The sequence below is a fragment of the Limanda limanda genome, chromosome 9, assembly GCF_963576545.1.
Source record: "Limanda limanda chromosome 9, fLimLim1.1, whole genome shotgun sequence".
In the NCBI taxonomy this organism is placed as follows: domain Eukaryota; kingdom Metazoa; phylum Chordata; class Actinopteri; order Pleuronectiformes; family Pleuronectidae; genus Limanda; species Limanda limanda.
The window spans coordinates 19,287,954-19,418,738 of NC_083644.1; the positions used below are offsets into that span (position 1 = coordinate 19,287,954).

At 41.1% G+C, this 130,785-nt stretch overlaps 9 protein-coding genes across 11 annotated transcripts in view; 4 read left to right on the plus strand and 5 right to left on the minus strand.

The window, feature by feature from the left end:
- The window catches only part of LOC133010156 (uncharacterized), an 11,921-nt gene extending 312 nt beyond the window's left edge, over positions 1 to 11,609 (minus strand). The window contains exons 1-5 of the mRNA XM_061077616.1: positions 11,375 to 11,609; positions 7,243 to 7,473; positions 4,514 to 5,080; positions 3,277 to 3,434; positions 1 to 2,315 (exon numbers count right to left, since the gene is read on the minus strand). The exon at positions 1 to 2,315 is cut by the window's left edge and continues 312 nt beyond it. Coding sequence (XP_060933599.1) covers positions 2,271 to 2,315; positions 3,277 to 3,434; positions 4,514 to 5,080; positions 7,243 to 7,473; positions 11,375 to 11,468 — 1,095 coding nt within the window. The 5' untranslated portion in view covers positions 11,469 to 11,609 and the 3' untranslated portion in view covers positions 1 to 2,270. The remainder of the gene's footprint in view (positions 2,316 to 3,276; positions 3,435 to 4,513; positions 5,081 to 7,242; positions 7,474 to 11,374) is intronic.
- Positions 11,610 to 13,817: 2,208 nt separating this feature from the next.
- ipo13b (importin 13b) lies at positions 13,818 to 39,354 on the plus strand. The gene is made up of 23 exons (XM_061078509.1): positions 13,818 to 13,931; positions 14,287 to 14,373; positions 20,906 to 21,031; positions 21,341 to 21,697; positions 22,096 to 22,349; positions 25,373 to 25,513; positions 25,959 to 26,100; positions 26,984 to 27,150; positions 27,829 to 27,949; positions 28,174 to 28,321; positions 29,157 to 29,338; positions 29,990 to 30,016; positions 30,198 to 30,332; positions 31,833 to 31,985; positions 32,287 to 32,367; positions 32,476 to 32,613; positions 32,745 to 32,841; positions 34,674 to 34,726; positions 36,181 to 36,247; positions 36,410 to 36,468; positions 36,622 to 36,711; positions 36,872 to 37,053; positions 37,493 to 39,354. The coding sequence occupies exons 1-23, from the start codon at positions 13,911 to 13,913 to the stop codon at positions 37,587 to 37,589; spliced, it is 2,925 nt and encodes a 974-aa protein (XP_060934492.1). The 5' UTR covers positions 13,818 to 13,910; the 3' UTR covers positions 37,590 to 39,354.
- Positions 39,355 to 40,827: 1,473 nt separating this feature from the next.
- pfas (phosphoribosylformylglycinamidine synthase) lies at positions 40,828 to 56,154 on the plus strand. The gene is made up of 28 exons (XM_061078737.1): positions 40,828 to 40,965; positions 42,592 to 42,714; positions 42,877 to 43,012; positions 43,964 to 44,069; positions 44,170 to 44,368; positions 45,790 to 45,895; positions 46,012 to 46,152; positions 46,253 to 46,377; positions 47,088 to 47,216; positions 48,678 to 48,815; positions 49,076 to 49,204; positions 49,305 to 49,378; positions 49,470 to 49,626; positions 49,699 to 49,760; positions 50,940 to 51,101; positions 51,257 to 51,493; positions 51,592 to 51,822; positions 51,932 to 52,112; positions 52,219 to 52,302; positions 52,960 to 53,115; positions 53,417 to 53,536; positions 53,613 to 53,758; positions 53,847 to 54,051; positions 54,282 to 54,373; positions 54,452 to 54,566; positions 54,656 to 54,805; positions 54,962 to 55,102; positions 55,677 to 56,154. Exons 2-28 carry the CDS (start codon positions 42,594 to 42,596, stop codon positions 55,985 to 55,987), a joined length of 3,954 nt encoding a protein of 1,317 aa, XP_060934720.1. The 5' UTR covers positions 40,828 to 40,965; positions 42,592 to 42,593; the 3' UTR covers positions 55,988 to 56,154.
- A 146-nt stretch (positions 56,155 to 56,300) lies between these two features.
- Positions 56,301 to 60,391, minus strand: si:dkey-183n20.15 (RING-HC_RNF170 domain-containing protein). The gene is made up of 6 exons (XM_061078736.1): positions 60,281 to 60,391; positions 59,590 to 59,701; positions 59,155 to 59,263; positions 58,238 to 58,311; positions 58,039 to 58,149; positions 56,301 to 57,129 (listed from the first exon to the last, which is right to left on the minus strand). The coding sequence occupies exons 1-6, from the start codon at positions 60,307 to 60,309 to the stop codon at positions 56,782 to 56,784; spliced, it is 783 nt and encodes a 260-aa protein (XP_060934719.1). The 5' UTR covers positions 60,310 to 60,391; the 3' UTR covers positions 56,301 to 56,781.
- A 2,420-nt stretch (positions 60,392 to 62,811) lies between these two features.
- On the plus strand, positions 62,812 to 74,130 carry hook1 (hook microtubule-tethering protein 1). 2 transcript variants are annotated; one of them, XM_061077627.1, is made up of 22 exons: positions 62,812 to 62,981; positions 63,159 to 64,389; positions 64,854 to 64,926; positions 66,200 to 66,250; positions 66,689 to 66,821; positions 67,039 to 67,106; positions 67,328 to 67,390; positions 67,997 to 68,080; positions 69,419 to 69,582; positions 69,661 to 69,801; positions 70,226 to 70,427; positions 70,558 to 70,668; positions 70,802 to 70,895; positions 70,985 to 71,051; positions 71,135 to 71,275; positions 71,400 to 71,487; positions 71,688 to 71,719; positions 71,818 to 71,900; positions 71,991 to 72,091; positions 72,193 to 72,294; positions 72,408 to 72,476; positions 72,599 to 74,130. In XM_061077627.1, the coding sequence occupies exons 2-22, from the start codon at positions 64,259 to 64,261 to the stop codon at positions 72,755 to 72,757; spliced, it is 2,157 nt and encodes a 718-aa protein (XP_060933610.1). In that variant the 5' UTR covers positions 62,812 to 62,981; positions 63,159 to 64,258; the 3' UTR covers positions 72,758 to 74,130. The 2 variants fall into 2 exon arrangements, with proteins under 2 accessions (XP_060933610.1, XP_060933609.1); XM_061077626.1 differs by having other exon boundaries at positions 64,304 to 64,389.
- Positions 74,131 to 74,916: 786 nt separating this feature from the next.
- Positions 74,917 to 89,699, minus strand: LOC133011194 (uncharacterized). Its single transcript, XM_061078897.1, has 21 exons — positions 89,434 to 89,699; positions 88,846 to 89,005; positions 88,591 to 88,743; positions 88,354 to 88,514; positions 88,042 to 88,218; positions 87,811 to 87,949; positions 85,480 to 85,667; positions 85,222 to 85,363; positions 84,908 to 85,080; positions 83,626 to 83,764; positions 81,319 to 81,506; positions 81,061 to 81,202; positions 78,459 to 78,706; positions 77,970 to 78,135; positions 77,665 to 77,817; positions 77,079 to 77,239; positions 76,771 to 76,944; positions 76,518 to 76,659; positions 76,252 to 76,439; positions 75,377 to 75,518; positions 74,917 to 75,107 (listed from the first exon to the last, which is right to left on the minus strand). Exons 1-21 carry the CDS (start codon positions 89,623 to 89,625, stop codon positions 74,932 to 74,934), a joined length of 3,504 nt encoding a protein of 1,167 aa, XP_060934880.1. The 5' UTR covers positions 89,626 to 89,699; the 3' UTR covers positions 74,917 to 74,931.
- A 7,879-nt stretch (positions 89,700 to 97,578) lies between these two features.
- Positions 97,579 to 102,040, minus strand: LOC133010322 (cytochrome P450 2J4-like). The gene is made up of 9 exons (XM_061077860.1): positions 101,775 to 102,040; positions 101,189 to 101,354; positions 100,940 to 101,092; positions 100,703 to 100,863; positions 100,359 to 100,535; positions 100,131 to 100,269; positions 98,447 to 98,634; positions 98,189 to 98,330; positions 97,579 to 98,051 (listed from the first exon to the last, which is right to left on the minus strand). The coding sequence occupies exons 1-9, from the start codon at positions 101,964 to 101,966 to the stop codon at positions 97,876 to 97,878; spliced, it is 1,494 nt and encodes a 497-aa protein (XP_060933843.1). The 5' UTR covers positions 101,967 to 102,040; the 3' UTR covers positions 97,579 to 97,875.
- Positions 102,041 to 108,093: 6,053 nt separating this feature from the next.
- LOC133010323 (cytochrome P450 2J2-like) lies at positions 108,094 to 113,479 on the minus strand. Of its 2 annotated transcripts, XM_061077861.1 has the most exons (9): positions 113,221 to 113,479; positions 111,871 to 112,033; positions 111,333 to 111,482; positions 111,095 to 111,255; positions 110,232 to 110,408; positions 109,542 to 109,683; positions 109,259 to 109,446; positions 108,638 to 108,779; positions 108,094 to 108,520 (listed from the first exon to the last, which is right to left on the minus strand). In XM_061077861.1, exons 1-9 carry the CDS (start codon positions 113,401 to 113,403, stop codon positions 108,345 to 108,347), a joined length of 1,482 nt encoding a protein of 493 aa, XP_060933844.1. In that variant the 5' UTR covers positions 113,404 to 113,479; the 3' UTR covers positions 108,094 to 108,344. The 2 variants fall into 2 exon arrangements, with proteins under 2 accessions (XP_060933844.1, XP_060933845.1); XM_061077862.1 differs by lacking the exon at positions 113,221 to 113,479 and having other exon boundaries at positions 111,333 to 111,489; positions 111,871 to 111,964.
- A 4,625-nt stretch (positions 113,480 to 118,104) lies between these two features.
- Positions 118,105 to 128,950, plus strand: il23r (interleukin 23 receptor). The gene is made up of 17 exons (XM_061078674.1): positions 118,105 to 118,165; positions 119,133 to 119,197; positions 119,255 to 119,316; positions 119,442 to 119,617; positions 120,173 to 120,296; positions 120,389 to 120,555; positions 120,837 to 120,973; positions 121,058 to 121,238; positions 121,346 to 121,413; positions 121,838 to 122,033; positions 122,119 to 122,322; positions 122,789 to 122,887; positions 123,041 to 123,196; positions 125,270 to 125,410; positions 125,602 to 125,689; positions 127,006 to 127,096; positions 128,119 to 128,950. The coding sequence occupies exons 1-17, from the start codon at positions 118,105 to 118,107 to the stop codon at positions 128,752 to 128,754; spliced, it is 2,652 nt and encodes an 883-aa protein (XP_060934657.1). The 3' UTR covers positions 128,755 to 128,950.
- Positions 128,951 to 130,785: the final 1,835 nt, after the last annotated feature.

The following is a 130,785-nucleotide window of genomic DNA, read 5'->3' on the forward strand; positions in this document are numbered from 1 at the left end:
CTATTGTCTCTCAGGCAGGTCGGTTAGTGACAGACAGGTAAGCCAGCCAATCACTTCGTTGGGTCCGTATGAAAAGATTTGTTATGTTTATTACAGTCCTGCAAGGGCCACAGAAACCATTTTATTCTTCATACAACTTCATTTGTCAGTGGTGAAAAGGATTTCCACAAATAAGCTTAAAAATGTGCTTGAGAAACCAACTACCAACCCTAACTTTAATACTTGAAGTATACGATTGACATGGATTCACTGGATATTTTGACAAGTATGAAGATGATTCACTTCCACCAGATCTCAACTCATCTAAACACCATAGGAGAATTTGGACAAGCATGTTAGTTGACAGCCCCAGTGAGTGAACTGGTGACTAGAATCTGTGCCAAATAGCATTGAAGCTGTTGTGTGGGCTCAACCTTTGATTAAGGCACTGTTACATTGAGTTTCTCTGTTAATTTTCAGTTTTTCATTGCACAAAATGTTATGCCAAACAAGTTATCTCCAGCTAAGTAAATAGGAGCTGTGTATGTTTTGTATTGATGGGGTTCTTCTGTCTTCCTGTGTGTGTCTAACTTCCACTCATCTTTTCCTGCACATTTACGAATGTGAAAACACAGCGAAGCTTAAAACACGGAAAAATCAATGGTATAGTTCACAGCTCGCCTACTGGGAACAAGGTGCTGTCCCATCAGTCCTTGCAACATTTCTATCTCTGCCAAGGAGGTTATGTTTTCACCCCTGTTCCCTTTGTTTCTAAGCAAGATTACTCAAAAACCTCTGGACAAACATCCACAAAACTTGGTGGAATGATGCAGCATTTGTCAGGGAATAACCTATTAAATTCTATAGTGAATCCAGATCAGAGGGTGGATCCAAGTATTTTGTGAGGCGGGGTGTTTTTCAACGTTTTCACCATTTCCTCAAGGAAAAATTCATGGATACTGATGAAAGAAGTCAGGCACATTGAGACAACTGATCTCTACGAGGGTGAGAAATTTGGTGCCGCTTGATTGAATTTATGGGGTCTGTTGGGCCTTGGCACAGGTACACGCTCTACGGAGTGCCATTGCAGTCAATGTGTTTCTGTCTGGTGAAGAGTAAAGGAGTGATTAAAAGTGAAGAGTTTCACAAAGTTGTCTTTCCATGAAACAGTCATCAGTAGTATTTACACTGCACAGGACAATGCTAACATTCTGCGAAAAGGCCACTGGCCAATTTCAGTCTGCAAACTGTCATTGTATGAGTGAGTGCTTCATGTCGAACACGCTCAAGGCTAGTCTTTCAAACACAGGCAAGTCGGCGCAGCAACCGGGCGCTCATTGTGTATTAAGATGGGAATCACACGGAAATACTGGAGAAGACTGGTAAATCTGGAAGTTAGTTGGTTGCAGTATAAATAGTGTTTACAACGAAAGCTGATCCTGTGTTGGGTAAGGCACTCTCTCCTGAGCTGAAGACTCCAGGAAAGAAACAAAAGAACAGTAACACATCCATCTCAACTCAAGTTTAAATATATTCTGCCATGCCTCCAAAAAACATCATACATTCACCCTTAGGACACTCACACATATGCACACAGACCTAAAAACACACAGCCATCCTCTTATTCTATGCTGACACACAAAACATATCTTTCTCTCATACATAAAAATATTTGTCGACTTATTTCCACTCCAGAAAGTAAAGTGCAACCTCATTAACTCTAGTCAGGCCATTTGGTCTTTTCTTGTTCATTTTTCTTCTCTGGCCTCTCTGTCAGGATGCTATTGACCTTCAGTTTAACCAGACTTTACAACATAAACTGAATGGAGGAGATTATATCTGCTTCCCTTGGTAAAGAGTCTGGCTGAATCTGTGTCCAGCTGTATACCACCACACTGATGGATACAACTGAAAATGTGGCTTTGTGCTTCACACAGACATTTTTCATGTCTGTGGAAATTTTAAATATATTATACAACCCCAAATCATGAGCTGGAAAATATGAACCAAACGGTACTGAGAAGATGCATTTGCCGAATTTGTAATTAAAGGCATTGAAATGAACGTTCTCGAGGGTCATCATCATAGGCGATGTCTTCATTGTCCATTGCAGCTTCAATCGTGTCCTTTCCTATATGTCAATGATCTGGATAAATGAAAGCAAGCCAGGAGTTTGCTCACACCTACCCAGAATTCTCTCTGTTTGGCGCAGATTAAGGCAAAACACTTTAGCATGAGCCTGCATTAAAGGAGGGTTTTTATAGGTGCCATAAATTTCCATCCTGCCTCCATTAGTAGCTGTACATGGACAAGGGTGTGTCCTCCATCATGTCATCCTGCACAGAAAGAATGAAATAACATAACAAGCCATTACATTGTGTGTTTACACAGTCCACATGGTCAAAAGTGCTTATATATTAAACAATAGATTTTGAGGTGCCCCTTTGTAAAAGGTTTATAAGTTGCAATGGTTATATTTATCAGGGATCAATAATTCATGTACAAATGTTTTATTAATCTGTTAGAATCCATTAATAATATATTAGAAAAAGCTCCATGACAAGCAAGTTACTAATTGTAAAGTTATTAAAGTCGTTTACTTTTCCTTGCTGAGAGTTTAACATTACGATGGATATGCGGTGAATATGAAGTTACAACCAGTTAGCTTGCTAGATGTCCAGGACCGCAAAGCAAGATAGATGACATGACAGCTCCCCAAAGGGAAGCCAAAGCATCTTATTCGCCACCCTGGTGGCTGGCTGCAGTATAGGTCATAAACCCTGCCTTCTCCATGTTCACGGATGGGTCAGGGTCAAACTAAAATGGCAAATTGCATGGCAAATATTCTTTTCTCAAAGGGGGCTCCTGTCATTTTAGGTAGTTTTTATCATCATATTGCCTCATATTCCATTGTACTCATATTCCTGGTAAGTTTGGTTTTAATAACTAATGTGATGTTAAAAAATTGGGGTAAATTGTTACTGGCAGCTGAGACTGCCTCACAATTGGTCGAAACAGCATTTGTATCTGGGATATTTTGGCCTCATTTCTGGTGGTGGGGAAGGATAAACACCAACTTGTCAACCGAAAAGCTGTTTTTATTGATGGTTTGTACATATTATCTGGTATAATAGACATAACAGATTGATAGAGCATTAGTTTTTGATCAACAATCCTTTAAGCCATTAGTTACCTTTTAAAAAGTGGTAGAGATTTGGTTTGTAGCAGTAAATGTTCAGTTATTCCAAATAAATACTTTTAAGTAAATGTTGTCTCTGAGACAGGACAGTAGCTCACCATAGGTAAATCCTGCAGCCTGCGGAACTCTGGTCGGTTGTCTCTTCGGCGCAGTTTGAGGAAGAGGAGCAAAGTGATGACGACAGCAGTGATGATGAAGGCTGTCACCAGGCCGGCTAGGAGAGGGTCTAATGTGGGCGATTCGTGGACCATCATTGCTGGGAAGGAAACAGAGAACATCGCTGAGGGCCCATTCCTCTATTAACTCAGAGTAGCTCAAGTAAACAAGCTGAAATGGCTTTAACTTCGCTGTTGAAAAAGAATTACAGGTCCTTACATGACTGTTTGACGCTGTGACTGGATCTAAATATAGACGCTACAGCAACAAGTTGAGCTCGGGTGTCCTTCATGTAGCTCAGGACAGAAATGTCAAACACTGGATGGTGATGTTAACCTTGCCTGTAAAGTACTTGATCTCATTGTTGAACAAGGAAATTTATATCTAGGGCATCATTTTTGGATTTGGAATCAAATGCATAGAATAGAGTGCTGCATAATCTGTGAAAACATCATCACTCTTTGACCTTCAACTCCTTGTACGTATCTCTATGCAGGAGGTTTTGCAAAGGAATTCTGTCTTGTAAACTCAGCTTTTTTTTATATCATCTGGTCAAAAGTAACAACAACCACAGAGCAGCGAAATACTTCCCCGTTCCTCTGGCTAATGGAAAGAGGCAGGATGCCAAGAGTGGCCTTATAAAACCATACTGAGTGAGAGGAGCAGAGAGATTTTATATTTTAGCTGTAAGCAGGCTTGTCAATGGAGAGAAGTTTTTCCTCCCTTTTTTCCATCCACAGCTTAAGCCTGGAAACAGATATCTCATGGTGAAAATATAATAATTATACGCCGGACATGCAGAAACACAGAAAGTGGATGAATAAATCGTGTAGTAGGCAGACAAAGGGTGTGAGAGACAGACAGAAAAAGAAAACAGAGCATTCTCAAGGCCCAAGTCCCATGACTGCTTCAGTGCTGTTCCTAAACAGAGCTATAATTGTGGAGTGCCTGGTGGTGACAGTGCTTGTGGAAGATATAGATGGGCATGCGTGGCGTGTGTGTGTCTGTGTGTGTCTGTGTGCGTGCGTGTGTAGAAGGGGGGACTGGTTTGTGCTGGAAAACTAAACACAGTGTCGCCTCTGTTGTAAAAACCAACGCACTTCTGCCTCTGTCAATATCCAGCCAGTGAAGAGTCCAGAAAAAATGTAAACACCAACACAGAAGATGTTTTGCACTTACTGTCACCCCCAACGTTCAGCTGGGAGGGCGTGTCAGCGTGGGCTTTGGCCTGGGGGGTGGAGCTGCTCGGTGGGACGGTGGTGGACTTCGCTTGGCCTCGGGTTGTGTGGGACTGTGATGTGTGTTGAGATTTGGGGGTCTGCGACTTAGCATTGGGGGACTCTTGAGAGGAGGAGGTGCTGGATGTTGACTTGGACTGGGTGCTGGTAGCCATAGTTGTGGTGGTGGTGGTGGTGATGGTAGTTTTAGGTTTTGTTGGCTCAGGTGTTGGGGCAGTTGTGGGTGGTTGTGTTGTGGGTTCGACCGGCTGCTCTGAGGTTGGGATGGAGTCAGGAAGTAGCTTTGCGGGGTTGTTTGATGAGTTGGTGGTCGTTGTGTCTACAGGCGCATCATGAGTCGTGTGAGGGGGGCTTGTGGTGGTGGTGTGAGAGGTGGAGGTGGTGGTGGTTTGAGAGGTGGTGGTCTGGCTCACAAGAGGAGGAGTTTGAGGCTGCAATGACAAATTGTCAGCTTGGTTTGAACTGTTTTCAGGAACAGCTGACACCGTGGGAGATGCGATGTTTGTATCTACAGAAAGAAAAAGACAACGTTCTCGTCAAAATACAGCAACAATTCTATCAGGCTGATATTTCTTCATTAGTATGATGGCAGTAGCCTAGTTAATTTATGAAATGTGATGTCATATCTGACAGAAGAATAGGAGGAATTAAAGGGCCAGTTTACCCAAATCACTACTAGAAATCAAGGTTTTAAAAAATACATCTCTAGTTTTCTGCCTTTACAATAGAGCTAAATGAAGTTTCATTGATGGCAACACTTTGAATAATTGGGAGTACGTTAGTAGTTCCTAGATGGATAGTAACAACATTCATGGTTCTCTGAAGATGTATTCTCATGTTTGTGAATGTCAGACTTTCTGCTGCCTCCATTATGAATTAAACATTTATGAAATGTCGCAATAATGATTAGATGGATTACCATTAAATGTGGTATTGGTCTCCTCTTCAATATGAATTGTAATTCTCTGATCTTTTAACTTTAATCAACACCAACATTTTAATGTACAAATACCTGCAAAACCATAGAGTGTATACAAACTACAAATACGCTCGACCAATCGATACTTGGTCTCTGCTGTCAATTGTGAGGTTTCAACCTGTTTTTATTGCATCAAGAAGTGAAATGTGAACCTGGACTTAAGAATAAAATGAAATGACAGAAACCGTCTTGGAGAAAATGTGATTTAACATGTATCTCCACTTTTTAGTTTGGTCCACATCCCATCCACTTACATGGAGGAGGCGTGGTTACTGGAGCCAGCCACCTGGTGGCGATCATGATGATTTGGCTTCACATTTTGGGAGAAGTCATATCAACCATCTTAAATAGAGTCCATGTGGAAAACGAATGACATTTTATCCGCTGCACTTCATCTTTAGTGCTAATGCTAATATGCTAAACTAACTAACTATAATGGACAGGATCCCTGCTTGATATGAGCGTGGTAGCACTGTCATTGAGAGCTTGTTAGCAGGCTGGTGTTAGCATTAAGCTCAAAGCAACACTGTGCCTTAAGCCTGAGACTGGCTGTAAACTCTTGAAGTGTAAATGTCCAATGCTATTAGCATCACAAATAAAAATCCATTCAGCTCTATTGTGCTGAGATGAAAGCAGAAGTTTTGAATATCAAAACCCCAGATATCTGAGTGGTATGATGCCACGGCTACAACAGCTTATTAAATGCTATATATTATAATTATAATAATATATAAATAGTCTGAAAGTGTGCATTAGCCTGAAGATATGTTTATGAATCTAATGTGTGAACCAGCACAGTGTGTGGGTATGTATGTGTGAAGAGAGAGGATAAAAAAGGGTGTGCGTGTGTGTGTGAGTGTGTGTGTGTGTGTGTGTGTGTGTGTGTGTGTGTGTGTGTGTGTGTGTGTGTGTGTGTGTGTGTGTGTGTGTGTGGTAGGGGGAAGTATTTCACTTCTCCCCTTCTCACCACCTTGTGAAAAGTCGCACAGCATTTAATCACTTCTCTCCTCAACACCATCGCTTCAGTGTAAACTCCTCTACAAGTACATTTTACCATTGCTCTCCGAACCAAATTGTTCCCTTTTGAACTAGAATGTCACACTCACAAATATAAGTACCACAAATATGCCCTATTTTTCACCTACAACCTTGCATTATTCCCATGAAAATATGTGAAAATGTTAAGTTATTACTGGAACTGAAATAACTGGATCGGCCCAGATCTGTCCTAAATTTGAATGGGATCTGTGATCTGTGATCACCCTCATCTTTTTTCATTCTCTGTGCTAGTTTTTTTATTTGAGTCTGAAGTCTTGGTCTCTGTGCTTGTGTTGCATTTGTGCCATGATTGTCAACACTTTATAACCCTGTTACTATGTGGCCTTGTCTTCTTGACATGGAAAGAAGAGATAAGGACTCTGTTAAATATAGCTCCTAAAACTCTGAGCCCCCTCCAGCTGGACATCTGGCTAAATTCTTCTGAAGTGTGACAAATCTTCCACACTCTCAAACCTTAAACACACACAATTAATAGGAGTATAATCAGAGTAGTTTTTCATGTGTTTATATTTTCCAACATCACATCACGTGCAAAGACCAGATATGTGACTGAGTCCACCATCTGTCTACCGTCATATTTCCTTATTTAATATATCTTATTTTCGTTCTATAAATAAGAGGTCAATAGTTACCGTTTTTTTCCTCCGGTTGAGGAGCCGGAAAGGGGATTTCCTCCTCTTTAGTCGTGGTACTGGTCAAACTGCCGGTGCCACTGGAGCTGGTGTTTGTGTCAGAGCTGTTAAGTGCCTGAGCAGGATGACTGGTGGGTTCCGGGCCCAGAGCAGGCGTAGAGGCTGCAGCTGGGGCCTCAGTGAAGACCTCAGCCCCCGGAGCACTTTGTGAGACAGCAGCATGTGGTTTACCTAATGAGGAGAAGACAGTGCCAGAGTTAGTTGATGGCCAATTCCTAGTGATTTTCAGTCATTAACAACTTATTAGCTTATCATTACAGCCAAACATGGAGCAACAGACCATAGATTGTCTGTGCAGCAGACAGACTGTGGATCTATGATATAACTCAATAGTTTCTGTCTGTCTCTCTGTCTTTCGATTTTCTAATTTGACCAGTGTGATGGGGAGTACATTGTTGACTGTGAAGTAATTTCTTTGAATTAACAAAGAGAATATTATTTAGTGTTTATCTATATAGTAATAATTCAAACCAAAAATGTACATGCATATATAAGTGAGATGCTTCACTTGTATCAACGATTGTTCCTATAGTTTTATCAGAATGCTAAGTAGCCATTAGGAAACGGGATGGTCCCCCCTACCTTGTGCTCTAGTGTTATGCATAACTTGCATCTAAATATAAACAAATGATATATATAGATATATAATAAGAGGATACCGGACCATGTGTGTCTGCCCCATCCTGAAGGAGTGACGAGCTGCCACTGCAAAATGAAGTGGAAACCCTGCCCACCTAAACTGGACACAGGTCTCTCTTAGAAGACATTTTAATGACAATTAGAAATGAGAAATCATTTTTAGAAGATTTAGACCCCCCAGAATTAAGCTGTTAAGGCTTTCAGGGGGTCCCTCATATTTCACACCCATAGTATAATTATTTTATTATTGTATTGTTATAACACTATTATTTATCACTTCTGGATACCGATCCACATCTGGCAAAGGGACTTGTCTACCTCATTCTGACTATCTGCTGATTTAACAAAACAATTTCCTTGGCATGGGTTCAGCAAGGTTTTATCTTATCTTATCTTGTCTCATCTTCCGAACCTCTTTTGACTTGAAGCAAAGTGAAGCTATGACCCACTGACTTGTGAGCAGTTTGACTTAAGTCATGTATCCTCATCCCGCCAAACAGCAAGAGTTTAGGTGTTTCCTCATTTTGGAAAATTGAAAAAAAAAGATTTGTGTTGCAAGAGTATTCTGCTTTGTTCATCTTGTTAACTGTACATTTGACCACTCGCATTTATCTTACGTCCTTTGTGTGGTTTTGATCTCCAGATTTGGAACTACTGAACTAAATAAATACTGAAATTTCCAATAAATCACAGCACACCCACATTAATGTAAAACATAATTTCAGACTATAACATAAAATGGATAAGGACCAATTTTGACTTTTACTTTTCATGGCATCAGCTACAAACCACATGAGACGAAAGTAATTTTTGGTTTTTGAAGTAATATGGTTTTAACGAGGACCTTCCATCTCTCTCTCTCTCTCACTCTTTCCCTCTCTTTTGAATTTTCTCCTTGATGTATTTAGCACCACTGCACCAGACTTCATCTGGGTTCCGGCCGGCTTCCTTTTGATGAAGACCAGAGAACTCAAGTACTGTAATGTCATTACCGCTCAGTTACTGCCGTGATACCTCTCATTACCTGTATAATCACTCACACAGCTCATCAGCAGAGTATGAGCGAGAGAGAGAGAGAGAGAGAGAGAGAGAGAGAGAGAGCAAATGATACAAAGTAGACATATAAATAGACAGAGGTGCTTGGCTGTATAATACTGGCCTTGTTCTCTCACTTTAGCTCCATTAGAGCAGCTTAGGTCAAATGCTGAGGTCTGTTTTGTGAACATATAACTCTCTGTGTGTTTGTGTGTGTGTGTTTAGAGTAGAGTTGAGTAGATAGGTAAAGAGAACCACTGTTTCCACTGTTGCTCACTCCTCTGTGTAGATATTACAGGCTCTTACAGCCTCTCAGACCATTGCAGTGTGTATGGGAAACAGCTCTTTCTCACTTCTTGACCCTGCCGGGGAGGAGAACCGAGCAGCCAACCATTTCTCTGCGAGCAGATGTCTGCAACTTCAGCACCAGCCTATCATAGCAGTCCCTTCTCTGTGAGACCTATATGCAGTCGCTTATATAAAAACACATAAAGCTGCTATCACAGCATGTGATTGTGAGTTTTGGAGTCGATAGCACAGATCGTTTTGACCCGATTTTTCCTTTAAGTGGAACTGAAAACAGTGGAGGACTGAAGCAGCTCTGTGCTGGGCCTTGTCAGCACTTATTTTAACTGTTTATTGGCAGTGTGTGTGTGACCTCTCATGATGCATGTCATGCTCCTGGCCTCTCATCTTCTTTTCCACTCCTGCTAGGCCTTATTATACCACATGAGAATTTCAATAGCTTTAATGTGAATCAAATTCTGCTTCACGTGAGGTTCTACCAAATAATTAGTTTCCATGAGACTGTAAAACATTAAATTAGATTTAGCTCATATAATCATTCTTTATGTAGTACTGTTTGAGTTAAAGTTTATAGAAGAGTAGTTAGGTTATTGATTATTCAAAAATGGCAACAGCTGTGGCTGAGGGGTAGAGTGGTCGTCCTCAAACCAGAAGTTTGGTGGTTCAATCCCCATCTGCATGCTGAAGTGTCCTTTGGCAAGATACTGAACCCCAGATTTCAGCAGTGTGTGACAGATAAAGCGTAGCATATAATAGCGCTGTTTGAATGATTGCATGAAAGGCTAAATGTTGCTTGTACGATGAAGAGCTTTGATTGCTCTATAAGACTGTAAAAGCTCCATATTAATACAGTCCATTGAACATTTGTAAATAAAATTTTTACTAATGATTTTAAACCTCATTATCTGGACAGAAATTGAGAATGTTAATAAAGTTAATATAACTAAATATGATATAACTTCCTTAGTTCCTCAAAGTCATGAGACGTTGACCATAGAAACAAGATAATTATGGGGTTGTCTTTAAATTCTTGTCTTTAAATCCTGCTTAAGATATGTTTATGCACATAAAGACAAATACAGACAACATGCCATTTAAATAAGTCACTGTACTGAACCTGATACAGTAGCCACACTGTATTTAAATGTGTTCATTAAGTCTACATAAGGCACTGTGCAGAGGAAAACCAACTAGAATGAAGCCAGTGAGATGACAGTGTTCCAGTGGATCTCTGCTGTTTTCTGTTGTTATGAATTCATCTTGAATTCAGTTTAGCTTGAAGGGCTGATAGGACAGTTGTACCCAATGAAATCTCATCTACTGTCAATCCTCTCGTTTTACTCTGACATGAGAGGGGCTGACGGGGTCAGAGAGAGAAGAGAGGTAGGAGGGGACAAAGGAGGAAAGGTACAGCATGTGGAGTGGAGAAAGTAGAAGGTGGGGGCAGTGACATCCAGGTTTGTGAGGTGTGTAAATGTTGTACAAGCAGAGAGAGGAAGTAGGGGGGTGATGTGAAAGATAAACTGAGGCTGTTGAAACAAAAATCAGAGTTTGAATAAAATCAACCGAGAATGAACTGTTTCAGTTTCAGTTTTGCTGAAGGTGGCAGAGAGTCAAGAGAGTCAATCTGATGTCAGGGTTCGACCGACAAGAGGAACTCAGATGATGGTGAAAAAAAGCTTGAGCTCTGTCCAATTAAATATCTAATTATCAAACACAACCAACATAGGTGCTACAGAGGCAGGCAATGTTGATGGTGTGTATTAATACACATGTTGTATTGTTCTAAATCAGACTTTGTTGAACAACAGTGGAAACACAGAGCTTCCTCTATGATCCACAGCTGCTCAATGATCAGAAGATTGTCCCAAATACCTATGAATAACTACATTTATGTTTTAAGGTTGGACAAGTGTTTAGCAAGTAGTATAGGTTAAAGTCAGAGTAAGTCTATACAGGACAAAGATGAAAGCCAATGTAATGACTGTGAGTGTGTTGTGAGGAGCAAAACGTTCCAATTCCGGCCACATATTGAGGATTTAATGCTCAAAAAGCAAAAGCTGCAATAAAGACAGAATCAACCATGACGTACCATCTTCAGTGGATCCCAAGTTAACAGTCAGCAGCAGCAGCAGGGCACAGAGGACAGTCCAGAGTTTGTTCTCCATCATCTCACTCCTCCTCATGTCAACAGTAAATGTCGTTTCCTCTCGTCTTGTTGTCACAGGACAGTTGAATAGGTCGCTCGAAATTCCAGTCAGATGCAGGCCACGCAGTTACAGTAACACTGTCCTACTGCGCACTGCAGCTCTGTGTGTGTGCGTGGCTGCAGGGACTGAAGGAGGAGTGGGAGGAGGAGGAGGAGGGTGTACATGACTGACTCTCTCTCTCTCTCTCTCTCTCTCTCTCTCTCTCTCTCTCTCTCTCTCTCTCTCTCTCTCTCTCTCTCGCTCTCTCTCTCTCTCTCCAGTGCCACGTGTTCCCTGTTGGCTCTGACTATGCCATGGCGCTGGTTTAGTGCGCAGACTGACACCTATCCGCCAAACAGCACAATGTACGACTGTGAAACAACGCAAACATATTTCGAAGCGATGAGACTCACACAATCATTTGACATTTCATTTATATCTGTACAAAAGAAAAATATAAAAATAGATACTTTACCCTGATATTAATTTACGGAACACAAATGTTTGTTTGTGTACTGTATATGTATTCACTGATTTAAACATACAATCATAAAACATACAATCATAATAAAGTAAAGTTATGTAAAACAACTTTTTACAGTTTACAAGTGATCTTTCATAGATTTATGTATTGAGTGTATTCAGTCATATTCTGTAATATGAGAGTTTTTATTTGTTGTCATGAATTATATATATCATAAAGTCCTTGTGTAATTTCTCAAAAGGGACTTCTGGAATTAAAGATGACATTCTTTTTTCACTATTTATCATGTTGTTTATTATCACAAAAGACTATATGAAGACAATTTAAAAAAATGTGCATTGCCTGTTTGGGGTATTTTTAATAGGGTGACAGTGTATTTAACTTTAGTGTGATGTCTTCTTTGCCCCACATGGAGGCGCTGTTGCTCTAAACAATGTCTTATTTTCTTAAGGCTTGAACTGGCACATACACAGACGAAACTAAATAAATAAAGTAATTAAAAGTATATGTCTTTTTTTCCCTCTGTTGCGTTTTGTCATCATTTTCCTTATCACTGCAAGATGCAACATCTGGCGAAAGGATTCTTGTACATCGTCCCCTCTCAAATAAAGAATAAACAAATAAATTAAAGCTGCACTGCCAATGTATGAACCCAGTAAATACATAGTGAGCTAATTAAACGTTTTTTGACTGAAAATCTTTAAATTACAATTATTGTAAAATACTTTCCAAATACAACCTCTTCAGTTTTGAAGATCGTTAAAGGTTCAATGTGTGGGATTTAGTGACATCTAGTGAAGTAGTATGTTGCAGCTGAATACCCCTCCCCTAACCCTCCCTTTCCAAACATGAAGGAAACCTAATGGTTGCCTTCAGCTGTCATAACAATTCAAAAGGTGTTTAGTTTGTCCAGTTTTGGCTACTGTAAAAAACATGTCAGCTTCCAATGTAAATATAATTATTTAAATGTAAAGGGCCAATACTAGGGTTAATAAATCAATAATTTGTACCATGTAGATGATAATAATCCTGGTGAAAATACCACTAGGATTATTTTATATTCAATTGCTGTCAATAGAGGCCTTTCATTTCTTTCTTGAGTCTTACACACTGAACCTTTGAGGTCATCGACCATGCTGCTCTGCCACATCTGAAGAGCTTCTTTTTCCTTCACGCTCAGAGCAAATGAGCAGAATATCTCGATCTGCTCTATTCAGACACAAACATCCCATCGGTCTGCTTTCTCATCGAACATTGGAATATGCTTCCAGCTGAGCTTGAAACGTGCACAGAGTCTCCATCTTTCTCCTGTGGTGCAAAAAAAGGAAAGATTTAGAGCAACCAGTCATGTCAACATTAATCTAAACCTGATTCAGATTTTTCATTGTGTTGAATTGCAATTTTCCCCGACATATTGAATGAATGTGCTGGTATATGTTGATGTGTACTCGTGGATCTGTCAGTATAACTGCATGATATAGACTTTGGTAGTGTTGTATGTAAATTATTTGTTTTTATGTAATTGGTTTGTTTTAGATTGTGTACCTGCCCAGGGACTGCAGATGGAAAGGAGCTGATAAATCTGGCATAGATCATCGCTTCTCATTTTGAGATAAATGTTATTGTGCAATTGTCCTTGTTTAATAAAGAGAAGAAGAAAAATATACACAACAGGAGCGCGGTCAGTTTATATGTGTGTTTTTTCTGCTTTGGAATATCCTCTGCCTGTGAATGGAACTTCCGAAATAGCTGTTTCACGCCCCGTGTTATTGGGTGGTCCCTGACAGTCCTGTTTTTTCCCACGGTGCCTGAATGTAGCAGAGCTCATAGTGACGGAGCAGCGGCAGAGCGGATCTGCCCGCATCGCCTCGCACCGTGTCGGGACAGAAAGGTGTGGAACTCTCGGTCACTTAGGCAGCCCACAGAACACCCGCGGAGCCGGCATTGTGTTCGTAATGCTGTCACACCTCGAACATGTCAGTATACCCGCCTCGCTCGGTGCCGCTCAGCACCAGGGGAGCGTTCAGTTGCATGAATTGCCTCGTTAGCTAGAATGGCGTTAGCATAGCTTCGCTCCAGTGTTTATCTATTGTGGTGGTTAGCATCGGCTAGCCTAGCTCTCAAGTTAAATGAGCTAATGTTAGCTTGCCGGCTAGCTTCTAGTGGGATTTTTTAAAACGTAGAAGCCCGAGCTCGCCCTGCTGATGAGTGGATGTGAGCTGCGGGTGTGTGGATATGTTGTGTGTGTGTGGGGGGCGCTGGGTCAAATAGTGAAGTTTAACATTGGCCGCTCGCTCCTGAATGTGTTGCTCCTCTTCTGTCGCCTGACAGCTGCGGGTCAGCGGGGAGATGGAGACGCCGGGGAGGGTCGCAGCCACGCCGGACGCCCTGGACATCACGGTGGAAAACGTAGAGAAGGTGAGTGTCGCGCTCCTCGTCAGCAGCAAACAATGGAGCATCATGTTCGAAATATGACGCATGAAAAAGCAGCCACATTTACAGTATTTACTGTTTTAATTTGGAGAGATGAAGTGTCTGTCATTGCACAGAGGCGTTCAGCTCATCTGTCCTTGTTACAGTCATTCTCTCATCTTTAATTCTTTACTAGTGTTCAGAATGATCGAGCAGATTGGAGCAAAAATATTCCGCCAATGATTTGCCATGTCTGTCAATGTGAGATGTTTGTCTGGGTCTTGTTTTTCTGTGTTGAATCGTGTTTGTTTGTGTGTGTGTGTGTGTGTGAGCGTGTGTGTGAGCGTGTGCTTGTGGCTGTCAGGTTGCTGCTGGGCGGCCACTGACTCGGACGAGAGCATATGGGTGTGGGGAGACAATGGGGAGGATGCAAGGAGGGAGAGAGAGAGGGAGAGGGAGAAAGGTGCTCCTGTGGAGGAGCAGAGTTGATGTGATGGGATAGATTGGGTGGGGGATGGGGTGAGGGCAGGCATGGGTGGGACAGGGTCGATGTCTGTCACAGAGCCAGTAAAGAAAGAGGAGGAGGAGGAGGTGAGGGAGGAGGAAGGTGATGCGACAGATATGATTCGAGGCAGGTTTTGAGGGAGAGCGGCACATTCCTGCAGGGGAAACGTCTTGGCTTGATTACCTGGTTTCTGGTTTAATAATAAAAGGGCAGGAATGACAAACAGCGAGTGAGGTCCTGTCATGTTCATTTTTACAGATGGAAGGAATGACTTCTAAAATAATGTTGTGTGCCTCAAGGTAAAACAAGTAACATTTCCCTCAAAATGTGATCACATTAAAGTTGGAGAAAACACGTAGTGTCTGTATTGTGTGCTAGTTTAAATTAATAGAAATGACAGTTTCATAAATCATTTGTTATGATGTATTAAGGTATTTCTCCGTGAAATCCAACCTCATGAGTCAAATTTTTTGTAATGCGTCTCAGCTACAATGGAAGTGAAACATGGATTTCCAGAATACCCTAAGGGAACAAAAACAGAGCCTGATATTCATCAAAAAAATGACCTGAGCCACATGTCAAATATGCATTCAGTAATTTATTTAATAATATGAAACAGTGTTGTGGTTAAATGGTCGTGTAGTGGCTAGTGGGATTGTGTTTTCAGAAAATTATATATATATTTTTTTAATTTAACATTATCTATGATGTCATTGTAGCCTACTTTAAGACACTGAACTTTTGACTTTAAAACTGATCCACCCTTTGTCTTTCATGAATACAGGAAAACAGTACGCCACTAGGTCATGTACTAGCAGGGATTTATTAAATCTAAGGTGCATTTTCCAATCAGCATTCATGCTACAGCACTCTCAGTAATCTCATTAACTGCTAGAAAACGACAAAGAGCATCTGAAGTATCACTTCCCACAAAGGCTGTGAGCACTTTTGTAATTGCACCACACTTGCATTTAAAAACTGATGAGATATTGTTCTTCTAAGACTCTGCTATATTTAGAAAGCATATTCAGGCTGTTTGGGTGAGATAAATCTGCTTCTAGATAATTTGGCTGCGATGACATATGTGTATTTGGTTGTGGAAACAGCAGGATGCTGTTCATCCAGTGGAACAAGAGGGAGAAAACAGGTTTCTGCAGAATCAGTGTGTGCATCATCACAGTAGTTTAAGCATCAGATCATCAGCTCGATGCCGTTTTAGAAGAATCTGTGATGTGGTTTACTCCTTTGCCAAACAGTCACAGCAGCAACAGACATGTCATTTTTGAGGACGTCAATAGAATGAGGAATTGTGCTTCTTATAAAATGATGAGAGCAACTGCTTTTGCTGAAAGTCCAGTGGTGCAAAATTGTCACTTTTTCTGTGCAGTGGGCTGTAGTGGAGATGATGGTTCCAGGAACAGTATTTGTATGTGTCCAATAGAAAGACCTTTGTTCAGTCGTGGGTCTGTGGAACAAAGATCCACATTGTCAATAACTTGATGTTTATGATGAATGGGTTTGTATACTGCCTTCAATTTCCGCTTGACTGTAATTAACGTCAGAATAGCTTTTCAGCTTGCAAGTGGCTTTTGGAGTAATTTCAGAGCTCTGCAATGTGCTTGTGAAGAGTGTGCCAGTCTGGCTTTTGTCATTTAGCATTTTGTCCTCCAAGAGAAACAGCGGCTATACCACCGGAAAGAAGCACAGCACGGGCACTGTACTGGGTCAGCATCTTGCTTAAGGGCACTTGGTCAGGGATGGAACTCTGTTACCATAATTATCTGTAATCATCTGGTCAGTACATTACTCCCACAGGATCCTGTCCTTAGGAGGCCGAGCTTGTGATGCAAACTGTCTTCAAGTGAAGTTAGGATCAGATGTATGCGACATACAAGTGCAGTGTTCTTGTGACGTGGTTTTGTGCAGATGATTCAGGCTGCCAGCAAAACATATTGCAGAACATAGCAGGGCAGAGAAATCTGACACCGAGAGATACTGCATGGTTTATTGTTTAGATTTGCGAGGCTACTTCAGAAGGAAAAGAGGGATCATTATGAGCATTACATCCATTTCTGTATTGACAGTAATACATGCAGGATCAAGGGGGACCACATGTTTTCTAGGTTACATGATGTATACATGCCTCTATCTTTATCCTTTTATTTATTTTAGCAGGCTTGGAGATGGTATGTTATAACCACTGATTCAGCAGCTGTGCGTGATGGGTTTTCTGAATTATATGACGGAAAGAAAGAAGTTCAATGCTCATGGGTTTGCATGTTGCTTTGTGGGTGAATTTGCTTTTCATGTGCTGAGATTTTATCACTGTTGACAACATGGTATTCTTAATTTCTGTCTTGGCCGTCTGCTGTCAACAACCTCCCACGCACACCCTGACATAAACTATTCTTCTTTGTTTCCTCATTAATCATCATTCCTGCCTTTGATTCTCACAGTTATAACACAGTGTCCTGATTGGTCAGTGGTGTGATACTGCCTTCTGCAGCACAGCGCCCGCACTGCCCTTCCGTCACCGCGATGACTTTGAGCCTGACACTGTTATAGACAGATGGCTCGAAAATGCAGTCAACCTATGGCACTTAGGGGTAATTGCCTCCTGAGTTCGATAAGTGTGCAAAGACATGGCCAAAGTGTGTGTGTTTGATGATGTGGGATGATGTGATACAAATTCGGGGAAATAGATTTCTGTGATGTTTACTAAAACCATATAAAGACTGCCCCTTTGTCAAATCTGTCTGCCTCTCATCATCAAGATCTCTACCCTGTGCACAACAAAATATTATTCAAGGACAATGATTGTAATGCATTGGTCTGATTCATATTTGTCCTACATAGTAAAGGTGTTGTGGTGTTGGACTCACACTATAGTTTTCTTCACGAGCACACAAGCATATAGCAGCTAAAGTGAATCTGTTGTTACATATGAGAGCAGATGGTGAATGTGTCTCACTGAGCCAGGCTTTTATACTCGCATCCGTCTTCCCTTCCTCCCTCTGTTGCAAAAAGGATGGTAGAGGAGGCTAATGACCTCTGACAGTGTCTGCCAGGAGCACGCCATCCTCAGGTGAAGCCAGGTGGTACAGGCTGGTTGCCACCATCTGGAGATACAGTTAGCTGCCTGAGCTGAAAACAAACACTGCTGTTTCTAGAGGTGTGCGCGTATTTTGCTTGTTTTAAAAGCCAATTAATTACGCACAATTACAGATAGTGGAGATAACTACGGCATTTCTGCCTTGATTTCTAGGAGAGAGGCGGCGGTTCTTTGTGAGAGGATTAAAGCAGTGAATTGAGGAGACTGTTTTGTGTCTTGTGCTTTGATAATAAACCAGGGAAGGACAGACGCACTCAGACACGGTGCTGTTTGGGATTGGATAAGGAGGGGTCTGCGATCACACAGAGGACTGCGGTAATGAGCCGCTGCTGCTTGGAACCCTGATATCACAGCCTCGTTTACAGAAAGGGCAGAGTGGAGCTGACTACCAAAAATCCCCCTCATGTTAATGCTTTTTGATTGAAGGTGCGATAACGAGTCCTGAAAAGACCTGAAATCACAACAGATTAACCCATTGAATATTTCAACTGTTTCATCATGCAGCCTTGCCCTGTTCAGTTTGAAATACAAAACCTAAACATGATAGAGGTTGATATTAGAGGAGCAAAGACCTACAGAGCTAGGATGTTGAAGCAGCATGTATACAGTATATACATCACCTGATGCACTGTACCTACACCTATAGCTCACTTTCACACGTGTACGTACAAATGCCAGCCAGCTCTCTGCTCATTAACACCCAGTCAGCCATGTTCAGAGCTGTGCAGTATCATGATTATAGATAATTATAACACCGTTATAGTGGGTTCGGCTGTCTGCTGGGCTCATCATCTCATTGTTGATCCCAGCTTCATTGCTCATAATATTGATTGGTTTAATGCACAATGTATTATGTAAATGAGAATATAACAGTGTTAAACTGCATCATCCAGAGCAACACAAAACAAGAGATATAATGGTCAAGTATTTTGTGTTGATTGACACTGGAAAACATTTTCATCCATCTTTTTCCCATTGTCTATATTACTTATCATTTAAAGCTATGGTCGGTAGTCTAGTAAAGCTAGCAAGAGCTGGCTATACTATACATCCCACCTCCTCCCATAGGCCGTCTCGTCAAAGCTCCCAAACACACGACTGTAGGCTGCCTGACAACTGCTACAATCTGAATTCTATGTGACTAGCTAGCTAAATTCCGGCTATCGTCTCTACTTTAACGATGTATGTCTCTCCGGCTGGAGTCTGTGGTCTGTGCAGAGCAAGCATGTGCAGGGTGCACACAGGCAGGTTGGTGGTTTTATGACAGACAGGTACTCCAGCAAATCACTTCAATCGGTTGTGTCTATTACAGTCCTGCGAGGGCACCAGCTTTTTTCTTATTTTTTTCATACAACTTTATTGATGCCATGATGATGGCTTTATTGATGCAATGATGCATTCATTCAGTATAAGATAACAGAAGAGACAGAATTTCCATCACACCGGCTCCTTCTGTCAGTCTGGGTTCAAACCCAGAACAACAAGAATCAAGAAAAGTACGATTTCTACAAAAATAAAGCAAAACTACAAAGTTCTATAAGCATGTGCCATTAAAGTGCTACAAAATTGTTAGTTAAAAAAAAAAAAATTAATTTCAAATTTTTTTTTTTTTTTTTGTATTATCTGGACAAGTTCGGCGGACCGGATTAAAAAGCCCAGCGGGCCGTATACGGCCCGCGGGCCGTACTTTGCCCATGTCTGAGCTAGTGCCAATCCCAGCTGACATTGGGCGAGAGTCAGGGTACACCCTGGACATGTCACAAGCGTGTCACAGGGCCAACATGCAGAGTTAAGGAAGCGTTCACATATACCACCAATTTAGAGTCATAGTATTGAATATTACTAAAAATCCAAGAACAGGGTTGTGGCTAGCTCTTTATTTTGGATCATTTGCTTTGTATTTCTGTACATTACTTTGGGCACACCACTTTAATTTATAATCTATACCCGACAATCACATCTGTATTGACATCCTTATAGGCCAATTCGGTATACATCGACCAACCCTATTTTGTTTCAGGATGGCAAACAGGGAGAGACTCTGGTTCCAGCTGTTATTGACACTTTTGATTTCCTTCTCTATAGCTGCAGTTGCAGCATCGTACCCTGTGACCCTTTCTTCACAGTATTATTCATCCTCCCCTATAACACAGCGGATACATCTGTTATGAGTAAATGGGGAGAAATGTAGCTTTTTTGTAGAAGACTGATGTCAAGACAGAGAGCTGATGGATGGAATGAAAGCTGATGTATCATAGGCTGGTAGGAGTCGGATAGATGGAGAGATGGGTTGGTGGTGGAGGTTTGATGTGAGCAGGCTTCAGGGGTTAAAAACGAGAATCAGCATCTCACCAAATGTGCCCAGTGTTGCTTGTCAGACATGTACTGTTGTTCAGTCCAGAGTTCAGGGAGCATCTGTATTAGCTGCGTTTGTGTGAGACAGAGTTTTTGCAGAGCAGCGTCTAAACTCTAGCACTGCCGGGATTAGAGTTGTCTGTTTAATTAATGCGCCTGTTTTCCCTTCTTTTATTTTCATTGCTTTCCCTTTTTTTACCTCATCCGTTATCTCCTTTCTCTTGGCGTTACCTTGCACTCAAGTACTCAAATTACCCACAGCTCTACTTCAGAGAGTGCTGTTTTCAGTTCACTGCTTTCTCTATTGTCCAGGTTTTCGAGGTAAACTATCAACTATGTGTCTGTGAGCTCTCCTGTTTGAGAGCATGAAAATGATTTGGTTTTCTCAAGGTACCCACTTTATTCCATCAAACAAGAGCTCAAAGGACTGTTGTGAATGCGTGGAGTGTGATCGCAAACATCTCTCCAATGGCACGTTATAAAGTACAAAGTTGTTCAACCATCCACAGATTGTATGGATTCTCCCCGTGCTCAGTTTTCTTCTTTTCCTTCTCCTTTCCTTTTAGGCTCTCCATCAGTTGTACTATGATCCCAATATAGAGAACAAGAATCTGGCCCAGAAATGGCTAATGCAGGCTCAGGTCTCGCCTCAGGCCTGGCAGTTTTGCTGGGCCCTGCTGAGCCCAGACAAGGTAGAGTGAACTCACACACACAGGCTTGACGCTTACTTTTACTACTTACTTTTAATAGGTACTGACAGCGGTGTGCAGGGATGCAACATTCGACAGCAGCTAAGTTTAATTAGTGACAGCTGACATGACAAACAGCCGACGAGGTTTCTTAATTTAACTGATGACAGCAGCTTTTGTAAGCAGGTCTTCTCACTCACTCTGTGCTCAGCCAGCAGTCATCAACAGTCAAGTCCTGACACATGAACACATGAACCCACTGAGAAAAAAAGCATTTTGCATCATTTGTATCTATCTTATCATCTATCACAGGTGCCAGAGATCCAGTATTTCGGTGCCAGTGCACTCCATACCAAGATTTCCCGCTATTGGTCAGACATACCCACAGATCAGTACGAGTCTCTGAAGACCCAGCTGTTCTCCCAGATTGCCTGCTTCTCCTCTGGCTCCAAGATGGTACTCACCCGCCTGTGTGTGGCCCTGGCCTCTCTGGCACTCAACACAATGCCCGAGGCGTGGCCAGGCGCAGTTTCAGAGATGGTGCGGGTGTTTCAGGAAGAGGGGGGAGGGGTGGATGGCCGGGCACGCTGCCTGGCATTGCTGGAGCTGCTCACTGTCCTGCCTGAAGAGTTCCAGACCAGCCGCCTGCCACAGTACCGAAAGGGACAGGTATGTCTGCAGGCACCACCATCTCCCAGCTCTGCAGGTGGCAAGCACCACCTGTGCAGTATTTTCATGTTTTCATATCATATTAATTATTGACTGAATTGTGTCTTGAGTACCAAGTATTGAGAATGTTGTGGAACTCCCAGAAACTGGGAGAAAATACTTAAACGTGTTTACTTGTCTACATAGTCTTGACTTATGTCCTGGTATAGGAACAAACACATTTGTGAATGTATCTAAAGGATTTGTAGATGAGAACAACCTGAATATCCAAAAAAGCAAATTAGTACATCTTAATGGCACCAGCATAAAATACTTGATACCCGGGTCTATAAAACATAGGATAATAACATGTGAGCATAACACCATGAGTCTAAGCCCTGCTATCCTCCATCCCATAGGTTCGGGGTGCCCTGGGCCGCGAGTGGGGGTCAGTGTGTCCCTTACTGCAGCAACTGCTGCGGCAAACAGACAGTCCTGGGGCGGTGAAAGCTCGCGTGCTGCGCTGCCTGTCATCCTGGGTGCTGCTGGATGTGCCCCTCAGCGAGAGCGAAGACCTGGTGCACGACTGCTTCAGTGCCCTGCCTGACCCAGAGCTCTTCGACACAGCAGTAGAGGCAATAGTCAATGCCATCTCACAGCCGGACTCGCAAAGGTGTGTACTGATGTGGAAATTGCATGAATATCATCTATATTAAAAGCGCAAAATATCGTAGTACTTCCACAGTACAAATGTGTGCCAGTGTGTACTCCAATTTCAACCCAATGAAAAGGCAGAGGAAAGAAGGAACAACATTATGAAAAGCTTGTCATGGGAATGACTGAAGAAAGGACATCAGAGGAGAGTAAAAAAAGAATGTATTAGCTGACAGCGGGAAACAGAGGGCGGGCACTGGAAGGCCGTCAGGGAGGGATGGAGGGAAGGAAGGAGGGATTGATACAGGGCAAGTTGACAGCCAGGGGGAGGAGAGAGGCATTTCTCGGTTGGCTGGTGTTGCCATGGTTACAGAGCTTGGGAGAGATGTCATCATGCCCTGGCTGATTCAGACGTGGCAGGCACCCATTACCCCCTCCCCTAGAGAGAGGGAGAGATAGAGGGCGGGGGTGACGGGAAGAGACAACAGCTAAAACTGGAAGAAGGGTAGGGGAAGGTGTGAAAGTGTACAGGAATATAAGACTCCTTCCTCCACACCTCTGCACTGCTTCATAGATGGGGGGAGGGTCAGTATTTGTAAAGTTGGTGCTGACAAGTGAATTTAAAGACACTGACATGTCGAGCAAGCAGACAGTAGGAAGACGGTTAATGGTGAGAAGAGTTCCAAGGAGAACAGCCTAAGCAAGTGTTGCCGCGCTCATTTAATCGACTCGATTTCAGAGCTGGTTTGTACAACTGTATACTTATTTCCAATATCAATTTATTTCCTCCTGTCTCTTATTGTGTGGCACTTGATCACAGTCCTCTGTTGTGTACTTGTTTGTCAGATCCTCCCAAAAGTCTTGACTGTCTCATTAGTGGCGTCTCTTGAGACACATGTGGCGTCTGTTTTTGTCAGAGCATTGTGTGATTTGTAGGGTTACATTTTAGGAGATAAATTGTCTTGTGTTTATGAATATGTTAGAAGTATGGGGGTTGTTTATGAAGGGTTTCTCCTTCCTCTCTCTCTGAGTCATAGCCCACCTCTTTTCATTCTGTAGATTTTGCTTTGTTTGTTTTATGTTTTATCTATCTGCCACTGTTTCTTTGGGTTCTTCCTTTTCCCCCTTTCTCTCCTCTAACAATCAGAACTAAAGCCCCCTCCCTGGTTCTTGTTCTCTCCCTCTGTTTGAACACATTACAGTCAACTCATTTGGGGGGATGCTATTGGTCCAGCTGCATCCTGTTGCCAGGCAACCCATTTCCCCTGTCTCGAAGTGTTGCAGTAATTGCAGAGGGGAACAGGGGTGGGGGAGGAGGGATGGAGGGAATAAAGCAGGAGTCAGGATTGAGGGAGAATGTGTATAACAGCAGAACGGGGGAGCAGAAGAGGAGAGGAAGGACAACAGTGAGCTAGAGAAGAGGAGACTGCAGCAGACCGTCTCAGAGGAACCGCCACGTCGTCTCTAATGACAGAAACGGAAGAATGCATACGATTCCATTCGGCTTTTAATCGCACATCATACACAACAAGTCCTGTTTTCGAGCTAAGAGTGCATGACCTGCATCTGCAGAGCGCCTTGTTAAATATGAATGATCTTCTGAGTGCATTCACACTCTGCCATTCACACACACACACAGTTACAGTAAGTGCAGTCTGTCCCTGCACTGCTCTCGCAGCGTCACTCGCACAGCCAAATACAGAAGATGTAGGCCAGTAGACACATACACATACAGCTACAGGCTTATTAGATGGAGGCCAGAACAACATGCATATCACAGCAGGGTGGAGGTTTTCTCCAGAAAAGGCTGAATCAGTATTGGCAGCTGAGCATGGGACTCGACATCATAATGCAGGACCATATATTCAGCTCCTCACCTCATAAAATGGCCTGAGGGAAATTGGAATAATAAATGTTTCCAGGACTGTGGTTAGAGATGCGTTTGACCCACAGAGCAGAGGAGGCATATTAGCGCCATTGTTTCTATTCAATCATCTTGTTTGGCTACTGTTGTTTTAAAAATAGATTACATTTAACAATTAAATGAGTTATCAATGGGCAGAAAGGGAATCAATAGCAAAATGGCAAACCTCTGAATCCAGCTTGTAGATTGCCTAATTTTTGGGCTCAGTCTTTTTAGTTCAGATGAATTTTTTTTCAAATTGTTTCAACATTTAAATGATGATGAAAAAGTGTCAAGAAAAAAACACCATCAGATTAAATTCTACATTTTTCTGATTGATTTCTGTTTTTTTTCCTCCCTGAATTTCAGTACTTACTTCCATCACCTTGTTGTGTCATTGATGAATATTCATCCGCCTGGACCCATGTCCTTATTGATGTCCTCATGAAAGATGGAGCACAAGCTGCATACCACAAACCCCCTGGGACTGACACACACACATAATATGGTTTACATTCACAGCATTCACACATACACATAATCTCCTCAGTGACATTCATGCGCACACACACACACGCACAACCTTCATCTCCAAATGTCACCCCTTCACTAGACTGTCATTAAGGATGACAGGAGGATGTTATCCAATGTTGTCATTAATTTCATATGACCAGATCTGAGCTTGCGTTAAAGGCTGCGTACTCATGCTATTGTGAGTTTGTGTGTGTGTTAGTTATTATCCGGCTGAGACAGCAGGAAGAAGACAGAACATAAACTGACAGTGGTGCAGCTCTGAGCTGGGGCTCTAAATACATTTTCTGGTTCCCCTGTAGATGTGTGGGTTTTTTAGGGGTGGGTGTGCTGGATCAGAGGTTGGACTGACGTGGACTGAGATTTGATTTGAAATAAATATATAAATACACTTGAGTACTAGCAATAAATACATCAACCTAGCTGTAAGCGGTGTGAGTCAGTTGTTTATATCCATCTGGCGAGTCTCACTGGCTGTGCATGTGATGCTCTTTTCATTTGTATAGCATTGTGTCTGATTTCACACCAGTTCTTTAAATGAAGTAGAGTCTAACCTGTCACTTCTGCTGTTTTTGTTTTGTTTGTATTTTTGTGTCCTCGGGCTATAGATATGTGAACACTTTGCTGAAACTGGTTCCTCGAGTGCTTGCCCTTCAAGAGCAGCTCAGAGAGGCTGTTCAGAATGGAGACATGGAGACGTGCCACGGAATCTGCCGGATCGTTGTCACACTGGGAGAGAACCACTCCAGGTGCGTGTGTGTGCTCGCTCGCTCGCTCGTTGACAGCATGTTTCCCTCAAGGTTAACATCCAATCTCACCATGTTAAATAAAGTGACAAAATAATTCCAGGAGCTGCCTGTCTATGTGGATCCGCTCCAAAAATTCAATGGCCTCAAAATCCCTCCACAAAATCTTATGGAAATTGGTTCAGTAGTTTTTGAGTAATGCTACTGAGAAACAGACAAACAGCAAGTCTCACAGACAGGTAGTTAGTAGATATTGGGAGGAGATCAGATTCTCTAATTCAATTTTATTAAAATCACTACACTACACCGCACTACAACACTCGCTGTCCAGTGTCTTGAGTGTGTCATCTCTACATCCACCATGTCTCCTTTTCATGAGTCGTTACTTCACCAGTGTACAACCTGTACTGTGCAGCTGTTTGACTTTCACCTTCCTCTCTCTCTCCAGGACTCTGTTGGAGCAGGTGGATCACTGGCAGAGCTTCCTGGCTTTAGTCAACATGATCATGTTTTGTACAGGCATCCCCGGCCACTACCCGGTCAATGAGACTACCAGCTCCCTCACACTCACCTTCTGGTACACGCTACAAGTAAGACATGTTCAAATCCAATATTATGATGTGCTCTATCTTAATATTAAAGCAATGTAATGATCATTTGATAAATAAGAGTCACTGCACTTTTTCTAATTTGCATTTTTTACACACTTCTCAGAACATAAACACAAAATGATCCTTGTTTAATGTTTTTGAATTTGAGAAATGAAGTCACACACACCCACACATATTGATATATATATATACATAGACATGTATATTTGTATTGCAAAAATAAAACATTAACATTAGTAAATAAGCTACACGCTGCTGCTGAGACCAAAATTGTTTTACCTTTCTAACATAGCACAGCTAAGTAGTGTTCATTCTCTTTTTAATTGCTGTCCTTGAACTACTGTAAAACCTTCTCATTCTCATTATAAAAATTCTTAGTGCTGTAACACAAATTAACCTTGATTCACATCACTAGCTATGCTGTATTGGATCCTTGAATTTATGGGAACTGGCCCTGGAAAGTCCTTGAAATGTGGCGTATGAGAACATGCTGGAGCTATGGACTGTATAAAATCATGATGTACAAATGTGCTACTTACTGGGGTCTGCCTTTGTCTGCAATTTTTCAAATAATAAAATCTGACAGCATGTCTTAGTACATTTGCTGTTATCTTCTGTGTTATACAACATAATTAAATTCTTGGTTTATGCAAACTGGTAATGTGAAGTTAGTGATATTAAGTGATCAGGTTGATGTTTTCTAATAAATAGTGACATTTACTCAAGTGTCTGGTAAATAGCCTTTAACACTGTGAAAGCCGCAACAGATGCTTTTGGTTGGTTAAGTGCAAAAATTATTTTATTTTCCAGACCCAAGAGTAGTTTTTCTTGTCCTTATTATTCCTTATTCCTCCTTCCACAGGATGAAATCATGTCGTTTGAGCCAGAAAAGCAGGCAGTGTATCTTCAGGTCTACAGGCCGGTGTATTTCCAGTTGGTGGATGTTCTGCTGCACAAAGCCCAGTTCCCGTCTGACCAGGAGTACGAATCTTGGTCCTTAGATGAGAAAGAGCAGTTCAGGATCTACAGGTGTGTGTGTGTTTTTGTGTGTCTACACTGTTGTGTGCCGGTGTGTCAGTGACGGCCTGATTGTTTCAGAAATTACTTGTTGACAGGATGATTGGTCACCAGATGAGTGTGTTCCTGGCCTGGCAGCTGAGAGGGCAGAACCTGAATTACAAATAGATGAACAGATATTGTTTTAAAGGGGACATAGTATGCCCATTTCACCACAGTTGATATGGTTCCTTGGGGTCTTAATGAAATGTCTGTAACATTTTTTGGTCAAAATACCACAAGGATCATTTAAAACAGCACCCTTTTTACCCTGTCTAAAACAGCCCTCCTCAGATTGTCCTGTTTTGAGTGCCCCCCCCCCCCCCCCTCTGCCCCGCCCCCCCTGTCACAGCCCTGCCCCCCCTGTCACACCATACACACTCCACCAGATCTCCGCCTCCGGGGGGGGGGGAACACCAGATTGTGACCTCACAGTCTGGTGTTTTCCCATTCGACTCACTCTAGCTTATAGTTTCTGACATAGAGGAACCACAACAAATCGCAAAGTTTTTTTTTTCAAGAGTTTTTGGGACTGTAGACACGCCAGATACCCAAATTAACGTGTAGAAGCACTGCAAAAGTGGAATTTTCATAATATGTCCCCTTTAAGATTATGACCCCCTAAAATGTCTGTGTATGTCTTTCTTTTAGGGTGGATATCTCTGACACACTCATGTATGTGTATGAGATGCTCGGAGCAGAGCTGCTGAGTAACCTGTATGATAAACTAGGGAGACTGTTGACTAATGCAGAGCAGCCCACATCGTGGCAGGTGGGTGAGACACACACACACACACACTATTATACTATTATACTTACCGTATATAACCATGAATCAAGTCCACACACACAAACCAAAATATACCTCAAGAAAGTTAAAATATATATTTACAGTACTTAAACAATTTATATAAATAAGAATTTCCCATGTTTTTTGTTTTTTTTGCAAGTGCTTTTTTGAGTCATAACTTCCCTAACTGTGTTCTCTTCCTACAGCACACAGAAGCTTTGCTGTACGGCTTCCAGTCCATAGCAGAGACGATAGACGTGAACTACTCCGACGTTATCCCAGGCCTAATAGGACTCATCCCCAGAATCAATATCAACAACGTCCAGTTAGCAGACACAGTGATGTTCACAATAGGTAAGACAAGTACTGGTTGTATCATACCAGCCTACATAAATTATTATTGCATTTTAAATGTGTCCCACAGTCCAAAACCATGCAGCTTAGACTAACTGTTGGTGTGAGTGTGAATGGTTGTTTGTGTCTATAGCTGTTTTCAGATTCGAACTTCGGAAAATGTCCGAAAAATTGGGTTCAGACATTTTCTGGAGTTTGCCTTCCACATATGAAGAATGCAGCAGGAGATTAAGTCGGACACAACAACAGGAGAAAGTCTGGATCATTCAGGCGAGGGGTGGCTTCTGGGTAGAGCATGCAGGAGGCAGGACTTGACATATAAATGTTACTATGGAAAACAGTGTTTTTGTTGACAGCACGTCGAAGATGGTGGAAGAAGAAGCTACTAACTCAGCTGTAATGTTTAGTTTTGCATCGACAACAATTCTATGAGCATCATCCTGAGATATTTATATTCTTCCCATTTTGTCATCACCTCATCACCCACTCACCCACTTCATCACCCACTCATTTGCTGTGAGTTTTTCTGACATTTTCCTGCTGTATTCTGCTGGCAGGAATATTTTAGGAAAATGTCCAAAGGTAATGTCTGAAAACAGCTCTTATAAGCCCTGTTACAGACTGCCTTCCTGCCCAGGGTGTACACTGCCCCTTGCCAAATGTCATCTGGGATTGGCTTCCTGCAACCCCCAAGCATAAAGAAAAAAAGAAGAAAATGACAATTATTATTCCAGTAACACACACACACACACACACACACACACACACATACACGCACACACGCACACACGCGCACACGGTTTCTCACTGCGTATCTGATCTGTTCTCTCACTAGGTGCTCTGGCTGAATGGTTGGCTGACCACCCGGTGATGCTCAGCAGTGTTTTGCCCTTGGTGCTACAGGCTTTAGGAAACCCTGACCTCTCAGTTTCCTCTGTGTCTACACTCAAGAAGATTTGTAGGGAATGCAAATATGACCTGCCCCCCTACGCAACCAACATAGTCGCCGTATCTCAGGTACTTTTTTAATATGCTCTTTTTTCTACCTATTTGATCAGGTATAAAATCGGATAACATGTTGGTCTAAAGAGCAAATTTAGAAAACCTCTTCCTGACAGTACATGATGCAATTACGGATGACAATGGACATGTTTCCGCAGGGTATGAAAAAGTGATGAATCAGGATGTGCTTGCTCAATGCTTTTTCACTGCCTTTTAATATAAATCTGTGAAAAACAGATTTTCCAACACCACTGACAAGCAGCTGACTGCAATAACTTCAAAAGTAACAAAGCATTGTATCACAATTTGGTCCGAGCGAGTCATCACTGGAAACACTTCTGTTGTCGTCTGTGCTACTTGCACGACTAGTATTTACAGCCCATGTGTTGTTAAATGGATGTTTCTTAATTTTCTTGTGGTTTATCTAAGTTCCAATTGGTTGACCCTCCTCACCACCGTACAGTAATAATACATTTTAACATTTTTAAAACTTTTAATGGCTCTGGTGTTGCAATCTTATGTAATCTGCCTGTTCTCCAGAAATAGCCATTACCCTTTGAAATCCCCTGAGCGAAGTATTTTTGGAGTTACGTTTCTTGGATAATTTGTGATGTCGTACTCTCAGAATAAAAGAACCATCACTCTGACTTTTTTTTTTCTCTAAAGGAGGTGCTTATAAAGCAGATCCACAAGGTCAGTGTTTCTCAAATTCACTCTCACTCAGTCCAAAAGTGACATTTACATAAGGAATGCTGTGAAAGAATGCCATTACCCATAAGTCCAAGTTTTTACGTTGTATGATAAATCCGGTTCAGTTTGAAACTTTGACTTGTGGCTGAACTGATGATAACCCTGCTATCGTCTCCTCCTGCAGACGAGTCAGTGCATGTGGCTGATGCAGGCTCTGGGCTTCCTGCTCTCCGCTCTCCCTGTGGAAGACATCCTCAGAAACCTTCACTCTCTCATCACCCCATACATTCAACAACTGGAGAAGCTAGCGGATGAGACGGTGCGTACACACAGCCATGTGTAACAGTGAAACGCACACACTCATACAAAAACAGAGCAAGCACAGATGGACTCTGGCCAATTGGAACACGCTTTGAGTCTGTGTGGTGTCACCGCAGTGGAACATTTCTCTGTGGGACCAGATTGGATTTGACCCTACACCATGGGCTAGTGACTCACATGGGAGAAGCAAAGACACAATTTCACTCCTTCATGGAAAAACACAGACAAACTCAAAGTTTAAAAAAAAAATGGGAAAAGTGCCTATGCACACATAGTTACAGTAGGTTGCCGTTTTAATTGCGCATGCGCACAATCATGCAAAGGAGAATTGTTCACCCTGTTTAAATGTCAGGTCTAATGGAACCTAGATGTTGTTTTTATCATGTTGGATAGTACAAATATGGAGCTGAGGTTATCTAAAAATACACCGTTTAATATCTACTGGATGTGGAAGGAAGTAGAGTTTCTCCTGATCCCTTGTTCTTCACTCAGTAAAGACCTCGGGTGGGGTGAATACAGATGTCAGCTTAGATGAAGCTTTTCATTTCTCTATGCGTCTGTCTGTCTCTGTCCCTGTCTCACCCCTCACTCTCCACACACACACAAACACAGTCACACATTATCTAATATACCCTTCCTGACTTCCTCCTTCTCTTATTATTTCTGTCTCTAATTTTGATGTATTGGCATTACATCAGACTAAGAAATGAGGAGCTGTGTCTGAAACCGGAAAAATAGTGGCACCTAGTGGGGGAGACCCTTAAGGTTACATTACATCAGGGGTGAATGACCATAATGTGGGCAGGGCTGATGGAAAATTCTGGTGGAGCAGCTCTGACGGGGATGTCGAACACAATATGCTGTGGAGTAAAAGCATCAATGTTTTGAGGAGGTAGATTTTAGACCAGAGAGGAGAGATGTGGCTGTGAAAGGGTGTGGCAGTCTCATCTTTGTCCTCTGTCTAGTCCTTTGGCTCCGTTACATCACCATGGAGACAGAGCAATGATTAAGTATTGCTAGCGAAATCCTAATTAATGATTTTACCTGGGTGAGATGTGCGTGTGTGTGTGTGTGTGAACTTGCATCTGTGTCGATGACAGCGAGAAAACGTGTAAGAAAATGATGCAATATTGCTGTCCAGCTACTAAAATACTTAGAGGCTAAGGTTTATATTATTTAACTAGGACTGACATGAATTATTATTTACCAGCCAATTATTTTGTTCACTAAATACCACTTTATTTGTTTTTGTGAATAATGATGACAAAAAAAGTATTTATTACCAAAACTGTGATCATTTTCAAAAGTCTTATACTGTCCAGGAGGAAATGTTTGGTAGCATGTTTAGCATGTAAGGTTGGTTGGTCCTCTTGAATATAATAGCAGGGGCTTCTTAAAGCAGACACCAATGGACTCACTGAGCCAGTTGTACAGTGGGGTTAGGTTGTGTGCTCACCAGTTGTAATATTTTATTTATCACTTTTCTTTTTTCTTTTAGCCTAATCCCTCCAATAAGTTGGCAATCATTCACATACTGGGGCTGCTCTCCAACTTGTTCACTACGCTCGACATCAGCAAGCAGGATGACGAATCAGCGGACGGCTCAGCGCCACCAGTCAAAGCAGCCCCACCCCCACCTGGACCGAACCCGGTCAGTCACCACACATCACTGTCACTGGGTTGGGTGATTTAGGAAATAGACTGACTGTAAGCAATGGGCTTAATCTATGAATGAGAGATAATGACCAATATTATTCTCAATACATCGGATGCTGCTTGTTTGTAGTGGTGAGGGTGGCCAACAGGAAAATTGTGTCCTGTCACTCAACCGTATTCATTAGAAATTCTGCTTATAGAAATATATGCCTATATAGCATTTTGTAGGATCTCATGTGTAAAATGCCAATACCTAATACTATTCCTTTTATTTAAATTTTGATTTTGTTTGTCAGGTGGTGGTGGTTTTGCAGCAAGTCTTTGCTCTCATACAGACGGTCCTCAGCAAGTGGCTCAATGACTCGCAGGTGGTAGAGGTAAGTCGTCAACATTGTAAAATTTCTGCTTTTGAAGAACTTCCTGAATGATGCAGAGATGTAATGATACGATCACTCCAGTGAAGCTGATCTCATGTTGCTCCTCAGGCGGTGTGTGCCATCTTTGAGAAGTCGGTGAAGACGCTGCTCCACGACTTTGCTCCCATGGTGTCTCAGCTAAGTGAGATGCTTGGGCAGATGTACAGTACAATTCCCCAAGCCCCCGCCCTCGATCTCACACGACAGGTGCGTCTGAATATTAACCAGCTGTAGTTAAACACAGTTGTAACCACAGCTGACGTTCTCTGTCTCCTGCTGCTGCCTGTTGTAACCTGGGTAACACGGTGAGTGACTGATTCGATGTCCTGCTGTTTCAGATGGTTCATATCTTTGCCAGCGAGACAGACCACTTCCCACCCATCAAGGCTCTGTTTGAGCTGGTTACCTCGGTAACGCTCTCCATCTTCCAGCAAGGTAGGGGGTCCAGCAGGGGGTGGGTGTGTGAACACTGTGAACTGTTTCTGATCAAACCACTGCTAGAACTTTGTTTCTGATTTGATTTCGTGAGCTGCAGAATAACATCGTTGGTGTAGAAGGGAGAGAGAGACACTAACCGAATTTCTAAAAATAAAAGAAAACCAATTTGTTTCATATTCTGTGTATGTTTTGGTTACATTAACTCCCATTTACAGTTGCAATTGCTTATGTGCTGTAGACAATAAAAATAGCTCGGCCTGGAGGTAAATAACAAGGGCAGAGGTCACCGGACTCCGTCACATTTTACCTTTTAAACGTTTGCTCTCATGACACATAGAGGTCTGTCTCAGATGATTCTTTTGTCAATGCAGACTGATTATAGACGATAATTTAAATCACTTAAGTACTTTATGTTTTGTTTTTAACTTGTAAAAGTTGCAATGTTTTCTGTATTGATAAGCCTTTGCTTATTCCATTTTTTTTATTCATTTGTTACATTTATATAGTTGTGGGTGAATTTACTGTTGAGTGTTTGGGCTGCATGGAAGTAACTTTTATCCTCATGTGCGTGACCCTGTAGCCAGATGAATGTTCTGATTTTCTCAACATATTACAGACATCATCAAGGAGATGATATAATTCAATTCACTACTCTCTGCTTGTAGCACTTGTGTCAGGACTGTCTGCTGCTTCCCCTCCCGTTGTGTTGTCCCATTTTCCCTCTCTTCCTTTCCTGCTTTGAGTGATTCAGTGATGGCTGCTTCTCGTCCTGCCTCTAAACACTTTTTTTTCTGAGCAGGTGCCCTTCAGTAGACAGTATCAGTGCAGGATACAGTCACAGCACAGAGACCTCTTGCTTATTCAGTTGGCTGACGACTAACATAGCAGGGTGTGCCAGCTCAATACAGCTGCAGTCCCTGCTGTGCTAGGATTAGAGTCGGGCTCCTCATTTCGGCCCTCTGAATAAGCCCTATATTCTCTCGAGGAGTTGTGTGTGGTTGAGGTCTGGTGGGGGTATTGAGCAGGAAACCTGTTTGGAGTCTGGGAACAGCTAAAGCTGGGCGCTCACTACAGACGTTTGAGTAACTCCAACACCAACTAAAGATATCGGAATAAACCCTGTTTGAAAGTCAGGAATCTCAACTCTGACTCAGAAATGTGTTTTTAATTGTGCCTCATTTGTAATCTGTCGCATTTTTAAGTCTTGTAGTCTGTGTCCAGCATAAGGGAGGTAGTTATATCAGAACTTACCCTGATCTTTGAGCGTGATTCATGCCCATGGCTACAGGCTCATCTTTGAAGGGGATGTTATTGACCAGTTCTGAATGAACCCTTGCTGATCACCTCTCCCCCCGAAGCACTTCAACCTGCGAGGAAACGTGTTGGTTGTCTGATCACAGTAATGCCAGCAGTGTCTCATGAGGGGGAGAGGTGAGGGGGGGTTCATTCAGGTTTGGTGCCTCCTTTCCTCCAAACTGTAACAGTAACAGAGGTGCCTCCTGGGTTCCCACTCCAAACCCACTTTTCTTTCTTTAGGTTTGTTCTTTTTCTCTCGTTACTTCTTTGTTTTTAGTTTTTATCTCCAGACAGACCCATGTCTTTGTCTTCTGCCTGTTTTTGGTTTTTGGTTGGTCTGTTCTTCAAAGACTCTGCCAAAGCTTCATATGCCCTCCCCCCACCACCCCTTTGTTCCTTATTCACCTGTGAATTTTTTCAATGAAATATTTTTGAGTTATCTTTTGTTTCTACATGACTGTTGAATCTATTCAGTTGCTGTTTGTATATTATTCTCTTATGATTTCTTAAGTTTCATCTTTATTATATTTTAGGACCCAGGGATCATCCTGATATTGTTGATTCATTTATGCAACTCCAAGCTCAGGTGTGTTTTTGGTTTCTTATTTCATTCACTTTGGGTTTCTCTCCCTCTTTCTCTCCTTTTCTAGTTTCTCCCTTTTTCTGTCCTCTCCTCCTTCTCTATATCTCTTTCTGATGCTGGGCCCTAAGGAGTCCCATCACATAGGCCAGGCAGTGGAATGAAACGTCAGGGGCATGTTTGAAAAAGAGACGTCAGTCTCTTCTCAAACGCTTTTGATTCTAACAGTCACCTCGCCACGTTGAAATACATACTATTCTGTAGATAATTGATAATTGTAAATCCTGATACATCCATTACATATTGATATTTAAAGCTGTGTAGATTTATTCATAGGTAAGATAATCTTTTCTCTTTGTAGCTAAGACAGACAAAGATATTTTTTGTGAGCTGGCGGTGCTTTTTTACAGCCTCTAGGTTTTTAGAAAGGTTTAATAATCTTAAAATGGCATTATAATTCTCATATCTCACACAGGACTGTGTAATCCTTCAGTTAATTAAGATATGGGTGTATAACACTGCTCTACTACATGCTGCTTCAAAATGAAGAAGGGAGACATTTGTGCACATTAATGTTCTGCCTGGAAATTCACAATTTTAAGCTCTTAATTTTGACTTAATCTTTTTTCCATCAACACTCTCAGATGAAATATTTTAGTTGACGCAGTGCTCTTGGGAAGCTGTTGTAATTACGTCTGTTTGAGTGTTGTGGTCCCAGGTGACTGGTTAGTCTCTGAACCCGCTCGTCCTCTGAAGTCATTCCAGCCCAGAGCCAATCAAAGCCCAAATGAATTAATATTCAACTAATATTAATCAGTTCAGACAAATTGGCTGATGGCTCTTCTGTTTTATATTTTTGTCTTCATTCTTCTTCCTTTGTTTTCTATCTTTGGATAGAGCTGACCTTCATCTCTCTCCCTTTCCCTCTCTCCCTCTCTCCTCTCCTCCATCCTGAATGAGTTCATTATTATGAGATGAGTTGTATTTCTATTTATATGCACATGTTAATTACTTACACACTTCTGTTGCATATTCAATCCAGTCAGCCAAAAAAATACAGTCAGCCCAAAAAAAAAGAAAAAAAAAGTAATGTTTCAATTAAGATTGATTTCTAGAAACAAAGCCAGAACCATCATTGCCTTTAGTTTGACTTAAGTTTCTAATGATTTCAAAGTTTGATTTTTTGCAATTTGTTTGTTATACCTGCTGAGTTCTGCATTGGAGGATCTCTGTATCAGTTTGGATATAGTTTTTTCTAAACAGACGGAGAGAGTACAATAGCCTGGTAGGCAGATCTGGTCCCAGTCCTGTGTTGCTGTCAGATCCGGCTACCAGGCTGAGTGGGTATTGTTGATAGCAGTATTTTGAGGAGCTTATGCAGTGAATTGTGGTGAAGCAGTGCCGATAGGGTTGGATCAGACACAAACATACTCTGTTTAATGCCTTTATCTGCCTTCTAGGCCCTCAAACGGAAGCCCGATTTGTTCTTGTCTGAGAGTCTTGACGTGAAAGCAGTGTTCCACTGTGGTAAGTTTGCACTTAGCTTCACACAAACACACACAGCTTTCTGTGTGTTTTGCTACAGTTGCTGTGAAATATCTGCCTGTCAGTACAAAGTACAAACTGTAAATGTTTGACATCAATCTTCAGTAGTTTATTTATGCCTCTATCTCTCTCTCCCACTTCTAGGAGTACTGTCACTCAAATTTCCTGAAGCTCCGACAGTGAAGTCAACGTGCTTGTTCTTTGTGAGCGTGCGAGCACACACACACCCACACACACCCACACACACCCACACACACCCACACACACACACACAAAACAACTGAATCCCTTGCAAACATGTTAATCAAGCCATCACTGTAGATGTAAATAGTCTTTACTTTGTGTCTCTGCATTAGACTGAACTGTTACCTCGCTGCTCAGATGTGCCTCCATTGGCCAGGTTGGTGCAGGAGGACGGCAAGCTGTTGGTGCAGGCCCTGTTGGAGGTGAGGAGCACCACATTACACACGGACACATCACACCATAGAAGTGTTTCCTCATTCTGCCACCACTGCAGTTTGCTGTGGTATCAACCTCCAAACTTTTCTCCCTCTCTCTTTGTAATTAAGTCCCTAATGTAAAAAGCCTCCTCTGCTCTCTCTCCAGGGCATCGGGGGCGGGGCGTCTCGGAGCCTCATGGACCAGTTTGCAGAAGTGCTTTTCTCCCTGAACAAGCACTGCTTCTCTCTGCTCGCTGTGTGGTTGAAGGAGGCACTGCAGCCGCCAGGGTTCCCGTCGTCACGGATCACAGTGGACCAGAAAAACCACTTCTCACAGCAGATACTCAGGTGAGATACCGGACATTTGATGCAGCAGCTTTTATGGTGAATGGCCCCTTTCCGACCTGGTACTATCATCCGTTCTGAGGGATCCAGTCACAAGTAGTCAGCTCTAAATGAATGTGTGAACGTACCCAAATGTGTCCTCAACGTGTCATGAGATCTTATCACTTGAAGTTGGTCATGGGACACATGTGGCGACATACTTTTGTGTATGTATACTTTTGCTCTTACTGTGTGAGAGCGGGAAGTGAGATCCAATCACAAGTGGTCAGAGGAGAAACATTCATATGCATTTTAATGCCAAACGAATCTCTCAGGATGAGTGGTAATACCAGGTCTGAACAGGGCCAATGAGTCTGTCCAGTCGACTAAACTAAGTTATTATTTCACATAATCTATATAACTGTTTGTAATTTTTTTTCCTTTGCCATCCTCAATCATGCAGAGAACGAGTGAACAAGAGGCGGATAAAGGAAATGGTGAAAGAGTTCACACTACTGTGCAGAGGGCTCCATGGTACAGAGTACGTCGCTGAATACTGAAACTCTACCCTTGGACTCTCACCTAACCGTGACCTCTGCCCTCAGTGCAAACCAGCTGGATGCCACAACAACACAGTTCACACCAAACCCTGTCAGTGAAGATACCATGAAGTGATTGTAAAGATTACCCTAACCCCCGCCGCAGGACAAGACACAAAACCTTCCCTGCACACACCTGCCGTCGGATTAATGGACAAAACATGAAATCCCCGGTGGCTTTAGGGAGGCTGTCCTCTCTGCTCTGGTTTTCTGTTTCTCTTCTCAGATTGATCTCTTCCCCTCTCTCCTCATTTAAAGGCCTTTTCTTTGGCAGAGCTTCGAGCAGCACACCCAGCATGCTGCCTCACGCCTCCTCCTCTCTCTGTCTTGTTCTGCCCCTATAGATCTTCCTGTGGTTCCTAGGTTGTTTCCTGGTGATTAGCATCCATATGAAATGGTAGTGGTATCGTACGTAGCTACTTGACATTATTTTTCAAAGTAAATCAAATTAAGTATATAAATGTATATGTACACAAATAGAAAGATGGCGGTCGTCGGTCCTGCTGCTGCTGCTGCTAAAGAGAGGCGAGAAGAATCAATGTCAGGAGTGGATTCTGCAGGAAAAACCACATGAATACAGAAATATTTACTCCCACTCATGCCCCCAGGAGAATTTATTGCCAAATTATCATAAAATGTTTTATGAATTTGTCCTTTTTTTGGTTATATATTGCTTTTAGGGGTGGCTGAGTGGAGACAGAAAGCTGAAGAACATAAAACTTGGGCTAAAAACAGTCTGCTCTTTCTTGCCCAGCCCTCTGTGTGTAGGGCTGTACCTCATGCAGTCCTGCTCAGTCATACTGCAGTCTCCTCGGATTGTAAAGAGTGATATTTATGCAGTGGTTCCTTTAGGGAAAGCAGGACGGTGAAGGCTGGAGGCAAGAAGGCATGATAGTAGCTGGCAGCTAGAAAGAGGAACAGGATGGAAACTGGGAGGAGATATTTGGAGGGATTATTAATCCTGACCTTGGACAGCTTAGTCACTGTAATCGTGCAAAAATATTAATCAAGTTGTGAATATTAACAGTAATTGCTGAACACTTCTTTGTATTTGAGTGTATGCGTGTGTTCATACCTGTATGAGAGGCTGTGTGTGCACAGATGTAAACTTTTTTCCACTTGTTCAGTGCACTTATATTGGACCTACAGTACACATCCATGACTTCCTCCTATCTTTTAAACAAAGACTCCATTCATTTTCTCATTTCTTCACTTCTTCACACCAAACTCATTCAGACTCCTCTTAAAGGCTGACCAGAAACGTCCAATATTTCACCTCGTCGGCAAATCACACCCATCCATTAAAGCTCCTTATCATGTGGATACTCAGTGACCAGACTCAACCATCTATTTGTTATTGACACCAACTCTCAACAAAACGCTCGTGAACAAGATACCCAAAAATCCTTTCATTCATTCACCTGGCTCACTGCCTTGGAGAGGACCAAGAAGGATTAGAGTTCCGTAACAAGATCTCTGAGAAAGTAATTCAGCGTTTCCGACAAGATTTAGTACGGAGCGTGTGCTCAGCCAATTTGCTAGAGTCATTATTGATGAGGTGATGTGACTGCTGTAAAAAAAAAACAGAGCCTAGTGAATCAGCAGGATCAGTCGACATCTAAAAACACACAGCATCAAAATGTACTTAGTGGTCTCTGATAAAACTTTATCTCAGTCTAATCCTTCTGTCTTATCCGAGGTGCCTGCAGACATGTAGCATGTATGTGTTTTGTGGGGCGGGGGGGAATTCGGGGTTCAGGGGACAAACGTGCTCAGCGTGTGATACGCTGCACAATGATGTGACGTAAACTGAGACTGGAGGCAAGAGTCAGCTCTGGAGAGTGAGCTGGTCTGCCTCCGAGTCTGATCTGAACTGTGAGGGGCGACGTTCAGCTCTGATCCTCTGTCTGTATCGTGAGAAATATGAACAAATGTTTGTCACGGTTTAAAGGAAGAGTGGTACGTGATAGAGGGAAGGGTGGTATGACATGTACATTGTTTTTTTTTGTACCTTGGCTTTAATTTATTAAATATATCTAAGACTGCACATCCTGACTCTTCTCTGTGTGTGTGAGTGGTTCCAATTTGTTGTAATTTGAGTATTTCAATACTCAAACTGTCACGGTTAAATGGTAAATGGTCTGTATTTATATAACACTTTTCTCGTCTGGATGACGGCGCAAAGCATTTACAGTTTAGCCATCCACATGCACATTCATAGCACTTTCTCACACAGCTGTCCAGGGGCAATGTGGGGTTCGGTGTCTTGCCTATGGACACTTCAGCACGCAGAAGTCGGAGATCAAACAACGTACCCTCTCATTTACTGGACAACCCACTCCACCACCTAAGCCACAGCTGCCTACAGCACGACAGTCAACATAATAACCAGTGTCGATGAAACACAATTTCACAAAACCAACCAACAACAGAGCAATACCTAACATAATCAACTAGTACACATCATTAAACAATAGCAATAACAAACAAGGACATCTCAAACATAATTTACATTGACGGACCGCAAACTGCTAGATTATTATGGGATGTCATATTAGGTGGCAGTAGGCAGTAGTATTTTGCCGAAGTGGGCCCTGTTGCACCTTATTGACCTGAACATGAGTCCTGGTGGCTTTACGGTAAAGTGCAGTTCAGAGAGTGAGTGATGTCACGTTCTACTGATAGGGTAAATAACACAACAATTCCTACAAATTAGATGGAACAGACTAGTGAAATCATTAGTAGGATTATTTTATATTCAATTTCTACCAATATATTCCTTTCACCTAAATCGTACACAGTGGACCTTTAAAGGAGACTTTGAGATGAGACAGTGTGGTCTCGTCTCTCAGGTCTTCGAACCCAGCCTCCAGAGGACACAGCCCATGAACTGAGGCACAGTTGGAGGCTGCACTGATTGGCAAAGGAAAACAACCAAATATTGGTTTTAGTTGATCATACTTGGCTGATTTAAATGGAGCCACACTCCAATAACTCTGAAAAAAGGCTTGGTTATATACATGTTTGAGGTCTTTACTAAGGAATGTGCATTAGAAATTGTATCAATGACAAACTTTCTCAGTGTGTGATGAGGACTGTGACAACCCCCCCACAACAACATATTGTTAAAGTCATGAGATTTTTGCTCAGTGAGCAGCAGACTGTCGCGCATGCGCAGAGTTTTGAACGCACACGCGGGTGCAGAGGTGCTCATCCTCTTCTGTGTAGTCCTGAGCCACAGACCTGCAGCGACCACCACTTCTTCCTCCTCCTCCTCCTCTTCCTCTGGTTCATTCATTCACTGAAGAGCAGCAGACCTTTCTCCAGGACTCCGGAGGTGAGACACACACTCTCCTTCACTGTCGCAGAGGCTGACGCTAAAGCTAACTTAGCTAACTTTACTCACTAGCTCTCGGCTAACTCCAGAGCTAACTTGCCATGTTTTAACTTCCACCCACAAGTCGAGTCAGCGGAGCAGCACTGTGTTAACATCCTGTCAAAGTCAGAGGGACTAGTTTTCTCAAGTTGTTACAGAGGACCCGTCTACTAAATATGAACCTGGAAGACGTGTCCCCTGGTTCATATTTAGAAGACAGGTCCTCTGTATCATACACATTGTTACTGTAGACAAGCTGTTTGATTATCGCTGTGTGTGCGTGTTCGTGTGCGTGTGTGCATGTGGTTAAGAACTAACAGAAAGCTCCTGACCGTGCAGTGTGTGACCTCCAGCATGCACACAATCAGTGAGCCAATTATCAGGAGCCTGACTTTTTGTGTGTGTGAGAGAGAGTTGGGATAGACACATTTTTTTGTTATTATGCTGATTTAAACATCACATGGTCGCAGTAAAAATATGAATGTGATGTTACTCTGGTTGTTAGTTGCCAAGGCCTGAATGAAAACACAAATGTAAACTACAGTGATCGCTCAGACTAAAGACGATGTACTTAGTTCAGTCAGTGAGGATATTTGAATTCTTCTGAGGCAAAAGACACATTGAGGGAGTTTGTATTCAGCAGTTGTACATGGCATTCAAGAGGCTTCTTCATTTCAGAACTGATACACCCTCTTGTATTTCTTCAAGAAACACAAAGCAAGTCCAGTTGCCTTTGAACATGTGCAACTTTTCAAGATGCAATGAGAACCTTCACAGATATGGGATTATGTAGGTTTTCCACCAATGTAAAGGAAAACAAATTATGTTTGCAGATTAATTGTGTACAACTGGACAATAAAACAATATCAATAAGTATCGCATTATAATTTTAATCAACAGCAATATAACAAACGTCCCATCTATCAATATATTGCTTTAATATTGTGTGAGCACAGTAAGGAGGTATTACACAGGTGAACATTTTATCTTGACATAACTTTTGGTCCAGTGATAGTTCAAATATAGGTTAACTAGGTTAAATGTAAACTGGGGTGATCTGATCAAAAATATTGCGTTTGCTTTGATTAAATATGATGTAACATGATTCAAAGATTGCTGAACTCTTGGTTGTTTTTTCCCAAACCATGTAGACCCTTTATTTTGAAAAGTAAATCCTGTCTGCAGATGTATTGCGAGTAATCAATTGTCTATCACGTAGTTGTTTGACGTGACCTTCATGGTTTGACCACACGGAGACCTCATGGAGACTCTTCTGTGTGTATGTTTGTGGTGATACTCCAGGTTTTACTACCATTCCATTAGGGACCTGCTATCATGATTATTGATTTGTTTCAACCAATCGGATCTGGAGACAAAGTCAGAAAATACAAGAGTCCTTATTCACCATTGATCACCACTATTGACCCCTGACCTGTGTGATGCCTTGCTTTAGTTTAGAATATGCACTCAGTGAGACAGAGTGAATCAATATCATCAACACAGGATGCTGACAATATTTTTTTTCTGTGATGTTGGTGATCGATTTAATTAACGGAGGTTAATACATTTTTTCCCTCGCTCTATCAGTCATGGCTGTGGTGCAGTTCTACAGTAACGAGGCTGTAAAGGGGCGGGCCTTACAGCAGGCGGCCAAGCTCTACCCGCAGCTGTCAATCTCCACCGAGCTGTGCTACAACGTGGAGCTGACAGGTGAGTGTGTAGCAGCTCATGGTTTAAGGCCGTGGACAGAAAAGCAGTTGATCAAATGCTGGACATATACTTTAATGTTGGCCTTTGAGCTTTTTCTCTTTCCATTTACCCTTTGCTTTGTTTTCCACCTCTGCCCCTCTGTCTCCTTGCTTCCTGCTGCAGGCTGCGAGAGTCTAAGCACAGAGCAGAAGGAGGTTCTCCTCTGGTTGTTTCGTCCTCCCCTGAAGTCAGAGCCTTTGTCAGAGAAGCCAAACCTCACAGAGGGCAGCTGCGAGAAACTGGTGGAGATTGGACCCAGGTACTGCTGGGATCAATAAATGACCTGTGCTGCAATCTGTGGCTCTGCTTTTGTCCTGCACACATTTTAAAACATATGAGCTGAGACGTACATGAAAATACTCTCACATACTGATGTCAGGTTTCTATAGGTTGACCGCAAAGTCAACATTGCATCAAGTTTGAAGCCTCACTAGTGACCCCTAGAGGCTACAATGTCCATTACATCAAATAAAACAAGCTCCTATCCCTGCAGAGAATTTTCTGATCCTAAGGTCGTATTATTAGAGTGACTAACAATGTTCCACGTGAGATTGGTAATAAAGGAAAAGCTCAATGTGTCCAAAACCTTGAAGGTCTATCTTCTGAGGATCATACATGTGCTCTATAAATACCATAACAATATGGACATTACTATAGTTCATATTTTTAGTAATGGTCAATATAGCTGTGGTCATAAAGCATTAATATTAATACTGACCTACTTGTGAATATTTCTACTAATTGTCATGATGTGAAGCCCCCGGAGACCCTAAAAAGAAGAAGATAAGAAAATTTACGGATATAACAATCTGATCTGCAAAATGGTTAAACGTCCATGTATCGCTAGACAACTGTAGTCCACATTCCAGCAGCACCAACTGTCAGTCTTTGCATGTCTGTGCATGCTGGCCAACCAATGTACGATTATCTACGGTGGCTTATAGCATCTGCTACCATGATACAAAAGGAAGTAAGGGAATGCTTGCATTGTCAACTGGAAGATTATGTAGAAATCTGATCAGCTTAATCTGTCAGATACCCATTATATTTATTCTGAGGAATTCCATTAAGAGAAATAACTTGGAGAACCATTTACTTTTGAACCCATGGCATTTGAAGAACAGAGCACCAGAGCAGAAGGAAGATATCAAAGCCAAAGAAAGTGTTTTTAATCAGATTTCATTGCTACCGTTGCTGTTTTGATCTTCAGGTTGAACTTCTCCACCGCCTGGTCCACTAACGCTGTGTCCATCTGCCAGAGCGCCGGCCTGACTAATGTCACACGAGTCGAGCTGTCGCGCAGGTTTCTAATCAAGGTTTGAACACACGCACACTCACACTCACAGTAAACTGATTTTGTAGCATTGATTCAGGGTTGTTTTGTATCTTCATGTTTTCATGTCTCTCTTCCTTCAGCCCAGAAAGGAGGAGAGTGTGACCGATATCAATGAGGATCTGAAGAAGCTGATTGAGTGTCTGTATGACGGTATGACAGAGTGTATCTACCAACATCCCATCACCTCCTTCACCGTGAACACCAAACCACAGCCCGTGTTTGAGGTGGACATCCTGGGGAAGGGTCGTGCAGCTTTAGAGACGGCAAACGATGATCTGGGTGAGTCTTCACAGTTTCTCTTTGCAGATATTTCAGACTCAGGCTTTTTCCATCTCTGCTCTAACTGTTGTCACACAAATGAGTACTGAGTGCACACTTACCTCTCTCTTTTTGTTTATACCTCTTTTCAGTCTTGCAGCTATCTTTGAGTACACTTTGTGTGTGCTGGTGGAGGTAATAATGTCCCATGATGCATGACAATATTACTTAGCTCGTTAAAGTCACAGGACAGTGATGCTGCTGCTCATTATCTTACACGTGCACGTGTGTTGGGTGTGTGTGTTAAGTGAAAGCAAATGAAACCTATAAAGAGACTATAATGGTTCTCAGTAGAGTACATACCTCCACCAAGGCCCAAAAGTAAACCACGGCCTCTCAGGACAGATTACTTTGTATAAAAATGTTGAAACCATAGACTGTTTATAAAGATGGATGAGAAGTTTCTACTTCCTCCCACTATCCAGAAATGAACCAAAACCATACAGTGCTTCTGACGCCATTTGAAGCCAAAGTCTTTGCAGTAGCGATCGGAACGGAGGCGTGGTAGCAAGGTATCGCCTATACACAGTCAGCTGTCAATCAAGATGTTTCAATCTGCTTTTTTAGCATCAAACAAACTATTTCAAACCAACTTAACAGGAAAGTGGACACTCGAGTCAGTCGGATACGAACTACCTAAAATACCAGAAACCATCTTTGAGAAAAATGTATTTGACTTGTACTTTGAATTTCCATTCTATCTACCATCTATTAACCTGAAAGAGGCAAGATTTTTTGACCTGTACTGCACCACTAGGTGGCGATCAAGATGCTTCCCTATATACAGTCTATGGTTCAGACTGACGCTGCCCATGGCGACAGAATGCGACGTGCACGCTTATTTTAATGCACTGTTAATTCACCTAAACCAAGCCTCATTAATATTCACAAGCCGCTCAAATGGATGAGAATAATCTCCCTTCATAGTTAATGGGTTCACTCAGGCTCAACTGGTGAATAGAGGACATAATTAAAAATGGCCTGTGTGAGACTTTTCTGTAGCATCCTAATTATCTGAAAGGATACATTTAGCTCTCCCTGTTTTGCTTCCCCCTCCATGTTAAACATGGTGTCTTTATTTTAGAAAGGACCTAAACTGTTATGATCATTTTAAAGCAGCTCATACTTTAAGTAATAATTCCTCAGTGATGCCAGTGTCTGTAAAAGTTCAGTATTGTTTATTTATTGTGTTTCTTTGCCCTAGAAGTAGTTTGTAGAGGATATAAATAACTGTGTGTGATTGTGTTTGTGTTGACTGATTCCTTTTGCATCATGTGTGCTGACCTCTGTGTGGGTTGTTGTCTCCATTGCTGTCATAAGAAAACATTCGACATGTTTTTGTTTTTCTTTAAAATGTCATGTGTATGTTGTGCTTAATGCAGGTCTGGCCTTTGACTCCTGGGATCTGGACTTCTACACATCCATGTTCCAGAGGATTCAAAGGAACCCAACCAGCGTGGAGTGTTTCGACATGGCCCAGTCCAACAGGTGGGGTTTGTTGTCTGCAGATTGGCAGGATAGCTTTGTGATGTTGCTCGGCTCTGTAGTTTTCATTCTGTGGTGTTCTTGTTCAATTATGATTTCTTTGCCCCGCGGTGTCCCAGTGAACACAGTCGTCACTGGTTTTTCCGGGGACGGATGGTGATTGATGGGCAGGAGCAGAAGGAGACTCTTTTCAGTCTCATAATGGACACCCAGCAGCACAGCAATCAGAACAACGTCATCAAGTTCTGCGACAACAGCAGGTAGCAGTGGAGGCTGCACAGCAACCACAGATGGCGTGTGTGTGTGTGCATTCACACTGTCTAAATGTGTATTTGTGTGTGTGTGTCTGTGTATCTCCAGTGGTATCAAAGGCATGGAACTGGAGTGCGTTTACCCAAAAGACCCATCCCAGGCCAGCTCGTATGAGACTCGGTCCTCACTACGGCATGTCATCTTCACCGCAGAGACACACAACTTTCCAACAGGTCTGGACAAAAACATTATTCTTACCTGCTATATAAGGGCACTTTCACACATCCCTTGTTTGTTCCAGACTTTTGGACTTTTCAGTTCGGTCAGAACCAAATTACCAGGTTTGAAAGGTGCAGCAGACCACCGTTCTAAGCAATGGACCAGAAGTTAGACCGACCAAAAGAGGTGGTTTTAGGCCAGATCAAACAGAAACTTGGTTTGGTTGTACTGTGGAAAGAGTTATTTTAATAGTTTAGACTGTCTGGCCAATTGCAGTAAGTTGAGACAACATTAAAAAATAGAATAAAAATTAAAATAAGTGGAAGAGGCTTGCAGGATTGCTTGTAGTCATTTTGCTGGTAGTAATACCATAATAATATTAGAGTGGTAATGAAACTAATGACGTGAACCAGTTATTTCATTGTCTCTATTCAAACAGAATGACTACTTTTTTTTAAGGCAGTTTATTCAAAAAATATCACTGAATAGACAACACAGCCACCTCCAAACCAATCAATGTCAAGTACAGGGAGACAGCGGATGTCAAACTAAACTCTTAAGTCTGCTCCCCAAATTACAATGTCAAACCAAACCAGATTCAATTTTTGCAATGTTATATGGACATGACTTGAACCATGGTCTAGACTTTCATGTGTGAAAATACCCTTAAGTGTCTTTTTTGTTGTACTCCCTATAATAATGTTCCACTTCGTCTGACACATAGGTGTAGCACCGTTCAGTGGCGCCACCACAGGGACGGGAGGTCGTATCAGAGACGTGCAGGCTGCTGGACGAGGAGGGCACGTCATCGCGGGCACTGCAGGATACTGCTTCGGCAATCTGCACATTCCAGGTAAGACTAGGAGTTGCTTTCTTTCAAGAGTAATATTAACTCGAAATGTTCTCAGACGGATGCTACACCCGCACTGCATGCAGTCTACAGTATATGCAGTGCTACATTAATATATATGAGGAATGATGGCCTCTAAAATAATAAAACAGTTTTAATGCTACTGTAAAATTACATAGTAGGAGCTGATGAGCATAAAGTATCTATTTTGTTTGCATATGTGAGGTGTAGCTGTTCATGTCAAACCTGGAGAGCAACATGTGTAATTATAAGCAGGTTCTAACTTTCTCTAAATCCCCGAATAGAGGGAAACAGCTCAGCAAATAGAAATGAAATCCACCAGCAGCAAAGAGAAATCCCAACAAAGTCAGATCAGCTGCTCGAATGCTGTAAAGACCAAACACAAACATGTACTTCATCACGACAGTGTTTCATTTATCGTTCAGTCTAAGTTCCATCATCTGTCTCTTCTTCATCAGATGTGAAAGAAACTCAGTGTGTATCTTCAGGAGACAGAACAAGATGTCATCCATGGGTTTAATAAGTGTCACTCAAAGTATAAAAGTGAAGATGTGTGCGGCCACGCCCACTTGCTCCAATCACTTGACAGTCGAGGTTCCAGTAAATACTTACCTACAGCATGCACCACAATTTTTATTTTTTATCTTTAAAGTGCTTGCAGAATGCAGAAAAATGTAGCCAGCAAATTATGAGACCAGACAGAAACACGGTACAGTGCATACCTCCACCAAGGCCGACCAATCCTACACATGATTGTCTATTTGTTATTCTAGAAGTATAAATGAAATAAAAGACGTCTCATAAAACATAGTTAACGAAAGTTTAAAAAATATATATATCCTGTATTCGCAACTGAATCTGCCTTCATTCCAAAACTAATGGGTCCTATCTATCCACCAAATTTGGTGGATATCGGTTCAGTAGTCTCTGTGTTATCCTGCTTGTCCAATAATTGAAAGGTCCGTTGTTCAATTCCCAGCTCGTCCAGTCTGAATGTTGAAGTGTCCTTGGGCAGGACACTGACATTGCATCACAAAGTCATCAATCTAGGTAATTTGTTATTTTTTTGATAGAGAGACGGGACATATTATATGTCAGTCGTCTTTTATCATCCTGATGGCCATTGTGCCTGACTGTAAGGTACATCTGTGTGTCATCAGCAGAACGATGAAGAGACGTCATGTCTACTAATGATGTGACCCAGGGGACCTATGAATATAAAAAATATCCCTGAGCCTCACTTAAACTAATGAATGGATACAACGGAGACACACAAAACCTTGGAAAGTCCTTTCATTCATAATCTATGCTGCTTATCCTTTGAGGATCGCAGGGGATGGGGGGACCGAAGCCAATCCCAGAGGTGGGGTACACCATGGATAGGTCTCCAGAGCATGATCAGTGTTTTATCAAAAATAATTCTCTGACTGTCGTCCTCCTCAGGTTACGTTCTCCCCTGGGAGTCTGAAGGAGAGAGCTGGGATTATCCCTCAAGCTTCGCCTCTCCGCTGCAGGTGGCCATCGAGGCCAGTGATGGAGCGTCAGACTACGGCAACAAGTTTGGAGAACCTGTCCTGTCAGGTAAGAAACCTGCTCGACATATACTAAAGAATTAAGTTACAGTTCCTTCTTTACTGGAATCAAAAAATGTTACAGAACTGCTCGACACATGCTACAAAACAGCAAAGCAACCATAATATGTTCACTATTGTAAAATTAGTTTTCAGAACCACAAGCAATGTGTGTTACTCTATAGTTAAACAATCAGCTATGAATATTGAATAACTTTTTCTTCAGTCCACTGTTTTATTGTACTCTCTTTATTATGATTCCCTTTCTAGGTTTTGCTCGCTCCTTTGGGATGCGGCTGGCTAACGGCGAGCGGCGAGAGTGGGTTAAGCCAATCATGTTCAGTGGTGGTCTCGGTTCTATCGAAGATTCAGATATAAAGAAAGAAGGGGCAGAGACTGGTAAGATTTTAACAGAGTGTGGAAACATTTGTTGAATTAATGCAGTGTCTGTATTTACATCAATAACCTAGACCTTCCTTCTGCTGCTCGGATCCAACAGGGATGGAAGTGGTGAAGATCGGGGGACCGGTGTACAGGATAGGAGTGGGTGGAGGAGCAGCCTCCTCTGTAGAAGTATGGGCACCATATTAAATCACACCCAGACCGTCAGTGAACCCATCTGGTGTGGAGAGCTCAGTGTATTTATTCATATTTTGGTTTGTAGGTGCAGGGGGACAACTCCAGCGACAGGGATCTGGGTGCAGTGCAGAGAGGAGACGCAGAGATGGAGCAGAAGATGAATCGAGCTCTCAGAGCTTGTCTGGAAAGAAGCAGTGGGAATCCAATCTGCAGTATACATGATCAGGGGGCAGGAGGAAATGGTACGAAACATGAAGCTGTTATTTCAGCATTAATACAAAAGATGAGGTATTGAGACATGTTCTCATCTTCAGGTAACGTACTGAAGGAGCTCAGTGAGCCAGCCGGAGCTGTGATCTACTGCAGCAGATTCAAGGTAATCAGAACATCAACACATCTACAAACGTGTAAATTGGGTCGGGAAATGTTCATGAGTTGCTGAGTCAGATGTATTCACAATACCAGGAAGATTTCTTAGAACATTCAGGTGAGGGGTGGCGCCTGGGTAGAGCCTGCAGGAGGCAGGACATGATTTTTCTTATAGCACATCGACATTGGGGTCAGCCCTTATTACTAAAAGCATTCAAATCTCGTTGTCTTCTACAAGACAGGTTGACATCTTTGTCAGCATCTTTTATGTGTATGTCGAGATATTTATATTCTCTTTGTTTAAGTTTTTTTCAGTTTTGTGTCCATTGCATGTTAGAAACGTTATTGACAAGTAGGGCTGCAACTAACGACTATTCTGATAGTCGATTAGTCACCGATTATTGAAACGATTAATCGACTAATCGGATTATGAATGACACAAATTCTCAATTGCTATTATTTAGCAAGCAGCTTTTTAATTTAGCTTGAGGTTGTTCAAGGCATGTGATGACTGAAAATAAAGACAATTAAGATTGATACTTCATTAACAAAAATGTCTTTTAATAAACTTTGCTGCATATAAGGGTACTGTTGACACAAAAGCAAAGAAAAAGAGAATTTTTTGTCCATTTAAAACCAAGGACAGGCAAAGTGCTAATAAAAAATATTAATTTAAATTTAAGTTTCCCTTTTTACTGTGAACCAAGAACAGGCTGGTACTAAAAATAAATTAAAATTCAAGTATCCATTTTTCGTGTTAACAAAAAAGGACAGGGTAAATAACATTAATAAAAACATCAACAAATTAAACTACAGTCTTCTTCAGACTAAATCATTTTGATTAAAACAAGACGTTTGTCAGGCAATAGGATAATATTTCGCTTTTAAACTCGTTAAAAAAAAGTTTAAACCATATTTTTGTAATGGATGCTAGAATCCTGCGCTCAGGTATATACGTTTAAATATAACGTCTGACAGAGGCGAGTCCGCATCGTCTCCGTTGCGGACGTGCCTCCTCCTCAAATGCACGTGTCCTGCTGCCCAAGTCCACTAAAGCTGGGAATATCCTGCTGTATTCTCACAGACATTTTCAGAACTACAGCCTAAGATCCGCAAGTACACATTCTGCTGTTTCTCAGTTAATTTCACTCTCTTCTTTTTGTCGTTTTTCCTTGCTGCTGTGTAGAAAGGTGACCCCACACTGAGTGTGTTGGAGCTGTGGGGAGCAGAGTATCAGGAGAGCAATGCTCTGCTGCTCCGCCCTACAGACAAGTCTTATGTTGAGAGGGTGTGTCGGAGGGAGAAGTGTCCCATTGACTTTGTTGGAAACATCACAGGAGATGGCAAGGCATGTTTCAGTTAGATCAATTCCAATTAAAAAACATCGTCTCCCAATATATCAGCTTAAATGATAAGTGGTTACTTGGCTGTAAAACCCTATGATTTATATTTAGTGAGTTTCCAGATCAGCACAATTTATTTCTGGCTTGATCTCCCCGACAGATAGTCCTGGTGGATGATGAGAGAGGTAATAGTGATCAGGCAGACAGAGGGCGCTGTCCTGTCGACCTGCAGCTGGAGTGGGTTCTGGGAAAAATGCCCCAGAAGGATTTTAAGATGGAGCGTCTGACCCCAACCCACAAGCCACTGGCTCTACCTGCTGGGCTGACGGTCAGGGATGCTCTGGACAGAGTTCTGCGTTTGCCTGCTGTGGCGTCCAAGCGCTACCTGACCAACAAGGTGTGTGTCACGTCCCTATATCACTCTCTGTCTCTTCAGAAGGAAATTCGTGCAGACAACATGTGGCTTTTCTCATTTTCACTCTGTCCCTCTCTCAGGTGGACCGGTCTGTGACTGGGTTGGTTGCTCAGCAACAGTGTGTCGGGCCTCTTCACACGCCACTGGCTGACGTGGCTGTTGTTGCTCTCTCAGCGTTCAGCACAGAGGGAGCGGCGACAGCCATCGGGGAGCAGCCAATTAAAGGGCTGGTGTGTCCTGCAGCAGGGGCTCGTATGGCTGTGGGAGAAGCTCTGACCAATCTGGTGTTTGCTAGAGTCACAGCGCTGAAGGTGAGCAGATAATGGAGAGCATGAGAAAAGTCAAGGAATCTGTTTCTGTCAAGACCTCCAATGACTTCAAAATTGTTACCAAATAAATGTCCTGGACTTGTGTCTCCAGGATGTGAAGTGTAGTGGTAACTGGATGTGGGCTGCCAAGCTGCCCGGGGAAGGAGCTTGTTTGTGGGAGGCCTGCAAAGCCATGTGTGAGGTCATGGGTCAGCTGGGAGTGGCCATCGATGGCGGCAAAGACTCTCTGAGTATGGCGGCTAGAGTTTGGAAGGAGACAGTCAAAGCTCCAGGTACTCTCACTGTGTGTGTGTGTGTTTGTGTATATAGAAGTGTGTCTGTATTTGTGTGTTTGTTGGGGTAGAAGTGTGTTTTCACTTAAACTTGGTTTTGTTTCAGGTGCTCTGGTTATCTCGGCATATGCGGTTTGTCCTGACATCACGGCCACTGTGACGCCCGATCTGGAGGATCCAGATGGCAAAGGCAAGACACAACCACATACAAAATATGTGCATGAACGATTAGAACAAAATGAAAATTCAAAAGTCTTGTTGCCAGAGTTTTAGTTTAAACAGAAGGCAGAACATGGAACACAGAATACACAATTTGAAATGATCTGATAATCCATTGCTTTCTCTCTCTAAAGCATAATTATGTAGTTTATATACCTAAAACAGTTTGTCTTCTTTGCCTTTTTCTGGGGCTATTGTATTTTTTCTCTGCAGCTGTTAAGAAGACTGTATCTAGTTGCTGCACCACAAGCACAAGTATAAAAGGAAAAGCGTCCTGCTGCATAACTGCAGCTTTACACAATGATTCACATCCTGGGGGTGGCTGGATGATTGCTGGAGATTACCAGATGATTTATGGGAAAAGGTTATATAATATGTTTGAATTTAATTATAGCTTATAACAACTTTTAAATGAATGTAACAGTAACATCATGTGCTTTAAATGGATTTTACCAAGTGTGACAGAGTCAGATTTAGTGCTTGGACAAAACAAAAGTAATGAACAACAAAATTGCACCAGCCTGATCACACTGTTGGTTGACTTGAAGAGGTCAAGAACCACTGCTCTAACACACACCTGACTAACTGACTAACAGACGTCCTCTGACCCTTCGACCTCTGTCTGCAGGCGTGTTGTTGTGGGTTCCTCTCAGTCCAGGCCATCATCGTCTGGGAGGCTCTGCCCTGGCTCAGTGCTACAGCCAGCTGGGAGATTGCTCCCCTGACCTGGACCATCCAGCACTGTTCACTTCCTGCTTCAGCACCACTCAGACTCTCATACACGGTCAGTCTGCAGTCAGCAAAGTACAATCCACCATTGAAGAAGAATTTGTTTTGCCTTGTGCATTATTACTATTAATTCCCTTCTGTGAGAGCTCTTTGCTTTATTTTCATACGCTAGTCAATAAGCCGTTTAGTGCTGTATGAGCACTGCCACCTAGTGGGTTTACTGTGTATATTTTTTATTTTTCAGAAGGTAAGTTCATCAGATGTTCAATCTTAAATGAATTTGAAGTAAGTTGTTATGAAGTGTGGAAGTAAAAAATTGCAGAGAAAACAGTCATGAAGATAATTTTTGCTTTCAGATCGTCTGCTGAGTGCGGGACATGACATCAGTGACGGAGGCCTCATCTCCTGTTTGCTAGAGATGGCATTTGCTGGAAACCGTGGAATTGATGTTGAGCTGTCGTCTGGAGGAACTGGAGGTACGTGAGTTTGTTTATCCCTGTAAACTACAAATAATAAATAGTAAACAAAATGTATGCATCTTTGTCGTCACAGTCATGGAGCTGCTGTTCAGCGAGGAGTTGGGTTTGGTTCTCGAGGTGTCACAGACAAATGTAGAAACAGTGAGTCAGAGATTCAGTGATGCAGGCGTGCAGTGCCTCCGCATTGGCAGAACCTGTGGCTTTGGACCGGAGGCTGTGGTGAGACATCATCCTCAATATGTTACTGAAACCATTTCACTTCATGTGCGATGAGAGACATCTCCTGTTTCTCTCACTGCATCTCCAGGTCAGTGTTCGTGTGGACGGACAGGAGCTGCTGAGAGAGCCGCTCCCCAGCCTCAGAGCGTTGTGGGAGGATACAAGTTTCCAGCTCGAGCGACTGCAGTCCAATGAGCTCTGTGTTGAACAGGAAGAGTCGGGGCTGGCCACCAGGACGCAGCCCTACTTTAAACTCTCCTTCAACCCCTCGGAAACGCCTCAGCTCAGTGAGAGTAAACATAACTGATAATATCCTCTGTTATTTAGTGTATCCAAGGCTCCAAAAGAATAACTATCTTCATGATCAGTCGATGGATTAGTTATTTTTTGTATCAATTTATCATTTAGTGTCTTAAAGTCTAAATAAAGACTAAAAGTAGCTGTATACAGGAATTTGTTGTGATTAGCAGGTTGACACATTTTTCATTGATCATAAATCTGTCTTTGTTTTGTTGTGGTTCAGCTGCAGCATTGCCTCGTGTAGCAGTGATCAGAGAAGAAGGCAGTAACGGAGACAGAGAGATGTCTGTCTCTCTGTACATGGCCGGCTTTGAGGTAGGTGTAAGACACAATCTCCTTCATTAACCAGCTGCACTGTATGTTTACCGGAGCGATGTCTATATTTGTGTGTAGGTGTGGGACGTCACAATGCAGGACCTGTGCTCCGGCTCCATGACCCTGGAGCGTTTCAAAGCTGTTGTGTTTGTTGGTGGATTCAGTTACGGAGACGTCCTGGGATCTGCTAAAGGTAAAGAACCACACACAGACACACACATCTCCAGAGTACTGTGAGACACCGATTTCATCCTGTGTAACAACATTCTCCTTTCATGAAAGGTTGGGCTGCCACAGTTGCATATAACCCCAAAGCCAAGGCTGAGTTTGATCGCTTCAGGCAGCGCGACGACACACTGAGTCTGGGTGTGTGTAACGGCTGCCAGCTGCTGGCCCTGCTGGGCTGGGTGGGAGAAGGCAAAGATGGAGCAGGTATGAGAAAAATGAAGTAAAAGCAATGATAATATACTACTGCAGTAGGACATTGTATCAGTCAGTGAAGAAATTAATGTTGTTATTACTGAGGAGCATTTTTACAGCAGTTACCCGGCCTAACACAATTGTTATTGTTTTACATTTTTACCCTAGAGTCTGAGGTGGCGTTGACCCATAATAAGTCTGGCAGGTTTGAGTCGCGCTTCGTCAGCGTTGGGATCCAGGCGTCCCCGTCCGTATGGCTCAGAGGCATGGAGGGCTCCGCTCTAGGAGTCTGGGTTGCACATGGAGAAGGTACAGTCAGGAATCATAATCATCATCATAATGTGGTGCTCAATGTTGATATTGTGGAAATCATTTAAAACAAATCAATGTTTAGAGTGTAGCAGGTCAGAGGTGTCAGCTGAGTCTGTGCTAGTGGGTGTGTCAGCTCATTTCAGAGAGACAGAAGAGAATGAGCAAGAATTTAATGAATGAATGGATTAGACAATTTAATATAAAATGTAATAAGTGCTGAATCATGGGTTCACTGAGAGGTTGACAGTCTTAGGCACCTCTGGCCCATGGTAAAGCAAACTGGTTCTTAAAAGGGTGGCAGCTCTGAACCAGCTCTGAACTCATGAACTGATAACTCCACCTGGCTTGTACGCAGTAAAGTCTCTGCCTGTAGTTTGTTTGCAAATGTAACCTGCCGAAAGCTGGAGAAAGCCTGCTAGATCATAAGTGAGCACAAAAAAGCTAATCACTGTGAAAGTTGACCTTATGCAACGGCTCGATCTGCTGACTCACATGTCACAGGGTCAGTGTGTTCTGTAATCCACAGCTGTGTTTCATATTGATTTTCCCCAAACTGCTTTCCTCTCCACAGGTCTGATGCAATTCCGGAGCTCCCAGGCTCGAGACCAAATTATTTCTGGAGGCTACGCCCCCTTGCGTTACCTTGACGATGTGGGTTGTCCCACTGAAGAGTACCCTCTGAACCCTAACGGCTCCCCGCAGGGTATCGCGGGACTCTGTTCCAGGGACGGCAGACACCTGGCCATGATGCCCCACCCGGAGCGCTGCACCCTGGGCTGGCAGTGGCCCTGGGCCCCGAGGGACTTCAGAGCTTCTCTCACACCTTCACCGTGGCTGCGCATGTTCAAGAACGCAGCCGCCTGGTGCAGCAACACACAGTGATGATCGCTCTCTGTCCAAATCACTGTTGCTGTCTAGATAGTACTGTCTCTGTTGAGTGTGTGTGGACTGAACCTTTGTTCACTTAGTCAATATGGTTCTTCACTTTTTTACTTACTCTGGTACTTTGACTGTTTACATTATTACCAATACATGCTGTAATACTTTAACTCTGAGACTTCTGTGGATTCTGTTTTCATTGCACAGGAACTCTATATATCTCACTAATGTGCCAGTGGAGCCTGCTGACATAATCAGTGTTGCTTTGCTGAAACCCAAGAAACTGAACCTGCAAATAAACACATAAAACATGACATAAAACAATAAATATTCTTTATTTTACACTTAAAAACAAACAATATATAGAATTTTCGTATATGTCATTATTCCAGTATTGACATTAACGATTTGTCTTCAGCTTGCTGAAAAAAGATGAGGGGATACTTGCTGCCCAGTTAGAGGAGTATAACAACACTTATGTCAGGTTATTTTTATGTTAAAATGCTAAAAACGAATGTTTGAAAAATATAAATTCATCATTAATGTACATGAAGATTTGTTTTAAGCAAAGCTGAATCACCACACTGCAAATCATTATATTTGAGCTATCTGTCACCTATGCGAAGGCTCTGTAAACAGTTGACAGACAGGCCTGGAGACTGAGACACATTTTGAAACCTTGACTTTTACAGTCAGTGCTGATGTCAATATCCCTGCATCCACTAAACAACCATCCACAGCCAGAAGGATGAAATCCAACACAAGTTCATGTCAAACAGCTCGACAGCCGCATCTGTCTACAGCGAATTGCCCATGACTCCTCGAGATGTGGTAGTGTTCGCTGAGAGTCCTCCTCTCTCTGACACCATTTGCTGGTTGATGTTGATAATGCAGATGAGGAGCAGGATGACCACCACCAGGTCATCCAGCACCCCCAGCAGTCCACAGAGGGAGGGGTCTGACTCCAGGGGACTCGCTGATGAAGGGGAGACTGGGTCCAGAGGAGGGGAGGAGATGGACATCACGGTCCCCACGCAGCACAGGGCCACCCTGAAGAAAAACAGCCACACAAGACTTCCCATGGTGACGAGACTCCGAGCGAGTAGCTGCAGGAGGAGGGGCGCGTCACACAGGTAGTCTGTTACCTGTCAGTGGCCAGAAGAAGAGAGAAAATCATGCGAAATTAATTTACAGATCATTCAAATGTCACGTATGCCTTTACTCTATAGTATTAAAAGATGAAGCTATATCAATTGTATCTGACAAGTTGAAAGGCCCAATGTCTGCAGTGAAGGTAAATGGTCTGTACTTACATAGAGCTTTTCTAGTCTTGGTGACCACTCAAAGTCTTTTACATTACAATTTATTGCCATTCACACATGCATTCATACAGTACATCTATGGGCAGCACTTTTTCTATGAGGGGTAATTCGTGGTTCAGTATCTTGCCCTGAGGCACTTTGGGGAATGCAATTGGGAAAGACTGGGATCGAACGGCCGACCTTCTCTACTCCGAAAGTAATAACCGAAAGTAAATTGTGATGCTAAAAAATGAGAATAATAGGTCTCAATTCAAATTAATTAATTTGGGTTTTTAAAGAGTTATTCCAATCCTGTGTCATCTCAAAATTCAGCTGCTGTATTTTACAGTGCACTTTAACATCACCTTCTAGTCAAGAGCGCCACCATATGTATAAATGTGAAGTAGATGTATGTGGTAAATAAGTACCGTTAATATTTCAAAGAAAGAAAATCCACAGTTGGGTAACAAGGTGTGTCAGTACTATGTGTGTTCACCAGACACTATTGTCTGGAGGTGGTGGTTGTCTATGACAGTGAATGGTTGTGGTTGTTAAGGTGGTACTCCAGTTACCAAACCTGTTATAACAGGACAATAAAGCAGGAGTTCATCCTTCCTATGATCTAGTCTGATGTAACCTTGACTTTTACACAACCAGACAGGTGGAGGATTGTTTCCTTCCAGTAAAACAGAGCTGTTAGCGGGATGTGTGTGCTGTGTGATGTCACGTCTGAGGGTTGGATGGAGAACTGACCCGTCGTGGAGCTCCAGAATAACGTCTGTTGTAATCTGTGATTTCCCCAAGCACTTCCTTTGACAGTCGGTCTGATCGACTCTCGTTAAATAGATGGCACAGCGCGCTGACCTGTAAAAGGCACATTTTAACTCCATGTTCACACTCATTCTGAACTGACTGTTCAGACTGTGTTTACATTTGAACATGTATTCTGTACCTTCTGTCTGCAGAGAGGGCAGCTGATAGCGTCCAACCATGAGCCGTGTCTCCAGTAGGCGATGAGACAGGGAGCTGGAGAATCAAACACAAATCAGAACCTTTTAATCCACATTTCACTATTTACACTATATGATACCTAATATCTAATGCTTCTTTTACATATTAACACCATAGATAAATTCCAATAAAATCCACTCGTAGGATTGTAAGAGTGCAGAGAAGATTCTGTGTTTGATCACTGTTCCAGGTCGAGGTGTTTGGGTGGAACACAGGTGAGTGGGTCAGGTGCAGTGGTAACTGTTTACAGTAAAGGTGATGATTAGTGTGACCTATGATAAAACTTTGATTATCATCATAACCCAGTGTCAATCATTGAAGCAACAACACAAACAAATACTCAAGACAATTTTGGAAATCTTTCATGTTATGTTTGCAAACCTGCAACAAAATTAGAAACAGCCGTTGCAGTGGTTCTGAAGGATTCTGATATGCCTTACACAGATTCAATCAGCTAGGAGACTTGACGCTTTCAAAGTATTTTGTCAAGGTTGCATGAATAGTTCAGTACAGACCAATCCAGCCTGAAGTAGCACAACTTTCTTGGTGTATAAATATACGTGAAAATCAAATTGAGAGGCAAAGTTGGGATACATAAGTAGACTAACAGATGGGATTCATATCAATGTTTTAGACACAGCAAGATGATGCTACCTCAGCCAATGAAGCAGACATAAACAAGGGAGGCAACCGGACAGCAAGGTCATTGAAAATTAAGATCAATAAAAAATAAATAAATACTTTTCATAAAGTAGATGATGGAGTGAGCAGGTGCATGAAAGAAAGAACAAACCGTGCGTGTGCGTGTGCGTGTGCGTGTGCGTGTGTGTGTGTGTGTGTGTGTGTTTCATCTCGTACCACAGAACAAATGGCCACAATTGGTCTGCACGGGGAAGCTGGCTGTCTGCAGGCACACAGGGCAGTGCCTGTCTTGATGACCTGTGGATGAGCAGAACTCTGCAGATTCCTGTAAAGGTTAAAGGAAAGAAAGAATAAAATAAGGGGATAAGTCCGGGGAGCAGGAAATTGAAAAAATGAAAAACGCATAAATAATTTTGACGATTGTGAGCTCTACAAATCTCTGAAAAGCTTTGATGATCCTGAACAATTTCCAGTGTAGTACAGTAGATACACAATACGTGTGCAGTGACTTTATGCTAGGTCTATGTAAACAGCAAGACCTTTATCATTATTATCATTAAGATGTCACTGCCTATGTATTTGTCTTTTTTCTCCAGTCCCTTCAAAATAAGATAACATTTGGTACTGTATGTAAGTTAGTGAAGCTTTCACCTTGTGGCAGCTCACACACGGAGATGCCGTCTTCTCCGCTGGGCAGGCCAAAGTCCGAGATGACCCGGGAAGACCCTGACCCGCTCGACCCTCTGAGAGGAGACAGTTCGATCTGCAAACGTGACATCACAAGATGACAATGATAATACACACCTTAGATCCTGGCTATCAGCTAATAAGGAGATACAGACACAAAACTATTGATTGGTGAGATAAGTTTGATTGTGCTCAGCGTTTTTTTTCTGTGTGTGGTTTACAGATGCAGATGCTTTGTCTACAGCACTTTCGCCGATATGCTGCTTTGAGCTGATGGACGTGTTGCACCCACCAGGGCTTATAATTTCCAAATGGAAAGAGAATTAATGCAAGAAATAATACAAGTACGTTAAATAGTTTGAGCTGGAATACATTTTCATGTGGCATCTTAAACAACAGTTATTGAAACCCATAATCAGGTGAAGAATACTCGTATTTGTTCTGGTATAAAAATGTGTTAAACTTCACATTTTATAGGAATCTTAGTCATTAAAAACACTTTGAACATCTTATGTTACACTTTATCATTTACTGGATCACTTCAGGCCATTGAGCAACGATTTGGGTTTTCAAGCTACAGTATTTAAAACACCTAAGGTGAGGCAACTCTGTTTCTCATGAAATCAAAACACAAACTCATGAAAGTGAGACTCACCTTGATTGAGATTTGTTGTACGGCTGCATAGCTGAACTACAGAAGCAGCAACTGACAGAGAGTCACTGTCTCCTGGAAGGAAGTGAAGTGCAGCCTGCCTGCATCACTGAACAAAATAAACTGTCTGCCTGTTAATGATCAACTGCCCCTTCCAATATCAGCTCTTCCTGCTTAAAGGGACCAGTGGTGCAATGAGATCGGTGAGGCAGCGCTTTGTGCACCAGGGAACACACATACACACTTTTCATCAGACTGTGATGAATTTTTTTGAGTGTAAGTATTTTAGATCTAAAAAACAATGTATTTCTCACATCGGTGTGGTCAGAGGAAAACTATCTGGGTCATATGACTCATCACCAGATCAAAGCTGGAAAAGATCTGCCCACTCCGTGTTGAAGTAGGTTACATCTGACTGTGTTGATCATTTACTGAAAGTTTACTCTGCCAACAACACGACTTCACATAATTCCTCCCTCACGATAAACTATTGGTGGTGACATGAAGCTGTCACTGACATTTACACTGTGCTGCACCCAGGGCTTTTCAGCTGTAGATAATAACCCCAGCAACAGAAAAGGAGGCTTGTCAGAGATCCAGGCAGATGTCTCTAAGCAACAGCTTCTTAAATATTCTCACACTGTGCCACTCACACTTGTTTTCTTTCTAAATGGAGTGTTGGGTAAAATTAAATACTCAAAACTCTGTCGTATTTGCATTATTGTATCAAATGCAAATGTCAGATAAAACTCTCTTGTGATATTTGACAGCAAGTGAGGATGTCACTTCACAAAGTTCATCATGACAGCAGAATTGCGGAAATATCTTGGCAAACGTCCTCTCAAGCCCTTCACCTCACCTCTGATAGGAGCTACAGAGAGAGAGGGGGGTCATTGTGGTTTAGGTCATCTAAAAATAGCAGCCATCAGTCAGTGAGGGTCAGGGCCTCTGAGTAAAGAGAGGAGCTCACCTACTTTAAACACAGGACTGAAAGATACTCCTGCGGGCCACATGTGTCTCAGATCATACACACACTTATTTTCGGAGGCAATTTGCTCAATAATCACATTGTTCTTTTCTGCACAGGCTGATGTAACAATTCCCTCTGATGAACTCAGCCAAATTGAAATTAAACGTGTTACAAGGCCACATTTGCACGTGACACATCGGAAGTATGGAATTTTCCATATTCTCTCCTCAAGGTGACATGTGCAAATATGTAATCTTATATATGACTAAAGCCGTATTATTGGAAACACACTGGAGGATGTGATTTTCAATTACTCACGCTGCCACATGCGATATATAAAGGGATAAGGTGAGCAGGTTTATGGGGATGAATGAGAAATGATTTACCCTCAGATGAGGGTTGGCACGCCTCCATGGTTTTAGTGGCTGTCTGGGAAAAGAGCTGATTGTAAAAAATACTTTGTGCTTCTAGTCATTATAGCATCTAAAATGTGGCTAAAAGAGATTAACATGCAAAACTGATAAACTGCAAGATTATCTCTATGTGCTGGTAATAGGGGGAAGTTAGGTTGTATCCTTTACTTAGATGGCGAAATTTTATATTGATCCAACTGCAATTTGGTTTTCACGTTGCAAGGGTCAGTGCTATTACTTGGCAGACAAACAATGTTTGTTTTGTCAATACTGTGACAAAACAAGCATTCTTGAATGCTTTTTTTAATATATATATAAATGTATCAGTTAAGGGCATTTAACCAACACATGAAAAAAGATTACACTATCTTTCTTTGTGAAAATAGCATCATAAAATAGACCTATTGTAACTGTGCACACTGTAGTTAAAACCTTCATGTAATGAAGTAAAACTTATTGATCTACTTGACGGCCAGTAAAATTTACTAACTAACCATTTTACCACACTGCCTGTAACTTACAACTTTTGTAATCTCTTGTTACTTATTAAAGAATTAACAAGCATTTAAAACGTGGGCGTATAACTGTGAACAGAATGCATTTATCAATAGGCTATGTAAAGTAAATTGGTGTCACAGCTACTAGCTTCAGCTTTAATGTGCAACCCAAACATTATCAATTATCAAATAATGTAACTGTTTGACATAGTTATAATTATGTAGTTTTCTCTTTTTAGTGTTTAAGTCCAGACCAGAGATGAAGTGTTACTTACTTTAAGTTTTCATTAACTCGACTCGAGTATTCTCCAGTAGAATGTATTTTTTTTACCACAACTTCATCAGTAAGGAGGGAAAAACATTTTATAAACACATTTGATTAGAAACAATTTATTATCACAGAATCTCAAATGATTGGACTTGGTCTCCACACTTTATTAAAAAAAGAAAATAAGCCCACTCTCAGTGACTGGCTAAAGTCGGGCTTAACCACCGTCAATCATCACCGCTCTCGATGCTAATTGGATCAGCCGCCTGCCCCCTCGCCTCATCTCAACCAATCCCCTTCATCGAACCCAACGTCAGAGAGGTAAGGAGCTGCGCCATTTGCGTACCCGCTGCGTTGCTCTTACGGCGGAACGTGCGTAGCGCCTCTCGTCGGTACGCAGCCGGCGGTGCGGATCTGCCTCCTGACAGCAGGTGAGGTCAAATGCAGGAGCGAGGAGCGGAAGTGGTTTGCTGACAGGTGCAGAGAAGTTGTTTCAGCTCCGATGGAACAAATGGGCGACGTGAAGACGGTGCTGGTCGAGAGCCTCATCGTTTGGGTGAGTGTGTTTTCTGTGAACGCGTCGCCTGTGACGAGGAGGACGCCATGGAGGAGACGTACCTGTGTGTGTGTGTGGGTGTGTGTGTGTGTGTCAGATAATGAGTTAGGCTAACAGCTAACCGTTAGCCTCAGCTGCGGCCATTGTTATCATTACTATTATCTTCATCTGTGTTAGGAACGAGCCAGCAGTCCAGTGAGGGTGAAGTTACCACCAGGACGCCCAACTTCCTCCGGTTCATTCGATCCTCATCGGGTTCAAAGAGCTAATCCACTTAAGCAGGAGATATTTGTGGAATGTCTTTGTATCTTTAACTCTTTTCGTTAACGTTATTCAAGTGATTAAACGGAGCTGTCACCTGCAGCAGCATACGTACCTTTATACCTTTTATACATGGCGAGCTGTAGCTGCAACTGCTCCTGTCCTGCTCCTTGGCTGTGAGTCAGTTCATTTGTTAATCAGATCTCATGTCAACTTCATCTGACTTTTAAATCCTGCGGCTGGATCTGAGCCGCATCACTTACTGATCCGGTTGTTGATCAACAGTGTCACTAAGTGATTGTATGATCTGGTACCACACTCAATAAACCACTTTGTCTCCAGAGAGTCAATCACTTAAGTTTTAAAGTTAACTGAAGTTGAACTGTAGATGTAGGGCTGGGTGATGAGGCCAACATGTACACATCAGTAGATATTGATAAATATCACGAAATTTTTTTTCTTTTTTTAATGTATTTTAAGTTTAAAGACCGAATTTTGCTCCTGATTTTTGTTGTGGTTTTAAACTTCATTAGCAGAGAATCGTAAATATTTGATAAACCGCATTTTACAGATCTGAGGTTGATCTATTCCGTGTTGCACCTCCTCACTGCGGATTTTGTCATATTGCTACTGATGAAAATGATATTGTGAAAATGATTGTATTGTGTCACCCAGGGCAAGGTCGATGCCAGTGTTTCAAATTTTTTGGGCTGACACCTCAATCTGTAAACAGCAGCGTGTGTGCTTTAGGAAATGAGTTGTACTCCAACAAGATTTTCAACTTACACCTTCGCTGCTACTTAAATTATGTAAATGTAATTTCTTCTTTGCCACTAATATCTGCCTTTCGACCGGCCACATTGATGTCCACCGGTTCATCAGTTCTTTCCTCTCCTTTACTTATTCTTCATAGTGGTTTTGAGACTCGAGCTTTGCTGCAGTGTCGTGGAGAAAACCTCGGGGGATTGGTCGGTTAATGAAGTGCATGACTGCATAATGCACTGTTTGAACTTTTAATGTTGACCAGTCCCTGTGATGGTGCTGTGTTTTCTGCCTCTCAGCTGCAGACCTTTAACACTACTGCACCCTGCACAACAGTGGAGGAGCTGACCACTGGAGTGGCAATTTCACAGGCGCTGCATCAGATGTGAGAAGACACACACACACAAACACACGCACATATACACACAACTACACAACCACACAACAGATACTGCAGATACATTATTTAAAGCCAGTCTTGTCTGGGTCATATTACATCACAGGTGGCAGCAGCCTGGCAGAAAAGCCAAGGATGTTTGATGTCATCAGTCGACAGCAGAGTTGATTAATTATGGGAGGAATATATTGTAGATATACTCTTACTTGTGTATTACTACGTGTATTCTTACTATAATTTTCTATGTTCGCATGTACAACTGTAGGAAATAATTGCCTTAAGTAAATTGAAGCACTTTCATTCAAAATTATGAAAAACAGCCAACGTGACAATTAATCATACACAATAATTTATTTGGGCTGTAGTGTTTTTCTAAAAAGTCTGGGAAGATTAGGTTTCTTTCTTTTTGACTTTTAGCAATGTGTGTCTCTGTGGTTGTGTGTGTGTATCAGAGACCCAGCATGGTTCGATGATGGATGGCTTGGTCGCATCAAAACAGATGTTGAGGACAACTGGAGACTGAAGGTATAGAGAAGTGCCATCCTCCCGGTCCTCCCTCCATGTGTCCTCTAGTTTTTCTCTTTAGATATTGCTGACCCCCCTGTGTGCAAAATCCTCTGTCTGCTTCAGTCCTGCTCAACTGTCCTTGACACTGACCTCCTACCTGCTCCAGGGCGGGGGAACAATTCTTGCCTTAGCCTGCACTCTGACCCTACGCTCCGACTCCGCTGGTGAAATGTGTGTGTTTGTCATTAAGGCTGATTTTAGGGGGGGGGAAATGCATACCATTCCCTTTGCTTCTGTTTGGCTGTGTTCTGCCTGCTACAGCTGTTCTACCACAATAAGCCTTGTCCACAGAATACAATTAGACATGTTTCGAAAAGTAAAATAATTTTTCAGTTAGCTGCTTCTCTATCAGGGTCCTGGCATAGATCCTTTTAACAGCAAAGCCTGTACCGGGGCCTTTGTATTTAGCATACTCATTCTCTGACATGGCCACAACATTAAAACTAGATTTTGTATATATGTTTTGGTTGATTTTTGTATACCTGTTCTGTTCCTGTTGTGACAAGTCAAAGTATCTGCTGTAAAAAGAGTCTGTTGTGAACGGTGGCTTTCTGTCACACTGTCATGGATTACTGGGACATTTTAACACCAGAACTATCAATAGTTGCTGTTTAACTCAAACCACCAATGGGTAAAATGTACCTGTTATTAGAATATACTTTTGATTATGTATCTAAACAATTAAGCATACAAAAGTTTAAAAAATGAATTAAAATATTTATTAATAACAAACAATTCTCAACAAAAATGCATGATGGTCACTTTTGCTGAGCAACATACTCCTAAATGCAATCAGCATTCCCCTCAAACTGGCTTTATTTTGACAGGTTTTAACAACACGTTGTGCTTCATAGCTCTTTGTTCGGGGGACTTGAATATTTTATTGAAAGTAAAATGCAAACAATCAAAAATATGCTGCAGGAAGATTTTAACCTGCATGAATTAGAAGGAAAGTGTTTACTTTTGATACATGTCAAAATTTCTGCTGTGAAAAAGGCGTATTATTTCCGCACTCGTGTATATTTGAATATTCGCTCATTACATTATTATAGTTTGAGGCTAGAGTGTATTTTCCGGTCACCTTGCCCTCTTTGTTCTTATACATATATGATAAAGAGATATTATAGCATTTCACTTTTAATGTTGTAAAGTGTCATGAAAAGTGCTATATAAATCAGATGTATTATTATTATTATTATTATTATTCCGTGACCTTGTGTGTTCTCCGCAGATGAACAACCTGAAGAAGGTCCTTCAGATGGTGGTTGATTATTATAATGAGGTAGGCGGCGACGGCCTTGTACACACTGTCCTCTGTTGTTAAGTGATTGAAAGAAACATCTTCTCTCTGTGAGAGGCAGCCTCAGTGTGATACTTCTGTGTCTGTGGGAGTTGCACTGTTTACATTGTGTAAAGCCCCAGGAGACTTGCTTATGGAAAATGCATTGTGTAGTACAGATCTAAACAAGCAGCTCAAGTCTCACACACAAAACATTCATACTATGGAGTACTAGGGGCCCAGCTTCTAACCATTTTGCTGAATTAACATAAAACTGAAATGTTTTGTTCACCAATCGTCTTAGTTGTAGCTTGACTGCTGCCATCTCTGTTGGCACACAGAGCTTTTAAACATCAATGCAGTTTAAGTTGCTGTACTTGCACTCAGAAAGCTGCAGCGCACTGACTGTTAGGTTCTTTATCTCTTGCTTGGTAATATCAGGTCTTAGGTCAGGAGATCTCAGACTTCCCTTGGCCAGATGTGGCCCTGGTGTCAGAGCATTCAGACCCTGTGGAGTCGGGCAGGCTGCTGCAGCTCATACTGGGCTGTGCTGTCAGATGTGAGCGTAAACAAGGTATGTGACTGCTTGTATGCTTGTATGCTACATGCAGATACTCATCTACAGTATAAATGTGCTGCACAATGCCGGGGGAAATTATGAATTATAATCAATTATGAATTATTGTCCAAGCCACTGACAAAGGCAGAGCCCTGCTGTAAAATCAATGACAGCAGCGTTCCTGTGCATAATGAGTTATGGGTTTGATGTCTCTTTCTCACTCCGTGGACAGAATACATTCAGATCATCATGACTTTGGAGGAGTCTGTGCAGCTTGTTGTCATGACAGCCATCCAGGAGGTCAGCCCTTCTTAATACTTTCTCCTTCATGTTTTCTAGATATTTAAAACATTAACAGAAAAGCATGGCTGAACACTTTTACCTTTTTATGAGTGACAGTAATGTCCCTCAATACTGTCCATCTCTATGGGACTTGGACAGCAGCATTGGTTGTTAAGTGAGGCTTTGCAGCTCTTATAAAAAGTCTGTCTAATAAACCCAGTGAAATGTTTTCATTCCAGCTCATGAGTAAAGAGACCAAGGGCCCATTTGGAGCAGAGCATTCAGGGGACCTTGAACAGCAGGTCAGTGTCTTTACTACAGAGATCCATGTTGTACATCATATATATTATGGTTCTAATCTTAACCACTTGAAAAGGAGCACCGTATGAACCATTTAAGTGTATATAACACAATATATAAATCTTCATTTGAAAATATTTATTTGTACCTAAACAATTAAGACTATGAATATTTTGATCTCAACGTCTTAAGATTTATAGACATGTTTACGTTTAGTTGTAATATAACGTCCTATCGGAGTTTTCAAAGCATTTTGAGACATCCACATGTATGGCGGATTACCAAATGCTTAACATCCTAATCAGACTCTGCTCTGTATAATGTGAACAGGAATATGAATGGAATATTCTATTAACAACTCCTATAAACGTCACAGCACTCAGGGTGTCAGCTCCCTCAACAGGCAGAAGGATGTATAACAAGCTTTACATTAGGTGAAACTTAGTCACATCAGTCAAGAGGGAAAATATGCAGCGGAGGTTAAAGAAGGGTTTAAATGCATTTCTGAAGCAAGTAGCACAACAGCCCCAGTCTATCTGTGTGTCTGGTGTGTGGGGTGGAGTCAGTGAGTGACTGTATTACTTACTTCAGCTTCTTCATGTGCCCAGTTAAAAAAATCCTGCGAGGACCTTGCTGAACTTTTAGCCGAGAAGGAAGCACTAGCCCAACGCTGTCAAGAGCTGGATATACAGGTGAATATGGAGTGCACACACAGAAACACACACAAAAACACACACACAACAGACACACACAAGCATGCAATCGCATGCCCAGGGTACAGTATAAACAGGAGTTGGGTAATTCTCTGTAAAGCTTGGGTCCATTGTCTGGAGCTGCTGTGGCAGAAGGACTGTGAGCTTATAGTCTGGGCTCTGCTGGCTCCCATCGTGACAACCAGCCTATGCTCTGCCACGGCTACAAGGCCTCACCTGGCACTGTCCAGTCAACATTTTGCACAGTAACTGATCAACTGTTCCACTGGATTCTCGACAGATTGATTTTTTCTGTTCCCAGTCTTGTTCATCTCTCGCCGCAGCGAGGTAAGTCCAACGTGGCTGACCGTACGGCAAAACTAAACCCATCTAAACCCGCTGCTCAAATGTTGACTCTAACTCAGCTAATAGACGACTCTCAGCATCCTGAGTCCTGCGATGAGTGTTTTAATATTTTGTGGTATTATTGCAGTAATTCACAAAGGGACACCTCTGTCATAATAATCATTGTATCAACTTCTTATGGGGAAAAGCACCATCATATTATTTCAGAATGTCTCATTGTCTATACAGGCTGACTGGATAGTTCCTAGAGAAAGACAACAGATGTAAGGGGTTGCTCTGGGTGAAAATTCTATATTATTTTTATGTTTCAAGCCTTTCAATTATAATCTAAGTTTTTTCCTGTTGCCCATATTAATGATTTAAAGATAATTGAAATAAAAGTGAAGAGAGTGAAGCTTTATTTTACATGTTATATATGAGAGTGGAACATTTTCTTTACATTCGAGCACCAACTTTATTACATTTGCCATATTTGTATATTATATATTATTACCACCTTTTATATTGGTTTCTACCATGTAGTTCAGCGCAAGTTTAATATGTAGCTTCTTACGTCAGACTTTGGTCATAGAGGTGGTTTTCATCTAGTTTAAAGACATTTCAGACTTTTAAACAATTGCAAGTAAACCTTAGACTGATTGTCCAATGTCTAATGGAAAAATAGACTGGTGGAAATGATAGGTGAGTAAATAAAACTGACTAACCACTCATCAACATGTTTCTTTATAGTTCATATTTTCTGTGCTCTGCTTTCAGCATGGATTAAATGCACTTTTTGCTTTTACAGGTGGGGGAGATTGAAGGGCTCAGACTTGTGAATTTGCTGCTTTGCATGAAATAATTGACAAAAGAGACATTTAACATCACATACTGTCCATGGTGACTTGCTGTGAATTGTTTTTGTGTTGCACATTAATTTGAAACTCATATTGTCTGTGAGAGTGGCTTTAAAACCTTGTTGCACCTGGACAGGTGGCCGGACTGCAAGAAGAACGAAATAGCCTATTGGCTGAGAATGATGTCTTAACTGACCGAACCAATCAGCTTGACACATTCGATGACCCTAGCACACCCTCAGGGAGAAAACACAGCCAATTACAGCAGCAGCTGGAGACACTGCAGGAGGAGAACTTCAGGTTTGTCACTTTCTGCTCAAATATACTACAGCAACCTCTTTATGATGGACCACTAAACTGTGCATTTTTAAATTTTAGGCTGGAGGCTGCAAAGGACGACTACCGGATCCACTGCGAAGAGTTGGAGAAGCAGCTAATTGAGGTGCAGCACCGTAACGATGAGCTCACCAGCCTGGCAGAAGAATCCCGAGCTCTCAAAGATGAACTGGACGTTCTGAGGTGTGTGTAAGGGAGCAGTTTACAGACTGTTGCCTCCCAGTAGGAGCTGAGCATACAGCTGAGACAATTAGATGGCGAGGGAAGGCAAGGACCATGATTTTACTGATTACCAAATTATCAACCAGACAAGAGGAACTAATCAGGGAAATTAGCTGATGTTGATTTTTGCTGGTCTTTACAAAGAGGGTTATTCTTGGTCAACAGGTTGAGGCAGAAAAACAGCCTCAGTACACAAAGTATTCTTTCTGTATGACCAAACATCAGAGCATGACAGATTTGATCGGTTGCCAATATGATCCTTTAACAGAGATATCAGTATCAGTGTAAATATATCTGCCTATATGAGCAGATATTAAAACATTCATTTGACTTACTTATGAGCTTGTTCATCGATATTTGTATATTTATTTGTGTGTTCATACAGAAACTGCTCAGATCGAGTGGTGATGCTGGAGGCCTCAGTGGACACATACAAACGCAAACTGGAGAATCTGGGCGATCTGAAGCGGCAGATGAAGCTGCTGGAGGAGAATAACATGACCTACATGCACAACACTGTCTCACTGGAGGAAGAGCTACGCAAGGCCAATGCTGCCCGGGCGCAGCTCGAGACGTACAAGAGACAGGTAGATGATGGTTAGAAAGAGAAACTCCAACCTCAAACAAGTCACTCACTAATTAAATGCCACTTGCTAGGATTAATGCATGTTTTTCCATTTGATACGCTTATATGCATGTTCACATGATTTATTTAAGGTCCAGGAGTTACACAACAAGTTGTCTGAGGAGACAAGGCGAGCAGACACTCTCGCCTTTGAGATGAAGAAGCTGGAGGAGAAGCACGAAACTGTGATGAAGGAGAAAGAGGTGTGGCAGCTTTTCTAATGTGTTTGGAAGAAATGACAAAAGATTTTTCTGACTAGCTGAAATTTAAAAAAAGTTATCTACATTTTTTAGCAAAAGTTGTATGGTTGTTTTGAATTTGCATCTCCTCCCCTAGAGGACAATCATTGAAAGAGATTCTCTGAAGGAGATCAATGAGGAGCTGAGATGCACTCAGGCTCAACAGCACCAGCTCTCCCAAGCTCAAGCAGGTATTTCTTTACAAAGTTAGATTTAAAACATTACCCTGTTTATCCACGTGCCATTTTCTTACTCAATTGCACATTATGTTTCCATGTAGGGATAATTCCTTCTGCCAGCCCCAGCCATGATAACCTGGCAGCTGAATTAATACCGATTGAGTACAGGTAATAGACAACATAGGATTTGTTTTCTTTCTTTGTGTGTGAGAGTGTGCATCAATACTGACTTTGTTTGTGTGACTGTTCAGAGAAAAGTTCATCAGGCTGCAGCATGAGAACAAGATGCTCAGAGTGCAGCAGGAGGAAAATGAGCAGGAGAAGATCGCTGATCTGCAGGCTCAGCTGGAGGAAGCACATAAGACGCGCAGTGAACTGGACACCGAGAACAGGTTAACAGAGTTTCTGTCTCTTCCTACATTAGCCACAGGAAGATGTGATTTGATACATTAATAATGTATTGTGTTGACTCCATTTTCAAACATGTCTTTCCTCTTTGTTGTGACAAATCCCCAGATTGAGCCGAGAGCAGATCAGTGAGCTGCAGCAGCAGGTGGAGGACCTCCAGAAGGCTCTGCAGAGTCAGGCGGCAAAACCCGATGATGTAAGTGTGCCAGCATGCACTGGCACCAATACAGAGAAAAGGCCCCACAGAGTTAATCTCATTAGGCTGTTAGACTTTGTGCTGGGTTTGTATTATGCAATCACTCAGTCAAAAATTAAACAGATTAAGAGATTGAAGCCCCTGGATGTTACCTTTGTGATAGTTGATGTGTCTATTTTCATTTCTTTCCTTTTTTTCAGTCAAACCTAAAGCGGAAACTGGATGCACACATGTAAGTTTGGGTTTTGGGTCGGTGCTTTAAAGCTGAGAGATGTAAAATGAACTTCCATCTAGTTTATTAGAGAAAAATCAACAGCTTTTTTTCCTCAGGGTTCAGCTGAACGAGGCTCAGGATGAAATCATGAAGAAGAAAGAGCTGCTGGAGGATCTTCAGCCTGACAACACCCAGACCTGTAAGTCTCATCACGTCATTTCACTACTGTAATCATTGGAGTGCACCAAAACACATCAGTTAAACCATAAATTAATACCATGTCTCTCAGCCTTGAAGGTGGATGAGCTGATGGCTGCTCTGAAGAAGAAGGATGACGACATGCGCGCCATGGAAGAGAGGTACAAAATGTATCTGGAGAAAGCTCGTAATGTGAGTGTTTGGACAATCAATTTTAGTTGTATAATTCTATTATATTCTAGATACATTCATTTCTGAACCTTAAAGTATCATCCTTCCTTTCCTGCTCGTAGGTGATCCGAGCACTGGACCCGAAGTTGAATCCAGCCACCGCTGAGATCCAGGCCCTGAGGAACCAGTTAGCAGACCGGGACAAGCAGATGGTCAACCTGGAAGTAAATTTGCATTTTGACTGATGCAGTCTTTGTTCAGTGTTTGTAATATGAACATACAGGATGTTTCTAAAAGACTTTTTTTCTCATCTAACTAATTTTATTTTGCCTCCCAGCGTCAGTGTGAGCAGGCCCGGCTGAAAGAGCACGAGGAGAAGCTGATTGTCACAGCTTGGTATAACAAGGTATGAGATTTTCTCTAACTTATCCTCTGCCTGTCATGTTATCATTGGCATTTACTTTATATTATAATAAGAGCAGAAAGCTAAATTTCAAGACACTTGTGTTTTCCTTTTTCCATCTTCAGAGTCTGAACTTTCAGAAGTTGGCCATTGAGTCACGTCTTGGCGGCCGCACCTCCTCCGCGCTGTCCCCTGGCCAGTCCTTTTTGTCCCAGCAGCGGCAGGTCTCAAACGCCCCACGCCGGGCACTCTCCATCAGCGTGCCTGCCACCACCTCCAAATAGACCTTGTCACAGAGCCAAATGTCTCACCTTTGTTCAGTGAAGGGGAAAAATACCCTCCCTCCATCCCAAAAGTGAGCACTCAAGTGACCTTAAACACTACATCTGCTCTCAGGGTCATACAGTGGGAGTGTGGATCGATGAACACAAAACCCTGTAAGTCACCAAGAGTATACTGTCCCTCTCTTGCATAGAGCGTTAACATCACAACCTGTGTTCATCTCACTAGCTAAAGTTGTGCACACGCTCCCTACCACAGACTTAGAGCTTCATACTTCTTTGTGTTTCTGCTTTGGTGACTGCAGTCTCAGCCGAACACTTAGCCTTTGCTTCGTTATATCCTGTCACACTTGGTCAGAAATGAGGGACGTGGACAATCTTTATTCAGATTTGGAGACTGTAAAATATATGAATGTGATTTTTTTTTTTTTAAGTTACTTGAATGCTAATGACAACTAAATGTAAGTTAATATGATTGTTGATGTACGTATAACAGATGCATCATACTATGCAGCGAAGAGGGGACCTTTAAGGAAATGATTGCTATAGTTGGTGCTGGCCACCAACTACTTTTGGGCATCAAACATCAGTAACTTAGTTTTTTTTTTCTTTTTAATGGAACAAGCCCATAATACATAGCTGTGAAAACCTTATAAGTCACATTAAGTGATCAACCTCTGAGGTGCTGCAACGACAAATCACACAAAATAAATTGTATTTCTCATGTCTTTAGACTCTTAAATGTGATTAGACTCCGACAGGGAGCATTGTCTAAATGAAAAGTGACAGACCTTTTTTTATTCACTGAATATGTTGAGCTTTATTTAGTGGTAAGTAATCAGGACTATAGTCAATGAAGTTATACTGCTTAATGTAAAGATGATTTTAACACCAGCCCCTGATCCTGATGTTGGGACCTGGTTCAGGATTCATACAATTGTAACTGTAGAGGTTTGATCCCTATAGAGCTGCAGAGAAGCAGTTGATCCCTTTGATATCTCTGGTTATTGGCCATCTGATCTGATGGAGTCTTAAGTACAATGGCTGTTGATTGATTGTTGATTGCTTTGTTCATCTCTTTGTTTGCAGTAACACTAAAGGGTCATTTCTGTCTTCATGGTTTCTGATCTACAGATGTTTGTTAAAGCGCTTTTATTTTCCTTTGCAGTGGCTGATTCTTGTACATTCCTGATTTAAAAGTAGTGTCATAAAATTTGGAGTACGAGCAAAAGCATTGCAGCACAGAGACCACATGTTTAGTGTCACAGGTTTGTGTACAAATGAAGAAAAGTGAGGAAGGCATTGTGAAGTTTTAAAGCCTTTGTGATTTTTTGTGAATAAATAAATAAATCATTTTTTCTATGGTGTCACATTAAGATGCATCAATCTTTGAATTCAGGGATTAAAACACACACACACAGAGTCTTGCTAAAAGATAGAGAATGCTAAATTGCTGCATATCATTTGAACATCATTTGTGTCATCAGCACCATCATATGTGACACTAAAGAAGCAATTTACATGTTGACCCCATCAGGAAAGATCCAGTGTACGATAGACTGTATAAAGATGGTGGACAAATATTTGCTTTCTCCCACTAACCATAAATGAAGTGGAAATATTTGGCCATGTGGCATCTACTAACATGGAGGTGGGTTTCTTACCTATACTTCAGCCAACCACCAGGTTGTGATCAAGACACCTTGGCTTCACTTTTTGGGTGCAGTTATGTCCTCCATCTTTACACAGAGTCTATGTTCCAGTCAAACATTCATGTAGGTAACATACAAGAGTCAAAATGGGACAAAATCTGTCCTTTTTTATAGAAGTTAATTTGTATGGTGAACAACAGTTTAACTGAAAGTGATAAATAGACTTAATGACTAGTCAACTTGTTATTAACAAAAGAGGGAGGTTTTACTGCTGCTTACTGGTTACATAATGATGTTCATTCATCACACAGTCACTCATTATGTGATTCTGTGTAGCAGCAAAACAAAGAGCAAGCTACAGTTCCACCTCATTACCAATTTTGTGAAACATTTCCTTGTGCCTCCATCATCAGTGTTTCTGGATGGTAATGAAAACAAGCCACTGTTGCAGCAGATGTTGTCTATTTATGAAACTGTAAAATACATTTTGGATTAGTCTGCAGAACAGGGGAGCAGTTACAGGATTTATCGGGTCTTGGCATAGATCTTGAAGGGGTACGGTGTACGTGTGGCTCCAGTGATTCCCTCCGTCCTCAGCTCATCTCCTTCCAGAGTGGAAAAACGAAACTTCTGAAACAAATTGACGAAGAACAAGAACAGCTCCGTTCTCGCAAGGCCTTCTCCCAGACAGGCCCGCTTTCCTGGGAAAGACAAGCGCAACTCTCATCATCTACCCACAGTATGCAGCCAGCATCACTCTGTTCCTTCACCACTTTAAAGTTCAGCGTGTAGGATTTAGCAGCATCTAGTGGTGGGCTTTCAAATTGCAACAATCTAAGGACTCCTTCCATTACATGTGAACCTACAGTGGCCCTCAGGTTTGGTTTGATCATTCTGCGCTTCCATGTAAATATGGTTCAACTGCTCCTTTATTAAACATGAAGGACATTTACTGATTAAAGTTTCCAACCTGCAGAGAAAGGTAAAAACGCTTCCCTCCTCACAAATTTTCCCTCAGCATCCAGGAAGTGTCCGGGGTTGAAGGTGTCTGGAGTTTCCCACTCAGTCTTGTCAAACAGCACCGAGGTCAGGTTGGGCATCACAGAGGTTCCCTGCACAAAACATGAACCTGAACAATCAACTGTTGTAATTTGTATAGATTTAATACGTCTTCATCACAAGGTCTCTGCTGAAAGGATTGTCATAGGCAGACCTTTAACTTATATGGGTATAGTATATGTGTTTGTGACCTAAAGGAATCTTCAGTTATCGTCAATGTTTGATGTTATTATCTTGTCAGTTGAATGTCTTCAGTCAATACTGGTCAACACACACTCTAAATAGCAACTGAGTACATATACTCAAGTACTGTATTTTAGTATAGTTTTGTGTATAGTAGAATGTACTTTCGCATTTAAAATCTTGTTTTCCTGTACACTTCTACACTAATTATTACATTTACATCTCAGATAATGTGAGCTTAAAGAATCTTAGAAGATTAAAATATGTTTAAAAAGATACAAAAGTTAGTCCTAAACAGTATAAATATCAACAAATTTCAGGAAAATGGAATTTGTGGAGTAGAAGGACATTTTCTCATATTTGCTCTCACATGCATCATCCTGCAGGAGACTTGTGACTCTTTGTAGGGGCCAAAGCTACTGGACTAAATAGCACAGTTTCCAACTAGTTCCAATTCTAGCAGCTAGAACAGTTAATTCTTATTTACATGCTGATATTTTGATATTTTACTTTCATGCTGCAAGTGTAATTTGGTGATACTTTTGTTTAGTAGGAGTTTAAATTCCGGACTTTGTAGTTACTGTGTGTTACAAGTAGATGCACCTTAGGTATGAAGTAACCACCCAGTGTTGTATCCTTGGCAGCTACTCTGAGTCCATTCAGAGGAACAATGTTTCCCATCCTCTGGATCTCATGGATGACAGCGTCAGTATAGGGCATGTTGGGCCGGTCGGCCATAGTGGGCTGACGGCTCCGTCCGATCACTCCGTTTATCTCTGCCTGGACTTTTTCTACGTTGTGAAGGAAAAGAGTTTTAATCTATTAGGTCTTTGAGCTGCCACTGTAGGGATCATGAACTGAGGTCCCACCTTGGATATGAGGGTTCTTGATGAGGTAGATCAGGCCCCACTGCAGGGTCTTTGAGGTGGTTTCGCTGCCGGCCATGAACAGATCCAGACAACACAGAGCCAGGTTTCCTTCCTCAAAGCCCTGTTCACTGCGTCTGTTATGCTGTCAGACAAATTGGAGGCAGAACACATATACACTTAGTTCATGAAAACTGCTCTGTCCCTGTTCATGCACGTAACGGTACAGGCTATGTCAAGAATGTGAGCACAGTACTTTCTCTTCTATGAGGAAGGTGTCGATGTAATCTCGAGGGTCGCTGGGGTTCAGATCTAGCTTGTGCCTTTCTATCTCTCTCCTGATAGATGCCACCAGAGATTTGGAGTTGCTGAAGATGCCGTTGTGAGGCCCGGGCAGGTGTTTCATCAGAGCAGGGCACGCATCATAAAGCTGTTTAGAGAAGAAACAAGGGACATGTTTTTTATCCACTGGAAGGTAAAGATCTCACTCAAGCTTTAAATATTTTCTGCTGAATAATTTCAAATGACAAATCTGCGAGTGTCTGTGTTGCTGTGGCGTCTTACTAGAGCCCATATGGAGCCTTCCAAGTAGGCAATCACAGCCAGATCCTTCAGCATGCTCTGAAAGTTGTGATCGCTGTAGTCAAACCGTCTCCCAAACACTATCTGACAGATGATGTTGGCTACAGCGCTGTTTAAGACCGGCACAGGGTCGAACAGCTTACCTGAACAGAAGAAATGTCTTCAGTCTATCTATGTACAGTGGTGGGACGTTATTAAGAACATGTACTTCATTATTGTACTTCTATTTTTCTGCTTTCTATGTATCGCTACTTTACTTAAGTAGATTCATTTTACTTGTACTTTTCACTTTTCACAACATATATCAGCCAATACCTGTACCTCTTACTCCCCTAGACACCTTTTTACAATGCATTGCATTACATGTTTATTTTTTTATGTTTTAGTTATCATTAAGGAGATTGGAATTTATCCGCTGATCCAATCAGACAGGTAATATTTGACCCCACCTCCTTCAATGAAAGCTGCAGCGATGCCATAATAATGAAGTAGACTGTAGGAAAAAAGCTACACTCTGCAAGTACTTTTATATTTTATAATTTGTGCCTGTCCTGTTGTTTGTGCTAACCTTTCTCCTTCTCCATCTCCTCATGCAGATGTTGGCTCTCTTCACAGATGCTCTGCTCTGTGGAGCTCTTGGCCAGACCAAAGGTACGTAGCATGGCCATGGCGAAGCGTCGCTGTCTCCTCCACACTTTCCCGTTACTGAAGAAAAGACCTGCTGAGACACAAAGAAAAGAGTGCCCTAGTATTAAGAGCTCAGCAGGAGATACGCCGGAAGTTTCATCACGACATTTACCGGAGCTCATGTCTGAAAACAGCTATAGTGTTGCTTTAATACTGACATACTTCATGTACATAATCCAGGTTTACCTGAGTTGCCTGAATAAATTCTGTTCACCATTGGGCTGTAGGGTCGATCCACAAAGTTGTCCGCCTGTGTCACTAAAGCTTCCTTCACCATCTTCCACCCAGACAGAAACACTGTTTTGTGTCTTCCCAGACGAATGCAGAACACATTCCCATAAACATCAGCGAGCTGTGGATGCAGAGGCAGAGAATAAGAGGCCTGTTGTCCAGAATGTGACTCTGGTAACATGCATTTCTCAGCACAATATATTGTTAAGCACTGTGACTCAATATCAACAGTTCTTTGGGGGCATTGATTTTATTAGTAAGCTTAAAAACTTTTTGCCACAAAATCTTTTGTGTTACTTTTCAGTAACTCCCCTATACTTGTGTGACTGAAGATTGAAATAGAGAATGATACATTAATTCCTCCTTTACGACTTGCTCAAGTTGCTCAAGTCAGAATCACCAAAAAACAACACTGAATTAAATGTCTTGATGTTCTCCTCTTACCTTGGTGAGGTAAATGTGAGGCTGTTTGGCTTCGATGCTGAAGACGTTTCCTAGAAGAGGGAGAGCTGGAGGTCCCGGGGGAAAGTTAGGAGGATCCTTTTTGTTCAGAAAGTACACGAGCAGCAGAGCAGTGATAGATACCAGCAGCAGTCCCCTCAGATCGAGCCCCAGAAAGAGAAGATACCCCCTCATCATGGAGCAGAGCAGGAGCACAGACGAGCAAATGACAAAAAATGCAATCCGCCTCCCTACCGCGCCCGTGTTAATCAATTGGGCTTTGATTCTGCGTTCTCCGTGGGTTGTTGAAAGCTCCGTTCAATGTAGGAGCTCTGTCCGTCTCTGTCTGTCTGCCTGTGTGCTGTTAGTGGATGGGCAGATGTGGAAATTTAATCATGTGGGGGGAAAAATCGGGGAAATTCAAACTCCAGGAGAACAGCAGGAAAATCAAAAGTATGGGATGCATATTTTATCATTTATATCATGTATAATATGTCATTTATATCGTTGAAAAACGATTTCCAGTGTGTTTTCTGGCGCGATACGCTCGCAGTGAGCATGAAAAAATAAACCAGACGCCAAATCCCTTGCGGCAGAGGGCGATCCGCCTTCGACTGTTTGATGTGAACAGCCCAATTGATTAACATGGGGCCGAAAAGGAGGCGGACAGCTGTTCTTGGGGCTTCCACGTCCGGTGTGAACCCGGCGTTAAAGCTGGCGCATGGTTCTACAACCGCGGCTGCGGCTTTTCACGCAGTTGTGTCGACGGACTAGTTTGAATTTATGGTTCTCCAAGGTTTGCGCGTGTTGCAAAGCAATTCACTGCCAGAACACTAAGTGGAGTAACGTTTTTATGTCGAAGACGACCTAAGGGACGCCTTATTTGTGTGTGGTAGTCATCGTCGGCTGTTTATTTTCATCGCCACTGCTGCTCCTCATAGCCTTTTTCTGGCGGACAAATTTGTCCCATGTCTTCCTCCACAGCTTCGTACACTCGTCGACCTGCAAACCAACGTTAGTCGAGATCTCCTTCCAGGAATTGTAGGCAATCTGCGCGTCCTTGTATTCCGTCAATGACGGGTTATACAAGTGGATATACTTTTGGATCTCTTCTGCCAAACGCTCTTCTATTTGGTCCATATTCGTTCTTCTAAACCGCCCTTGGTTTCTGCCGGTATTATGGGGCATGAAACCGGAAATGAGACTCCGGAAAGGATGTAGTTAGCAGACCTTTCACAGCCTTGCGGGCTGCGTGAGGCTTGCGAAGCTCTGTCGCATAGTTACAAAAATTGGGCCACGCACGCAAGCACGCAAGAAGGGGTACGAAAGCACGCAAGGACATGCAAGCGCAAGAGCGCCTTGCGTGTCCTTGCGTGTCTCTGAAAACGCAGAAGCATGCGCCGGCCCTTTAGAGATGGGCTGGTGCTCTGCTGACTCACAGCTCATGTATAGATACAGTTTAATGACCAGTGAGAGAGAACAATCATATTTTGCACACAAAATATTTCATATTTCAAGAATATTAGTTGATTTATAATAATAATAATAATAATTCATGGATCTTGATGAGCTTTGGTAGACCGTTGAGGATACTGTAACTGACTTCTCTAGTGTTAAGTCGTTTTGGACATGACCTGCGGGTAAAATCTGGAGAAATTGGCTTTACCCAGAGTTTGTCTTTCACTCATGCACAACACAGCAGCGTTCACAACAGCAACAAATCCTCTGTATCATTCAAGCGAGAGGTGGAGCAGAAGGGTGCAGCAGACCAAGGCAGGAAGTGACGTATTAACTCTGCTCACCACAAACTCTCTTGACATCACTGCGGTCTTTTCTACGTATTTGAAACTGCTTTTTCACCTGGAGATATTTGTTTTCTTTTTTTCATTCATGTGTCTGTTGTGCGTCATCAACCCCTGCTGTGTTCACACATTGGATTCTGTTGGATTTCTACTGACTATCAGTGACATGAACCAATAAATTATCAAATAATTTATTTTTCATTTAATTTAATTCATTTATTTCACCTTGTCAGTCTATTATAAATTGATGATTTCATTAATCAAAAAAGCAAACACATTTTAAACTGAAACTATCAACAAATCATTAAACATTTACAATTCACTAACTCCATCACACAGAATTAAATGAACAGGCAGAGAGACTAAGCAGGTCTTCAGTACATGATCATACAACAGTGAAAGCATCAGAATGAGCTGTCTCTTCTTTGATTTGCTTGTGACTTGTCCTGCTACGCGTTGATTCAGTGGAAAACAGTTCAGTGAGATGTCGCCTAATTCAGCGAACCTTGGCATGAACCTTGAAGGGGTGCGGCACTCGAGTCGTTCCAGTAACTCCTTCTGTACTCAGCTCGACTCCATCAGGAGCCGTGAAAGAGAACTTCTGCAGTAAACCTACCAAAAACAGAAACAGCTCCATCTTGGCCAGGCCCTCTCCAAGACACACACGTTTCCCTGAAGCGACACACACACACACACACACACACACACACACACACACACACACACACACACAAACACGTGTAACAGCAAAAGATGTATATTCTGGGTCATGTTTAAAATGGAGGTTAATCTGCATGGTTTACCTGCAGAGAAAGGCAGGTGAGCTTCTTTCCTCACAAACTTTCCCTCAGCATCCAGGAAGTGTCCGGGGTTGAACGTGTTCGGGGTTTCCCACTCATCTTTGTCAAACTGCACCGAGGTCAGCATGGGCATTATGGACACACCCTAAAAAACACGATTCATAGGTTAACACCAAGCAATGCTGCAACAACTACACTCACATATTTCTTTACTCTTTCTTATATAGAGATGTAATGTTCTGACTTTAAATGACAATATACCTTAGGTATGAAGTAACCACCCAGTGTTGTGTTCTTAGCAGCTACTCTGAGTCCATTCAGAGGAATAATGTTTCCCATCCTATGGATCTCATGGATGACAGCGTCAGTGTAGGGCATGTTGGGTCTGTCGGCCATAGTGGGCTGACGGCTCTGTCCGATCACTCCGTCTATCTCTGCCTGGACCTTTTCTTGAAATTCAACAAATGAATGGTTTTAGCTTATGGCAAGGGGGAAATATAAAAAACTGTATGCCTTGGTCAGCCATCAAACATCATGTCTGTTAGATTGCCACTGACACACACATATATATATAAGGTACTGCTAATCCATTTGTTTTTTTGTTGCATCTGATTCATGAAGTGTTCTTCTTTGGAGAAAATAATTTATCTGAACTGTTTAATCCCCTTGGGTCTTGATTTAGTTTTTGAGCCATATTAATAGTTCCTATCATTCAACAACGCTTTAAAGATGGCAATGTTGATAGTAGATTAGTCCACTGCTTTGGTCCAGACCATAGACTGTAAGATGGACGACATGATGGCTACCAAAAAGTGGATGGCAGCAGTATAAGGACATAAATTCTGCCTCCTCCATGTTAAAAGATGAGACGTAATCCAAACTAAAATTAATGTTGGGACATGGTATTTGTGAACTACAGTTAGGCCTACATATGTCGTCAAAGCCTGAGCACATTTTTCTTTGTTCTTGAGACAAACCAGAGCAGCCAGAACTCAGTCTCCCAGGGTGCTTCAACTTCACATATAAGTGTGAAACACTGACCGGGGACACAAGTTTCCCGTTATCAAAATAGTAGCCTGCCGCCATTTTGAAACCACACTCAGTCAAACAGACACACACACCCATACTCACATACACATCTGTATATAGTAAGTACACCTTAAGTAATTTGTGTTTTTATACTTTATTATCTTCTCAATAAATGTTTTTCTTTCACAAATGTTTTAATTAATGTGCATGAGTGTGAATCTTGCCAACCTCTACACTGTCAAGAGCTCTATATCCTTCAACTTTGATAACTGTCTTTATGGTAATTTTGGTTATAGTTATTAATTCCAAATTTGTAGTTAGTACTTTCATGGGACTTAAGGAATAAATTGACTATATTTTCCTTTCCTTTGAATGGTGATGCCGAGAGGTAACCTTAATTAATTAAATGTAGTATTTCATATTAATATTTTAATATTAATATTCAATATATTTTCGGATAACCACATTTATTGAATGCTGAAAGGCACACCATTTAAAGGTGTCACGTTTAATGTATCAATTGCAGAACATGAATGATCCCTTTCCAAAAACTTGTAGCATACTTCTTCTGGAATTTTAACCATGTTGTTAATATAGTGTTGCAATATATTGTAGTTTGTGTCATATATAATGTTTCGTAAAGTGTATAGTATATTTACCTAGTGTAAAGCTGAACAATCTGATAATTGCAGATTGTAGCCAAGTTAAGCCAACATTGTAATCAATGTTGTTGTTAGCATTTCCATAGTAACAGCGAGCTCCACAAATCAGCAAGGTTGCTATTACACTTCAGGATTGTGGGTCTTATCGTGCTTCTCCTTGACATTGCAAATAAAATGTTTTTATATTATAACGCAGTTGATATGTGAACTTGTGTCTTCTATAGGAGCATATAACATCGTTTCACATGCGTATAGCTTGTTATAAGTCTACCTTGGATTGTTACAATATTGTCTGGTAATCAAAATCTCCATTCAGAAAGTGAATGGGATTTTTTGACTTTGTAACCATGCTGTTGAGCTCTATAAAGATGGGCTGAAACATCATGATTGAAAGCTGTGATTGTCTTGAGATTGGTCTAGCGTGTGTATCTGCCTGACTTTGCTACTGCAGCTCTACCTCCTGGAATGCTACTGCAAAGACGTGCAAGAAGTGCAAGATGGCAACGTATCCAGGATATTTTTGCATCTTTTCTGGATAATAGGAGGAGGTAGAGATTTGTTGCCAATCTTGATACAGTCAATGGTCCATAACAACTCAACATGGATGGTTTCATTAAGTAATTATGATCATTATTCTCTTAAAATGTATTGTAAAGACTTTGTTTATCCTTTAACATTTCAAGTAGCAACAGTATCAGGTAAATATTTTAGTCTATCACCCTGGCATTTGAATTAATTAGCCAATGTTAGCATGTTAACAACCTAAACAAAGAAGTTGATCATATATCATTATTCCTGCATAACATGATCATGTTACCATGAACTTCTGTTTCCTTCCTATTTCACAGCTTTCCATGCATCTTTGCATGTGACCTACCTTGGATATCAGGGTTATTGATGAGATAAACCAAAGCCCACTGTAATGTGGTGGCAGTTGTCTCTGTTCCGGCCAGGAATAGATCCACAGAGCACATAATCAGATTATGGTCAGTGAAGCCCAGGTCGGTGTCTTTGTGCTGTTCAGAGAATGGATATAGTGGTGAATGATTTGCAGTTTGAGAGAGAGAGAGCTAAAACTCCACGTAAAACACATCTGGCCACGTACATTTTCTATTTAAATGAGGAAAGTGTCAATGTAGTCCCGGGGATTGCTGTGGTGCAGGTCCTTCTTGTGGCTCTGTATCTCCTGGTTCATGAAGTCTTGGAGGACAATATAGTGGCTGAATAATTTGTTGTGAGGACCTGGCAAGTAGGCCATCAAGTTGGGGAATAAACATATGTTTAATGTTTTATTTCTTTGTGATGTTTTATATCTGTTTTTATATGTATTATGGTTTTTTTACATCTTAAGCTTGTTCAGCACTTTGGTCAAAGTCAAGCCTCATCCATATCAGATCAGAAAGTACACGAGCAGCAGAGCAGCGATAGAGACAAGCAGCAGTCCCATCAGATCGAGTCACAGAAAGAGATGAAACCCCTCGTCATGGAGCAGAGGAGGAGCACAGACGAGCAAATGTCTGAGTAGGATCACATTTGTTCCCTGTTAGAGATTGGCTGGTGCTCTGCTGACTCACAGCTCATGTAAAGATACAGTTTAATGACCAGTGAGAGACAACAATCTGCATGAGGATGATTCTCAGATTGTGGACCTTCACATGACGAGCAACAAGGAGGTTATGTTTTGACCTTTGTCAGTTGAATTGTTTGTTGGTTTTTAAGCAGGATCACATACAAAAAACTTGGAAGGAGGAAACATCGGCCAAGGAAAAGCCCATTAAAGTCTGGTGTGGATCCAGAGCAAATGCAGGATTTTTTATGGATATGGTGTCTTTCAAATATATAATAAGATTTCTCAAAGAATAAGTCATGGATCTTGATGAGAAAAATCAGACATTTTTAAGGGACTGATATGTTGCAGTGTGGCGCAGATCCAATTGATGATCAAATAATTTCATTTCATTTAATTAAATTCTTTTATTTAACCATGTCAGTTTATTATTAATTGATGAACAGGCAGAGAGACTAAGCAGATCTTCAATATATGATCATACAACAGTGAGAGCATCAGAATGAGCTGTCTCTTCTGTGATTTGCTTGTGTCTTGTCCTGTTACGCCTTGATACAGTGGAAAACAGTTCAGTGAGATGTCGCCTAATTCAGCGAACCTTGGCATGAACCTTGAAGGGGTGCGGCACTCGAGTCGTTCCAGTAACTCCTTCTGTACTCAGCTCGACTCCGTCAGGACCCGTGAAAGAGAACTTCTGCACTAAACCTACCAAAAACAGAAACAGCTCCATCTTGGCCAGGCCCTCTCCAAGACACACACGTTTCCCTGAAGCGAGACACACACACACACACACACACACACACACACACACACACACACACACACGTACACACATAAACACGTGTAAGAGCACAAGATGTATATTCTGGGTCATGTTTAAAATGGAGGTTAATCTGCATAGTTTACCTGCAGAGAAAGGCAGGTGAGCTTCTTTCTTCACAAACTTTCCCTCAGCATCCAGGAAGTGTCCGGGGTTGAACGTGTTCGGGGTTTCCCACTCATCTTTGTCAAACAGCACCGAGGTCAGCATGGGCATTATGGACACACCCTAAAAAACACGATTCATAGGTTAACACCAAGCAATGCTGCAACAACAACACACACATATTTAATTTCTCTTTCTTATATAGAGATGTAATGTTCTGACTTTAAATGACAATATACCTTAGGTATGAAGTAACCACCCAGTGTTGTGTCCTTGGTAGCTACTCTGAGTCCATTCAGAGGAACAATGTTTCCCATCCTCTGGATCTCATGGATGACAGCGTCAGTGTAGGGCATGTTGGGTCTGTCGGCCATAGTGGGCTGACGGCTCTGTCCGATCACTCCGTCTATCTCTGCCTGTACCTTTTCTTGAAATTCAACAAATTAATGGTTTTAGCTTATGGCAAGGGGGAAATATAAAAAACTGTATGCCTTGGTCGGCCATTAAACATCATGTCTGTTAGATTGCCACTGACACACACATATATATATAAGGTACTGCTAATCCATTTGTTTTTTTGTTGCATCTGATTCATGAAGTGTTCTTCTTTGGAGAAAATAATTTATCTGAACTGTTTAATCCCCTTGGGTCTTGATTTAGTTTTTGAGCCATATTAATAGTTCCTATCATTCAACAACGCTTTAAAGATGGCAATGTTGATAGTAGATTAGTCCACTGCTTTGGTCCAGACCATAGACTCTAAGATGGATGACATGATGGCTACCAAAAAGTGGATGGCAGCAGTATAAGGACATAAATTCTGCCTCCTCCATGTTAAAAGATGAGACGTAATCCAAACTAAAATTAATGTTGGGACATGGTATTTGTGAACTACAGTTAGGCCTACATATGTCGTCAAAGCCTGAGCACATTTTTCTTTGTTCTTGAGACAAACCAGAGCAGCCAGAACTCAGTCTCCCAGGGTGCTTCAACTTCACATATAAGTGTGAAACACTGATCGGGGACACAAGTTTCCCGTTATCAAAATAGTAGCCTGCCGCCATTTTGAAACCACACTCGGTCAAACAGACACACACACCCATACTCACATACACATCTGTATATAGTAAGTACACCTTAAGTAATTTGTGTTTTTATACTTTATTATCTTCTCAATAAATGTTTTTCTTTCACAAATGTTTTAATGAATGTTGCATGAGTGTGAATCTTGCCAACCTCTACACTGTCAAGAGCTCTATATCCTTCAACTTTGATAACTGTCTTTATGGTAATTTTGGTTATAGTTATTAATTTAATTGTTAATCAGAGTTCCAAATTTGTAGTTAGTACTTTCATGGGACTTAAGGAATAAATTGACTATCTTTTCCTTTCCTTTAAAGGGTGGTGCAGAGAGGTAACCTTCATTAATTAAATGTAGTATTTCATATTAATTTTTTCAATATTAATATTCAATATATTTTCGGATAACCACATTTATTGAATGCTGAACGCCACACCATTTAAAGGTGTCACGTTTAATGTATCAATTGCACAACATGAATGATCCCTTTCCAAAAACTTGTATCATACTTCTTCTGGAATTTGATCCATGTTGTTAATATAGTGTTGCAATATATTGTAGTTTGTGTCATATATAATGTTTCGTAAAGTGTATAGTATATTTACCTAGTGTAAAGCTGAACAATCTGATCATTGCAGATTGTAGCCAAGTTAAGCCAACATTGTAATCAATGTTGTTGTTAGCATTTCCATAGTAACAGCGAGCTCCACCAATCAGCAAGGTTGCTATTATACTTCAGGATTGTGGGTCTTGCAGTGCTTCTCCTTGACATTGCAAATAAAATGTTTTTATATTATAACGCAGTTGATATGTGAACTTGTGTCTTCTATAGGAGTATATAACATCGTTTCACATGCGTGTAGCTTGTTGTAAATCTACCTTGGATTGTTGCAATATTGTCTGGTAATCAAATTCTCCATTCAGAAAGTGAATGGGATTTTTTTACTTTTTAACCATGCTGTTGAGCTCTATAAAGAATGGCTGAAACATCATGATTGAAAGCTGTGATTGTCTTGAGATTGGTCGAGCATGTGTATCTGCCTGACTTTGCAACTGCAGCTCCACCTCCTGGAATGCTACTGCAAAGACGTGCAAGAAGTGCAAGATGGCAGCGTATGTATCCAGGATATTTTTGCATCTTTTCTGGATAATAGGAGGAGGTGGAGATTTGTTGCCAATCTTGATACAGTCTGAGGTCCATAACAACTCAACATTGATGGTTTCATTAAGTAATTATGATCATTATTCCCTTAAGATGTATTGTGAATACTTTGTTTATCCTTTAACATTTCAAGTAGCAACATTATCAGGTAAATATTTTAGTCTATATTTTAGGCATTTGAATTAATTAGCTACTGTTAGCATGTTAACAACCTAAACAAAGAAGTTGATCATATATCATTATTCCTGCATAACATGATCATGTTACCATGAACTTCTGTTTCCTTCCTATCTCACAGCTTTCCGTGCAGCTTTGCATGTGACCTACCTTGGATATCAGGGTTATTGATGAGATAAACCAAAGCCCACTGCAATGTGGTGGCAGTTGTCTCTGTTCCGGCCAGGAATAGATCCACAGAGCACATAATCAGATTATGGTCAGTGAAGCCCAGGTCGGTGTCTTTGTGCTGTTCAGAGAGTGGATATAGTGGTGAATGATTTTCAGTTTGAGTGAGAGAGAGCTCCTAAAACTCCACGTAAAACACATCTGGCCACGTACATTTTCCATTTCAATGAGGAAAGTGTCAATGTAGTCCCGGGGATTGCTGTGGTCCAGGTCCTTCTTGTGCCTCTGTAACTCCTGGTTCATGAAGTCGTGGAGGTCATTATAGTGGCTGAATAATTTGTTGTGAGGACCTGGCAAGTAGGCCATCAAGTTGGGGAATGATTCATACAGCTAAACGAAAGAAAACAGCACAGGGAAAAATTAACACGACGTAGGCCTCATGGTTATGGAGAATCGACCCCCTCAATTCCACCTGAGAGCATCCTCTCTGGTAATGATTGAACTAAATGTGTGTTATTGACTTACCAAACCCCATACGGAGCCCTCCAACCTTATAACCTCAGACAGATACCTCAGCATGGTCTGGAAGTTGTGGTCGCTGTACTCATAGCGTTTTCCCATCACCATCTGGCAAATGATGTTGGATACAGCGTTGTTGAAGAGGCCTGCTGTGCTGAAAGGTTCACCTGGAAGAGAGGAGTCCACGTTAGGACAATTCCTCATATGGGATTATGAGTTTATTGTATGCTGCATTTTAACCACCTTTCTCGTTCTCCATCTCCTCCTGCAGGTATCGGATTTCCTCACAGATGCTCTGCTCCAAGAGACTTTTGCCCAGGCCAAATGTGCGTAAGGTGGACAAAGCAAAACGTCGCTGTTTCTTCCATGTTTCACCATTACTCATGAACAGACCACCTACACACAAGCATGCAGAGGAATAAAAGAGTGATCAACTTGCAGGAAGTCACTTCTGTTCTGCACTTGACAAGAGAAAGAGAGGGATGTTTTCACCTGAGCCGCCTTTGTATATCCTGTCAAACATCGGACTGTGTGGTCGGTCCACAAAGTTCTCAGCTTGTGTCACTATGGCTTCCTTCAACATCTTATACCCAGTCACAAACACCATCTTTTCCCCCCCGAGGCGGACACTGAACACGTTCCCGTAGACATCAGCCAGCTGCCGACATGAGAGAGGAAGATTCAGTGCAGCCAAGAATTTTTTTAACTACTTAAGTTATATACAATACCCACTAATGCACAATGACAACGTGTCAACTATCCTTCTCCATAAAAAGAACAGATTATCAGGTAAAGCATTGTTTAAGGTTTCATTCTCTTAAGGAATTTCTAAAAAGGAATCAGATAATACATTTTTCAAGTTATTCACCAAGTTATAAATTTTGTTATAAAGCACATATGCCACTTTCCTGATATAAACAATACAAATATTCAACTCAATAAATATATGTTCTATTAATTAAATTAAAACCAACCAAGTTTAAATGGGTAAGAATGGGTCTGTTTTAACAGATTTAATGATATTTATTAATAAATGAACACTTAAATAACTTAAAAGCTGTATAAGTTAAAAACTGTAATACTTACCTTGGTAAAATAATTTTGTGGATGTTTGCTGTCCATACTGAAGAAATTCCCCACAATGGGAAGACCAGGCGGTCCTGGAGGATAATTTGGTGGATTCCTGTGTTTGATGAAATCTGCCATTAAAATAAAAATAAACAGAAACAGAATCAACCCCTTAAGGTCGAAACTCAGCAAAAAATCATAAAGCCACATGGTTTCAAAAGCCAAAGCAGCAGCAGGAGGAAGGACTGTGTTTTCTCTCTTCTGACCAGTGTAAGATCAGTGTCCAACTTTTTAATTTGTTCAGTAATACAAACAAATCAATCAGTACAAAGTCTATGCAAAGGTGCTGACATTGTACTTGTGTAATCAGTAACAGATAACCCACGCCTACCTTTCCATCAACAAACCAGACCTTTATCAGGGTAGATGTGAGGAAACTTAAAGCAGTAGTACTATGCACAAACTTTGTTGAGTTTTCGTCACTGTGTGCAAAACATACAGTGTTTCAGTGTACTTATATACATATATTGAATGTGGACAGTAGTGTACACCAACAAGCTGTCATGGCATGGTGTAGAAATAGCATGTCACGGTCTGAGTGTTTGGTTGACAAGCCTATCCACTGCAGCATAGAAGACCAAACTGGAACTTTGTAGTGGTTTCCCCTAACAGCTGACCTGTTCATATTAAAATCACTCAGAGCATAGACACACTGCTCAAGACCGACTTATTCTCTCTGGCTTTCAATTCAATCTGAGTTTGAGACCTTGATTTTATTTGTTCTCGTACAATATTTGATTCTCAATTATTTATGATGTTTAATGTTTTATTTCTTTGTGTTTTTTTTATATCTGTTTTTAAATGTATTATTATGGTTTTTTTTACATTTTAAGCTTGTTCAGCACTTTGGTCAAAGGCAAGCCTCATCCATATCAGATCAGAAAGTACACGAGCAGCAGAGCAGTGATAGAGACGAGCAGCAGTCCCCTCAGATCGAGTCACAGAAAGAGATGAAACCCCTCGTCATGGAGCAGAGGAGGAGCACAGACCATCAAATGACTGAGTAGGATCACATTTGTTCCCTGTTAGAGATTGGCTGGTGCTCTGCTGACTCACAGCTCATGTAAAGATACAGTTTTTTTTTGTTTTTTTTTATATTTTTTTTATTGGTTTTTAACCGTTTTATAGAACAAACATTAGAAAAACAAAGCAGACAACAAAACAAACAAAACAACAAAAAAAGTCCCACCCCAAACTAACAATGAGCACTGCAATATATATCCTTACACATATATATACAAATATATATACATATATACATACATACATACACATATGCATCCATGTATACACAAACATACATACATACACAATCAGCAGGATGACAGGAGACAGGCAGGGGAATAGCGTGTATAAAATAAAAAGAAAATAAACAAAATAAAATTAAAAAAAAAAGCAGTCAGGCCTCCCCTTCCAGAATAAGATTATGAGTTATGTTTTCTGTAAGAAGGAATGCACCGGTTCCGAGATCCTCCAAAACTTGACTGATTTGTGATTGAGGTCATGAGTCAACTTCTCATTAGGAAAGAGAGCAGAAATCTGTGATATCCACATGTCGACTGTAGGGACCTGAGGAGTTGACCACCTCAGCAAAATACATTTTTTAGCCAAAAATAAAAGAATTATCAACAAAGAGTTAGTGTCCGCATCAAAGAGATTGTCTAGGGTATGACTAAGGAGACAGAAAGGAGGAGTCAGCAAAAATATTGTACCTGTGACCTCCTGAATTACAGAGTGTACCCCCTTCCAGAAAGTCTGTATAAGGTCGCATGACCAAAACAAATGAATAAATGTACCTTTATGTATTTTACATTTATAACATAGGTTAGAGGTGTCAGGGAACATTCTCTTTAGGCGAACAGGTGTGTAATAGGTTCTAATAATTTTTTTAAAGTTCTGTTCATGTATGGAGATTGAGGTGCATTTAGGGAAAACCCCACTACAGATCTTGTTCCAGTCTATAGGATTAAACGTCACCTCCAGGTCGCGCTCCAATTCCGGCTTCAGTCATAACCTGAAGATTCAAAATAAAGTACTGCAACATAAATTTTTGCTATCAGTTTTTTGGGAGACTTAGCCAGAATTATTGTGTTTTCCAACTCTGACAGTCCCATGCGAATCTTGCCTGTCCTCAGAAGGGACCCTATAAAGTGACGAATTTGGAGATATTATATTAGATAAAAGTCTTTGTGAGGAATATTAAAATCAGCCCTGATTTGCTCAAATGGTTTAACAGAGTTGGAGTCCAACAGGTCCATAAAGTTAGATAAGCCCTTAGATGCCCACTCCATCAGACCAATGCTCCTAATCTGTGCTGGTAAATCTGGATTCAGAGCCAGGGGAAATCGGAAAGAGAAGACAGGAGGAATATTCTGGTATTTCCTCACGTCTCGCCAGACTAGTAGTGTGTTATAAACAATTATGTTATTCTTGAGATGATTTAAATTATCTATATTATTGATGAATGGAAGGGAAGTAAGTTTTCTGGGATAACAAGATTGAGATTCAAGACCCAACCATAAGGAATCTTTCCTATTCAAAAACCACTCTGACATCATTTTAAGTTGTGCTGACCAATAGTATAGTTGTAGAGAAGGCAGGGACAAGCCTCCGAGATCCTTTGGCTTAGTAAGTGTAGAGAACTTAACTCTTGGATGTTTATTGTTCCAAATATAGCGAGATACATGAGAATTCAGAGACTCAGAGGTCAGATAGCACGGGAGATTTTGAAATAAATAGTTCAATCGAGGAAGAATATTCATTTTTATAGTGTTGATTCTCCCGAGGAAAGAAGTTGGTAGGGAGGCCCATTTTGTCAGATCATTCTTAAACCTTTGAATTCGAGGTGAGTAATTAGTTTCAAACAGATTATTTAAATCAGGGGCGACAAAGATACCTAAGTATTTAAAGCCCCTACTGGACACTTGGAAAGGAGATTGTATAGACATATCCTGGGGGATATCAAAGGGTGTAACAACCGACTGGAAGTTGATCTTATAACCCGACAGGGCACTGAATGTGGCTATAGATTTCAAAACTGCCGGAATTGATTTCTCAGGTTTATATATATATATAAAAGGACATCATCTGCAAATAAGGAAATAATGTGGTTTTCCTCACCCACCCAAATATATCAGGGTTAGTTCTGATGACCTCGGCCAGAGGTTCAATAAACAGTATAAACAGTAAAGGTGACAGGGGGCACCCCTGTCTGCAACCCCTGCGCACCGGGAAGCCATCAGACATCAAACCATTTGTATTAACTGTAGTTATTGGGTCTGTATAGAAGGTTTTAATCATGTTAATGAAATAGAGCCCAGGCCGAATTTTGATAACACCAGAAACAGAAAAGACCATTCAACCCGGTCGAAAGCCTTTTCGGCATCAAGGGAGACTATAAGTGTTGGATTTTTGTGTATGTTAAGATATTTAACACCGCTTGATCTGGGTTTATTATTTTCGGAAGGATGTTTTCCAATTCCGAGCCATTACCTTTGCCATAATTTTGTAGTCCACATTGAGGAGACTAATAGGCCTAAATGATGAACAATCTAAAGGGTTTTTATCTTTTTTTAGAAGTAAACTAATGGAAGCGTATCTCCAAGAGGGGGGCATGCCATCTCTCAAGATACTATTAACGGCAGGCATAAAAATTGTGCGGATCTCTGGCCAGAATTTCTTAAAAAATTCCAGTGGAAACCCGTCGGGGCCTGGACACTTCCCATTTGGCATAGACTGAATTGCAGCCCAGACCTCCTCTGGAGTGAATGCAACGTTTAGGCTGGAGCGATCCTCCTCCGCAATAGTAGGTAAAGGGACATTGTTCAAATATGAAGCAATGTCAGCCTTGTCAGCCTTATCTGTACTATACAGGGATTTATAAAAATCCCGGAAAGTACTATTGACAATCGTTGGATCATATGTGACATCCCCATTCTGTGTTCTTATCATATTAATTGAGCGATCATTATTTAGATTTTTCAGTTGGTGGGCCAGCAGGCGACTGGACTTATTGCCAAATTCATAATATTTCTGTTTAGTGTAAAGTAACAGTTTCTGAACATGGCGAATATGATCCAAGTTAAGTGCAGTCTTAACAGCGACTAGCGCCTTTAAGTTTGCTAGAGTAGGTGACTGTTTATGTATCTGCTCCAGCCTAGTCAATTATTTTTCAAGATTCTTTCTGTTTTCCTCTAAAACTTTTTTCTGATGAGAGCTGTAGGATATAAGGTAACCACGTAAAGTGGCTTTAGCTGCATCCCAGATCGTAGCAGAGGACACTGGAGAGCTTTTATTGTCGAGCCAGAATTGTGATAAGTTGTTCCGGACAAAAACGCAAAAAGAGTCACTATTAAAAAATGCATGTTGAATCTCCAAGTGGGAGTTCTAGGAATGTTAAATAATGGGTTAATGCATAGATGTACCGGAGCGTGGTCTGATAAGACAATAGAGTCTATACAGCAAGTCTGGACAGAGTGTAAAAAGTCTTTGGGAATATAAAAAATAGTCTAGCCTAGAATACGAGTTATGGGGATGTGAGTAAAACGTGTAGTCTCTCCTTTTAGGATTTAAATGTCGCCATATATCTATCAATCCGGTATCTGTGCATAAGTTTTTAAGGACAGCAGACGCTCTCGGGTTAGACTTGTTTGCAGAGGAGGATTTATCCAGAGAAATATTCATTATACAATTCAAATCACCGGCTAGGAAGCCCAAGCCCTTGCAGTGATGGTTAAACATCAAAATCATTTGCGACATAAACTGGGGTGAATCAATATTTGGTGCATAAATATTGAGAATAGTTATATGTTGTCCAAGAATCGAACCCTTAATCAAAATAAATCTCCCCTCTGAGTCCTTTTCTTCATGTTCCAAGATAAAGGGAAGGTTCTTATTTATAAGAATGGCTGTACCTTTCTTATTCTGTGAATGGGAGGAAAAGTAAACTTTGCCTACCCAGTACCTCTTAAGTTTCAAGTGTTCTGTATCAGATAGCCTGGTTTCCTGAAGTAATGCTATATCAGATTTTTGTTTTTTCAAATATGTTAAAATCTTCTTCCTTTTAATTACATGGCCCAGTCCCTGGACATTCCAAGTTATAAGTTTAAGTGAACTAGACATGAGAGCCACAAAGCCGGAAAGTGATTGAATAGCAGGTGCTGAGTGCGGGGGAATTAGTCAAAATGCAGGCAGTTGTATGAGAAAATAAACCTAGACTCCAATCATCCAACAAAAGGAAAATAAAACAAGAAAAATATAAACAGCAGCGCTTACCCTCCCCTATCCTGTCCCCAAACGACAGGAAGAAACTACCCCAAATTAAGTCACTGGGCATACTAAACCTAGTCCAAATCCTAGTTTAGCAGGTAGATCACAGTAACAACTAGGACACCAAAAACATTGTCCACACCCCAGGCTGAATAATATACAGCACTATGGGACACCCCAGAATAATGGGTTTCCAAGTTTTGCCTGGACCACAACGTTAGTGCAAAGTGTTCTTTGAATACAGACTACACACAGAGCTGATACGATAAGGATATATGAATTAACAAAACTAAATTAAAAGAGTGCAAGTGCTGTATTTGTTGCAAAAAGAGAGAAAAAAAAGGAAAAAAAGCACTGCAGTAGAGTATGAAATTACTCTAAATATAATACAAAATGAGAGTAAAATAAAAACACCTTATTCCCAAGGGAAAAAACTACGAGTCGATCAATCAGCTCCGTTGATATTAAACTATTCTGTCAAAGTTCATGTGGTGGTCACAGAAAAATACACAATATTCAGCGGGGGCTCCGTGTGCATGTAAAGTCTGTCCTTTTCCATTGTAACTGGTGACAACAGAGATGCAGAAGAAATTACCTAATTTAAGGGTATTCAGAAATGCGGCCGCAGACTCAGGGGTGTCGAAAAGGCGAATTTGCCCTTCATGGAGACACCGGAGGCTGGCTGGGTAGTTTGTTATGAAGAGCCAGCGCTTTCCCCATGGTGTCAAACTCTCGCCGCCTTCGCAGGACCTCCGCTGACAGATCGGGGTAGAACCGCAGCAAGGAGCCGCCATGGTGGATGTCGCGTTTCTTTAGCGCTGCTCTGAGCACAGCCTCTCTTTGGGAATATCGCAGAAACCGGACCAGGACGCTTCTCGGGGGCTTGCCCGGGGCCGGAGCGGGAGCCGGGGCCCGATGTGCGCGTTCAATCTCCAGCAGGGGGTAATCAGCAGGCAGGCCGATTAAAGTCGGTAATGTTGTCTGGAGAAAGTCCGCAAGCGGGATGTTGTCCTCCGTCTTTTCTGGAAGGTTGATAATTTTCAGATTATTGCGACGGCCACGGTTTTCTAGGTCGTCAATTTTCAGCAGCAGCTGCTTCACTGTTTTTTCCATGGCGGTTGTGCAGGTGTCCTGGGCACTGTGGCTGTCCTCCGTGGCAGAGACCCTCTCCTCGACCTCCTCCATGCGCTTTTCCAGGTCCACCGAAGCGACAGATACTTTTATTTCGTTCAGTGCACAGTCGATGGTGTCTAGGCGAGCACTGACTGATTCATCCATGTCGTTCACCCGGGAGGCCACAGACTTTATTTCGGCTAAGATCTGCTCCATAGTAGCTTGATCAGTTAGCGTTAGCTCTGAGACGTTAGCCTCACCTTGGTTGGCCTCACTCGGGACACACTGGACCGTTTGTCGAGTGGTTCACTTCTTAGCGGCAGGGCCCGACGGTGAAAAAATAGGAAAATCTTTATGGCGTTGCGGTTTGGGCTCGGGCATCGCTGGAGTACAATTCGACCGACGGTGCTGAGTTTATATGGAAAAAGTTATTAATTTGTTTGTAGCCTGGAGCGGAGAAAAGTCTCACGCCGGGTTTACACCGGAAGCCAAAGCGACGCGTAAGCGCAGCGCCATGCCTTAAATAACAGCTGACTCCCATCCACTCTCATGTTAATCCCTTGTGCCGGTCCCACAGGACGCTGAAGTGCAGCGCTGCGCCAAGGCTGCCTCGCGCCGTGCAGCGATCGTTTCGGCGTCGAGTCTATTTTTTGCGCTTGACGCGAGCGTATCGCTGCAGGAAACACACTGAAAAATGATTTTAAACGATATTGATGACATATTTTATATGATATAAATGATCAAATATGCATCCCATAGTTTGTATTCCCCTTCTGTTGTCCTGGAGTTTTAATTTTACCAATTTTACCGATCACATTATTAAATGTCCCCCTCTGCCCCCCCCCCCCCCCACTACAGCCACACAAGCAGTCATAAAGATAAAAAGAGAGAGGGGGGGGGGGCGGGAGTGTGTGTGTGTCTACGTACTCTCCCCGTAGGCTTGAGTGGAGAATACGTAATTTACCCTCGACACCCGACATTGAACGGAGCAAACAGCGGAGAAGTTCTTGAAGAAGGATGACATTAAATGAATAATTGATATGGAGAAGTACAGTGAGCTGTATGATCCTCCGCACATGTTATATAAAGACAACATTAAAAAGGACAAATGCTGGGACGCTGTTGCAGTTAATGACAAATATCAGCAGTATGTGTGATCACGGAGAGGAATCGCAGGATGACCGCCGCGGAGAAAAGCGTGTTTAATGTGACCAGCCTGGCGCCTGCGCACTAGGGATCTACGCGGCGCTTACGCGACGCTTCAGCGTCCTGTGTGTTCAGCCAAGCGCCGGCGAGCCCGGCGTCAAGCGTCCATCTTGATCCGGATCCGGATCCGTAAAGATACAGTTTAATGACCAGTGAGAGACAACAATCTGCATGAGGATGAGTCTCAGATTGTGGACCTTCACATGGCGAGCAACAAGGAGGTTATGTTTTTACCTTTGTCAGTTGAATTGTTTGTTGGTTTTTAAGCAGGATCACATACAAACAACTGCACAGATTTCCTCAAAACTTGGAAGGAGGAAACATCAGCTAAGGAAAAGCCCATTCAAGTCTGGTGTGGATCCAGAGCAAATGCAGGATTTTTATGGATATGGTGTCTTTCAAATACATAATAAGATTTCTCAAAGAATAAGTCATGGATCTTGATGAGAAAAATCAGACATTTTTAAGGGACTGATATGTTGCAGTGTGGCACAGATCCAATTAATGATCACATAATTTAATTAAATTCATTTATTTAACCATGTCAGTTTATTATTAATGGATGATTTCCTTAATTAAACAAAAGCAAACATATTTTAAACTGAAACTATCAACACATCATTAAACATTTACAATTCACTAACTTCATCACACAGAGTTAAATGAACAGGCAGAGAGACTAAGCAGGTCTTCAGTACATGATCATACAACAGTGAAAGCATCAGAATGAGCTGTCTCTTCTGTGATTTGCTTGTGTCTTGTCCTGTTGTGCCTTGATTCAGTGGAAAACAGTTCAGTGAGATGTCGCCTAATTCAGCGAACCTTGGCATGAACCTTGAAGGGGTGCGGCACTCGAGTTGCTCCAGTAACTCCTTCTGTACTCAGCTCGACTCCATCAGGAGCCGTGAAAGAGAACTTCTGCACTAAACCTACCAAAAACAGAAACAGCTCCATCTTGGCCAGGCCCTCTCCAAGACACACACGTTTCCCTGAAGTGACACACACACACACAGACACACACACACACACACACACACACACACACACCAACACACACATACGTGTAAGAGCACAAGATGTATATTCTGGGTCATGTTTAAAATGGAGGTTAATCTGCATAGTTTACCTGCAGAGAAAGGCAGGTGAGCTTCTTTCCTCACAAACTTTCCCTCAGCATCCAGGAAGTGTCCGGGGTTGAACGTGTTCGGGGTTTCCCACTCATCTTTGTCAAACAGCACCGAGGTCAGCATGGGCATTATGGACACACCCTAAAAAACACGATTCATAGGTTAACACCAAGCAATGCTGCAACAACTACACTCACATATTTCTTTACTCTTTCTTATATAGAGATGTAATGTTCTGACTTTAAATGACAATATACCTTAGGTATGAAGTAACCACCCAGTGTTGTGTCCTTGGCAGCTACTCTGAGTCCATTCAGAGGAACAATGTTTCCCATCCTCTGGATCTCATGGATGACAGCGTCAGTGTAGGGCATGTTGGGTCTGTCGGCCATAGTGGGCTGACGGCTCTGTCCGATCACTCCGTCTATCTCTGCCTGGACCTTTACTTGATATTCAACAAATTAATGGTTTAAGCTTATGGCAAGGGGGAAATATAAAAAACTGTATGCCTCGGTCGGCCATCAAACATCATGATCCTGTCTTCATGTTTTTTAGATTGACTCACAAATATATATATATATATAAGCTACCGCTAATCCATTTTATTTTTTCGTTACATCTGATTCATGAAGTGTTCTTCTTTGGAGAAAATCATTTATCTGAACTGTTTAATCCCCTTGGGTCTTGATTTAGTTTTGGAAAAATAAAATAAGCCATATAAAAAGTTCCTATCATTCAACACCGCTTTAAAATGGTAATGTTGATAAGTAAATTAGTCCACTGCTTTGGTCCAGACCATAGACTGTAAGATGGATGACATGATGACTATGTAATATTAATAATTTTAATATTACTATTCAATATCTTATCTGATAACCACATTTATTGAATGCCGAAAGGCGCACCATTTAAAGGTGTCACGTTTAATGTATCAATTGCACAACATGAATGATCCCTTTCCAAAAACTTGTAGCGTACTTCTTCTGGAATTTTAACCATGTTGTTAATATAGTGTTGCAATATATTGTAGTTTGTGTCAAATATAATGTTTCGTATAGTGTATAGTATATTAACCTAGTGTAAAGCAGAACGATCTGATTTGAACATTTCAGATTGTAGCCAAGTTAAGCCAAGATTGTATTCGTTGTTGTTGTTAGCATTTCCATAGTAACAGCGAGCTCCACCAATAAGCAAGGTTGCTTTTACACTTATTTTTATAAAAACGCAGTTGATATATGAACTTGTGTCTTCTATAGGAGCATATAACATCATTTCACATGCTTGTAGCTTGTTGTAAGTCTACCTTGGAAGGTTACAATATTGTCTGGTAATCAAAATCTCCATTCAGAAAGTGAACAGGATTTGTTACTTTGTAACCATGCTGTTGAGCTCTATAAAGATGGGCTGAGACATCATGATTGAAAGCTGTGATTGTCTTGAGATTGGTCGAGCGTGTGTATCTGCCTGACTTTGCTACTGTGACTCCACCTCCTGGAATGCTCCTGCAAAGACTCCAGAAGTGCATGATGACAGCGTATGTATCCAGGATATTTTTGCATCTTTTCTGGATAATAGGAGGAGGTGGAGATTCGTTGTCCATCTTGATACAGTCTATGGTCCATAACAACTCAACATGGATGGATTCATTTTGTACTCATGTTCACTATTCCTGATAGGATGTATTCTAAAGACTTTGTTTATCCTTTAACATTTCAAGTAGCAACATTATCAGGTAAATATTTCAGTATATCACCCTGGCATTTGAATTAATTAGCAAATGTTAGCATGTTAACAACCTAAACAAAGAATTGTGTCTATGAGTGGGTCCGTATGCTGATGTTTGTATTAACAAGTATTAGCAAGTGACTACGTATGGATAGATGCAAACTTCTGTTTCCTTCCTATTTCACAGCTTTCTATGCAGCTTTGCATGTGACCTACCTTGGATCTCAGGGTTATTGATGAGATAAACCAAAGCCCACTGCAATGTGGTGGCAGTTGTCTCTGTTCCGGCCACGAACAGATCCAGAGAGCACATAATCAGATTATGGTCAGTGAAGCCCAGGTCGGTGTCTTTGTGCTGTTCAGAGAGTGGATATAGTGGTGAATGATTTGCAGTTTGAGAGAGAGAGAGCTAAAACTCCTCGTAAAACACATCTGGTCACGTACATTTTCCATTTCAATGAGGAAAGTGTCAATGTAGTCCCGGGGATTGCTGTGGTCCAGGTCCTTCTTGTGACTTTGTAACTCCTGGTTAAGGAAGTCTTGGAGGACAATATAGTGGCTGAATATTTTGTTGTGAGGACCTGGCAAGTAGTTCATCACGTTGGGGAACGATTCATACAGCTACACGTAAGAAAACAACAGAGGGAAGAAAGTTAACATTTTTCTTTCAACTTTTAAATTTTGACCAGAGACGTAGGCCTCATGGTTACGGAGAATCGACCACCTCAATTCCACCTGAGAGCATCCTCTCTGGCAATGATTGAACTTAATGTGTGTTATTGACTCACCGAAGCCCATATGGTGCCCTCAAGCCTAATAACCTCTGACAGATACCTCAGCATGGTCTGGAAGTTGTGGTCGCTGTACTCATAGCGTTTTCCCATCACCATATGGCAAATGATGTTGGATACAGCGTTGTTGAAGAGGCCTGCTGTGTTGAAAGGTTCACCTGGAAGAGAGGAGTCCACGTTAGGACAATTCCTCATATGGGATTATGAGTTTATTGTATGCTGCATTTTAACCACCTTTCTCGTTCTCCATCTCCTCCTGCAGGTATCGGATCTCCTCACAGATGCTCTGCTCCATGAGACTTTTGCCCAGGCCAAATGTGCGTAAGGTGGACAAAGCAAAACGCCGCTGTTTCTTCCATGTTTCACCATTACTCATGAACAGACCACCTACACACAAGCATGCAGAGGAATAAAAGAGTGATCAACTTGCGGGAAGTCACTTCTGTTCTGTACTTGACAAGAGAAAGAGAGGGATGTTTTCACCTGAGCCGCCTTTGTATATCCTGTCAATCATCGGACTGTGTGGTCGGTCCACAAAGTTCTCAGCTTGTGTCACTATGGCTTCCTTCAACATCTTATACCCAGTCACAAACACCATCTTTTCCCCCCCGAGGCGGACACTGAACACATTCCCGTAGACATCAGCCAGCTGCCGACATGAGAGAGGAAGATTCAGGTGAGCTAAGTATTTTTTCTCTATATAAATTAAATACAATACCCACTAATGCACAATAAAAACGTGGCAACTATCCTTCAACATAACAAATAACACATTGTCAGGTAAAGCATTGTTTAAGGTTTCATTCTCTTAATGAATTTCTAAAAAGAGTACATTTTTCAAGTTATTTCACCAAGTTATACATGTTGTGTTAAAGCACATATGCCACTTTCCTGATAGAAACAATACGAATATTCAAGTGAATATATATATGTTCTTTTAATTAAATTAAAACCAACCAAGTTTAAATGTGTAAGAATGGGTCTGTTTTAACAGATTTAATGATATTTATTAATAAATGAACACTTAAATATCTTAAAAGCTGTATAAGTTAAAACCTGTCATATTTACCTTGGTAAAATAATTTTGTGGATGTTTGCTGTCCATACTGAAGAAATTCCCCACAATGGGAAGACCAGGCGGTCCTGGAGGATAATTTGGTGGATTCCTGTGTTTGATGAAATCTGTCATTAAAATAAAAATGAACAGAAACAGAATCAACCCCTTAAGGTCGAAACTCAGCAAAAAATCATAAAGCCACATGGTTTCAAAAGCCAAAGCAGCAGCAGGAGGAAGGACTGTGTTTTCCAATTCTTTCTCTTCTGAGCAGTGTAACAACAGTGTCTGACCTTTTATTTTGGTCAGTTACATAAACAAAACAATCAGTACAAAGTCTATACAAAGGTGCTGACATTGCACTTGTGTAATCAGTGACAGATAAACCTTTCCATCAACAAACCAGACCTTTATAAGGGTAGATGTGAGGAAACTTAAAGCAGTAGTACTGTGCACAAAATTAGTTGAGTTTTCGTCACTGTGTGCAAAATATACACAGTGTTTCAGTGTACTTATACATATATTGAATGTGGACAGTAGTGTATACCAACAAGCTGTCATGGCATGGTGTGGAAATGTCACTGTTTAGGACACGGTCTGAGTGTTTGGTTGCACGAGCCTGGCGCCACGGTTCCTGTTTTCCCACCAACTCACTTGCATACAACGAGCCAATCCACTGCAGCAGTAAAGACCAAACTGGAACTTTGCAGTGGTTTCCTCTAACAGCGGATCTGTTCGCATTAGAAGGAATGAACCATTAAGAGCATAGAAACCTTTAAATCATTGCTTAAGACCAGCCTCTTCTCTCTACCTTGCAATTCTAGCTGAGTATGAGACCTTGATTTCATTTGTTCTCATACAATATTTATTTGAGATTATTTATGATGTTTATTGTTTTATTGTTTTGTTTTTTTTATGTTTTTTATATCTATTTTTTTGTTCTTTTTCATTTGAGCTTGTACAACACTTTGGTCAAAGCCAAGCCTCATCCATATCACGATCCAAAGGCTGAACTTCACCTGAATATATTGAAAGTAGGGCTGTCAAAGTTAACGCGTTAATCTATGAGATTATTGTGCCCGAGATTAATGCGATAAAATATTTTAACGCAGTTAACGCAACTATGTTTACTTCCGGTGTGCGGAAGAAAATTCAGCTCCTCATTTTATTGACAATGTATGGAAATTTAGATCTTTTGCATTGGAAGTAAAAAAAAACAGAGGCGCGATGTACAGCGGAGAACTGTGCGGAGGAATTCCTCGACGCACTTCAAACACAGCCCGTCAAAAGATAAGTCCCGTCTGAATGAAAGCACAGCAAACAAGGACAGCAGAAAGAGTCGCTAGTTCAAGATGTTGCCACCCGCTGGAAGCCTTGGAGGTTATAGATAGATAGATAGATAGATAGATAGATAGATAGATAGATAGATAGATAGATAGATAGATAGATAGATAGATAGATAGATAGATAGATAGATAGATAGATAGATAGATAGATAGATAGATAGATAGATAGATAGATAGATAGATAGATAGATAGATAGATAGATAGATAGATAGATAGATAGATAGATAGATAGATAGATAGATAGATAGATAGATAGATAGATAGATAGATAGATAGATAGATAGATAGATAGATAGATAGATAGATAGATAGATAGATAGATAGATAGATAGAGTACTTTATTCATCCCCGAAGGGAAATTAAGTTGTCATAGCAGCCGGTATATTTGAATACAATAAAATACAATACAATAGAATAAAATTAAAATATTGAGGTAGAAAGAACAAGAATAAAAAAACAGAAGCACAAGATAAAATACAATAAAATAGGTAGATAAGGTGCAGTGGCAAGATGATGGTAATAGTACTGATGATATGATGGTAATGGTATTGTTAGACAGTATATAAGAATAGTACAGTATATATAGTATATAATATAACATAATATATATTTATATATGATAGTAATTATACCAATATAAAAGCAGTATATGGTAATAATGGCAGCAACAGTATATATAACAATAATAGTAATGGTGATATAATAATAGTAATTATAACATGTACACATGTATAAATATGTGTATATAGACTTATGTAAACAAAGAATATACAGAGAGTATGATATAATATATGATATATAGAAGAGGTATGAATATGAATATAAGTATTTGACTATACAATAGGTAATATAATATACTATGAGTCTAAGAATATGTAGACAGAGTGTGCAAAAGACAATATGATTGTATAAAATGATATATAATATCAATATGGTGTATATGAACACATATCACCTATGATGTGAAGTAAGTGTATATGGAGCGGAGTGTTGTACAGGTACACAGTGCAAGGAGACAGGTATATTTAGTGCAGTTATCAAACGGATCCAGCGAAACAAGGGTCCGCTTGCTGCGACCCTGGCTCAGCACAAGACCAACATCTCGATGTTGATTTCACCAGAGCTGGCTAAACTGGAGAAGTTGGAGAAGCTACTTGAAACCGGGCAGGCAACTCCACTCTTTCCGTCCTCTCATGTGCATTTTTTTTAATCTTCCTCGAACTGTGTGTGTTTGTGCGGTGTGAAGAGAGACTGAGCGTGGTTGAATTCATTTGATTGTTTTTATCAGTGCATTTCATTAAAAGTGTTCGTGTGTGTAGTCCTGTCCTACTCTGCGCTGCGCGGAGCTAACCGGGCTGCTAACTGGAGCTATGGGCAGTGGGCTATGGGCAGTGGGAGCTGGAGCTAACTGCTCCAGCTCCCACTTGACTCTGGTTCAAAACAATGTGGTTGCAAGATTGTATCTTCGTTTCCAGCACTCATACAGGTCAATATGAGGAGGGCTGTTTTAGACAGGGTAAAAAGGGAGCTGTTTTAAAAAGATCCCTGTGGTATTTTGCTCAAAATATGTTACAGACATTTCATTAAGACCCCAATGAACCATATCAACTGTGGTAAAATGGGCATACGATGGGACCTTTAAAGAAGCAGAGATCTTCCTGTTTTCCATGTTTGTTTGCACTTTAAGTTTTTGCACTTTAACATGACAGAGATTTGAATGTCAGTTCAGTTTACCAAGGCCACTTGTTATGCTGTTGTGTGTGTTGTTCAATGTTAAAGATGACAGTACCAATGGTGTCTCAAATACACCTTTTTTTCTACCTTTTACCAGAGGTGTAAAGTAATGAATTACATTTACTCACGTTACTGTAATTGAGTAGTTTTTTCGTGTACTTTGTAATTTTTTGAGCAGTTTTTGAAATGGGTAATTTTACTTTTACTTAAGTAGATTTTAACCGAAGTATTGTACTTCGCTACATTGAAAATTACAGCCGTTACTGAGTAAAAAAAAAAACATAGTTCAGGGCGCAAGGCAATTCTCACTGCAGTGGTAGATGCTGCATAGAGTGGATGACGTTCCCTAACGTGCACGTTCAACATATGAAAACTGATCATAAAGTTCACTGTTCGCGAAAAATATGCGCGACAGGCACAACACTGCAGAGGGATCCACTGTGGAGGGGCTGCAGAGCCGCGGGTTGCAGACCCCTGGCTACGGCGAAAGAGCGATTTGTTTACTGCTCCGCCGTTAAAGAGATGCGGTCCTCAAAACATTAGTTCGGCTATAATATTAAATATGAGCTCTACTCACCTTGAAAATCAGCTGCTGCTCAAACTCAACAAGAAGTTTGTAGACTAGTGCGCGAAAGGTGGACCAAAGTTTAACCAAAAGTTTAAATATACAGTGGGACTCCCAAAAGTTCTTAATTGTTGTGTTGACATGTTAAATGCTTAATGTTTGACATGTTTAATGTCATTGCACTTAAATTTATAAAGATTCTCCTTTAATTTAAAATAACTGTTTTTGGATTGGATTTATGACCCCTAACCCTTTTTTGCACTATAGGAGCGGCCCCCATCAAGTTGTTGGAAGTAACTAAGTAACTTTTACTTAAAGTACATTTTAAATTAACTACTTTTTACTTTTACTAGTAGATTTTTAGATGGGTACTTTTACTTGTACTTAAGTTAAAATTTCATCAAAGTAAAGGTACTTTTACTTGAGTACAATATTTCAGTACTTTTTACACCTCTAACTTTTACTAATCTGGATGTCTCACTGAAGAAAGATGCAGTGTTATTGTTTCCAAGGACATTGGGAATATTTTCAGCTGGGTTTTAAAAAAAAATGTTACACAATTAATCATACATGATATTTAACGACCTGGCTGCCACTTTATAGGTAGGTGTTATAGGCCTGAGCCTCTTTGAAAACACAACATTGTGTAAAATACAGGCTGTCTGAAGTGATTACTCATTAATTTATAAGATTTAGTCTTTAGAAGAAAGACAAACTTTTCAAAATGTGAGATTAATTAGTTAATTTTTTTTAATCGATTGACAGCCCTAATTGAAAGACATATCCCATAAGTAGAAGCTCATGAAACAAATACCTGGGTTCTCAGAAATGGTAGAAATTGATTTCAAAACACAAGGAATATTGAGCAACACAATATTTTCAAATTTTTTTTATATGTTACAACTTACAACCTTAGTATAGTCCCTCATTAACAAAAAGTAATTTAAACTTTCTGTCCTCTTTCTTATTATTAAAAGCTGTTATGAGAACATGGGGGTTTATTCAAATATGGGGGAGATGCAGACATTTGTGGTGAATGAAGATTTTGTTTTTTGTGTAGGTGTTTGGGTCCATTTGAATCACGTGAACTATGATCTTTTACAAGAAAGTGAAAGGGGAAATTATGTTTTTTTAAAACAAGGCAGACTAAAACTAAAATAAACATAGGCAACAACTATTTCTGAGGGGTTTGTGTTATTGGTATTATCAGGGCCCGAGCTACGACAGTGCAGAGGCCCTATTGAAATTGCCATAACTATTTATTATTGAAGTTGGAGTTTGATAAGAGAGTTGTGGAATCACTGTTATATAAGTAAGTAAAAGTTTAAACTTAACAACCAACTTATCTAGATTAGGGGTCATTAAGAGATGTAAAGTTCAAAGAGCTGTTTGTTATGTCTTATGAGTAGGGTTGGGTACCGGTTCCAATATGGAACCGGTTCCAATACAACCGGTACCTACCCGGACCGAAACGCAACGGAGATTTCGGTGCCTCATTTCGGTGCCTGAGCCAATGGAAGACTGAGGTCTCCGCTCGTCCCGCCTCCTCACACTTCCGCTCCTTCCTTCACGGGAAGCGGCGGCTCCCACCGGGCCCCGCGGCTGCCGGTGGACAGACTCTTGTCCCCGCGCTGCCCGCACCCCGCGTGCGTCAGGGCTCCCGTGCAGGTGTGGGGGGGGAGGATCTCCTCGTGAGACCTCTCCCCGGCGCTGGCTGGCCCCCGCCGGGCGCATTTCCTCCGTGGCGGTGCGCCGCGACCGGGCTCCGGGACCGGGCTCCGCGACCGGGCTCCGGGACCGGGCTCCGGGACCGGGCTCCGGGACCGGGCTCCGGGACCGGGAGGAACGAAGACCACGCCGAGAAATGTTTCATAAAAGTGACCGCATGTTAGGGGGACGAAGGCGGGCCGAAGCCTGCCTGCGACAGCCCCAGCCGCGGAGACACGGGGGTCTCTGAGTGATGGAAAAGCGACCCTCAGTCTTGGCTGAAGGTGCCTGGCTCAGGCACCGAAGGCAGAGTCAGAGTGTGTGTGTTTTGTATTTATTTTTATTTATTTAAGTATAGTGTAAACTTTTGTTAACAGTTCGTATGTTATTCATAGTTTTGAGTTAAAAAGGGTTTTGTATTTATTTATATTTATAATCTACTTTAAACAGTTAATATATTTGGCAATAAAAAAAGCCTTTCTTAGTCAAGCATCGTTTTGTGCACTTTTTTGAAAAAAGTATCGGTTCAGGCACCGTTTAGGCACCGGTATCGTTTTAAAAGTATCGGTTAGGAACCGGTATCGGATAAAAACCAAATGATACCCATCCCTACTTATGAGTCCATAAAGAGGAAGTTTTATCGAAAAGAAATAATGAGCTTGTTACTGTACCTGAGGACCTGTACAAAAAAGGTTCTCACATCAGTAATCAGGGCAAATATATTGTGTAACGAAAAATTCTAATGAATAATTCAGGCTAATCACTGAGTACACAATAACAACAGAGAGGAGTGGTTTGGGTCAAAGGTTACTTACATTTTTGTCGCTTAAGTTTTGCTCATAAACAACAAAACAGGTTTTCACATTCAAAATAACTTTAAAAGCCCGGCTGTGGATGGACTGTGGAAATAATGGCTACAATTTGCTGCAAGAACCAAATGAGTCATTGAGTGCGCTTCAGCCAAATACCCAGACAACAGGGAATTTTGTCGTTATGGTTATTTTACTTTTTATCTACACACAGAAGTCAAGTCATTCTCAGTATTTTACAATTACAAGTTTTGATATATACAATCATTATTGTTTCACTTAAGATGACGGACCTGTGATGTGTTTACACAATTATACAAATACAAATCTTCGATTTTGTGGCCGCAAGAATACTGTGGACGTCCTGCTAATTGATGCCTCTGTTTTGGATGGGATGATGGAAGCTGGAGAGATGGAGAACCATCAACGGGGTATGGCGAGCATCCTGAACTCATCTGGGGAATGGGTAAAGCCCAGCACACCCTCCAAGCTTGGCATTTCTCCAGGAACAGGTGAGAAGGTGAAGCGTTGGAGGAGGGACGTAAAGAACAGGAACAGCTCCATTCTGGCCAGGGGCTCCCCTAAACACACACGTTTACCTGGGCGTGGAGACAGATGAGATTGAAGGTTCTGCACTTACAACCTATTATAAATGTTTTGGTAGCAACTCTTCTAAGACAAGGAGTTTTAAAGAAATCAACGAGAATAGAAAGAACCTGCTGAGAATGGCAAGAAGGCATCTCTCCTGCGGAACTGACCCTCTGCATCCAAGAAATGGTTGGGATTGAAGGTGTCTGGAGTCTCCCACTCATTCTTATCAAACAGCACAGATGATAGCAGTGTAGTTATACCTGTGCCCTGGAAAGAGTCATGCAATGCTTTTTTAACCAGTTGTGAATGAATCATTTGCAAATTTCACGACTTGACATTCATCATGACATTCATTATTATTATAATATTACTATTACTATTATTATTATATATACTGTTGCTGCCATTATTACTATATACTGCTATTATATTGGTATAATTACTATACTATATATACTGTACTATTTTTATATACTGTCTAACAATAACATTACCATCATATCATCAGCACTATTACCATCATCTTGCCACTGCACCTTATCTACCTATTTTATTTTATCTTGTGCTTCTGTTTTTTTATTCTTTTTACCTCAATATTTTTTATTTTATTCTATTGTATTGTATTTTATTGTATTCAAAAATACCGGCTGCTATGACAACTTAATTTCCCTTCGGGGATGAATAAAGTACTCTATCTATCTATCTATCTATCGATCTATCTGGGTGAGGGTGGACAAGTCTCCTACCTTGGGTATAAAGTATCCACCCAGTGTCGCGTCTTTGCTCGCCATTTTGGGAAATCCCATCGGAACAATGTTTCCCATCCTCTGAGTCTCGTGGATGGCGGCGTCAGTGTAGGGCAGGTTGGGTCTGTCGGCCATAGTTGGCTGACGAGACTGTCCTATAGCCCTGTCTATCTCGTCTTGAACTTTCTCTGCATAGTGAGGAAGCAAAGCCAGTACCACAACATTGGTCATTAAACACAGCACTCCAGTCCTTAACATAATTAATGAGGATGAATTGACTGACTCTGTATCTCTGGGTAGTTTATCATGTATACAAGCGCCCAGCGTAAAGTGGTGGCGGCTGTTTCCGTCCCGGCCTCGATCAGGTCAAGCGTGCAAATCAGCAGGGTTTCAATGTTGAAGCCAGCCTGAGGATCATCTTTATTCTAATGAGTCAGCAATAAAATAGGTTATTTTATAATATTACTTACGGCTGTGGCCTTCATGCTTTACAATTCACTGATGCAACATGATATTTAACAGTCATTCTCATCGAGGACCTAAACATCTTAATTTCTAAATAGATAATAAAGACACAGACACCACTCCCTCTCAGGATGGCTCACTGAAGCTGTTATGGCACCAGTGCTGAGCAACTATACAACGATACTGTTTAGGTACGACACAGTTGTAAATAACAAAAAATGTAAAAGAAAATTTTGAGAGGTTCAGAATAAACTCTTTCAAATCAGTAACTACTTTAAATATTGTGGCTGATCAGTTTAAAAATATTTTATAGGCATGGAAGGATGGATTTCAATCTGAGCAGAAATCTGTAATTGTTTAAAATGCTTGTGTGGGTAGGCAGGTCAGGTCTCTAACAGTGTTGGTTAATAGTGATTAATAGTGTTTCTTTGTTAAAATTTCCACGAGGGGAAAACAAGTCACTTAGTTTAACAAAATCCCTCTTACTGAAAGCGTATTAAGATCATACCTTCTCAATCCCAGACAGGTATACATCGATATAATCTCGAGGGTCTTCAGAGTTCCACTCCTCCTGGTGCTTCTCTACTTCCTTCCTCAGGAACTCTGTGATCTGCGCGTAGTTGGCGTGGACTTTCTGGTGAGGCCCTGGCAGGTACTTAAACAAGCCAGGGAAGGCATCATACAGCTGTTTGATGGGACACAGTCTCGTCAGCCATAGACAAGGTTTCTATTTTCATTTGAAAATGTTTTCGTTTTACTGTTAGAAAAGTCTATATGTCCAAAGTACCCTTTAATATCCAATTTGGTATAAGTCTGCATGCATCTATATCTGTATTAAAGAAACTGGATTTAGCATATCATGCTGCCTCACTGTAAATGATATGAAAGTGTTCAGTAAAAATCATTGTGGTTTATAGAGGGACCACCTGTAGCCTTTTTTTTTGCTGTCTTTAGTGATGAAGTTACGACAACACTCTGTTTATAGCTAATAAGATCAAATCTGAAAGAAAATTATCTCCTTACCACCTAAACAGAGCTGGTTTGATTGAATACTTTTTTGTTCATGCTCCATGTGAGCTGCAATGTGTATTAAACCGGGAATCATTATCCTCTCTTAGCATGTTAAGATATATTTTAAAATCAGTATTCCTAGAACAATATCATTGCATCCATAGATTTTTTTTCCATTGATTCATTAATTCCTGTAAGTGTCTGTTCTGTGATTTAGTCTGTTCACAACAAGACTCCCTGACAGAAGTGATATTATATCTCAATGAGAGCTTTCCTGGTTGAAGGATAATTAAATAAAAACAAAGATGAGCGGCGCAGTTTGTTTTTTGATAACAAGATAATACTCCATACAGGAATTACCTGAGTCTGAGGAGAACCAGCGAGCCGAACGGCCTCATTGTCCAGCTCCAGAACCCTGCGAAAGCTTTCGTCACTGTATTCAAAGCGATGCCCGAACACCACAGAGGAGATGATGTTACCGACTGCAGTGGTCAGGGTGTAGTGGGGGTTGAAGGGTCTTCCTGGGAATATACAGTAGTCAATTCAACTCAAATGAAAAATCACAGATGATTTACGCAAAGCTACTGTATCTGCTTGCCTTGTTCCTCTTTGAACGATTCACAGAGACAGTTGCTTTCCACTTCAATATATTTTTCCAGGGACTTCCGGCCCTCTCCGAAGTGACGCAGGTGAGTGTTGGCAAACTTCCTCTGTTTCTTCCACAAGTAACCATTGCTCAGAGCGATGCCTGTGAACTTGTCACATTAGCTTGTTGACAAACAGAACAAAGATTCATGCATGTAGTTTCATAATAACGTGAATACTGGGCAGAGTTTATTGATATGCTGCCTTTTCATGTGTTTGAACTCTTGTCACTAATGACAACCTCCAGTACTTTGAACAGATACAGTTAACAGTTGGGACTCTCTAACCTCTCCTGTACTGGATGCCTTTTGGGAGGGATGAGATGTCAGTCCCAAGTTTTATCGCCAGACAAACGTGGCATTAAAAAATGATCCAATAGTTACATGCATTGGTTGTCGATAACATGATTTCTACTCAAATGCTTCAACACAGCATAAAAATGATTTAGTTGGAGGAAAACCATCTCTTGCAACATTTATTCATTGACTCACCGATGCCCTTGAAGACAACATGGAAGAGAGGAACGACGGGTCGATCCACGAAGCTGTCCAGCTGGTTGACGAGTGCCTCTTTGACCATCTTGTGTCCTGAAATAAACACCATCCTCTCGCTGCCTCTCCTCAAGCTAAACACTGGCCCATACTCCTGAGCCAGCTGGATTAAAAAAATGTTACTCATCGAGAGAAGATGTTTTGAAAAGATATTGAGAATAGAATATTTTTTTCAACAGAAATGCCAATTGTCAATGGCCAATTACGGTACATCATTGCTAACTACAATTTCAAACATTACACTTATCAACCGCTGCGACAAGAGTTTTGTGTCAATCTATTTTTTGGGCTCATTAATGTTAGTTTCACCTTGTCAAAGTTGTAACCTATGTTGATGCGGTTTACAATTGTTTCCTCCACCAAGAAGGTTACGTTTTCATTTGTGTCTGTTTGTTTGTTAGAAGGATTAAGAAAAAACTACCAAATCAATTTCCCCGATAAATGTTGTTTGAGTTAAATACTTGAACATGTATAGATATGCAATTGACAAATGATAACAAAACATTCCTCATGATGTCATTACGCTGTGTGTGTGCAGAAAAGCATGGACAGATTTTCACCAAACTTTGTATGAATCTATTGTATACTCTATAGGCCTTTGTTCCTATGCTACTGTAGAGATATTTGCAGCACTCCTTGCTCCACTGCTCTCTCTCTCTCTCTCTCTCTCTCTCTCTCTCTCTCTCTCTCTCTCTCTCTCTCTCTCTCTCTCTCTCTCTCTCTCTCTCCCACAAGGTCAATGGCTCATTAAAACATCCATACTGTTTTAACTTTCCTCAGGAGGATTTAGTCAAATTGGTACATACAACTTTTACAAGTGTGTGTTGCTATGACATGCCTCCAGATGTCAACAGGCAGACTGACCTACCCTCACTGTGCATTTGGTGCATATTATAGTGTACTGTGTGTGTATTCTTAAAGCAATACCACTTAGTAACAACACATGCATATTCCATGGTCCCCATATAAATATTTCGCTATTCTTGTTTGTTTATATATATACACAAGAATAATAACAGGTAATACCAGACGTTTAATCAGAAACAAAGACACCTTACGATCTATCCTATAGGGATGGAGGAGGTGTATGTGGGAGCCAGGATAGGAAAAGGTTTAAAAGGAAGCAGTAAGATTTGTAATGATGAAGATGCTTTACATTGTATGTGAAATATTTGGCCAATGTGGTTGTCATGTTGACATAGATACTTTCTCTTATTTGTCCATGGAAACTAAAGAGCGACTCTGCTGTGTTCATGCACACTCTCTATGAAGTGTCAATGTTCATCTCACCTTCTGCATTGTTTTGAAGTCAACTCCGGTGAAGACATTTCCTAGAAAAGGCAGGGCCCATGGTCCAGGTGGAAGGTTGTGAGGCCTCCAGTTTCTGATCACATCAGTCAAAAGCAACCATGTAAAACCAAACAGGAGCCAACCAGTAAAGTCCAAGCAATCAAAAATAGCTTGAAAAATCATAATAGAGATCTTTCAAACAGCCCTCTAAAAAATCTGTGTTGATCCCCTCACATGTGGGCGAGGAATGGAGTAGACCGGGAAAAAACATGCTCGACCAGGAAATGTTACGTAATAGTGGTGGCCACAGGACCTTTGGCCTAGTTTGTGAAGTGAAAAAAAAGACTGAAGCTTGAGCTCTTCCAGCTGACTGCTGAGGGAGATAATGTGAGCCAGAAGCAAACGTCTATAAGTAACAAAGAATGGACTGGAAGAAAACACTGGATTTTTCTTTATTATATAGACACATCACTGATGGATTCATGGGCAGGACGTGCTGCTGACGCAAACAGGAAAACAGAAAGAACAGCAGATAAGTTTCTAATAATCTGAGCTGTGTTTAGTCACGGCAGCTCACTTATATATTGCTCTAAAACATCTAATCATAGATAAGTGAAGGAATGGAGACTGTGTCCTGTATATAAACTATAAATGGCCGCACCAAAAACTATAAACCCCTTCTTTTGGCCATCGATTTACCTCATCATAACATGAATATTACTCAATAAGTTCATACTTTTCATGAATTTTGCTTTATATATTTTCTGGAGTTTATCAATATTTGAGCAACATTTTAGTAATATATACTATATATAATTTATAGTCTAAACAAGCAAAGTCACTTAAGTTTATTATTGAGTGAATGTTTTTTTTTTTAGATGATGCACTTTTAAAACCTATTGTGGACAAATGCTTAACTGACTTTTTCTTCTGCTAAGAAAGAAAGAAGGGTGCAGAAGTAGTCATAAAATCTTATTGTGACTAAAATGTTCCTTTTTTACAAGAGTCTCCTCATGTTATTCAGTCACATACAATGAGACAGTTAAAGCACCAACACACCAGAAATTCTGTCATGATGAAATCAACCTTGATGAATTCAAATGAAGCCACAATAGTTCTGATGTAATTATGTAGTATGATGAAGTCTCCCACCATTTCAGCTCTGTTTTAAAGCTGGAGTGGACATGTGAACAGCAAACTGTATGGTTTCACTTTTCATCCCAGGTTGGATGTCCTCCTTGTTTCCTCTTGTTTGTGTCTACGTTGAAACCCACATCTTTTCCCTCTTTAGTTCCCTCTAGCTTTAGTATTAACATCAATATTTTCCAAAAGAAACAGTCAGCATCAGACTTTAATAAGATGAAGCTATAAATCCCCTCCTACCCAGAACAAAACCAAACAAAAATAACACACACAGACAGAGTAACACTTAGTGAGTATCATTTGTTACACGTATGATCAGTTCAGATAGTTGGCATTGCGTCATTAGTTAACCGTTTACACTCAACAATGCCATTTTGAAAGAGGCCAGAAGTCATGAAACAGGCAACATGAAGTTTGAATGTTCAGTTTGCAAATTAATATGAAAACTCCAGCTGCAGCTGGAGGTGCTTGCAAGAGCACACACCTGGAAGAGATGAGAGAGAGAAAAACACAAACTGAGTCCTTAAAGATAAGCAAAGCTTTTTCTATCTATCTGCTACTCTACCTTATTTGATTATGTTATTGTTTTTACTGCTCTGATTTCACTGTTCAAATCCCCATGCTGTGGCTGTAGCCCCTATACAATGTGCGTTTAGTGTATGTGGGCTGTTACATAATGTATGCCCCCCCCCCTGTTTTTTTTTTAAAACTATAATTAAATGGAATGAACTAATGACATGGCTGTGAAAACCCTGCTTTTCAGACTTCAGTTTTGTTTCTGCACACATGAAAATACACACTACTTATGGAAAGGCTTAAAAATCTTAAAAATCATTTTATCTCTTTGCCACAAAAATTGCCCAATTCTTTCTCACTTGCTCTACTTACTCTTGAGTTCTTGCCATCAGTTGTTTGGCTGTGTAACAAAATATAAGACAGTTAGGAGAAGATTATCTACCTTATCGTAAGGCTGTTCCTAATAGGACCAAAGTGAATCCCTTGTAGATTTTAATTAATCAATTAATCAAACTCATCCGCAGTATTGTGTATTCACAGGTAAGCGTGTGTTTCTTTGGGAACAGTATGCCAGGATGGAGTTATTCATCTTCTTTACCTTCCTCCTTCAGAGGTTTTCTTTCAGGCCAGCTGCATGAGAGCAGCCTGTCTGGAGTACAAGCAGGGATCCACTCGCTGTCCCAAACCTTACTCCCTCTGTGCCATCCCACACGTCTCATTCATCCTCAGGCTTAAGTGCAAAAGTAGTGTCACATGTAAACACAACATAGGTTGTACGTGCATATGAACACTGGTGATTGTCATAAAGGATAAACAACTCTGTATATATTCTCTATGATGATGCTATGTGGACAAGGCCTAACTATATGTAGACAGGGTGATTATACACAGTGTAAATAAAGAGCCGTTATAACTGGCAGACGTCTTCCTAGTCTTTAATTATGAATATAATAATCTTCATAATAACATTGGGCCCAGCAGTGATGAGAGGCTGGTACCCACCAACTGTCTGCACCACGTATGTTTATGTATCTGTACCTCTATGTTAAAATATGTTGAGAAAATCTGATTTATTACTCCTCTCCTACAGTTTGAGTAAAGCACCATTTGGAAGGCATTTTATTCGTCTCAATCCCTAGCCTTCAACATTACAGCAAAATGCCTAGAAATATCCTGACCAGTCAGAATGAGCCGGACACTTCTAGGCACTTATCATTGAAGCAAAATGCCTAGAAATGTCCGACACTTTTTGTTTGGAAAGTGCAATACTTGGGACACTTGTAGGCACTTAACATTATAGCAAAAATGCCTAGAAATGTCCCGACCAATCAGAATGAGCCGGACACTTCTAGGCACTTATCATTGAAGCAAAATGCGAAATATCCCACACTTTTGGTTTGGAAAGTACATTACTTGGGACACTTGTAGGCACTTAACATTATAGCAAAATGCCTTGAAATGTCCCGACCAATCAGAATGAGCCGGACCCTCCTAGGCACTTATCATTGAGGCAAAATGCCTAGAAATGTCCCACACTTTGGTGTTAGGGAAGTACAATACGTGGGACATAGCTATTATATATTATTAAAATAATGAAATAGAAATATGCGACGAAATTAAAGTATTCCAGCTTCTTCTTTTTTTTTAAGCTCATCGGGAAAGTAGTTTTCTACTTTGATTTCGAGTGCACATTCGATTTTGTCAGACTTTCTAAAACCTGACTTGTGTCATAATGAATTACAGTGATGCTTCTCTCTCTGACCCCTGAGCGTTCAAATGGTGGTTACTGTCTGAAGTTTGGCAGGTGAGAAAAACCCAGAGACCATTCTCCCACTCGGACTGCTGCCTACCAGACTGACATTGTGTGATACCTGCTGCTATAAGGAACTTAGTTTGCACCATTCAGTTGAATGGATAAATCGTGATGTGAAGCGGGACAGACATTTTTAATAAACTCATGTACTTCTGGCCAACCTCATGCATCAACAACCAACTTCTATAATTGACATATAAAAAAGTTGCACTTTTATCTGATTCCCTCTTCATGAACCTTTAACTTCAAAGTCTTGAACATTATCCAACCTCAAGCTTGTGGTCTCTCGTATCTCCACATGAACACACACACCCTCTGACGTCTGGGTTTTCCCAGAAAAGCTTTTTGAAGGTAGAGATGGAAAATAACAAGCAAAAAGGAAATTATAAAAACTACACGAAGCTTAAAGGTCTCAGTCTGCACAATTCTTTCCTCGAACAGTCTAAATTGTATGAGTATAAGCAACAAGCTCAGTGAGAAAAGATACGCAGCATTTTCATTACAGAGAAGTGGCCTCTTTCAAGCTCAGAATGTAAGTTTGTTTCACTGATTTCAAGATCAACATTCAAAGAACAGATTAATATGTATTATCAGTTAGAGATATAGGTGAATTATATTTTTATAAGATGTTTGCTGAACCTTCATTTCCTCTGATAACATTTGTTTTGTTTCCAGCACGATTAGAAATACTATAAGAAAGAGTCAGTACCAGTAAAAAGATAAAGCAGATCATAATGATGAGGTTTCTGTGAAGCTACGATCAGCATCATTCTCACAGATGACTGAAGTCATCACATTTTACATGTTATTTTCATTATGTGCCAACAGCAGCATGTTTATTGAGAGCTGGTGCTCAGCAAACTGACGTGTTATATGTCATCTGAAGGTTTGTGGTGATGAAAACCAGGTGACTGAAGTAGGACAGTGAAGTACTCAGACAAATATTCAAAGTTTCTGGCTTCACTGAAATACCACCAAACTAGGTCAGTGGCCTCTTTAACACATTTCCTTTGCACAGCAAAGATTACTGTCGTGAGATGCATCTCACAGAGCAAGTCATCTGAAGAAAGCTGTGACTACGTCGAGCAACTTGTTAGATGATAAGAAAGGTGACTGTGAGGTGCACGTGTGTCACAGAGACGATGAGTGGAGCTGCTTGATCTTCTTATCTGATACAAATTCAAATTAGAGAAAAAAAGGAAACAGTTGAAGAACGGTCTCCTCCACATTTTCACTGGAGAGTCTGCTCTACATGGCTGAGGTAAGTTTTTACACATTGCGTCGTGTATGGAAATTATGTATGAAAGAAGTCATTCTTTACCATGCAATATGTTTTTGTGACAATAAGAATACATTCTGTTTACAGCTACTGATTGATTATCTTTTTGGGGGCAAACCAAAGATGAGCTGAGATGAACCTCTCCTCGTGTATTTGGAGATGCATAATCATACTTCTCATTTTCTCCCTCCAGTGTGAGTCTGTCAGTCTATCTACATTATAACATCTATCTTGTTGCGCTTCAGTTTCTGATTCTGTGAGAAAACTGCATTACTGTATCCAGTGGCTGTTGAGGTTTTACACCCTGTGTTTTAAGCTTTGACCACAGTGGTGAGACAGAAATGTTTGAATTTCTTTCTGTCACAGTAAAATAATCATGCAAAGCCACACATTCTGTATCAAACCTGTTTTTGACATGCCTCATTGTAAAGACAGCAATATGGATGGATGCATAGAGAGAAAGATAGATAGATAGATAGATAGATAGATAGATAGATAGATAGATAGATAGATAGATAGATAGATAGATAGATAGATAGATAGATAGATAGATAGATAGATAGATAGATAGATAGATAGATAGATAGATAGATAGATAGATAGATAGATAGATAGATAGATAGATAGATAGATAGATAGATAGATAGATAGATAGATAGATAGATAGATAGATAGATAGATAGATAGATAAATAATAGATAGATAGATAGATAGATAGATAGATAGATAGATAGATAGATAGATAGATAGATAGATAGATAGATAGATAGATAGATAGATAGATAGATAGATAGATAGATAGATAGATAGATAGATAGATAGATACATACATACATACATACATACATACATACATACATACATACATACATACATACATACATACATACATACATACATACATACATACGTACATGCATACATAGATAGATACATAGATATATACATAGCTAGATAGATAGATGAAATATACATTAAACTAATTTATAATGAAATCTAATACAAAAAAATACAAGGAGTGTGGTTTTATATACAGAAGGCACCTTGCAAAGTCTTTATATATGTGTGTGTGTGTGTGTGTGTGTGTGTGTGTGTGTGTGTGTGTGTGTGTGTGTGTGTGTGTGTGTGTGTGTGTGTGTGTGTGTGTGTTTGTGTGCACAGGTTCCCCTCTGCGCCCGGTCGGTTGCCTGTCCTACAGAAAACTTGGCTACGTGACAGTCGAGCCTGTCTTCCTCATTGGCTCAATGAGGAAAACAGAGGAAGACTGTCTTCCAATGAGGAAGACATTCTTCCTCATTGGCTCAAACCTGACAGTGTACTGCCACATCAGTATCTGCAAGAAGGGGTATGAATGGTAGAAATACAGAACAATGTGTTAGGCCATTTTGTATCCCGGAAAAATAGTGTGATGTTCGTCCTCTTGAGAGACGATGCTAATGCTCAGAAACAATTTATGTTACTCACTTGCAGGTCTGAAATATCCCTGGATCTGAACAACGAGAGAGTGAAAGATTGGAAGGAAGTCAACTGCAGCACGGTGATCTTTAATCTGACCAATGTTCAGATGCCAAGATCTCACGTGCTCTGCAAACTAAAAAGTCCTCATGTTACTAAGATTGTCAGTGGACTGGATCTACATGGCGGCTGTATGTACACTTGACTCTGATAAGCACAGAATGAGGTCCAGTGTGGAGGGTTTAAGTCTACGTTGTATTCTTGTTAGTGTATATTCACCTGAAACTAGAACACTTCATATCTACATCAGGATCAGGTCCACCATGTTGCCATGTTTCTATAGCACAGAATGGACAAACCAAGCACTGGCTCCTATGTGTTTTTATATCACCTGAAGGCCACCGTAGGTTCTCCTACTGTTTGGAAAGGCAGGGTTATGTGAGGGGTATTAAATTGGTTGCAATCTGCAACATTACCAGTAGATTTCACTAAATCCTTCACACTGAGCCTTAATTAAAAGGAAATAAAAATTGAATTTATGTGTAAATACGGATTTGAAGCGGCTGTGCAACATCTCAATGAGCTGATTTCTATCATCACACACTTTTTTGGTCAATTATACAATCAATCGAATTTCATTGATATGGCCTTTATTCACGAATCACAATTTGCCTCAGGGCTTAACAAGGTGTTTGGATTTGCTTTTCATTAATTATCAATTTTATCCCCCATCTTTTCTCCTCAAGTACCACCACATAAACCTGGAAACGTTACTTGTGAAACGACGAGGGCCTCAGCCTTCATAGACTGCTCGTGGAAGAGCGGAGCTGAAACATACCTCTCTACTACCTACAACGTTTCAGTCTACAGGTGCGGTATTATTCTAAGGTCAAATGAAGCTGTTGTTTTATTTCTTTGAGTATTACCATGCTTTTGATAATGACAAAACTTATTTTCATCAGAGGAAATAGGACGCAGGTACATTTAAATCAAACCCAGGATGCTGAAGAAATCACAATACCACGAAAAATTGTCGACGGAAACACTAAATACCAGTTGATTATCACGGCTTACAACCACTTTGGAGCATCACAGTCTGATCCATTCATCCTGTGTGAGAAGGATATAGGTAAGCCCTCACTTTAGTCCAACACGTCTTTATGAACAAGGGTTCATTTACACAGCTTGAACAAAGAGTAATAAATTATATTTATAATCTACTTTCTGAAGAAATGAGTCATCCTGTGAACCGTTACAGTTTGACTGATGTGTCCTGACTATCAGCATAACTGTTTCTCTAATTGAATAATAGTATGCCACTGTGTCAGTTAACGTTATGAGTGTTCCAGTATATCCAGGAGATATTTGGCTGCACTTAGAACTCATCACATGGCACATCTTGCATTGCAGTGATACCAGACATCCCTCATATTCTACACATGGAGTTTGAGAACAGCTCCACAGCAGCAGTGCTGAAGTGGAACACCTCGGATTTCTCAGTGACTCTCAAATCGTACATCAGGCTCCGCAAACACAGCGGCTCCTGGGTAAAATAAAAGCTTTGTGCTCATTCGCAGCATCGGCCTCTATCAGACAGTGAGCAGGAGACCTGATCTCTTGGTGTCTTATAGGAAGCCAGAGAGACAACAGAGCTCAGTGAGGGTTTGATGAGAGTGGATGACCTGAGGCCTCTGACTGAATACGAGTTCCAGATCAGGACGTGTAACTCGACATCAGGACTGGAGACCTCCAGCAAGCGGCCGTCCTGCAGCAGATGGAGCTTGTCTGTGACGGGGAGAAGTCCTGGAAAAGGCAAGCTCACAGTCTCAACCTCAAAATTCTTAGATATCACGTAACAAAGGCAACTGATAATGCCATAACAAGTTTTTCATCACCCGCAACCCACATCTTATCATTAGGTCCATCTCAGGAGTTACACGTGTGGAGGACGTTCATCAGCCAATTGATGGTGATTGTTTTATGGAAGGTAATGTGTGACATTTATTAGAACTGGTTTTTATATTGATACTGATCTCATCATATAAAAGTATGTCAAATACCAGATATAGATGCAATTGGTTCTACACAGGACGTCTGCACTGCTTGTTGATTAAAGAATCTTGATTTTGGAAAAAATTTTGAATCATTAAATGTTTTGTTCCACTTGTAAGTGTATCTGATAAGAAGATTTTTCTTTTTCTTTCTTCCCCCTAAAAATAGTCAGATAGATTATATTTTATTTTATCTGAACAAATTAGACAAGAAAGATGTAACATGCTAATTAGTTGACTATAGAGGAACATCATATCACATTTCCCAAACTGTCTATAACTTCCAAATATTCTTTTACACTCTTACTGGATAATGGCGAAAACTAAACCTGACTTGACGATTGGACTTCTTCCCCACAGCCTCCACATCCAGACGACTACAGTGGTGTGGTTCAAGAATACAAAATCTTTTTTGACCAGAAAGAGGCAGCGACCTGTCCCGCGACTTCCAGTCAGAGGTCAGTTATGGTACCAGCGGAGGTTCAGGCCCTGAGCGTCAGTGCTGTCACTTCATATGGGTCCACTCCAGCAGCTGATGTGCCACTCACACACTCAGGTACTCAAAGCTCCAACACAGAAGACAGAACCTAACAAAGCAAGTTTTAAAAAGTCATTAGTAAAGTGTGATTCTGTCTATTCAGGTGTTTTTGGGCCTGTACTGAGAGAGCTGGCTCCTGCAGCTAACGGCAGCGCTGTGCTTGTGTCCTGGTCGTGGCTGGGGACCAAACACTGGTCCACATCTGGAGGAGAACTGCGGCACTATGTGGTGCAGTGGATAAGTGTGCCAGTGACACAGCTGCAGTGGAACAAGCTTGACAAAGATCAGAACAGCACCCCAATCACAGGTACACACACACACACACACACACTCACACACACACACACACACACACACACACACACACACACACACACACACACACACACACACTCACACACACACACACACACACACACACACACACACACACAAACAAACACTCACGCAGGCGCGCGCACAAACACACACACACACACACACACACACACACACACACACACACACACACACACACACACACACACACACACACACACACACACACACACACACACACACACACAGTAGTACTTCAACTGAGATCAAGCAGTGACCTCTTGTGATAACTTGGTGAATTACATTAGTTTGTGCTCTTTATAATTACAACTCTCACAGAGCATTTAAATTAAATGTGTAAATCGCTACTAAGCTTAATCCTCAGTTCATACGTGTTGTTAAATACTTGTGTGAATATTTAGAGTTGAGAGGGTTTATTTTTCTTGTTGTTTCAGGTCTGACTGCAGGTGTGAGGTACAACATCTCTGTGTACGCTGTGACCACTGGAGGTGTCAGTGCTCCATCATCCGGCCTCGTCTACTCCAAACAACAGAGTGAGATTCATAGACTCAGCATGTCCCCGAAACCTGCTTATTTACACAGTTTTAAATATAGAGATGGAACATTTTCAATGAGAGGATGAAGATGATAAACATCCCCCATCCTCTCTTTATGTCATTGTGTTTTTTTATTTTTTTATTTTATAGGACCTGTGTCCGGTCCCATCTTGTTGGTTCTGGTTCATGAGTCCAGGCGGATCCTGATCCAATGGGACAAGCTGCCTGTGGACCAGCGGAGGGGCTTTGTCACAAACTACACCCTCTACGTCCAGTCACTGGGCTCCAACCACACAACACTCAGGGGTGAGCAGTTCTGCTGTGTCCTTATGTGTGTGTTTGTCCAGCATATGTGAATAAGACACATATAATACATCATTTTTGAAGATGATTCACTGACAGATTTACTTAAGAACGTAAGTCAGACGTTATAAGCAATTGAAAGACATCACCTGGTCATTGGGGCATTGTGATAGACATCCTTCTCAATTACCAGGAAACACAATTACTCAAATGATCAAGAAAAGATTTATCATCAGTTGAGGGCTATTTTTTATTAATCTAATATATGTCTATATTATAAAGGGTTGAGTATTTTTATCTTCTAAATACATTTTCTTAATCTTGTAGTGGCAACAGAAATGTCAGATTTCCACAGATGGAAACATACATAAGTATGTAAAAAAATAAATAATCTATCATGTAATAAGAAGGAAAAACTTTCCCCATGACAACATACCACTTGGGAACTTAACCTTTAAGTTGAAATTTTAAACCAATGTCCGTAGTAGATTTTTTAAGAATCTGTGGAGCTTGACAGGATTCTTCACAGTAAAATTACTCTTTGTGTTGTTCTGAAGGTTTGAAGGAAACACAACTTTGCCGTGCGTCGTTTCCTGTTCTATTACATCAAGGTGCTCATTGGTTTATGTGTGCGTACTTTACCTTGGTGGGGTGAAGGTTTTTTCTAGCACGTTAGTGTCTATGCACACGTGTCTGGTAGATCACATAAGCAGTAGTGTGCATCTATTGTCTTTCACTGTTACATAATGGAAACTGTGCAACAAGCATTCCACAAATACTCCCCTCCCACAATGCTTCAGTGCATCAGCAGGGTTTTTCTGCTCTCACTTCCAGTAATGTCAAACGTTGTACACAAAACAAAAGACAAACAAAAGGTGGGATTAGTCTCCATTTCCAACAAAGACTGCGCTTCATTCATTCAACACTGATAAAGAAAATTCATCTCCACACTTTAACTTTGGTAGTTTTACCACAGACAACCGGATTTATATCTCTATTCATCCTATATCTAAACTGGTTGTTGTGGTTAAACTGTCAGAAGGTCTGTTAGAATATGTATCTTCTCAACATATAACTGGGAACTGCAGATGATGGGTATAGTGAGCAAACTGGTAACCATCAGTTTCACAGTATCTTCAGTGAATCATATTTTCTAGAACTGGCTTTTGACCACAAACAGGAAGCCACGAGGCTACATGCACATATGCAACCGTAAAGGCTGTTAGTTACCAGCCACTATTTCTGGAACGTCGTTGTGTAAAGGCACCTGAGAGTTTACCTTTCCCTCTCTGTTACAACTTCAGCATTTGTCAGCTATAATGTATATATATATATTTATAGGTGACATGACTACTAGCAAAAAGCGTTCACACATACACAAAACATTTCTACAGCTGTTAAATGTTATAAAAAACTCACAAACTTGAATTTGTGACAATCAATTATTTTTTACAATTTCCCACATTCAGATAAATTAATGCAAATTTTAAATCCACCCACAAGTTGATATAGAGGTATAAGTCGTGAGACTATCTATATCATGAATATAATTTCACTAGTTCAAAATATTAAAGGCCTGTACTTGACATTAAACACTGCTTGCACAACATTCATCATCCTTTTTTAAATTTCCAACTCCTATTACTTCAACAGTATCTTTATACAGACACAAGCAATCCCACTGCATTTCTTCCCAAAATGCATTTTCTAGTTTCGGTTTAGTATCCATTATTTCCATGCTCTTTGCTAGACACAGTTGCCATGTAGCAGGGGAATGTCATGCTGCATTTAGCAGAACCAGATATAGTGTTTCCCTCAGGAGTTGGTGGAGACCAAAAACAAACTAAAATACTAAGTGACTATAAAGCTCCATCCTCAGGGGACAAGAAATATAACGTGAAATGTGGGCATATGTTATTCTACATCTAATAGATATGCAAATGTTTAAATATTAGCTAACAAGTTTGCGGTTTCGACTTAAAAAGGTATATCAGTATTAAGTTCATATTAAGACTGATACAAGTGGCCAAAATAATCTTGTAACCAAAAAAGTGATTTATTTTCACTTCTTTTCAGTGGTGGTGTCTGGATCTGGCCCCAGACAGATGTGGCTGGATTGTCCTGACGGAACTCTGGCTCTACAGCTGACTGCGTCCACCTCAGCAGGAGAAGGACCGCGAGGGAGCCAGATCGTCTCCCAGCCTGCAGCTCCTGTAGGTCAGTCTCCTGCTGCCGTCCTTTTTGTCATTTCTAAAAACACACACACCAACTCATTAAACCCGGAACTGTAATTCTTCTTCATTTCGTATCATTCCAGCTAAATTAGACTTTAACTTTGAAAACAAGAGAACTCTCTTGTTTTAATGTTGTGATAACTAGTGTACTAAACTGTCTCTCATCTCTTCTAGCCGGCCTGGTGATTGTGGTAGTTTTCATCATCACCTTCTTCATAGCAATCACAGCCAACCTGATGTGCTGGAGCTGTGTGAGGGAAAGGTATTAAACAATATAGTTTTAATATATGTTATTGTTTCATATAAAACATTAGACATCAACTAGTGCAAATATTCAGTTCAGGTATAACTAGTGTTGCAAAATTCCGGGAATATTCAAACTTGGAAACTTTCCATGGGAATTAATGGGAATTAACGGGAATTAACGGGAATATACAGGAATATACGGGAATTCACGAAAATTAACGGGAATAAACTGGAAATCTTGTAGGTAATTTATACTAACTGTATTTACCTTGTCATATACAGACATAAATATAAACATTTTATTTTGTCATAGGCTGATTTGAGCCCTGAGGAAACTTTGGGCACTTGACTTAATATGCTAATGCATCGTTGTGTCATTCTTAACATAGGTCTTTGCAAAGTATTTGCTAATGTATACAGCCTTTCCTTCTACATTGGATGGGGTGAAATGCCTCCACACATGAGATAGTGCTCGTGGCATTGTTCTGTAGAATAAGATGAGTAAAAAGTTTGTAAAAAAACACTAATGCAATGCCAGAGATAAAAAAAGTTAGCCAAACAATTGGAATCGTCTGTAAAAATATTTTACAATTGATGGATAATGAATGGAAATAGGCTAGATGAACAGATGAACAATCCTCAATCAGCATGCTAATATGTTTTCCCCAGTAATATCATCGAAACTTACCTGACTAGTCCTGCACACTACATCAGGTCTCAATAGCCCTGCTGTAGAGTGAAGGATGCTGGGAAGTATCTGTGCATGAAGAATGCACAGTGGAGGGTTGAAATTCAACGTGCAGCGTGTGCTGCATTCCATACATATTTAAAATGGAGATTCGAATGATGTTTTTATTGCTCAGCGTTTAATTTGCTTACTTAACTTCCCATGGAAAGTTTCCGGAAGGTTTCGGGAAATTTACCGGAAGCTTTCCGCCTCTTTGCAACCCTAGGTATAACCATAAAAGACCATAACTGGGATATGGTTATCCTGCAAAAGATTTTGAATGATCATAGGTTTAGTTTCTCTGGTAACTGGGACCGATGCCACTGTGGCTAGTTTCATGAAATATTACACACACACTTCTGAACATCACGATAAGAACTCACATGACTGACATGAAGCGAAACTTAAACCACTTAACAAACACTGTGCCACAGTCGTGATTCTGATGGAGATTTGTGTGTTTCAAATAACATCACCATCAAGTTTACTTTTCAGATGCAGATAAGACGTTTTGTGTTTTTATTCTGTAAACGTAGCCTTTAACTGCAGCTGAGAATGAACTGTCCTCATCAGTCCTGCTAAGATTACCTGTCTTTCTGTGTCAGGATCAAACATTGGTGTATTTCCTGGGGACCTGCCTGGCTTGTTGAAAACTTACCAAAACCAGAAAACAGTAATGCCATCAGACTACTGAAGGTAAACAATTGTGTTCACCTTCATGCTTCCCTCTTTCTCTGTGAACTGTTTTCACTGCAACAGCTAGAATCTGCAACTATCACCAACAACAACAGCACATGTATATGTTATGAGAATGTTTTAAACATATTAACACCAACTAACCCTTGAGTTTGTTGAGATATACCACTCTGTACTATTATAGAAGGTGATGTGAGTTATTAGTTCCTGCTTTCACTTTGACAACATCGAGCTACATGTGTTGGTAAAAACTTTGGGATCTGCTGAAGGTGAAAAAACTTCACACAGCGTGTTGTACGGTGGCCCTGAAGTGCAAATCACAAACAATAAATCCTAAAACACAATTGGAAATAAAAATGGCATCCAGCGGAGTGCATGCAAGGACTGCAAGGCCAAACAGTCCCTTTCTAAATCCACATTCCAATTCACTAGATCCAGATACTTATTTGGATTTACACAACATTGAAAACACTCCTACATGTCAGTGTCCTAAACATGTCTGATTTTCGTCATAAAGATCCAAAAATTATTCATTATACATAAATGTTGAAAAAACGCCTCACAATCACACATCTCACAATGTTAAAGAAAGTGAAAATGATATACTCACCACTATGCCGATGGAGGGGTGAGGGAAGTGTTTGAGTCCACAAAACACTTCTGGAGTTTTAGGGGTTGCCAGTGTTGCAGCCAAACTCTTCAAACGTATGGATCCTCTGTGATCCATGAGTGAACGCGGCTCCAAAGAAAGCTATCAGAGGACCATATAAACATGGTGAAAATGATGCTGTTTCAAGTTGAATTTTACACTGTCCGTGTAATCAGCCATGAGCCATGTCAATTGTTAGCCTATCTACATTTTCTTTACGCTTTACTGACATAATGTTTTCTTAGCGTGTTTTGTGATGTGACATGATATGCACTTTGGGGCCATCCTATATTTGTCCACCACATTTGATGTATATTAAACCCACTTGATAATTCAATCAAATCTAACTATGCTTTGTTATTTTGGTCTCCAGCAAGACGGAGGTGAACCGTCCTTCTTTTCCAGGGAGAGTGACCCTCTGCTGTCGCCCATCAGTTTGATTTACTGGGAGGAGAGGGACGACGTGTATCCCGCCATCCATGTAGAAGGACCCCACTTTGGATTAGGACAAACCATAGCAGAAACACCTTCACTACCATCTGATACTGGGACTGCGCTTGTTGAAAGGCAGATGGAACATGTCAGCTACAAACCTCATATTACTATTCTGGCTTCAAAAAAAGAGGAAGTGGAAGAGGAGCCAAAGGATGTACCAGTCAATGTTGAGGAAGAAGTATGTTTAAGTGAATTCGGAGGAATACGTGGAGGCTTGCTCTCTAGTGTGGAAATAGATTACTCTGATTCACCTCTGGAACCGACTCTCAGCTCTCTTGATGGCATTTTGAGGCCTAAAACTACTGAAGCAACAGATGTCTTGAGTACAGGCTTCTCAACGGGGAGGAGGGGGACTGAGAGCGAGGCTGAAGTGGGCTGTCCCTCCCTGGAGTTACACCAGGGTGACATCCACACTCCTGACATGGCAGAAACTTGTTTGTCACAGAATACAGAGATGATACTGAGTGGAGGTTACTTCCCTCAGGTTACTACACTCTGTGACACACAGAGTTAGCTGGAACATGGGAATGACACAAACAGGACAATCTGCACTAAAGTGACGTTCAAGAAAGCATTACCCAAGCACCCCTTCTCCTGAGTTGTGTGACTTTGTGAGATCATTGGAAAACTATCATCTGTAACTGTTAAAACCAAGTTATTTAATGATAAACTTGCATAAACTGAGTTTGATTCATGCCCATTATCATACATGTTTGGCTGTGGTTATGTTTGTACTATCTTTTACCAAGAATACTTTATATAACACTTTTGATACAAACAAAATAACATAAAGTGCTTGACATAAAAACAACCCTAAAATAGTACACACACAAACAATAGTGGATAAGTGTGCCAGTGACACAGCTGCAGTGGAACAAGCTTGACAAAGATCAGAACAGCACCCCAATCACAGGTACACACACACACACACACACACACACACACACACACACACACACACACACACACACACACACACACACACACACACACACACACAGAATAGTAACTAAAGTGCTAGTATGAGTAATAATTATTTCAGTGGTGTTAGCAGAATGGCCCTATAGATGGTGATTTTGATGGGTCTCTTTGTTTGTGTGTTTGTTTATACCCTGAGGATTTTGATTATCTGTGACTTTTGTGGCCACGACATCAGTGGGATTGGATTTTTTTGCAAATGTTCATGCTCCACTCAGGAAGAATTTTGATATATTTGGTCATCCTCTGACTTTTCCTCGACCTTCGTCAAAAGATCAAAACATCAAGTTCTCCTCAGGTTAATGATCACATGATTACCTGCAAAAACGAATGAAAAACATTTATCCATCTATCACAACCTGCTCTGTCTGCTGGTGGGATATTATAAAGCATATTTAAATTCCCAATGTACTACATGTTTTATGTACCTGTACTTTACTTTATGTACCTTTTACTCCACTACCTATATCTATATATCTCTATAGCAAATATCTGTACTTTCTATGTTTACATACCATTGCGTTACATTTTCGCATTGTATTTTATATTTTTAAAAGTGAGAAACGAGAGCAAAGCAAACCTGCAACGGAAGCATCACTGGTGACACATCTACAATGTATTTGGAAAAGGCAGAGGCTAATGATATTTGCATTAGGGAATAAGTCACACTCTGCAAGAAGATTCAGTTTTTATACTTTAAACTTTTACTGAAGTAGAAAAGTTAATGTGATCATTTTACTTTGATACATTTTTGTGAATTTATTTGTTCTTTCACTGAAGTTAAATCTTCCTCCACCACTGCTCTCTTTATACCTCCTCCCCATTAGGAAAGTAATCTATAAGATTTACTGAACCTTGATGAATTATATAATATGAAATGATAACTAATCATCATGCACATTTCAGTGCCAAGTCCTGTATTAGATGCTGAAGATGTTTCTCTGTTTCAGATTGAGAAAGCTGGTGACCTCTGCTGTGTCTGATACGAGACAACAGTGAAGTGTGAAATTACTCGAAAACTTCAGCTGGGGTTTTGTCTGTTACCTATAGTCTCTGTGTGAGGTTTGAACAACCTGCTTCTGGTGTGTATGTTTCTACTCACACAAGCACCATCTGCAGTTAACACCTTATTTTTAGGACTTCCTGAGAGTTATCTCACTTCCTCATTGGCAATCAGATTTTCAGGAGGGTCTCTCCTTTGTCAGCAAACTTAAGCAATAAGAAATCTCTCACTTTGCAAATGTTTAATGTCGAACAGCTCTTATTAAGCCTAACATTGTGAATAAGTATGTACAGCGACAGGGGAAAGTCCCCCTCTGCAGCACGTGTGGATGTGACTGACGGAGTGAGACTTTGGTCTGCGTGGAAATTATAACCATGAAGATTCATCTGAGGGGTTGCTGTGTTGTTTTAACTTTGACGGGTTCATTTTTAAAACAACCAATCTGAGGAATTATGTCATATTCAGTTATCTCAACCTCTGAATGGGATTTTAAGACCACACCTGCATATGCATTGTGTGTGGTGTTGATTTGTGTGTATATGTGTCTAATGTCAAATATATGCC

Excerpts from the sequence above, each read along its gene's own strand:
- ipo13b (XM_061078509.1), top strand. The coding sequence starts at position 13,911 with ATGCTGTCACACCTCGAACAT. Across the intron at positions 13,932-14,286 it reads TGCTGTCACACCTCGAACAT|CTGCGGGTCAGCGGGGAGAT; the intron begins GTCAGTATACCC and ends GTCGCCTGACAG. Across the intron at positions 14,374-20,905 it reads CGGTGGAAAACGTAGAGAAG|GCTCTCCATCAGTTGTACTA; the intron begins GTGAGTGTCGCG and ends CTTTCCTTTTAG.
- pfas (XM_061078737.1), top strand. The coding sequence starts at position 42,594 with ATGGCTGTGGTGCAGTTCTACAGTAACGAGGCTGTAAAGGGGCGGGCC. Across the intron at positions 43,013-43,963 it reads CTGGTGGAGATTGGACCCAG|GTTGAACTTCTCCACCGCCT; the intron begins GTACTGCTGGGA and ends TTTGATCTTCAG. Across the intron at positions 54,567-54,655 it reads CGTCCTGGGATCTGCTAAAG|GTTGGGCTGCCACAGTTGCA; the intron begins GTAAAGAACCAC and ends CTTTCATGAAAG.
- si:dkey-183n20.15 (XM_061078736.1), bottom strand. The coding sequence starts at position 60,309 with ATGCAGCCGTACAACAAATCTCAATCAAG. Across the intron at positions 59,264-59,589 it reads CGTGTGTGAGCTGCCACAAG|GAATCTGCAGAGTTCTGCTC; the intron begins GTGAAAGCTTCA and ends TAACCTTTACAG. Across the intron at positions 58,312-59,154 it reads TTGTGGCCATTTGTTCTGTG|CTCCCTGTCTCATCGCCTAC; the intron begins GTACGAGATGAA and ends TTGATTCTCCAG.
- hook1 (XM_061077626.1), top strand. The coding sequence starts at position 62,928 with ATGGAACAAATGGGCGACGTGAAGACGGTGCTGGTCGAGAGCCTCATC. Across the intron at positions 62,982-64,303 it reads TCGAGAGCCTCATCGTTTGG|CTGCAGACCTTTAACACTAC; the intron begins GTGAGTGTGTTT and ends TCTGCCTCTCAG. Across the intron at positions 70,669-70,801 it reads CTGTGATGAAGGAGAAAGAG|AGGACAATCATTGAAAGAGA; the intron begins GTGTGGCAGCTT and ends CTCCTCCCCTAG.
- LOC133011194 (XM_061078897.1), bottom strand. The coding sequence starts at position 89,625 with ATGTGGCTTTATGATTTTTTGCTGAGTTTCGACCTTAAGGGGTTGATT. Across the intron at positions 85,668-87,810 it reads CAATAACCCTGATATCCAAG|AAAAGGTACAGGCAGAGATA; the intron begins GTAGGTCACATG and ends TTGAATTTCAAG. Across the intron at positions 75,519-76,251 it reads GTGGTTACTTCATACCTAAG|GGAACCTCTGTGATGCCCAA; the intron begins GTGCATCTACTT and ends TGTTTTGTGCAG.
- LOC133010322 (XM_061077860.1), bottom strand. The coding sequence starts at position 101,966 with ATGTGGCTTTATGATTTTTTGCTGAGTTTCGACCTTAAGGGGTTGATT. Across the intron at positions 101,355-101,774 it reads CACAAAATTATTTTACCAAG|CTGGCTGATGTCTACGGGAA; the intron begins GTAAATATGACA and ends TCATGTCGGCAG. Across the intron at positions 100,864-100,939 it reads GGAGATGGAGAACGAGAAAG|GTGAACCTTTCAACACAGCA; the intron begins GTGGTTAAAATG and ends CCTCTCTTCCAG.
- LOC133010323 (XM_061077861.1), bottom strand. The coding sequence starts at position 113,403 with ATGATTTTTCAAGCTATTTTTGATTGCTTGGACTTTACTGGTTGGCTC. Across the intron at positions 111,483-111,870 it reads TGTTGTCTTCAAGGGCATCG|GCATCGCTCTGAGCAATGGT; the intron begins GTGAGTCAATGA and ends ACAAGTTCACAG. Across the intron at positions 108,521-108,637 it reads CTTCTTGCCATTCTCAGCAG|GTAAACGTGTGTGTTTAGGG; the intron begins GTTCTTTCTATT and ends CTCCACGCCCAG.
- il23r (XM_061078674.1), top strand. The coding sequence starts at position 118,105 with ATGAACCTCTCCTCGTGTATTTGGAGATGCATAATCATACTTCTCATT. Across the intron at positions 119,198-119,254 it reads GCTACGTGACAGTCGAGCCT|ACATTCTTCCTCATTGGCTC; the intron begins GTCTTCCTCATT and ends CCAATGAGGAAG. Across the intron at positions 120,556-120,836 it reads CCTGTGTGAGAAGGATATAG|TGATACCAGACATCCCTCAT; the intron begins GTAAGCCCTCAC and ends CTTGCATTGCAG.